Source organism: Cydia strobilella, chromosome Z (genome assembly GCF_947568885.1).
Source record: "Cydia strobilella chromosome Z, ilCydStro3.1, whole genome shotgun sequence".
Taxonomy (NCBI): Eukaryota; Metazoa; Arthropoda; class Insecta; order Lepidoptera; family Tortricidae; genus Cydia; species Cydia strobilella.
This window is the reverse complement of record NC_086068.1, coordinates 29,161,660-29,305,838: the sequence shown is the minus strand read 5'-3', so window position 1 is coordinate 29,305,838 and position 144,179 is coordinate 29,161,660. Positions and strand designations below refer to the sequence as shown.

Genomic DNA, 144,179 nt, shown 5'->3' with positions numbered 1-144,179 from the left:
GTGTATGCTGCGATACAGCAACCCTTGCAAGAACAAGGGAATATGGCTGTCAACTGGAGAGAATAGAAATCTGGTTTTGATTATTTCCTAATTGCATCAGGGCGCGACGAGGCTTCTTCGAAAGATAAGTGCGCAATATTCCTTCATGTCAAGGAAAGTTCGGACGTGAGATTTTACAAGAATTCGAACTTGACGACAAGTCCAATTATGACAAGCTAGTAAAAGCGTTTACAGAACGTTTTGACCCAAAGAAAAACGTTAATTTTGAACGGCATACGTTCTTTGAAACTTATCAAAACGACTCCTTTGATAAATATTTGAGCGATTTGAAAATCAAAAGTAAAAGTTGTGAATTTGGTACTCTGAAAGATAGCCTTATTTTAACGCAGATAATAAGAGGCCTCAAGGATAATCACATGTGTGAACGATTACTTTCAAAGTCCTCATTAGATCTAGATCAGGCTGTAGTATATTGTCGCGCGGCGGAGCAAGCCAGCGTGCAAGCGGCAGCGTGTCGGAATGTAAAAACAGAATAAACCACGCTTGCGTTGTAAGAACTGGCGCGTGGATGCGGCACACCCGGCGGTACCGGTTACGGCTTCGGGACGAGAACGCGTGGTGGTGGAATGAGAGGACGCGGAGGTCATGGTAGCTTCACGCGTGGTGCCGTGCGTCTACCAGCCGAGGCCAACTTCGCGACGTTGAGTGTGGCAAGTGCGGTGGATGGCATGCCACTAATAACAGTTGCCCGGCTTCTAACCTTAGGTGTTTCAGGTGTGAGCGCGTAGGACATTTTGCTAAAAGCCTGCCGCGAGAGGCTGATAAGAGAAGTTGCGATTGACGAAAAGACTGTGAGGACTGTAATGATAATGATGGTGAGTTTTTGCTTGAAAACATTTACATTAGTGTGATGAACAGCGATGAATCGCCATGGTTCGAGAACATATTGATTAATAATGTGCCAATAACGTTTAAATTAGATTGCGGTGCTGATGCATCTGTAATGCCATTAAAGTGTGTGTGTTGCGTAAAACTAACTCGGTGCTTAAAGAAGTCAGTCATAATCGCATGCCTGTTGTAGGGTATTTCATGGCAAATATGAAATGCAAACTTCGTACCTCAGTACAAAAGGTGTATGTTTTAGACATGGAGTGTAATACTCTGTTGGGGCGGAAGGCATGCACTGACCTGCAACTAATTAAGAGTGACAACAACGCACGCGGAGAGCGCTCACACACAACAGTGGAACATACCGAAGAAATCGGGTACAAATCTTACAGTGGAACAAAAGCGCGTCTGCCTTAGCTTCCCCAACAACTCCAATGGTCACACAAAGATACAGTAATCTAAATTTTGTCCTTCCAGACTCAAACGAGGACGCAACACATACACTACCTAATTTAACTGCAGTTCCTGGACCAGGATCTCCCCAGGGCGAACGCGAATCAGGTGGTAGTAATATCGTTATTAGAAGCGGGAGAGATTGTTTAGACTAATTTTCTTTGTATAATTTAATTTTTTTTACTAAAGGGAGGTATAATGTTATGTTGTATTTTTATAATTTTTGTATTTTCTACTTATCTATTTATTTCTTGTTGAGTGTTGTTACCTCATTACTTAATTTGTTATAAGAAGGAAGATTTTAGTAGTACCTATTGAACCTATTCAATAAATGCTCTATGCTTTTGACGTACAACACGACACCTACTATAAAAACGAATCATCTAACGACATTCCAAACAAGGACAGATCACTTAAGTAAATAAAACCGCAAAGCTTTTCCTCGGATCCGACCCGCATTTGACCAATGTTTATTACCTATTTGTTGTTTAACTTTGTTCAATAAATAATCAACATCATATTTGCTTGTAGTCAGTTACAATAATAGATATGCTACTATTTATTATTCGCCTGCCTGCCTGCATGCCTACAGTCGATTCTAACTTTTGCTTAAGAGTCATGCGAAGCCGCCGCCAAAAAACCGCTCCCATATAATCGAAGTTACGCTTTCATTTTAAAATGTCATGAAGTTTGGCATGAATATTTAGGTACCTTTAGGTATTAAGGCATTTCATACCTAATCATTTCATACCGAACGTGCTGGTGTCACGTCATTATGACCAAGAACCCGCAGTACCTGGTAGTCGCAGGGGCCTGGTTTTACTAATTGTTAAGGTGCACACGTGTTAAGGTGCAGCCTCCATGGTGCTAACGTCAAAACAGACCTAGCCATATTATATTTGAATAAAGAAGTAATATAGAGCTGAAAGGAAAAGCGTCAAGCTCAAGATAGGTTGTCAAAAATAAAAGATGTTTACTAGCATGTAAATAATTTAATAATATATCGATATAAAGTTCTATTGTGTTATTGTGTAATCCATCCACTGTGTACGATCCAAGTGTTAACCTTTAAAAGGGAGAGTGCACAGGAGACCAAGGTCAGGATTATTACGACCAAAATTACGGCCAGGAAGATCGTGCACAGGAAGCTCATGATCAGGCACAATACGGTCGAGTTGAATCTGAGTTTTGCGATGCAGAAAAAAACGATGAATCGATCGTTATAGAAGAACCAATGGTTACAGAAGAACCAATGGTTATAGAAGAACCAATGGTTATAGAAGAACCAAGGTATGACTTGAGGGATCGAAACTCGATCAAAAGATCTGATAGATATGACGATTTCATCTGCTGAGTTATCAGAAGATTTTCCGACAAGCTATAAGGATGCTGTGTCGAGAAAAGACAGAGAGCAATGGATTGATGCCATGAGAAGTGAAATGGCCTCTTTAGAGCGAAACAATGTCTGGACATTGTGCGATTTACCGCCTAACCGAAAGGCACTTCCATTTAATGGGTCTATCGGATCAAAACAAACCCAGACGGATCCATAGACAAGTATAAAGCTCGTCTTGTCGTAAAGGGCTTTAAACAAAGAAAGGGAGAGGACTACGACCAGACATTCAGCCCAGTAGCCAAGATGGCGACAGTCAGAATCGTGCTATCTATAGCGGCTAGTGAAGGCTTGAAGCTAAGTCAGTTCGATGTCTCCACAGCTTTTCTATATGGTTCTCTATCTGACGAAGAGATATACATGAAACAGCCAGAAAGGTATGACGACGGTACAGGCCGAGTTTGTCTATTAAAGAAAAGCCTTTACGGTCTTAAGCAAGCTCCTCGTTGCTGGAATCGGACTATTCTAGACTTCTTTATGGAAATTGGTCTTGTAGTCAGTGAGGCTGATCCTTGCCTATTTAAGAGAGAGAATGCGAGAGGAAAGCTGATTGTGGCTCTCTATGTTGACGATGGACTAATCGCTGGTTCAAGTGAGGACGTAATCAAGGAATTTCTTGATCAAATAAGAAGAAAATTCAAAATTACTTCAAAGCCTATTTCACACTTCTTAGGAATAGAAATAGAAATCAGAGAAGGTGGTGATGTAAGGATACATCCGACTGCGTATGCAAAAAATATTTTGCAGAGATTCGGAATGCAAGATTGCAGACCAGTGACCACTCCGATAGTAAAAGATGATGCATACCAAATACCAGATGCAAATCAAAAAGCAGAGAAGGCTGAAGATTATTTCTTAACCAATTATAGACAGGTGGTCGGAGCACTTGCATATCTCATGGTTGGTACAAGACCTGACATCGCATACGCCGTGAGCGTGGTATCTAGGAGCCTTGATAAACCAACACAAGCAGATTGCGTCAGATTGAAACGAATACTACGCTATCTGAAGTATGCTCCAGATATGGGCATTAGTTACAAAAAGAACTATAGAAAAGGACAAATAGAAACCTATAGTGACGCCAATCATGGTGGAGATACTACAACTGGAAGATCGACATCTGGCATTCTATGTCTTTATGCCGGTGGAGCAGTATCGTGGCTTAGCCAGAGGCAGCCAAGCGTGGCAACTTCAACTACAGAGGCTGAAATAGTCGCGGCCAGCGAGACAGCAAGAGAGAGTGTTTGGCTGACTCGCCTTATCGGTGGTTTAGTGAAGACGGAAGGCCTCCCAGTATTGTATGTGGACAATGAGGCAGCTGTGCGCCTAGCTGAAAACCCAGAGTTTCATCGTAGAACTAACCACATACGCATACGCCATTTCTTTGTCCGAGAACTAGTAGCGAACGGCAGCTTAAACATACAGAGGATAAGCACTAAGCTACAGCTAGCAGACATATTCACAAAGCCGCTTGGTAGACCAAGACTTCAACAATTGATTAGCGAGCTAGGTCTATTCAACGAGAGAAGGTGTTAAGGTGCAGCCTCTATGGTGCTAACGTCAAAATAGACCTAGCCATATTATATTTGAATAAAGAAGTAATATAGAGCTGAAAGGAAAAGCGCAAGATAGGTTGTTAAAAATAAGATGTTTACTAACATGTAAATAATTTAATAATATATCGATATCAAGTTCTATTGTGTTATCCATCCACTGTGTACGATCCACGAGTTATACCTTTAAAAACACGAACCTAGCCGCCACCATACAACCGAAGATTACTCAGTTTAAAACGGTATTCTGAATGAATATGAAATTTGACATGAACAATTAAGTAACATATATATATATATGTCTATCTCTGGTTCTAGTTTTCGTTGCTAGAATTGTAATAGAAAGAAATTAAAGCGATTAGAAGTTTTTTTCAGAGTAGATATCCATTCTAAAGACTCGTACCTACATTTTCTTTTATAGTGGTGACTCCCTCAATAATTCAAACTTTTAGGGCCACTTGCGAGCGTTACTCCAAACTTACGCCACCCTTAAGGCGTTGAGGGAAGGGATGGAAAAAATCGCACACATCTAGTAGGCCTCCGTGGCTCAGTTGGCAGAAGCGATTGGACCGGTGTTCCAATGGTCGCAGGTTCGAGTCCTGTCGGAGGTGTAAATTTTTCCATTTTTCCTTTAATTTAAAAATTGCGAAAAAAGTTGAAATTATCAGAAAATCCCATACAACAATGGTTAATTTACTCTTATGTACTACTTATGGTTAAAATTATTAACCATACTAAGTAGTACATACGAGTGAATTAGTCATGCTTCAACAATGTCCAACGCATATTGTCGACATTTGGTTTTTCGTATGTAAATAATACTAATATAATATTAGTAATGTATTGTCAATAGGTATTTTCATCTTGTACCCGTTGTAGTCTTTATGTTCGCAGACAGTTTGTATTCTAATTTGACAACCGTGTTAAAAATAGAAGGGCGCGCCGAAACAGATGCGACGCGCGATTTACACGATCCTGATTAGATAGCGCTGATCTCCACGGATAAGCCGCGGCCACGAGATCCGGTATGCGCCTCCGTGTCAACCATATTACTTAACAATTTATACATACCCTCTAATACCTTTTGTTGTAGATGACGTAAGGCGTTTCGGCGGTGTATAATCAGTAGAAAAATGCCTTAAAATCATTAATCAAATATAAACGTAAGCTGACGCCCCGGCCCTGGAACGGCCCGGCGACGGTGGCGCTCCTGATAGCCCCTGTGTCGGCTCGCTCCAGCCTGCCCCGGCCCGGCCACGGCCCGGTCTCACGTGAGTCATCCTTGAAGCTTTTTGAAGACTAGGTAAATGCTGCTCCTGAGCATATCTTGCCTCAAAGCAAAACAAAAGTTATAAATGTAGACGAAGGAAAATCCTACTTTAAATATATCTACTGAATCTATTGAAATGCAAATGAATACCTGTTGTATTTATAAAATATAGTGTTTAAATGTAGATTAGTTATTTGCTTTTTAGGGTTCCGTACGTGGACCTCAGGTATGCAATGCACAGCTACACACACAGACGTGCGCATGTTACACGTTTACAATTGCTCGAGGGAACTTTTTCTTACTGATATATTTACCGCCTCACAAAACTCGTTGTAGGTTGAATAAATATACCTACTTGTTCGTGTGTTGTTTAGAAATATGTAGGTATATACTGAGATTCGTATCGGTTATCGCAGTTTTATTTACTTATTCCTTTTTTAGGGTTCCGTAACTTAAAAGGTACGTAAACACCTGCCAAGTGCGAGTCGGACTCGCGCACGAGGGGTTCCGTACCATTACGCAAAAAACGGCAAAAAGATTTTAGTATTTGTTGTTATAGCGGCAACAGAAATACATCATGTGTGAAAATTTGTGCCATTTTCAACCAAAAGGGTACTTATTGTCGGTTGTCAATAAGGCGCTATTTCCATATAGCTTCAATTCGAAATCAACCTTATCGACAAGCGACAATGTGGTACCTTTTGGATGAAAACGTCACTTTTACGTCACAAACGATACAGCCTGGTGACAGATGAACAGACAGACAGATGGACGGACAGCGGAGTCTTAGTAATAGGGTCCCGTTTTTACCCTTTGGGTACGGAACCCTAAAAATGGAACCCTTGGCTTGTAGGAGTACGTCCAACTTTCTACTGCAAAGCTACTGGACTGATTGAGTTTGTTTGCTAGGTTTTTTATTATGACGGATATTTTTGGGGTGTAAATTAGAAAAAAAAAGTTTCGCGATCTATCGTGTGATATATATAGGTACCCAACGAAAAAGAAAGGGTTCGTTTTAAGAATTTTATTTAAATAATTTTAAGATAAATAGCAGAGTTAGTTTTAGGTGAGACATAACCATGCACGCAGTGCACGCTTCATTTATTTCCGACTACTACTGAATCTACAATTCAAATAGTTATTTGTTGTACAAGGGTGCAAAGTTGTATTTTACCCGCGAGTGTGGAAATGAAACACAAGCAAGCGAAAGGATTCTATAGTAGTTCTAAAATAGAATCCTGAGCATAGCGAGTGCTTTAACACACGAGAAGTAAAATACATTTACACCCGTGTGTAACACAAAACTTTTCCCCTCACTATAGCGAGGAAAGTGCAACATCCACAGGCGTTAGATCATCTTTAGCACTGGAATCACTCATTTTTTTACGATAATACGATATTATAACAGAAAACTGGAAGTTGTGTATTTTTACGTGTCGGAGTCGGTGAGAAAACCTTTGTTGACAATGTTGACATTTCTGACGATGCGTTTTGAAATTGCATCGACTCAACTTGTGCGTTCAGAATTACATTTAACATCATTTAAAAAAACAAATGTTTCTTTTGGAATTTAAGGTTTATGACATAAAATTATTAAATAAAGTTAAATTTTTATTTTTTATTAAATTCTCAAACCATTTATTTAATGATAATTAATATCGAACGAACCATTATTATGAGCGTTTTACGTTTTGTTAATGTCAAAAGCTACTTAAACACGCAAATTCAAATTACTTTCCCCACTAGTAGATAAAATGCGTTTTTCCCCGCTTGTTTTAAAGGATAAAAGACGGCTTTCTGAGCTAGTGAGGGGAAAAAATACATAACATAGTATTTTACGAAAAATGCACTTTGTCAAAAATGTGTGTAAGTACCGAAGCAACCCTTGTGGCGGGAGTCCTAATACTTGCTTTTGGCCTGTTTTGTATTAATAATCAAATCTCGTTCACATTTTCTGTTGACCTGTTTACTACCAGAAATTGAGTGTCACGAAATATTTATAAGTAGTAAAATAAGTGGTGTTCCATGAAAAAATTCAATCTTAACATTGTCTGGCAAGTCAATATTAACTCGAATTGTTTTCCTACTAAGTAAATACCTTACTTATGTATTCCATAGGCAATAACATAGTAAGTACTATTTGCAATATTTGCGTATGCCATAATGTTAACGTTTACGTTTCATAAAAAAGATATGTTTTTAAAATTATAACTTTTTTTAATATATAAAGTGCTACTTTACGTAGCTGTTTAGCGTGCGGAAAGTTCGTATTCGCAAACTAGTGCTTTTTACTTTTCCAATTTTTTTTAATTTATACTTATTCTAAAACATGACGACTTATTGATAAGTGGTGATATTAGTTTCCTTTAAACGTCGTAAACACAAAAACCTAATGTTAATGTAATAATACGAAAAATGTACATATTTCATATTTTATTACTTACCTCTTCATCATTACGAGTATAACACGTTTATTTTTTAATATTGAAGATTGAAAAACCGATCTTAGTAAGTTGTAAGTTGTCTGAATGGAACGGAAAAGCTATGGAAGGTAGGAATAGCTGCCGAAACGCCTGTCAAAGAAGAGGCGTTTTTAGGGTTCCGTACCCAAAGGGTAAAAACGGGACCCTATTACTTAGACTCCGCTGTCCGTCTGTCACCAGTAGGGTTTGCAAAATCCGTCAATTTTTCAGATCCGGATATTTCGGATATTATAATTAGACGAATCCGGATATCCGGATATTTCGGATAATACGGATAGGTATAAAAAAAAGTTACGTTCTACAAGGATTCGGTATAAAAATGCTATTTTCATGGATAGTAGGATTTATTTGAAATTCACGTACTGAAATCGGTGTAGAAAAGTATGACAAAAATTAAACATTTAATTACAAATTAACAATTAAATAATAACAATCAGTCTTTATAGAAAAAAAAATTTTACAATGCTATTATATAGCACATCAAGCACGTGTTATTTATTTTAACAGAAGATGGGGAACCGACACGATAACACAAAAAAGTCAATGATAACTACACGACACGCACAAGCACTAATGACATTCCAGGTAGACGACCCACAGGCGACTGGGCGAAAGCCTGATATCAATGGCAATAACATGTAACAATTCTCTCTAAAATAAATATACTTTATTATAGCATCAACTAATGCTTATTCTTTAATCACTGCTTTCCACCATCAAAGGCAAAGAAATATATTTTCGTCGGCTATTGCGAAGATACTAAAGGTTATCGCTTTGCGGATCTTAGCAATCCTAGACAGATTATAACAGGTCGAGACGTTACATTCATTGAAGGTTCTGATTTAAAGGCGTCAGAAACTGGTTCAAATGTAGAATTGATATCGTCTCAGAGGACTGTTCAAGATGAAGACAATGCTGTTATATGGGAAATCGGTCATTACTCAAAGACGGTTCCGAATACGTCAATGGCAGAAGAGTCCTATGAAGATGCGGTAGAGAGCTCGGACGCAGCCGATGTATCCGTATAGCTTGCACGGAAACTACTCGTATAGCTGAGTCCGATGTACTCAATGTAGCTTCGGGACAAGAACCGACTATTGAAGATCGTAACGAAGAACCAAGAGCGGCTAATGTGCACAATGAGGCAGAACCTAAGTATCCTCTAAGGAATAGGTTACATAATGCGTATAGCGGACTGTATTGCTACAATAGTACCTGCAATGTAGAGGAAGAGCCCCGGTCACACAAGGAAGCATTACAGAGACCTGACAATCATGAGTGGCAAGCAGCAATGGACCATGAGTTGGAGTCAATGAAGGAGCACGACGTTTGGAAGGTTGTTGACAAACCGCCAGAAGCTAAAGTAGTGGGAAACAAGTGGGTCTACAAGTACAAGTACGCCGATAGAAATCTAACATTCAAAGCCAGACTTGTGGCAAAAGGCTTCACGCAGTCATATGGTGTGGATTGTTTTGAAACGTTTTCACCCGTCGTAAGAAGATCAACTCTAAGGTTATTGCTAGCGTTGGCTGCTGAAAATGATTTACAGGTGCATCATTTCGATGTAAATACTGCATTTCTGAATGGCGATTTACACGAAAAAGTTTATATGCGATTACCCATGGAGACTGTATAAAGGAGCCAAATCTCTATGTATGAAAAGTGTCCATACACCGAAATACTACCAAAAACAACCTACGTAATTTGGTCGGGTTATTTGTTGCCTTATATGGTTCATGTTACACTAATATTATACCCAGAGCCTAACTAGCGCCACCGGAGAGATTAGGAACTATTATTTAAAGCTTAACGCGGTCACTTTTACAACAATTCTGCCATAAGAGATTGCGATCCTTTCTATACCATCCATACGATTACCGGAAGGTTTTGACAGCGAAGGTCAGAAACAAAAGGTTTGTTTACTGCAGAAGGCAATATATGGCCTTAAACAAGCAAGTCGCTCGTGGAACGAAAAAGTCAATGATGTATTGTTGTCAATGTCATTTCAAATTTCAACGTTCCGTCCGAGCATAGAGTAACTTACACTAGAGCGGTACTGTCATAGTAAATTTTGTAACTCCAGTAAATTCACTGCCATCTGTCGACACACTTTAAAACTAAAAATAAATATTTTTAAAAATACGATAAAATGTATTTAGATATGGATAAATGTTTTTTTTTTATTTGCATTAATTATTTTTATGATTTTGACCCATGTTCTTTCACTGATATGCGTTAAAATTGTTAAATAACAAACGAAACCGTCAACGCCATCTATACGACAGTTGGCCAAAGCTAGTAGCGCCCTCTGAACGAGAATCAAATTTTCTTGATTTTCGAGGCACGTTTTTTCCTTAGACTGTATCCATCTATTACGGAGTTGTATCTATCTTTGGTCCGAGTACGATAGTTGTTTATATTTTAAAGACGATATTTTCATATGTCTTTATGTGGATGATTTTATGATATTTTATGAAAATATTAAAAGTACGGTGGAATTGTTGAGCGGTTTGCGGAAATACTTCAAAGTGAAGGATTCAGAGGAAGCTCGACAATGTTTAGGCATGTGTTTAGAACGAGAAAAAGAAGGTACGTTTTTCCTACATCAGAGGAAGTTTATCGAAACCGTTCTAAAGGATCATGGTATAGATCAATGCAAACCAGTGAAAACTCCGCTAGAACTGGATCTGCATAAGGTTTTGGCAGATGGGGGTGGTGAGGAGTTGGATCGCCAGGAACAATTACGATACCAGTCTTTGGTTGGTGCATTGAATTACCTAGCCTGCAACACCAGGCCCGATATATGGGCGGCTGTGAGCTTCTTAGCTCAATATAATTCATGTTGCCGATCTGTACACATGAAGGCGGCTAAGCGTGTTCTACGTTACATAAAGGGAACGTGTGACTTAGGCCTTCTATTTCGGAAGTCAAAAGGTGAACTTAACAAACATTTAATTACAGGTTACGTTGATGCTGACTGGGGAGGCGACATTAAAGACAGAAAATCTTATTCGGGATACATGTTTGAAGTTGGACGATATCCTGGGAGTGCAGAAAGCAGAGCTGCGTGTCACTTTCTTCAACTGAAGCAGAATTCGTCGCATTATCTGAAGCATCCAAGGAAGCTGTGTACCTCCAGAGGTTAGTCAGTCACGTAATCAAAAAGGGGAACTCTAAGAGTGTCAAGTTGTTTGTAGACAACCAGAGCGCCATGGCGTTGGCAAACAACCCTGTTTCTCACCGGCGGACAAAACATATCGACATTAGGTACAATTTCGTTCGTCATTGCGTCAATGAGGGGTTGATTCAGTTGGAGTACATCCCGACTGAAGATAACTTGGCCGATGTCTTAACTAAGCCATTGCCCCGAGTTAAGTTTGAAAGGTGTGTGACTGGTTTAGGTTTAGACTTGAGTGCTTGATGATGCTGTGGGTGTTCTCATGATGATGGATGGTTGCTTGAGAGGAAGTGTTGGTAGGTTGCTATGAAACCGTTGTTATTGTAATGTCTGTACAATCAACCGTCAGTCATCTGGTTTTATATATCAAATATATTCCTAGAATTTCCACTGCGACTTATTATTCTTCAAAAAACAATTAAGACTTTAAAAGATATACTTTGGACCGGGAATTAGGTTTAACTATATTTGTAAAAGTTATCCGGAATAGGAGATAATTTTGGCGCGTTGTTTCATCCGGTACTAGATGCTGACTGTACAAAATAATATGGTATTATCAACATTAAGACGGATATACTAGATTTAGGTACAATAATATGGTATTATCAACTTTATGATGGATATACTAGATTTAGGTACAATAATATGGTATTATCAACATTATGACGGAGATACTAGATTTAGGTACAATAATATAGTGTTATCAACATTATGACGGATACACTAGATTTAGGTACAATAATATGGTATTATCAACATTATGACGGATACACTAGATTTAGGTACAATAATATGGTATTATCAACATTATGACGGATACACTAGATTTAGGTACAATAATATGGTATTATCAACATTATGACGGATACACTAGATTTAGGTACAAATATATTTGTATTAATATAAATAGTACATGTTTTCTTAGTTTTATTCGAGAATGGAGTGAGTGACGTCTGTCAGCTCATTCGTTTGTTCTTTCAACCATAGACAATAACCATTGACAATCTCAACACTCTTCCTCAAATTTAACTTTCAATTAAAAAATTAAAATTGATGCATAGTACATACACATTTCGTACTAAGAACCTCTGAAATTAAAATTATAATTTAAGTTTATATTAATAAACTTAATTTGCTATTTAGTAAGCTTTTGCTAAAATAGCTTTAAATTAATGTTACAATTTAACTTTAAGATAATTAAAATAAAATTAATTATTTATTATATTGCTTACTAAAAGCATTTTAAAATATTATGACAATGTTAATTGACACTTAAATGATAGTCAGGTATCATTACCATTAATTAATCTAACAATAGTAATAATAACATAAGATATTACCATTTACTAATTAATCTAATTGTCAAAGAAAATATCCATCAACTGTACTAAGTATCCGTTGATTGGACTATATTAGCATAAAAATTGGTTAACAAAGTAATTAAATTTTTCTTTACATAAACTTTTAGTCATTAAATCGGCTAAATTTTCATTTGAGTTTACACTCTATGTTGATGATGTTCTTTTCCACAAGGTCTTTGTGGAAATGAGCCCTAATGTCAATATGCTTGGTTCGTTTTGAATTTTCATAACTTTTTGACATAGATATTGCTCCAATGTTATCAACGAATAGAGTAGCTTCACTACTAAGTCTTAGGTGTTTGCTTAAACCTTTAATGTTAACCATCTCTTGCGCTGTAGCTGCTGCTGAAATATATTCCGATTCGGCAGTGCTCAGGGCAACACAGGACTGCTTCTTGGAGAACCATGATATGGGGTTTGCTCCATGTAGGATGATGCCTCCGCTCACACTCTTTCTGTCATTCTTGTCTCCTGCCCAGTCTGCATCGGAGTATCCATATAGTTCGGCATCTGCAGTCTTTCTAAAGATCAATCCACGGTCCTTGGTTTCTTTCAGATAGCGAATAACTCTCTTGCCAGCTTTCCAGAGTTGTTCATTCGGCTTGTCTAAATATCGACTAAGATAAGATACAACAAATGTCAAATCAGGTCTTGAGGTGACTGTTAAATATATAAGACTTCCAACTAGTTCTCTGTAGGGGACATCTGTTAACCTTTCATCTTGAATCTGTATATTATAGTTTATTTCCATAGGTGTCTTCATTTCTTTGCAATCTTCCATGTGAAATTTCTTTAGAATTTTGTCTATCATTGTAGTTTGTTTCAGAATTATACTGTCTTCTTTTCTGTTTACTTCCATTCCTAAAAATATTTTAATTTCTCCTAAATCTTTTGCGTTAAATTCTTTTTTCAAAGCTTTTATTGTATCGTCTGTACGTTTTCCAATAATTAAGATATCATTTACATAAATAAGCATCCAGGTGTCTTCTTTGTAGTACATACAGTAATCATATTCAGACCTTTTAAATCCAATAGTTTTCACAAATGTGTCTATCGTTTCATTCCAACATCGTGGTGATTCTGTTAATCCATATAATGCACGTTTCAATTTAAGTGCTGTATTTCTGTTCTTAGTTTCATAACCTTGAGGTATTTTGATGTATACGTCTGACTTTAGTTTACCATTTAAAAATGCTGTTGGTATGTCAAGTTGTGCAATTTTTAAGTCTTCTTGAATAGCTTTAGATAGAAACAATCTTACTGTTGAATGTCTCGCAACTGGTGAATAATTATTTTCAAATATGTTTTCTTTCTTTTGTTGAAATCCTCTTGCAACTAGTCTTGCTTTCTTTGTTCCTTCATCTTTTTCTTTAAAAATCCATTTAGTATCAATTGCTTTCTTTCCTTCGGGTAATTCTTTTTCTTCCCATGTTTCTAGCTTTTCTAATGCTTGTAGTTCTTTATTAATAGCTTCTTTCCATTCTGGTTATCTTGCTGCTTCTTCATATGTGTCAGGTGCACTTGTACTTAGACAGATAACTATGTTCGTTTCAAAATCATTTAAATACATAGGACGTTTGACTGTTCTCCCAGATCGTGTAGCTTCTTCTTGTCTTTCACCATTCATTACTTGGATTTCGCATGAATGCCTTCTTGTTTCTTCTATTTGTTGCGATTCATTTTCTTTGAGCGGTTCTGTTTCTTCTTCTCTGATTTCTTGTCTTCTTTATATAGTGTATCAGTTTCATCGAATGTTACATCTCGTGCAATTATGATGGAATTATCTTCTGGATTCCATAATCTATAACCTACACTGTTATATCCAACCATTCTTGTTTCTTGACCTCGTTTACTTAGCTTGTCCTTTCTTGGAATAATTGTGGCCCATGCTTTACAGCCAAAAACTCGTAGTTTTGATAGATCCGTTTGACCATATCTCATGTAACAGGGTGTCTCATAGTTTATTGCCCATGACGGAGACCTGTTAAGTTGATAAGCTGCACACTGAATTGCTTCACACCATAGAGATTTGGGCAGCTTAGTTTCTGCAAATAAAGTTCTTGTTTTGTCACACAGTGTACGATTTAGACGTTCTGCGGAACCTGATTCTTGAGGTGTGTAAGGTACAGTATATTGAAGGTTAATCCCTTTTCTTCTACAAAAGTCTTTTACTTTGTTTGCGGTGTATTCTCCACCATTATCAGTACGAATTCTTCTTACTTTATTACCTGTTTCATTTTCTATTCTCAATATATAGTTGATGAGCTTCTCTGATGCTTCTGATTTGTAAACTAGTGGGTATACCACACAGAAATGGGAATAATCATCAAGTATAGTCATGAAGTATTTTTCACCGTTTAGTCCACAGTCCTTGACTGGTCCTGCGATGTCTGAGTGTAGCATCTCAGCGACATAGGTTGACTTCGGTCTTGGAGTTTGTTTGAAAGGTGCTCTGGTTGCTTTACCTTCTAAGCAGGGGCTGCAAATTTTATTAGACATTGGTAAATTCATAATACCTAGAGATTTTCTATTTAGATAACCAAGACGCTTATGCCAAAGTACATCACCAAGATCATTGACTTTACTAATATTACAATTTTCTTTACATATGTTTGCACGTAACTTGTAAAGTTTGCCTTCTAGTATGCCTGCAATAAATGCATTATTTCCTTGAATAGTTACTCTATGTTTATTAAACATAATACTATATCCTGCCTCAGCTATCTTTTTGACTGACAGTAAATTGTATGAAATATTTTCGACAATCAATGCTTCTATATTTATTTTACGTTTTTCATTATATATTATTTTAAATTTTCCTACTTTATTAGTTAATATGTACTCACCGTTAGCAACTTGTATTCTCACAGTGTTTTCTAATTTTCTGACGTTTGTCATTTCATATTCAAATTGGCTACTTACAATGTGCTGAGTACATCCAGAATCTATAATAAATGTTATATCATAGTCTTTGTCCTTTTCACTATTACCACTTAATGCGATTTCACTTGCGATGAAGCTTATATCTTCTTCTATCATATCTTCTTCTGTAGTCCAATAATGCTCCTTGACTTTGGAATCTTCCATTTCCTCTGTAAAGTCCTTGTCCTCGTCCACGGCGACTTTGCCCGAAGAATCGTCCTGGTGGGCGGGATGAGTGAGCTCCTCTATATTCTCCTCTTGAAGTCTCTTGTTCTTTCTTTGAATTTTCATATTTATCTTTGTTTTTGTATTGATGGAATTGAGCTAAATGCTCCTTCCGACTCTTGACTTGTGCCTTCCTCTTTAATTTTTGTTTCAGCATCCAGAAGTCTGGCTTTGACAAAATCAAAATTCAACTTTTTCTCAGATGCCATTGTTTCAATTGACGTAATGACGTAATCCTTTGGTAATGACGATAATAGGTAGCATATTTTATCCTCTTCGTCTACTGTAACATCTATAGCGCTTAGGTCGCTAATTATTGAGCTAAATTTGATTAGATGAGCCTGTAGAGGTTCATTACACTTCAATGTGATGAGTTTTCTTTTTAGATAAAATTTATTACATACGCTCTTTCTTTCAAATATATTTTGTAGAAATGTCATCATTTCATTTGCTGTTTCGCCACTTTTTATTATTTCTATATATTTATCAGATACTGATTGGGCTATGACGGATTTTGCTTTCGCGTCATCTTTTTTCTTATCGGTCGTATCCAATGACTCTTTTTTTGTAGTAAGCACGTACGACAGTTGTTTTTCTTCTAATATTAGTTTTAAACGGAATTTCCATGTACTGAAATTACTATTTTCGTTTAAAATTGGTAGATTGAAATGATTTGTTGACGAAATTGTTGTAGCGGTCGTCATATTTTTCTTTTGTTTTACTTCTTTTATTTTTCTTATTGTTATATTTTCTTATTTCATTTCCCATGAATTTCCATGAATCGTTACCCGAAATACATCTTTGTATTTATTTTCTATCGATCTGCTACCATGTTGAAGTTTACGGGCTATTTGAATTAAAGATTGTTGACTACGAAGTAATATATTTGTATTAATATAAATAGTACATGTTTTCTTAGTTTTATTCGAGAATGGAGTGAGTGACGTCTGTCAGCTCATTCGTTTGTTCTTTCAACCATAGACAATAACCATTGACAATCTCAACAGATACACTAGATTTAGGTACAATAATATGGTATTATCAACATTATGACGGATACACTAGATTTAGGTACAATAATATGGTATTATCAACATTATGACGGATACACTAGATTTAGGTACTTACAGTATTATCAACATTATGACGGATATTCAGAATGTTACCCTTAAATCAGTTTAAGCACAAACTACTGACATTTTTAATTGATAATTGTTTTTACACCATTTCTGAATTTTTGCTGTATAATTTTAACGCTTCTGATTTGACATGTCTTTAATATTAATAATAACTAGGTATTTATATAGATAAGTAAATTTATTTCGCATGTTAGTATGTAAGGAAATTATTCAAGTTTTTGTACGCCATCAGGCAGGGTATAGTGCTACAAATATTTATTTACCGCCACTGTAATCAGTTTGACATATACTCACAAATAAAAACACTTTGAACTTTGAACTTTGAACTATACTAGATTTAGGTACAATAATATGGTATTATCAACAATATGACGGATACACTAGATTTTCGATTATCCTATGACACGTTCCTTTCCTAGTTTTAACTAATGTATTAATTTATTTATTTTGCATTTAGTTTCATTATATGTGCATATCATAACTCTGACATAGTTTCGCAATAAAACAGCGCCAACCCGCTTTGTGGTGGTAAAATGTAGCCATCTCTCCCATTGTAATTGTAATGCTATATTATATATGGCATTATGCGAGGAAGCTGCCAGCTCTTGGGTCATCAGTCAAGCGCAAGCGTAGTCGACCAGCCTTTTAGAAAGTTCTTTAAAAACTTATGAGCGCTGGTACTCCACGCCAATCACATTGTAATATTAAAAATTTGATTAATGGGGATAGCCAATTTACCTAAGTCATAGAGTAACTTATACTAGCGCGGTACTGTCAAATTTAGTAACCCCAGTAAATTCACTCCCATCTGTCGACACACTTTAAAACTAAAAATGAAGATTTATAAAAATACGATAGAATGTATTTAAATATAGATAAATGTTTTTTTTTATTTGCATTAATTATTTTTATGATTTTGACCCATGTTCTTTCACTGATATGCGTTAAAATTGTTAAATAACAAACGAAACCGTCAACGCCATCTATACGACTGTAGGCCAAAACTAGTAGCGCCCTCTGAACGAGAATCAAATTTTCTTGATTTTCGAGGCACGTTTTTTCCTTAGACTGTATCCATCTATTACGGAGTTATATCTATCTTTGCCTAAGTTATTCGAAAATTAAACGATTTGTCATTCGCCAGTCGTATGACGTTAGAAGTGTAAATTAGTCAAGTACGAGTATAACGAATGTATTAAAGTTTTTTTTAACATAATTGTAGTATAGAGCAAGCCATAAAATGATTGCATTTATAAGTTGTAGTTCATGACCAAACCTGTGATAATTCGGGGCACATTCTAGGGATTTAATATCGATAAAAAAGATGTCGATATATATTTTGCATCCGTCAACCGCCCATTAGTCATTATATTGCGAAAATAGTTTTGATAAAGAACTCCTTTCAGCCATATTATAAAATAAATAAGGTTTGTCTCGAAATGGTTTATGTACCTGATGGTATTTTTATGACTTAAGGTAAATTTCACATTTTATGTATGTACTTTTAGCAATAATAAATAACGATATAAAATGATTAGAATAAAACATTTAGTGCCAATGTGGAAATATAAATAAATATATCTTAGAAAAAACAGCTTTTTAGAATTTAAGAAGCAGTATACAAAGCGATTTTGTATAAATATATATATTTAATTTGTAGAACATTTAGATGTTGACAGTAACATCGATATATTTAATTCACTTTAGTAAGTGCCCCGAGTTATCCCAGGTTTGTTGATGACGCACTTTTTGTGCTGCCCAGTGCCCACAGGGCCTATTCGCGCACACTCGTGCTTATGAATGGCTTCGATCGTCGTTTCGACGGAGCGAGCGGCTTTTTCACGATGGGATTTTTAATGTTTTATTTCGTTTTTATAATGGATATCTTTTTAAATCAAGAGTGAATAGAAATCTTTTAGGTAAGCATGATCCATCCTAGACTACATCGGCACTTACCATCAGGTGAGATTGCGGTCAAATGCTTGCCTTTTTGTAATAAAAAAAAATATGAATCACTTAACGGATTCTGTTGACAATAAAAGAAAATAAATGTTTTTGTAACTATTAAGATTGCGCCAAAACATGAAGAAAGATATAAAGTACATAGTATGGGAACTTACGTCAGTTTGAAAAAATATATACGTATTAAAATTGTTGTCCGTATTTCAGAGCTAGTGCTTAAAGCATAAAAAACGATTTTTTTCATAGCATACCTACATTTTTGCGGTACCAAGACGGCCATTTTTAAGGTTCCGTAGCCAAATGGCAAAAAACGGAACCCTTATGGATTCGTCATGTCTGTCTGTCTGTCCGTCCGTATGTCACAGCCACTTTTTTTCGAAACTATAAGAACTATACTAGACTTATATTGACCGGGATATAGACCGTGATTACCTTTTGTATTATTTGTTTAAGAACTATACTGTTGAAACTTGTATTCTGTTAACCGCATTAAGATTTTCACACAAAAATAGAAAAAAAAAAATTTTTTTTCATGAGATCCATACGTGTCTATCATCTATCTATCTATGGATAGGTCTTCAAAAATGTCTTCATTTTTATCTAAACTGAATAGTTTGCGGGAGAGACACTTCCAAAGTGGTAAAATGTGTGTCCCCCCCCCTGTAACTTCTAAAATAAGACAATGATAAAACTAAAAAAAATATATGATGTACATTACCATGCAAACTTCCACCGAAAATTGGTTTGAACGAGATCTGGTAAGTAGTTTTTTTTTAATACGTAACGTAATAAATCGTAAACCGCAATTTACCTTTCACTCACGTTTCACATAAAAAAACCGGCCAAGTGCGAGTCGGACTCGCGTTCCAAGGGTACATTACACAATTTAGACGATGTATTTTTTATGTGAAACGTGAGTGAAATGTCTTTAAAAAACCCGTAGGGGTCGGATCAAAAACTAAGTAATTAAGTCCGACTCACGCTTGACTGCAATTTCTAATAGGTTTTCCTGTAAACTATAGGTAAAGATCTATTTTGTGTACTTTTTTCAAAATTTTGAGACCCAGTATTTTCGGTGATAAAGGGGGAGAGGGGGGGGGGGGATGGTAATTTTTGCCTATTTTCTTGAATAACTTCTAAATTGTTTATCTTAAAATTATAAAAAAAAAAAATTGAGATTCTCACAATGAGCTCTTTCATTTGATATATAACACAATATGGTTTGAAAAATTTATTTTTTTAATTTTGTCATTTACCCCGAAAAGTGGCCCCTATGTTTAAAATTCATTTGTTTATGTTACATGTCCGTCTTTGGGTCACAAACTTACATATGTATACCAAATTTAAACTTAATTGGTCCAGTAGTTTCGGAGAAAATAGGCTGTGACAGACGGACAGACAGACAGACAGACAAACAGACAGACGCACGAGTGATCCTATAAGGGTTCCGTTTTTTCCTTTTGAGGTTCAGAACCCTAAAAATACATTGTTTAAATTGTGTAATGTACGGAACCCTCGGTGCGCGAGTCCGAGTCACACTTGGCGGGTTTTTTAAAGTATAATGTATTCCCAGTGACTCGTTCCGTAGTTCGCGCCTTAGTTAGGTACAGCTATAAAGGGAAACAGATGCGACGTCAACTCTGACAGAAAATACATCGATATATGATTTCAAAAAATTGTGGAATGCCATAAAATAAATTACACGGCGGGCACGAGCCAGCGCATCGCGTTGCACGAGGGACGCAACACGGAGCAAAAACTAACAGTCATTGTCTTCACACAAATATTGAGCTATCCATGACAGCACGGGCGGGGCCGGCGTCAGCTAATTGTCTGAGGGAGTGGGACCACCGCCTGTCCTTTGCAAGACAAAGACGCAACGCAACCCAATAATCCCACTATAAATAACCAGGCTCCTAATGCGCAGGCGCCACGCGTTTTTACCTTTGTTCTCAACAGTCGCCGCTCGATCTTGATACTTGCAAAGAATAGGTGGCCAGATAACCGGTACATTTGAATAGAAGTGATGACAAAGTACAGTAAAATTTGATTAAACCTCTTCTCAAGTTTAGTATAACGCACACAAAGCCGTGTAAAGGAAAATAAACAATATTTCCGAATGACCTAATTTTATTATTACTTATTTGGCAAATTGAATTGAATCTAAAAGAATTAATATTTTACGATAATACTTTTAATGCGCTATTGAAATATATATAATAAGACGGTGAAGGTGTCGCAGGTGAGCTATATATATACTCTCCCGGCCGGTTTCGGCCACGGCGACTGTTACAGCTCCGTTGTTGGATACGTTCGTGTGCTCACATGTGGCTCGCGTAGCCGATTTTATTTGCGAAGACCCGTGCACATGACGGGCAGAAAAGCACACCATTGTCGTAACTATACGTAATAGCCGCTGGTGGGCGGGCCTTCAGCTAATCCCGTCTGATATCGAGTTCCACAAGTCGACGGGATTCAGTCATTAGTCGCACGCCGCACGCATGACTCCAATGATGTACCTATATTAACAAGTTTTTGTATTTTTTAGTTTAAAGATTAAACTATTGCAATTACAAACGATAGCACCTGTCAAGAAGTGTGGGTCGCTCTGTCCGCACGGTCCCAGCGTTAAGTGCGAAATATTTCCAAAACCTTCACCGTCTTATTTTTTGTGCCGATTTTAGGAGTACTTAGCTATGCTGCTTAGTAGAATCATCACGAACAAAAAAGTTAATGGGTCGCCACGATGTGATGTATCGATTACAGAAAATTGGCTGGGCGGAGAACATTTTGATATACAAACATGCAGTTAACACCACTGTGACTTTTTTATAATTCATGTGTTTGAAGCATACTGTCGGGTACTACACGGCTAGGAAAACTCCTGTTTATGCCTGCTTCCTCGATCTTTCAAAAGCTTTCGACCGGGTTAATTATAATATTTTATGGAAAAAGCTAGAGGAAGCAGGTATACAAGCAAATTGTATCAGTATCTTAAAATATTGGTACATTAACCAAGCAAATCAGGTTAAGTGGGCGGGGGCTCTGTCAGGAATACCGGCTTGAATTTGGAGTTAGGCAGGGGGGACTGACTTCTCCAACCCTGTTTAATTGGTATATGAACGACCTGATAGGTGGTCTCAGCAGCATGCATGCGGGATGCCATATTGAAGACCTATGTGTCAACAACGTGAGCTATGCCGACGACATGGTGCTGCTGAGCCCGTCGATTGGGGCGCTGAGGCAGTTAGTAGGCAGGTGCGAGGACTACGCGCACTCTCACGGCTTGATGTATAATTCCTCCAAGAGCGAGGTGATGGTTTTCAAAGCAGGTAAAATTAAGCCATATTTTGTACCTCCCGTTACTCTTGGAGGGGTTGTCCTGCAAGTTGTGCAAAGTTTTAAGTATCTTGGTCACATACTTACTGAGGATCTCTGTGATGACCAAGACATAGAAAGAGAGCGTAGGGCATTATTAGTGAGGAGTAATATGCTGGCCCGCAGGTTCGCGAAGTGCTCTACAGAATTAGGTAAAAATTGCGCTATTTAAAGCCTATCATTTTACTCGAGCGGCCTGTGGGTCAAGTAGTACACTAAACGAGCTTATAATGCCCTAAGAGTGCAATATAACAATGCTTTCAGAATGCTGTTGGGGCTACCAAGATGGTGCAGTGCCTCAGGCATGTTTGCTGAGGCCCGACCGGACGATTTCTATGCAATCATGCGCAAAAAAAAATTGCATCCATGTGGTCGAGTAAGAAATAGCCACAACAGCATTCTGAAATTGATTGCAGGCAGATTCGACTGTCCAGTTCAAAAACACTGGGTTGGGCAAGTTAAATCGGTTTGGCAATATGTCAAGTGATTTGTGTTTTTAAAATTTATAATTTTAATGTAATTTAATTTAATTTATTTATATTTTTAATGTAATTGGATTTAATTTAATTTATTTATAAGTTTTAAATGTAAATTAATGGAATTTAACTGATGTGTAATTTCTAATCAAATTTTATTGAATTGAAGTTAATTTATTTATAATTTTAATTTATTTATTTTTAAATTTATGTTTGTTTACTAATATATTTTTAAAAACTGTAAACTAACAGAATATGGGCCGACAGGCCTGAAATAAAGATTTCAATTTAAAAAAAAAATGAAACAGCCACTGTTTTTTCCCGATTTCGGGGTTGGTCCCATAGTAAAAGTTGTTCAGTATGACATATATATTCAGCCCGTAAATTATTGCAGTTGACTAAATAACCACCCTGTATAGCAGATATAGATTAGGTACCACAATATAATAATTTAAAATACATATTTAAAATTTCGAATTTTAGAGCAATATCTAGAGCAAAGTAGGCACATTTATGGGTACCTACCACAAGTTGACCGCGCATCAACAAGTCGCGTCGTAAGAGCCTCACTCACGGACGGATGACACACATTAGAACGTTGTAATGTGACATTAGATATAACGTTCTCAGTTCATACCGCCCGAGCCCGAGCTGCTGCTGTTAAAATATAAGTAATCTAACAGAAGAGAGTGTAAGTTACCTGTAGTCATTTCACGGTTACCATTTACCAATCGGGCCCTTAACTATGGAAAATGAACCATTGTAAGCATGCAAAATTGTAACGGGGGTTAAAATGACCACAACCCCGGTAGACGACCGACGTTTACGTCGGACACAGCGGACACTAGGTAGGTTTAAGAAATATTAATAATATTAAATTAATTACTATTGATTCTAAATTCATAAAGGTCTATACGTTATAACGAAGGCTCATCTCGCAATTCTCGCATGAACAATTAGTCCCCAAAAAAGGTACATAATATGAATAACAACAGAATGCTTCTAACTTGAAACTTTTGCGATCAGATAATCACGTTCCGGAACTTAGCTGAGCTCGTAAATTTGTTAGTGCGTTTTTTAGCGAACCTTTAAGTGTCCGGGCGGGGTACGCGGTGTCCGAACCGGCCGGCGCCCGCCGCTAGCTTCCTGAGATGGTATCTCAACGTTATATTTATTGTTTTCTAATGAGACTAGTGGCTCGCGTGGGTAGCTTTTGTTCGTGAATGAATCTATCCTACTTTTGAGTAAAAGTAAAAAACAATACTTTACAAGTTTGTAGTTCAAAAGATGCTAGGTATCTACCGCTGACACTAATGTAACATACGCATGAAATGTGGAAAAACGTTCGATTTCTTAAGAAAATATTTTTTGATTAACAAAAGCTATGTTGCATTTGTAGAAACTGTTAAAACATTTTTGTTAGTTTAAAAATAATTTTAATCGATTAAGCCGTTTAGTAGCCGCAAAACGGCCTATCGTGTTATTTTTTTTTCGGTAAAACTACAAATTTCAGGAAAAAAATCAAATGTTACAATTGTTTTGCATAGAGTGAAGATGCATATATATTTTTTTCATAATTTTTTGTTGACTCATTTAGAAGTTATAAGCTCTAAAAAGTAACAGTTTTTGGCCAAAAACTGCGCGAAGCGCCTTAAAGGCACTCCTTCGTTAGTCCGATATGTATCAGTCTCGCAATTAAGTTCCTGGAAAACGATTTTTTTAATAAATAACTTTATTTTTAGCAAAGGAGACGTGTGTTATGTGATTTAAGTGGCTTTTGAGTTCACAAAACGTAAAAATATAAAAATTGTGCATACATAATACATATGCTACGTTATTGAATAAATATAACGTTGATTATTTGGTTTTTGTGACCAAACACAATGACGAATGCAAACAAAAACAAGTAATTTCTGACTTAAAGCAATATTACGAGTATACACTTGCACAGGTACAAAAACACCTGGCCGATGCCCATGAGCACGAATAGTTTAGTCCAAGATTGACATACAAGTTGTTCTGAATGGCAAACGAAGGTTTCACCCTAATAATGTGAATAGTTGTGGTACTTGTGCGCAGTACCTGGGCCCTGGGCCCGAAGCGGAAGCTTCGGGCACACCGGCGCGGCGCCGCCGGCGCGCGCCGTAGCGACACGTCATCGATGACAAACGATGATTATGTGTAGTAGGCTAGCAGGGTCCCTCCTTGCCATTGTTTCATGTACACTCAGCATTAAAAGTAGCGGATCAGGCTACGCGTCGAAAGTATTCTCAAACAGCTTATCAAAAAGAGATATTCGAATTTAGACTGTTGTGAGACATACTAACATTAAATAATTTCACGGTTTAGGCTCACTTGTCTTAGTCACTCGCGCGACATGTTTCGGAGAGCCTAGGTCTCCTTCCTCAAGCACTAATAGTGCGAGCAGCGTTCACAACGAGTATTGCGTACGAAAGGAGACCTAGGCTCTCCGAAACATGTCGCGCGAGTGACTAAAACAAGTGAGTCTAAACCGTGAAATTATTTAAAAAGAGATATATTTATATCTCTATGTAGAAAACTTTGACTGTGACAGATACTTTTGAACAAGAACTGTAGAAGTTTATCTCTGAGCGCCACTTGCACCATCCTACTAACCCGTTTAAACGTTAACCCAGTGTCAAATTGTACTGGTAACCATGGTATTTTTGTATTTATGAATTTTGTATTAGAGAATGGTGCAAGTGGCCCTTAGGCGTATTCTGATTTTAATAATAGGTTAACAATTAGATCAGATCTATATCTAATCCGGGTCTATTTTTTTACCTATTAATAAAATCAGAATACGCCTATCTGTTTGAAAAAGGTATCCAGTGACAGATAGGTAAGTACTTTTTTCGCGTTGTTTCATCCGCTAATATTGATGCTGAGTGTAAAACACCGTTGTGAAGATAACATGGGGGATAGTTAGTTAGTTACGGGTAATGTAACCTAAATAAATAACCTGTTAAAACGTTACATTATACTAACCTAGATAAGTGTAAAATAAGTCATACAAGCTAATATTTGCATACTTAAAATCATTCTACACAATTTTCACACACACCTAGGGCTCAACGGCCCATATCACACCTAGAGCTTAACGTTTGTTGGTATTTTATACTACAACGCGACGGTACATATCACACCTAGAGCTTAACGTTTGTTGGTATTTTATACTACAACGGGACGGTCCATATCACACCTAGAGCTTAACGTTTGTTGGTATTTTATACTACAACGGGACGGTCCATAGCACACCTAGAGCTTAACGTTTGTTGGTATTTTATACTACAACGGGACGGTCCATAGCACACCTAGAGCTTAACGTTTGTTGGTATTTTATACTACAACGGGACGGTCCATAGCACACCTAGAGCTTAACGTTTGTTGGTATTTTATATTACAACGGCCCATATCACACCTAGAGCTTAACGTTTGTTGGTATGTTTAATTGACATGGAATTGATGGAAAGTGGTAAACGTGGACACGTCTGAAATAAGCGGCTGCGCTCCCATACTCGTACTAAATTAGTGGGTACGGGAGTAGCTGTGTAGAGTGTGTAGTGACTGAGAGTTGTCTTATAGTACCTAATTTAAAAGCTACATCATACTTCGTTTTTGTTTTAAGAATTAGTAAGAACTCTGCAGGGGAAGCATGAGGTTCTAAATCAGGTATCAATTCTAAATAAGCTAAAATTTTAAACTTAATAATTACGTAGGTACTTACTTTAAGTACTTATCGCGTAGTTGAGATTATTGCATTATTACCTAAGTGCCCCGGTACGGTAGTAGTATACCGTATAAAATACGCGATGAAAATCCGCATTCTTATTTCTGTAGAGTTCTTTTTAATCCTAAAAAATGAAGTATATAATATTTGAGGTAATCTGTGATTAGGTACACTACTATCTCGCATTATATAATTTGACAGCAGATCTTTTGCGTTTTTTAGGGTTCCCTAGTCAACTAGGAATCCTTATAGTTTCGCCATGTCCATCTGTCTGTCAGTCCGTCCGAGGTTTTGCTTCGTGATCGTTAATGCTAGAAAGCTGAAATTTGGCATGAAACAATTTTTTTTTTCAAGCAAAAACTTCGGCGAGCGATACTTAATTTTTTTAAATTTAAGGAAACCTAGAAAAAAAAATTACACCTCCGGCAGGACTCGAACCAGCGACCGTTGGAACACATTTTGAACTATTTTCCTAAAAATATGAGAAAAATGTTTAAGTAGAGCTTAACAAAGACATTCAATGAAAACTGTTTGATAAATAATAAACTAAAATTTATTTGACTAGAATATGTTATTAAATTGGACATGTTGTTTTAATTTTTTTTTATTGCTTCAAAAAATTACACAGCATTACAGTAGCTACTAATGCACTGCGAAATTTAGAATAGAAATAGTGTAACCCGTTCGAATTAAAAAACCGCAAATCGATGTACAGGTTAGCCGTTTAGGCACACGCATACTAGAGATCAAAACAAAATTTTTGACCCGCAGTTCCTAAAAAAAATTCCCCGGATTTGTGGTATATTGTACAAAGAAAAATCGATAAGGTATACCGTATCTGAAGGATACAACCTTGATATTTTGTGTCAAAAATTAAACAAACTATACCAACTGATGAAAAGGCGCAGTTAAAGGGTTAAAGAGGTATTTCCCGTTTGATATATGGATATTACGTATCATTTTATAATTAATATGTACCGTATCTGCAGTACAGTTCCATAAGTCTCGTAAAATAGGTATTGAAGTAGAACTGTGTCAGTTTGTAAAATTGAAAAATTAAAAAAAAAATGTTACTGATATTGTTTTCAAAATTGCTTTCTTGGGGTTGGATATGAAGATATCACGTATCATTTGTGGTATATTGTACAAAAAAAAAACAGCCATATCGTATCTGGAGGAGCCCAAACTTGGTATGTTTCGAAAATCTTTTTGGTTTAATTAAAAAAATCTGGCCGAAATGTAATGATGTGATATATGTTTAGAATCGCCTCAAAAAGCCCTTTCGTATGATACCACACACGATAGGTTTTGGATTTTTTTCCATACAAAAAAAGTAATGTTTTATCACTCCCCCCCGGAGTTTTTAGGAACTGCGGGTCAAAAATTTTGTTTTGACCTCTAGTATGTGTGTGCCAGACCGCTAACCTGTACATCGATTTGCGGTATTTCTTTGGAATTGGGGTCGAGCGGCTTCCGCTAAAAGTAATACATACAAACAAGGTACAGTATACAATCTGGAACTAGGTATGAAAATTTTATATATCAGTACACAAATTCAAAGAAACGAGGTATATACACAAAATGTTAACATCTCTAATCATTAAAGCCTGTGGTAACTTTGAGTGTGACTTATGTACATATATATAAACACAGTCATCGTGTGAATGTTCAATAATACATAGCAGATAGCTCTAATTGAGTGCATTACTTTTTCATTAGGAGGAGCTGGGAATCGTTTAATTATAGAACAATTTTATACTCACTACTTAGTTCCGCACGACTTCGGTCTGCGCAGTCAACCTACCTATTTCACCAGTCCTTCTTTATATATAAGACACAAGAAAAATACCTGAATAATGAGTAGTAGTCTAACTTGTTAAACTGATTGAAAATAGCACCTAGATGTCCTAGATGACAGATATCATTACTCGTAAAAATAAACCTATTAGATACTTCTTACTTATTATAAAACTCCAACTAGGGAACAAATCAAATTAAGTTATGAAATATTTTTTTGTATTTGTGTGTTTTAAGTAGATATGAGGTCAATGCCGCAGGCGGAGGTGTTGGACGGGGTGTTCTTTTTATAACTTCGGTATAAATTTTTCTTTTTCATACTTTTTATATTTAGTTTTAATATAGTTTTACTTAATATTAATTAAATTTTTAAGTAGATATTATAGCTATATTTATTGTCATGTTGATTAAAGATTTATTTGAGAGATAGTAGATAGACAGATCAGGACATCATACTATATATACAGGGTGCTATTTCACTGCAAATAAACTTTCTCTCCTTTAAACGACTTCTGGGTCAGATCAATAGAATACACATCGTTGTTTTCTGATGCTGGTGTTAGTCTAAAATTGCGGAGTATTATCTGTTCTAACGCCAGCCTGACATGAATATCGGGCTGCACCGCCGTCCCGGCCTGGGTGCAGGCTCCTTGTCCCGCAAGCGTAGCACTACGTTGACGATGAGTGCGTCACTCTGGCGGGGTGCCTCCTATCGGGAAGTCATTTGCGCTTGCGGTACAACGTACAACCGTACGTAAAGTGGTTTGAACTGGCTTCACTGTAAATCAAAATCATATCACATGATAAATCTGATTAAATTACATAAATTATCGCTGTTGGTTTGGCTGACAGTTGTCAAGATGGCATAACGCTTAAAACATTTTTCAAATAATGGACAAGTGTTTTATAAAGGTTTTTATTACAAAAATAAATTATTTTAAAAAAATTATGCTATTCCGTAGTAAAAAAAAGTTTTGAGATTGTCACCAAAACCGACTGTGTCATGCAGGCTTTATGAGTTCTACTTTCGTAGTCATAAGAACTACTTTTCCCTGTTTAAATTTTTAAATAAATTTGTACTGAAACGCACGTACCAAGACGTCCCGGTACCAAGACATCTAACGACAGTTTAACGACAGTATCGCAATGTGAATATCCATTGCTTATAAAACTTTGTTTTAAATCTAAATATTTCCTAAACAAACAATTTCAAATCATCGGGACCACTTGGTGGTAACTTTGGATACTCCAAGGTATCTCCAGTTTGATTTATTGCTCGTGTTAATAGAAACACCCTGTATATAAATTATAAACTGAAATTGATAACATACACTAAAGAAAAAGTGACCAAGTCCACCGGTGGCTGATTGCCGGTGGCCGGTGGTGAACTTATCAATTTCAGTTTTTATATTATAGAACTTTACCAATTGTACGACTGTACGTATGTTAATCAATCGATTTGGGTTATTATGGGCTTCGCAAGCTATTTTAATAGTCTGTGCCACTCACACAACTCTAAAGAATCTACGTAACATGTCACATTTGTAATCAGTGAAACGGTGTGGGCTACTAAGGTCGTGCAAAATTATTAAGAACTGCAGCTGCATTACTGCCGCCTACTGCTACAGCCCTATTACTGCTGTTCAAGGAAATTGACAGATGGAGCGGCTGTATCAACGACGCCGCAGTACAGTCGCCATCAGATATATCGGAGCCGCTAAGGTGCTCAAAAATATCTGAACATGCACTCCAACTCCTTGACAATAGAGGCGTGTTCAGATATTTGTGAGCACCTTGGCCACTTCGATTTATCTGATGGTGACTGTACCTAATACGCAACAGCGTTACATCCCGCTGCAGTTCACATCCGAATGTCACCTTTAGACATACCTACATGTCAGCCGGGCTAGCACATGATTGGAGACTACCTGTCCCTCTTTCATTAATACAGTTCGGAAAAGACCGATAGTCTATCTCGCGGGCGAGATACTGTCGCGCTATTAAGACGATACTCGCTGTTTTGGCCTTGAGCGTCTCAGCGTCTCTGTACCCGCACCCCGCTCACTGCTTTCGTACGTGAATTTCGTCTCGCGGCAGTCGCGGCACCACAACGAGGTTCAAAGAATAAGCTACAGCCCAGAGGCGCGCGGCATTTGGCGCTATACCTCGTATTTGTGTATCTTTTGCAGATATTTTGTTGTTTAAGTATGAGTAGATCATGCGTTTAGTGAAGGTCGTAAATTATAATAAAAATATATACCCTTATGCATTATACTTTACAAGCCTCAATTAGTTAATTTGTGTTTTATCTGTTTCTAACAAATAAATACCTAAGTCTAATCGACAGATTAAGATTTATAGGTAAAGCTTGGTATGTACTAAATTGAGGCGTACAGTGCGTTTATTTTATACAGTATTTTTTATCCGTAATAAATAAATATAAATAATGCCATTCATATAACTTATAAAATTAAAGTACCTACTACAAACATTTCTACTGCAAATGTGTTATTTTTCGAAGTTTTCTCAAACATTACGTGGGAATATCATCATTATATTACAAGCGCGCCACAACCAAATCAACGCTTTGCAGTTATTTTTTATTGTGGTTAACGGCTGTGGACGTCAGCTGCCGCTCCGTTGATGGGTTGAGGAATGGCAACCACCGAAACACGCAAAAAAAATTGTCATTGCCTCCCGCTTGATATTGTGTCAGATGATAGTTTAGATGCTATTGTGAATAAAAAAATGGCCAGCCGGTTGTTTCTCCGTGGATCGTCAGCTGGTCACATGAACATGTAAAAAAAATCTTTTCAGTCATCGCATCCCATTTCATACTTTGTCAGATGGTAGTTTAGATGATAAATAAATAAATAAATAAAATAAATCGTCGGCCGGTTGTACCGAAGTGGAAAGACCGTCAGCTATTAAAACATTATTGTTAGTTTAAAAATAATTTTAATTGATTTAGCCGTTTAGTAAAAATAACCAAAGTTAGCCGCAAAATGGCCCATTTTATTATTTTTATTACGGTAAAACTATAAATACCAGGAAAAAAGTTAAATGTTAATTGTTGAACAATAAATTAATATTCATATATATTTTTTTCATAATTTTTTGTTTACCCATTTAGAAGACATAATAAACCAAGTTGACCCAATGAAATAAGTATTGATTTTTAGTAAAAAACTATTTTTTATAAAAAATCTAAAGCGATAACCTATGTTTTTTTTCGTACTCAATTTTAGGAAGACTTAATAAGCTTTGAAATGATACTAAATAACATGATAGCTTTCCTATAAAAATGCTGAGTATAAGTAATTCAATTTCCGATGAGAAACTTTTGAACTACTCAATTTTCCGTGAAACAATATTACGTGTCGTGATTAATAATATAATGTTTATGGAATGGTTCATAAATTTAATTCAGTGTAAACTAGTTTTAACTAAACGATATACATAACACAAAATAAGCTTTTTTTTTCGAAATGAACAGTATAAAATACATAAAATCGGATTTGGCACTTTTGGCACGCAATCTTTGCTCGCTCAGCTTCGCGCGCTATTTGGCCACTACATCTAACACGCTCCTCCTCGCTTCGCTCGTCGTCGCACCTATCTTTTGTCTCTGTTGGCACACCGTGATAACTTGTGAAATCAGTAATTAAAAATTGAAATACCTAACGGTATAATGGTCATTAGGTGTTTCATGATTAGGAATTTCCACTATAGGTATACTGACTACTGACCATGTTTTTGTATTATAATGTTTACTTTGTTACCCGTTTTCATAAACAAACAAAGTTTTATTATAAAAAGTGACCAGTATTTATTAAATTTAGGAACTTTCGTATTAAAATACTACCTGAAACGATATGCTCAATATGAATACTAAGGTGTGAACATCTAGAATATCTAGATAACAACAACATTTTTAAACATACGCTTTACATCTTTACAATATTATGTAGTTGCCAACTTATTATTTTAGACGCCAACTTATCATTTCAAGTTCCCTATAAGTTTTTTGGGTGGCTTGAATTAATTGAGGCTAATTTAAATTTATTGGCGCTAAAATATTAATACACAGCCAAATTATATTATTATATGCCAAATGAAAGTTTAATATTTTAGATGCCCGAATATAATAAGCCTTTGAGAGTGTTCCTGGGGAGTTCTGTTACCCGCAAGGGTGGGACAGGATTCTCTGCCTGTGGCTTGCCTTAGCCGGCCGGCCAGAGTGGTGTCGTTGGGCCTTAGGCCGGATTTACACTTGTAAGTTTTACTCACGTTAGTGGGGACGATGCTATTTGCTAGAATGAGATAATGATATTCATCTCTCATTCTGTAGTATAGCTTACGTAAGCAAAACTTACAAGTGTATCCAGGGGTGGAAGTGAAATATGCATAAGACGCGAGTTGGCACAGTGGCTGTTCAGCCACTGGGTAGAAAGCGGCGCACGAATCTCGATACCCCTGAGCCGCTTCCACCGGGGTTGCCCTTGAGCTATCCTAAATGTCGCTTTTTATGGGGGCCCATCTTGTGAGGGCGAGGCACCGTCTGCCGGAAATATAATTGCATACCGTTTATTAGGCAGGCGTCCGGTTTTTTAACCCATTAGCTCAGTACTTAGTCCATCGCTTTCACCCAATATCCTAGTTCATTTTAGATCCCATCAACTCTCAATAGTCCTTACACCCTGGCGGGTGCTGCCTCTGCGTGCATCCCATTACACGGGCAAGGGCAGCATCAGCTCGGTGTACCCCTTACATTTTACTAAAGTGTCAAAAGGCTACGTGTTGGCTTCGGCTATGCGCACGCCTCCTAAAGGTCCGGAACACCACTGTTCCGTGAGGGGAACGACAGCCTTTGAAATATAGGTACATATTTACGATAAAGCTTTAAAAACTGCCTATTGCAGTCACAGCCAATAAACATTTGGAACTGTATATAGGTTGTATTACGAATTATTTTCTTACTTTAGGCTGTTAAACTTGGCTGCATAGGGGCTGTATATCCGCGTATACAGCCATTGTACATCCAAGAGGGGCCCCAAATTATACAGCTTCAAGTGTAGATCCAGCTGGTTAACAGCTGTATTATAGCTGTATACGTTAAAATACAAGCTGACTAAGGGTTTAACAAAATTCCATTATGCAGCTACGATTCTACGATTTGACTTTTTTATGCTTACAATACAGACTCGGGCTGGTAAAAGTCTTGATATAAAAATCATTTTATGTGCACAGTGAAAACTTCTCTGTTATTTTATAGATTTTATTGAGACATGCGGGCGGCCATATAATTTCGTGATTGATGTGAAGTCAGGATTTAATAATAGGGTGTAAAGCTAGGTAAAAGTACCCATATTTCTATTCTCCGTCGAAATTTTGCGTGGGGCTGCTACTTTTCCGTGAATGTATATTAATTTAATAGCAATAAACTCACGCACCTTCGAAATAATAGACAATAATAGAAATTAACAACAATATTATCCTATCAGCTGTTTTTCATTTAACCTAAAACCGAGATTTACGTGTTCACAATACTTCTCTACTGAAAAAAAAAACGAATTGCATTGTGTCCAGTTACTTATTAGCTAAAGAAATTTACAAAGTTCAACAATAAAATATCTGATGTAATATTAAATCACTTTCATTAGGTTATGTTTTAATGGCGTCCCCAATTTAAACAGCAGTTGTTCTTTTGGCACGCTATTATAAAGCCATTTGCTGAACTGAGGTATAATATTAGAATCATTATAAGCTTAAAGAGTGATACTGTCTGTATATTAGAATTTAATTATTATAGTAGCTGCTTAAACGTAATTATTTTGTCGATATTAAAGCGATTTAGGGTTAAATTAAACTGAACGAAAACCCATTCTGTAATACAAAACATTGATGTCCATATTTGACTATATAAACCACGAACACTAATATTTAGCTGCTATATGCACCACTAAATCCCAATAAACCTTTAGGTTAAAAATAAAACTTCAAACCAGTTCATTAACAGCTAAAGACTTTATAAATGATAATTAAGAGAGTAAATACATATTTAAAGCTGTACTGGAGTAAAAACTGTGTCGTTTTATACATCACTTTTTAATAAGCTGGATTATCCTCTTTATAAACACTATAAGAATTAAAATAATCCACTGTAATGCTAAACTAACACTGTTGGCTGAACTGTACGGTAAAACCTACACTAATGACATCGGCTTTAAAATAGAGTTCCAATAAACTTTTATTCAGCCGACAGCATTATATTACACTCTTGTAAAGGACTTTTCGTTTAAAGGGTTTTGTAGATTGGCTATTGATCAGCTATTAACAAGCCTATTATGATGGAGTTACAACAGAGTAGGTTTACACCAATATGTAGTTGATAGCAATATTGTATGCCTTTCTATAGCGCTAAGCAGTACAAAGGAATAAATCAAGAGCTGTCGTTATGCAGCTCCAGTCTTCTAAAAGTGCTTTAGATTCTTTTAACACTAAATGCTGTATTTGTGTTTTGCAATGCTTTTAAAAAGCTTAAAGTAATAACTTCTACAATATACAGCCGTAAACCAGCTGCTCTGTATAAAACGAATCAGTTTATGCTCCAGTACAGCTTTAAATCTGTATTTACTCTCTTAATCATCATTTATAAAGTCTTTAGCTGTTAATGAACTGGGTAAAGTTTTAATTTTCGCCTAAATGTTTATTGGGAGCCGGCCGATACACGATGGTTATCGCGAAGTACAATACGATAAGTACCTACGCGTTATTTTTATGTTTGTATTAGCAACGTATTACTTTATAAGGAATAAGTACTTAAATTCGATACCAACATTAACAACGTATGTCGTTCATTGCTCCGTATTCAGGTTCCAAGGTAAGTACCTATATGAAGTTGGCCAGTCCTACCTGCCTATAAGTATATACATATACATATTTTATCAACACTTGCAAATTTTGTAAACTTTGCAAGAAAATCTTTTGTATTAAAATAAAATCTAGAGGTTTACAAAAATCTGACAAAAAGAAAAGTTAGCTTAACAGAGTATTTCTTGGGAAAGTCGATTTCCCTAGCACTTACCAATGTAAATATTATTGGGTCCGCTCAACAGGAATCGTTCAGTCGTCAGCTGTGAAAATATGTAGGAATCACCAAGCACACACGACTCGATCACTGAAGTACGTTCAATCAGATTGGGGTAGATGAAGAGATGAGATAGCGGCCCAGATGAGACAACGAACGCGTGCGTCAGGGCCGGAGCGTACGAGATCACTGGCAGAGGCGTGGGCTTGCCGCTGCGGCGCGCGCCCATTCGAGCCGCCCAGGGGCGGGTCCTGCATCGCCGCCATGCCCTCCCCTTGTAACGGTACTTACGTCGAGGAAAATAGGAAAATTGTTTTCATAGATTGCAAGTTCCAATTTGGTGACGCAACGCAGATGTGGTTAGTAGACGTCGTTGTGCGCGGGGTGGCGGCGTCGCGCACGCGGGCGGCGCGGCCGATGGGCGGCACGTTATCGGCCGCGAGTAATGGGCGCCGCACACAGATTTATTACGGCGGGGTTAGTTTTAGGCCTTAATGGAATTATTGCTGGCTTTTTGTTTATGGGCACGCGGCCCCGCGCTGTAATTAATCCTCGCTCCCCACCTCTCCCCGGCGGAGGCGGATGTATTGGTTCTTTAATTAATTAGTAGCGCAATTGCTCTAAATCAATCCGGAGGGTAATAGACGGCCAGCATTAATCCAGCGGTTCGCGGCTGAGCGACGGCAGTAGTAGTTGTTCAAGAGGCCGACGATGCCCGTCTCTGATAGTATAATTACCTATTACATTTAGGAGGGTCCATAATTATTTGGCTCGAAGGCACCTGTCAATATATTTTGGTCGGTTCTTACTACGTTAATTAGAGTAGGTATCATTATTATGTAATACTATTTGAATGAGTTTTACCACTTATATTTATTACAAAACAAACAGGACCGTTTATGTGTGAAGATCATTATTGATTTTGTCTGCCAGTCTGTGAGTAGGTAGGTATTATTTAGATGACTTTTGTAAACTATCTGTGTAATATAGACTCGTTTGGGGCAAAAACATGCGGTGGGTAGGTAAAGGTTCGCAGAGCCTATCCCTCCGGAAGCCATGGGGAAGTTCAGATGTGGGATGTGGCCAATTAGACCTTCGAATAAGTACCTAACCAGTTTATCTTATTTTCATTTCAAATGTTAAGAAAAATGTGTGGTGGATAGGCCTGACCTAGAGAGTCTATTGCGTTTGTGTTCTTAAATTATTTTAGAATACATCCATAAGTATAAAATGTGTATTGTCTGTCGATACATTGACTGAGATAGAAAGCTCGAAAGTAAATCAAAAATACCTACCTACCTCGAGATAAAGAAATAAAATTGTTATGGTTAGCTCAGCCTGTGTGTTAGAACTAGTATCTACTTATTAAATTCCGATTAAACTGGATCCCTCAATAAAACTAATTTCTCTTAAAAAAACTTTCTCCTTTTTCAGTTAGTTACAAATATATCCTATTTTGACGCCTGTTTCCATAAAATGACTTAGTAGTTTTGACGTTATAAAACACGCCAGAAACATTCAAATACCTATAAGTACAATATGTAGGTATATAAAGTATTGTATTAGGGTCATATCTACCTACACCGTTTTTACCGTATTTGTATTACTTTAATGTTACATTTCTAATGAAATTAATGTGTTAGAACTTCCTCGCGTTGTCCCGGCATTTTTGCCTCGGCTCATGGGAGCCTGGGGTCCGCTTGAAATTAATGTGTTACATTTCCAAAAAATGTTTAGGTAAGTACAAACATTTTACGTCACAGCTGTTTCATATAAAAATGAACTGTTAGGTAGGTACCGTCAACCGGGGTGAACAGGGATGGCTGGGGTGAATAGGGACAAAAATTAAAATGTTATTTACCTGACAATTTCTTAACAACAACCCACAAAAAAAATATGTGGGTATTTTTTAAGAAATCGTCAGGTAAATCACTTTTTATGTTTTGTCCCTATTCACCCCGGTTGACGGTATATCATTGGACGCGCGAGGTATAATTATATTTCAAAATTTTTGATTGAAATAAGACGTTAATTTAAAATATAAAAAAAACACCTTGGCAATGAGGCCAGTTTAAACTTACATTTTGACCTCAAAATGATGTATGTACTTCTGTAAATTTGTTATCATTCGCCCGTGTGTCTAAGATTAAGACATACAGAACTGGCCAAGTGCATGTCGCGCCACGCGCTTGTATGGTTCCGATTTATACTCGTAAACTTGTAAGGCTTGCTTAACTTAACTCTATGTACATATAGGTATAGGGTACAGTAAGTATCAATAGTAGCGGATAAAACGACACTCCAAAATTATCTGCCATCGGCCACCCTGGAATACTTTTCCAAATTGGGATATACACCTTCGTTCGTGCTCAAGTGTCTGTCGCAGTCTAATTTAAGGGCGTCGCTATGAAGGAGTAGATAATATTATTACCTACGCAATTTCATGAACCTATACAAGGTGTAACAAAAATAGTGGCGATTCGTTTAAGGGCATATTCGTTATCAAGTTCTGATTAGAAAAAGAAGAAGAAAGAATTTTGCCGCGAAAAAAATTACACAACACTAGTTTTGTTATACCTTGTATATAACAACAGCTTGTCCTTTCGTTTCAGTTTTTAGATTTTTTTATTATAAGAGTTAGAAGCTTTAAAAAAATTGTATGTAGGTAATTCGGTTTTTGCTTCTTCTATAATAATAAAAAACTCGAAAAAAGTCAAACGAAAACATGGCTATGGTTAATATACAATGAATAGTGTAATAGTTAGTTGTATTACAAGGCGGCAAAGATGTTGTTTAACCTCTCGAGCTAATATTGGTTCCGTAGCCAATAATTATGTTTTACAAGGCGGCAAAGATGTTGTTTAACCTCTCGAGCTAATATTGGTTCCGTAGCCAATAATTATGTTTTACAAGGAAACAATTATCACTAGGTATACTACACCTAATACAATTTTCCTCTAGGATTGTAGACACTTAATAACCAATAACTTCTTAAATGCAGGCAGTTTTTGTATTTGAAATTAAGTAAGAATCTTAAAATTTATATTTCATTCATTGTACTTACTACATACGTAAATAAAGCAAATAAAGAAAAAAATATGTTTTCTATGTTATCTTAAACTCGTATTTATTAAAACTGGTCAAGTGTTTATCAAAAATATTTACATCAAGTACTTACTAGACTACAACCTAATAAGCTAACCTAAGAACCTTATTGTTTTTAATTAGTTAATGTCATTAACGGGTCTAACACGATTAAATTTCATTATTTTACCTTTTTTCCGACGTTTCAGCTCAAAAATGTAAAATAATGAAATTTAATCGCGTTAGGTCCGTTAATGACATTAATTATATGTACAAAACGCGAGAGTTTAGTCTCATTGTTCTTTTTAAAATACCTATTCAAAGACAATCTACGCCACACAGTTGAAACGAAAAAAATGCATCCTAACTTTACGTGTATGAGCTTCGATTTTTTTTTCTAGTTTTTATTTTATCACTTAATAATAAGCTAATCGCGGAGGTTAGAGTCACATTAAAAACAAATAAATACGTTTCTTGTTACCCATTGCTCAGTCAACCAAGCAACTCTAAATCATTTGATTTACAAAAAGTCATAAATGTACAACTATGTAAGTACATACCTAATTAGTGGTTGCCACCGGCGAGCCCGCTTGGAGCATTCTCGGCTTATCGTTATCAGAGTAACAAGACTTCGGCAATTACTCCCCATTCAAGTTCCTTTGTAGCCAATGCCGCAAAAGACCACACAATAATTACACGTAAAAATACAAAAGCCCTAACAAAGGCGTAAAGGGATTAGCAGAAAACTTCACCGATACCCAAATATTGAAGTCACTTACAAGGAAAGTGGTGCAGGTTCCGAAATTGACCCGCTCAGTTAATCCGTTGGCATTACGTAGAACGGTGAGGCGCGCCGCGCCACTCGCGCCTACAAGCTCAACAACCTTTGTTTCACGTGTACTTACTTGCTAAGTGTTAAAGGTTTAACCCTGTACCCTAGGTTGAGAATAAAACAGTAGTTAACTATTTAGTAGGAAAAAAACAGGCAACATCACAGTAGTTTCTAATGCAACGTAAGTAGTGTCTATTATGAAATTTTCTCTAGCGACTACTTATTTATTATTATGATTTATTATTTATTTTATAACGTTCCGCGGGGTTAAGAGCTTTATGACTTGGGTTTTCATTTCATTAATTCATTTTTAGGGTTCCGTACCTCAAAAGGAAAAAACGGAACCCTTATAGGATCACTCGTGCGTCTGGCTGTCCGTCTGCCACAGTCCATTTTTTCCGAAACTACAGGACCAATTAATTTGAAATTTAGTACACTTATGTAAGTCTGTGACCCAAAGACGGGCATGTCAACAAGTAGGGGCCACTCTTGGGGGGTAAATGAGAAAATTAAAAACAAAGTTCTGCGAACGATGTCTTGTTATATATCAAATGAAAGGGCCCATTGTGAGAATATTTTCTTTATTATTTTTGGATTAATTGTTTAGAAGTTATTCAAGAAAACAGGCAAAAAATTACCATTCCTCCTTTATCTTCGAAACTACTGGGTCTAAAATTTTGAAAAAAATGCACATAATAATTCTTTACCTAAAGATGACAGGAAAACCTATTAGAAATCTACAGTCAAGCGTGAGTTGAATTTAAGGACAAAAATGCGGTTAGGATGTTTTAAGGGCACCACCGCAATGGTTTACTTGAAACGTGGTGTAATACAGCTATTGCTAAGCCCGAGGGCCGAGATCCACGTAGGGGCGAAGGCCCGAAACGTCCCGAATACGCGTGCCTACCCATGGCTGAGGCCAAAAGTCAAGCTTTGGGAGGTGAGTGCTCAGACAAAGGAAAACAATAGTACAAGTGTACTATTTACATTCGATGACTGAAGGCCGAGCCTAGAGATGGGTAGTGAGTAAATACTCAAGAGTAAATACCGAGTAAATACTCAGTATTTACTCAATTTACCCGTATTTACCCAATTTGGTGGGTATAAACTATTTAGAGTGCTGACACTGCTGACAGGGTATAGAAATCTGAAATAAAGGTGTATTTTGTACTGGATTTAGTAGTCCAATTAGTAAAAAATATATTTTAAGAGGGGCGTTCCATACATGTAACTAAGTGTCACAATAAAAAAAATCTAAAACCACCAACGTGTGGCACATCATTAAATTGGTCTTTAAAAATAACTTCAATGTTATTATGCACTTTTTTCGATAAATTTATTACTTTTGGGAAAAAACCGTTCCCAAAGGCCAAAATAATGTTCATCCCTCTATAACTTTTGGAACAAAGTTTAATAAAATATGAAAAAATAGCGGAAGAATAGACCCTAGAAAACACTTTGAGAAAAAAATATTTTAAACATGATCGGTCGGGTCATTTTTGAGTTTTCATTAAAAAACTCTTCATAAAAGGACGTAAGTGCCGCGTAAACACGTAATTTTGCTTGTACGGGGATTCAGGATTCTAAAAGGCGGACCTGTGGATTCTATTCCAGTCCTCAGTCACTTATTTTAATGGGAGAGTGGAACCCAGCGTGGAACGACGCTTTTTAAGCAGCAGTTGGCCGCAACTAGATGGGTAGTTAGTAAAAACCCACCAAATATTTACCTAAAATAACCGTATTTGCCGTATACCGTAACTATGTATTTAGTGTGGTTAAAATATGATTTAATTATAGTCGTTAGTTTTCAGGCTGGCCCTTTCGGTTAACTCTTCGTCTATTGTAAGTAAAACCGCACGTGCTACTACCTGCAAAAAAAGAATCGCTAACTTTGACCGCGTATACTATACGGCTGTACTATGTATAGTCGTTAATTTTCAAGCTGGCCCTTGCAGCTAACTCATTGTCTACTGTAAGTTAAACCGCACGTGCTACTCACTCAATAAAAAACGGTTCGGTCAATTTAACCGGTTATTGAATTACAATTTCTATGGAACTTGCAATAAGATTCAAAATGAACTACGGAAAAATTGCGAGGCTGTGTGGGGTCCCTCTACGGTTACTGAGTTTCGGCGAGTCGAACACTACAGAACCAGTCTAAAATATGTCAACGAGATGCGCAACAAAGGTGCGTTATCCGATATAAAATATATATTTATCGGAGAGCGCACTTATACTGGTTTTTGAGCGTTGGCCTAGGGGGTCATCCATAAATTACATCACACGAATTTAGTGATTTCACATTTGGCAATCCCGTTACCTCTCGTGTGACTTCACATATTTGACAATTTTGTTTCAAAGAAATTAGCAAATTGAATGAAATATAGTTATTTTAATAAAAATATCTTAAATAATAGGAATATTAGAAATTTTATGACACGAAACCGATACGATATACCGTTTCAAAAACTAGCTTATTTAGTTGTATCGCGAATACAAACAATCAAAACAATTTTCGACTACAAGTGAAGTTAAAGTGACGTCACAAAGTTTGTAACTCCTCTCCCCCTCTTCCCTAATTAATAGTTTTCCATTGTAATTGCCACGTATTTAACCGGTCAACTAATTAATCGAACTTGGGTAGTTCAAAAAAATAGAAATGGGTGCTTTTTTATTTTTAGTTAGCCTACTTTGGTGTCCCACTGCTGGGCAAAGGCCTCCCCTCGTTTTTTCCATTCGACCCTGTCATCGGCATTTTCCCACCATTTGGGGTAGAATGCGTCCAAGTCGTCCCGCCATCTCATTTTCGGTCTGCCTGAACCCTGGCCTGCACCGTCTATGGTGTTCCGTGGGTTCCACTCAGTAACCATTTTGGCCATGGGTACTCAAATTAATAAATTGGCAACAAAAACGGAGCCTTAAATTAATCAATATGAGTTGTAATTTTATGAATTTTGGCCACATTGCCAGGAAAGACAGTGATAACCTGGAAAAGCTGGTAATCACTGGTAAAATCGAAGGCGATATGCCGAAACGCAGGAGCCCAATGCGGTAGATAGACCAAATTCGCTCAGCCCTTGATGTAACGCTCCACGGTGCCCTACACTCGGCGACAGACAGAAAGAAGTGGCAGCAAATTGTCCAAGAGAAGCTAGAAGTTACCTAGAAGTGACCACGACCCTCAGTGATGAGGTAACCGATGAAAGGAGGAGGAGGAGGAGACCACATTTTAAAAAGAAAACGGCTATATATTTGAGGCTCATATAAATTATGGGTGCTAAAATATTATACACAGCCAAATTATATTATTATATGCCCAATGAAAGTTCGTGTTTAATATTTTAGATTCCCGAATATTGATAAGTCAATAGCGTATTTGACTGTATTTAAAATTAATTATTTTACACCATGCATAAAATAAAGCACGCAAAATACAAGAAGATTAATAGAGAAACGTAGACAGCAGTTATTTTTAGACACAATTTCTATTTTAAAGCCCGTATAAAACAATAAAGAGTAGGTAATTTGATTGTGACGTCACATGCTAGTGTTTCATATAAATTCCGTAGTAGCAAAATCGTTTTAACAGTTAACAAAAAGAAACTGATTTGACTAGTAGTCAAATACCTTATTAGAATTATATGCCAATGATCGCACCTTTTTTGCAGGTAGTAGCACGTGCGGTTTTACTTACAATAGACAAAGAGTTAGCCGTAAGAACTACTATACATACTATGTAACAATCGCCGCGCTATCTGGTAAGAGCTATATTGTAAAGTATTTTCGTCGCAGTTTTATTTTAATAAAGAACTGGTTAAAAACTGTATAATATGTGAATCAGCTTGCAACATGCACTTATCTAGAACGTAGGCAAATAAGTAACTTTGAAAGTAATTAAGTACCTTCTTATTTAAAACAAAATTGTTAACTATACTTTATCACGTCTATATCCGCTAAATTCCAAATTACCTCTCACTGATAATCACCTTTTTGCCAAAAACTAAGCGTAATAAGCTTCTTATAACATAAATATTATTAATACACGTTAACACAATTAAATAAAAAACAATTTAGTACTTAAATCTCACCAAAATATTGAAATTTTGTTAATAATCGTTTTTACTCACCAAAATGAGTAAATACGAGTATTTACTGTATACTTTGAGTAAATACTGAGTAAATACTCAGTATTTACTCACCCCTACCCATCTCTCGCCGAGCCCCGCGTAGAGCTGAAGGCCAGAAGCGCCCGAGAGAGGAGCGCCTTTAGGTTCGAGCGTGAGTCAGACTGAAGGAAAAATATCCAACTAGGCTGTATCTGGCACACGACCACAATGGTACTTATTGTGCCGTGTTTGAGTACATACTTCATTCCTGCAACTCTCTCTCTTGGGTCTTCGCTATTAAAATACTTGAGGAAGTTGCGGGAAGCCTGCACGCGTCGGACGCTCCGAGCTTTCGGCCTTACGTGGAGCTCGGCCTTCGGCCTTTGCATTTGGGTTTGGGGTATTTGATCTTGCTATCCGAGCTACTTTGCATTTTGCAACAATTTGTATACAGGGTGGCTAAAAAATAAGTGCATTCCCGTTGCCAGGGAGGTTTTGGGATTGTACTAAGCAACTTTTACTATGGGACCAACCTCGAAATCGCGAAAAAAAAATTTACCCTCCCATAGAAAATTTACCAGCCAAAATGTATGAAACAGCCAAATTTTTATTCGCGATTTCGGGGTTGGTCCCATAGTAAAAGTTGCTCAGTATAGGTATAATCCCAAAACCTCCCTGGCAACGGGAATGCACTTTTTTTTTAACCACCGTGTATAAACAAGATCAATCGTAAAATATCTAATCTAATGCAAAAATATAATACGTGGGATTTACAACAAGTTGTAAAAAAATTAAAATATCAATTAATTACGTAAATCACAGATAGCAATTATTACACAGATATAACTAGAATGAATGTCAGTCAAAATAAATACCTGACCTACATGTTCTCTATGTAGAATCTAGAATAGGCACGATAGCTTTTTGGTGTTCTTTGAGCCCAGCGGTTGGCTTTTTGATCATCTAAAAGCTCCATGGCCACAGTGCTATTTGTAAGCAGGTGCTATTTTTTGTATTTCATACAGTCAGGGTAGCTACCATAGTATAAACTAAAGAGTAATTACAATGACACAACTAGTAAATATTAAAACAAATCGTGCCCGCCTCATTTTCGGCCGGTGTCACCAATTCCGATAAAGAGAAATATGTACTGAGTAACCCTTTCACAGGGTTCAATCAATAACTTTCAAGCATCAAGTGGCTTATATTTAATTCAAAAATTGTAGGTACCTACCGAGCCTGCGTTTAAACAAGTCTGTCCATACTGTCGCTTTCCAAATTTTACGTGAAGTATGGCCTGGCCATACATTGTTCCTGCCAAGAGTGCCAAGTTCGTAGGTGCAAAGTTAGCGTGCCTGGAGTCTAACGAAGCCTTTTGTTGTGCTATATACGCGTTCTTAAAACGAATGAACCATCTTAGGATGTATAGGTACCTAAACTAAACAACATAAACAAACATACATTATAATGCCTATAATAAAAACTAACTGACTAACTTCCACTAGATATTCTATAGACTATTTATTCACATGGCAATGTGTTTTTTTTTTCCTTAATTTTACACGTACAGTCTTACATACATTGCGTCTAGGCAATGTTCGAGCTAATCTAAGCTTGACCAGGTACCTATTTGATACAATGGCCGGTGCCCGTGCCCGTGGCAAGGTTTAATGCTTTGCCGGTGACATACTCGTATTGATATAAAGTATAGGGTGGGCCAATGATAAATGCATTTTAACGAAAGACGTCGAGACGAGAAGAAAATTTATCACTGGCCCACCCTATATAAGAGCCAACAGGAGTGGTCATTTCTCCATACAAACGTACTCGACTGTTTCCTCCGTGGTTTTTGAAGCTAGAGCAATGATTTTTTGCTTTTTTTTGACTGTTTTGCTTTTTTTGTGTTTTTTAAGGCGCTAGAGCCCTTCAAACATGGCCAAAAATGGCCTAACCGACTATACCGCAATGAGAGGCGTGGTATTCAAAACTGATCAATTAGCCAAAAAATCAAAACAGCCCGACAGACAATTTCATAATCATTTAGATTTCCAAATTTGGTTACGATTGGTTGTTTTGGAGGAGGAAACAGTCTAGTACGAAACCTCGAATTTTGAGATTTTTACGCAGGGTTTTTCGCCTAAGCTGCAGTTGTCCTTATCGCATTAATTTTAGGGGCGGGGTCAAGTTTCTAAATACGTACACAGATAGAAAAGTAATGGGCAATAGTCGACATTTAATGTCGATAATCTAGTGATGTGATAAGTTATCGATAAACCATAATAAAGTTGCAATTTGCCTTTTAGTAGGCGAAGTAAGTGAAGTGAGTATGCACTGGCCACAGGGGATACCGTTTATCACTATTATACCTTACAAAGCTGAGCTGACGTACTAGCTACGAGCTTAAGTCCTGGCTACCCCCCAAAAAGGGAGGGAAAACTCGGCTCGGCTCCATTTCTACCTCTCTGTTGCTATTCGATCAACATTTGGTATAATTTTTTGTTTAAATTAGGGACGAATAATTTATTTAAGAAATAATAGTTTCACATTTTCATACACAAATCTGGAGATACGAACGAACAATTTAAATAATTTGTAATTTTTTGTCACTGATTTGCTCTTTAGAATCAAATTCTGGTGATTTGCACTAAAAATAAATTACGCAATTTAGTCCATTTGTTCTTTATTTAGAAAAGTATCAGTTCAAAGTATGATATTATATTCATACATTTTATTGTAAAAAAAATAGTAAGTTAAAAGTAGGTATATATTATATGAAAAGGGCTCCATGAGGCGAAATATTTTTTACGCCAATTATTTTAGTTTTTAACCGACTTCAAGATTTCAAAGGTTCTCAATTCGGTTGTTTTTTTTAATGTTGGTTACTCCATAACCGTCATTTCTGGACCGATTTTGAAAATTCTTTTTTTGATTGTAAGTATATACATACAGATTGGTCCCGTTTTTGTCAAAACGCAGTTATGATGATGGGATCCATGAGGAATCGAGGGAACTCCTCAAATGTCAAAGGCATACATATAGTGATTTTAGTATTTTCATCAACAAGTCAAGCATTTGCATTTAAAAAAGTGACATTTGATGAAGTGGAACTGCTGATGATGATCAGAACGGAACTCTTCAATGACGCGTAGTTCACGTTTGGCGATTTGTCCTCTTCGTTATGTTTGTTAAGCAAGTTAGGTTTTCAAAACACATTTTTGTCAAGCTCGAGTTCTGATAATGGGATCCATGAGGAATCCAGGGAACTCCTCAAATGTGAAAGGCAAACATATAGAGATTTTTGTATTTTCATCAACAAATCCAGCATTTCCATTTAAAAAAGTGACATTTGATGAAGTGGAACTGCTGATGATGATCACAACGGAACTCTTCAATGACGCATAGTTCACGTTTGGCGATTTGTCCTCTTCGTTATGTTTGTTAAGCAACTTAAGTTTTCAAGACACATTTTTGTCAAGCTCGAGTTCTGATGATGGGATCCATGAGGAACTGAGGGAACTCGTCAAATGTGAAAGGCATACATATAATGATTTTTGTATTTTCATCAACAAATCCAGCATTTACATTTAAAAAAGTGACATTTGATGAAGTGGAACTGCTGATGATGATCAGAATGGAACTCTTCAGTGACACATAGTTCACGTTTGGCGATTTGTTCTCTTCGTTATGGACCCAGACCCAAACTTGGACCCCGACTCGGACCCGGACCCAGGTCTGGATATGGACCCCAACTCGGACCCGGACCGAACTCGGACCCGGACTTGAACCCGGACCCCGACTCGGACGCGGACACAGACCGAACTTGGGCCCAAACTTGGACCCGGACGGCCGGACATGGACATTGAACCGCGATTCTCACAGAACAAAACTATCAGAAAAGTAGGTTAGGTTAGGTTAGAACTGTGGCCCTTACAGAAACGAAATGCTATCAGAAAAGTGGGTCAGGTTAGGTTAGAACTGCGACCCTAGAACCGAAATGCTACTAGAAAAGTGGGTGGTTTTACCTCCTTTTCTACATAATTAGGCAAAAGATGCTGTCTTTTTCATTTCATTGTCTGGAATCTAAGAGTGCACCATCAACAATAAGTAATCTTTCAACGGCATCCCCCATTGAAGTCGGTTTTTTTTTCTTAAAAAATATTATTTCCCCATTTTTTGTTAATAACGCATGATTTTTTTTATGTGGGAATAAACGCTTCGAAAATTTTTTTCAGGCATTCCGAATCCAATGAGATATGGTACGTATTTCTAGGATTAGTATCTCTATTTTTCACCACTTTGAACGTCTTTTAGACTAGACTATTGTCCCAAATTGGGGTTAAATATTTATTCCGACCAGAATCAGGAGCTCTTCAAACATACCTAACTTTATAAAATTCTGACTTATAAATAAAATAATAATAATATTACATTGAAGTAAGAAATGTCACATGTCACATGTTTATTATGCTAATTTCATCTAACCTGAGGCTTTTTTATTTACTGGCTGAGGTGAGACTATTTTTCTACTCAACGGAGCCGGAGAGCAGCAAATTTGTTTTTCATTTCATCACACTTGCTCGATAAGATCTTATTTCATGCAGGTATACTAAAAGGAAAAGGCCTATATTGTTCCCGCGAGATTTATAGCTTTCTTTTTTAATTAAGTATGTCATAATTCATACGAACCAAGTAGGTTATAAGGAAAATACTTTGTTTAAAGTATAAGGGTGTGTAAGGGAGTTTTACTTCAAAAATACTGACAATTATAATTTAGTATTTTTGTTCTCTCTCGGTTAGCAGTTAGTATCAAATATAATACCAATGATTTATTTTTAAATATAGTATTACAAGGCGATAACCAGGATGAAACAACTATCCAAAATTAAAAGTCCACATACAATTACATTTAAAATAAAATAACTAATCTTAAATTAAAATAAAACTATAACCTTATAAAATAAATTAAAACTAAATTAAAACTAACTAAAAAAGTCCCCCAGATCTGACCCCTGCGGAAGGGTGTTCATAATGCTGGCTACATTCCCCCGCTTTTTGTTTATATTTAATTGGATTAATTTAATAGCCGTTTAAAATATTTTTACACAAAATTTTCAATCGTGGCTGAATGCCGAAGAATTCACCTACCTAAAATCAAGAAGTTAAATCACAATAACAGGAAATAAGTAAACGCTTAATAGTGGCGGCAGCGAGCTACGCTAACGAGTTATTAACCGAAGAAAAAGTTTGTAAGAACTAAGTATAGCATAGGCATAGTTATAGCGGGCCGCGACGCGACTTGTTGCAAGCGTAAGGTCCGCGAGCGCAGATAACGTGCGCGGCTGTGTGCGTGCACCACACACACGGAGATATGGCGGCGCCGCCCCCGTCAGCGCGACGGCGATATTCAAATTAAAATCTCAAAATTGAAAACTCGCTCAGCCACAGATTAATAAATAGTTACTACGCTCAGCTCCTGTTTCGTCTTAATCATTTTAACAAAAGTATGCAGTAGGGTGTTCCTTATTTCGTCGAAGTTATATTTTTCTACAGGGTACCCGCTTCATGTAAAATCTACCAATAAAAAACCAACGTAATTTTTTTTAAATTTTTAAATAGGTCCATTTTAGAGGTCTTTTACCGCGCTTTGAAAATTTGGGCCCTCCATACAAGATGTTTTTTTTTTCGATTATTCATTGTGAAACGACGATTCTAAGAGTATTAATGTGCAATAAAAAAAAACCGTATATACGACCAGCCTGGCGCAACTAGGAACAAAAATACAACATGTATGGAAAAAGGCATAATACTAATGGCGGTGTAGGGGAGCGTGGGGGAATGGGAGCGAGCGGGTAATGAGAGCGGTGTCAATATAGACTTACTTAATGATAGTATTTAGACAAATGTAATTCAGGGGTGTCAGGAATCCTTCACCAGGGCTTGCCTCCTATGGGCAACCCCCTAGTTCCCCGCGATTAGTTGCAAGAGACGAATGTTTGTTTTTGGCTTCGCGGTTATAAAAAATATATAAATTTCATCATTGTTGATTAGCATTAAGATATATACATACTGTTTTGTATTTACACAAAATATATGGCTAAGTCTGTTTAATCTTCAGCGCTACTTTTGAAATTGCAACTGCGAATCATTTTTTTTTTGCACGAGGGATATGCGGCTAATAAGAGCCTTCATAGTACCATAGCAGAACTAGTTGAATTTAGCTCCCATTACCCCAACGCAGTTTATGATTGTTTTCTTATATATTTGACTTTATTTACCTTTATAAATGCCACTAAAGGAAGACCTTACAACGACAAAAGCCTTTTGGACAGTAGAAACTTTAGAAAATGTAATCCAAAACTATTTGAGATAAAATTTGTTCTTTGGCTCTGATTACCCGAAGTGCGGGGCAATGGGAGCGAATTCCATTTTTTTGTTTTTCGTGTCTAACCGATGATGATGATTTTTTTTTGTATTTTTTATCTGATTTTGTATAGCCAGATAAGCAACGCTTTCGTCCATAATTAAAACATTTTTTAATTACAATAAATATAAAAGTTATTAATAAATATCCTTAGTAGGGTCCAATTCCACCACGCTCTAATGGCGGATATTGCCGTCTCATTCTCTCAGTGTATCTTACTTTATCTGACAGTCGCCATTTTAATCTGCTCTGTATCCGCCATATTGTGTTGTCGGTTTTGTCTAAGTAATTTTCAGTCAACTCTAATGTCTTTTTTTTTTATCTGGTTCTAATAAGTCTTACAAATATGTTTAAATAAGCCATACATTATATGTATATACTTAATAAGTCAAATTGAAATAGGTACTTAATATTTATTTGTAAAATCTGTTCTGATCTCAATTTAGTCTTTAACCAATGTTAGTTAAGTTTACGTGGTAACGCCATCGCTTGGACAGGTCTCTCCACGGAAGACCAGCATCAAGATACCTGAAAGGTAACTTGACTTCAACCTAAGGGGAGACCTTTTCAGTGACGTTTATGTTTTATATTAATAAAAGTGTTGTATTACATTTAAGCAATACTGTAAGCGTCCTGAATAAATTAATTTTCTTTCTTCTTTCTTTCTTCAACAGTTTCTGTTAGTTTTCGAGCTTTTCGTCGTATTTTTGGTTTTAATTCGTGTTATCATTATATAAAATCGTTTACTGAAACGGATTGTGCATATTTACAAAAATACGACCAATGAAACAATAAAGAACTTGTGCTATTTGTGGAATTCTTGCCTACCGATGTGAAAATAAAGAAAGGAAGTTTATGGCAAGATTTCCTTTGGATCCTGACCGTTAAGCAAGAAATTGGAAATATTTAGTCCCGTGTAACGTGAAAACACGATTGCATGCTTTATTTGTTAAAAAATTGTTAAAAATTGTTTTGTTCGTAAAACCAGTGCTGCTCTTGGTAACTATCGATAATTAGATATTTTTCATTTACAGACAGTGGGTAAAACGGCGTCACTTGTAGCAGATTCTGTTCAGCATTTCCAGCCGATAAGCAGACAAGAAAGGACGACAAATATAACCTGCGAGAGTGGCACAAAAATTATATTACAATGAATGTGCTCGAAAAGTGCGTTTCCTACGGAGCCATATCATGCGGAAAGTACTACTTTTCCGCACTAGTGCTTTTTGTTTTAAATTTTTTTTACAGTACATATGGTGCTACTTTCTCGCACTAGTGCGGAAAAGAGCACTTTTCGTGCATATGTCGAAAGTTTAAAAGGCCATATGTACTGTAAAACGTTGTACGATACACGTGCGAATAGGTAATTCGCAACTCGTGTCGATTTAAAACACTCCTCTTAATAATTAAACTTATTTGCCATGATATGTTTTTTTATTTACTCGCACAATGCATAGTAAAACATTGTATGATACACGTGCGTAAAGATGATTTCCGTCTCGTATTCCTTTATACACTCGTCGGAAATCATACACTTTCCGCACCTGTTGCATAAATAGCTATTATTTTTTCTGTTTTACTATTATGCAATGAGTGTAGAAGACAAAATGACTCATTTTCTCTGGAGAAGATAACACTGCCTATTCATTAAAAAACGACCGAGCAAGGTGGCAAAGCCAAATAGGCTTTGTGATGTTTGTAATTTTTAAATAAAGCACTTGGACTGCAAGGTTATTTGTTTTTTCTACTCGTCGAGTATAATCTGTGTATTACAACTTCACATGCAACACTACAACCTTACTCTTTTCAACGTTGGATAGTCTACGGCACTTCCGACTCAAGCATAAAAATTTTATCGATACGATTTAGTCAATTATAAAAAATTTGAAAATAGAACTTCATACATTTCGATAAAATATTTCTTGTTTAAGGAGACTCCATTCAATGCAAATTAGTCTACTTAAACACGCTGCTGCGTCGCATCTGGTTTGTGATTGGTTGGCCAACAAAAACATTTTATTTTATGTTGTAGTAGAAACAATTGCTTCATAAGTCAGAAACGCGCACGTGACACCCTTCATATAGCAACATCCATACCCTACGACAACCGCTTAGCGTTGCTTGTTAGTCTCCATAGGCTACGGTGGCCAAAATCGAAAAAAAAACTGTCTTAAAATTGAATTTAGCAAGAAGCAGGTACCAGGGCCTCATGAGTTACGAGGAGGTGTCGTTGACCAACCCGCCGCGCCGGGGGCGCCGGGCCCGCGGCGGCCGCGGCCGGGGCGCGTACGAGTATGAAGGTATCGCGGGCTGCGGCAGCTCGCGTATCTTAGCTGTATACTTTTGGTTTGTTTACCTACATGATTCTACTAGTTGAAAGCATTATTTTTTGTCTCATAAAAAAAGTATTGTATACAATAGTGATATAATCAAGCTTTTCAATCTCGTACCTTAACTTAAGCAACTCAGCAAGCTTCGTTGCTTAAACACGGTACTCGACTGAAAAGCTCTCTATTATATCACGATTGTATAAAATACTATTATTTTATATCGATAAAAATGACTATTCGTTTCGCTATGTTGGCACTCGCGTTGTTTGACTCAAGTTTGACGTGTGTCATATTGTGCGTGTGTCACTAGACCTATGCTAAATTGATTCCATTGGCCACTAAGGAAATCCCGTCTCTTAAAACGTAGTGGTTATATACTCTTTGTATACGAGTATGCCTTTATGGGTCCGGTATGAAAATATACTCCAAGTTGACTTTGTAAAATGCACTACATGCAAGGGTCTGTCACTCTTTGATAGAGAAAGATAGTCTTATTGCGATTCCTATAAGACCATAGTGCTATGCTTTGTCCTTATCACCGACTGGGGTTTTTTTTTCATGGTCGGGTTATGGCAGTATAGGCAGGAGGCGATGGCGAAATACCGAAATGTATAAGAGTGAAAGAGAAAAAGGATTATGCTGCCATACATTAACCTGTCAATCTATACATATAATAAAGCGGAAGAGGGTCGAAAGTCTATACATGGAAGATATTCGAAAAAAAATTGGCTAGGGATATTTAGAATCGATAACAGTTTTTTGTCTGTTTATCTGTTTGTCTGTTTATCTGTTTATCTGTTTATCTGTTTATCTGTTTATCTGTTTATCTGTTTATCTGTTTATCTGTTTATCTGTTTATCTGTTTATCTCGTTTATCTGTTTATCTGTTTATCTGTTTATCTGTTTATCTGTTTATCTGTTTATCTGTTTACCTGTTTACCTGTTTACCTGTTTATCTGTTTATCTGTTTATCTGTTTATCTGTTTATCTGTTTATCTGTTTATCTGTTTATCTGTTTATCTGTTTATCTGTTTATCTGTTTATCTGTTTATCTGTTTATCTGTTTATCTGTTTATCTGTTTATCTGTTTATCTGTTTATCTGTTTATCTGTTTATCTGTTTATCTGTTTATCTGTTTATCTGTTTATCTGTTTATCTGTTTATCTGTTTATCTGTTTATCTGTTTATCTGTTTATCTGTTTATCTGTTTATCTGTTTATCTGTTTATCTGTTTATCTGTTTATCTGTTTATCTGTTTATCTGTTTATCTGTTTATCTGTTTATCTGTTTATCTGTTTATCTGTTTATCTGTTTGTCTGTTTATTTGACCGCGCATCAAATGAAAACGGCTGAACGGATTTTGATGCAAACTTTACTAATCTGTCGAAAAAATCCACGGCCAGGTAATAGGCTATAAAAATTTGAGAAGTTTTACCCCTAAGGGGGTTAAAAAGGGGATGAAAGTTTGTATGGGGTTCAAGATTTATTTTAAGCTAGCAATTTGAAACTTCGTAAAAAGATATATTATTGAATTACAAGAAAACTAATTTCAGCGTTTTTTAAAATTCATCCCCTAAGGAGGTGAAAAAGAGGTTGAACGTTTGTATGGAGATCAAATTTTATTTCGAGTGCGTTACTTGAATCTTTGTATATGGGCATATTATTATAATACAGGAAAAGTGATTTCAGCGTTTTCAAGAATTCGTCCCCTAACGGGGTTAAAAGAGGGTTGAAAGTTTGAATCCATTACAAATGCTTTGAAACTTCTTAGAAAGGTATAATAGACGATTACAAAAAAAGTAATTTCGACGTTTTTGGAGATTTAACCCCTTAGGGGGTTGAAAAGGGGATGAAAGTTCGTCTTGGGGTGCAAATTTAATTTTAAGCTAGGAACTTGAAACTTTTGCAAAAAGGTATTATATTAAAAAGCAAGAAAATTACTTTCAGCGTTTTTAAAAATTCATCCCCCAAGGTGGTGAAAAAGGGGTTAAATACTTTAATCAATCAATCGTTTATTGATAACAAGCGTTACACGTCATTTAACATTTTCTGTTTAGCACACTTTACATACAATTATAAATATGTCATTATTCATGTAGAAATAGGATTACATTAGACTTATCCAGTTAAATTTATTTGACATCATTAAATTATAAAATATAGCAGTATGTCACAGGCATTTAGAATATTATGTTAGTCAATAGAAAAGTGCTCTTGATAACTATATCATTTAAGCTACTAGGCCAAATTAGGTATCGTTTTTGTATAAATCTGGTATGCCGAATTCATTTATGATATCAAAATGACACCATTCCGGAGTGAAAACACAAAAAATATGAAAAAAAAAAACTTTCTTTAATTCCTCTTCACGTTTAAACCGCTGAACCAATTTAGTTTAAATTTGATATAGAGATAGTTTGAGTCCCAGGGAAGTATAGTTTTAATCTCAAACATCATCCCTTAAGGGTGTGAAAAGGGAGGTGAAAATTGGTATGGGATAATAACCGCTGAACCGATTTAGATAAAATTTGGTATAGAGATAGTTTGAGTCCCGTAGAAGAACTAGGGTAGTTTTTATTCCAAAAAAAATTCCTTAAAACTGAAAAGGAAGGTGTAATATTGTAGGGGGAATCAATAACCGCCTGAACTGATTTACACGAAACCTACGTATACGTCTTTTGATTTAGTTGAAAATGATACTAAACGACTTAGAACTTAATCTTAAACATCCCCACCCCCTACATCAAAAATCTGGGTAGCTCCACTTCTTAAATACATCTTAGGAACACCAAGATCTGCCAAAGGAAATCTTTTATTCAAATAGAGCCGTATTTGAGAAGGAGGCGCTACTTGGGAAGGAGGTGCAAACTTTTTCTTCAAATATGTGCTACGACTATCGAGTACCCTGCCAAACTAACAGATGGCGCAGAAAGTACGTTGTGACTATTCATATCACATACTGGTGTACGCCATCGAGGAAGGATTTTGTCAAATTAACTAAGTTTAGAAGAGGGGGTACCAACAATTTTTTATTTATTGAACAATAAATTAATTGCCACACATTGCATAGTGCCATCTTTTGGGGAACAGAGTAAATATTAAGTAATCAAGTATTCATAGTTACAAAGTGGTATAATCAACACGCATATCAACACGCGTTTAATTGCATAGGTAATTATTTAAAATTATTTATTTTCTCCATCATGAATTATACCTAATCGTAATTATATAGCATCCATAATCATACGTTAAGCACTTAATACGAAAGTGGAGGACCCGCGCAAAATCACCTTTTCGTACAACTGTTAGTCCTCATTTTCCTCTCTTGATATTAACATTATTCAAAATATTTTGACACAATTAGTTGTGTATCAAATCAACCACAGCTATGTCCCGTGTACGTTTGTGTTTTTGGAATTTTTTAATTACTTATTATAAAAGTTAGAAGCATTAAACATTTGCATGAAATCTGTTTATTGCTCCAAATTTTTACAATAATCAAAAATTCTAAACAAGTCAAACGTAGAAAACGTAGCGTTTAGCTATGGTAAATATACTTACATCAAATTATGTACCTAAAAATATTTTCATAATGATAGAGGAAAATGGCGACTGCGTTTGTATGGAGAAGCGGCCGTGCACTTTCCTCTTAATAATGGCCACGAAGGTGGGTACTTAAAAAAAAACCATTTGTCTATGTCGTTTGCGGAGTAATTGTCAAACGATTTGGGACTTATAAGCGTTACCCAAAAAAAATCGAATCTTTCGCGAAAGTCTCGCAACGCAATGAGGCTACAAGGGGCATCGGTTTCAGGAGTCTGAGAAAGATCACGGTGAAAGACTGTGGCGCTCTAGCCAGGTCGCTTCGCTTTCGGCTGAAACGGCAAGCCAGCGCGTCTCGATTGTGATCCCAAAGACATCGTACGCTATATATAGGCGTACATATATTATGTAGGCGTAGATCCTGACGGAGTGTGGCGCCGGAGAAGCCGTGTTCATCCCGCGCATCCCCCCTCATCCCGAGCAACTTCCCGTTCCGCTTCAAGCGCCTACAGGTCCCCGTGAGCGTCTGCTTCGCCATGACACAGACCGAATTCCACGCAGCGAAGCCGCGGGCACAGCTAGTACATGAATATGTCTTTCTCTTACCCCTGGTCGCTCGGTTTCATGTCTATAACTACATTAACTACTATACTATGTCTATGACTACATGCATGGGTCGAGTATTGCAAGTCAGTCTTTATGTCTGATGGTCGGATTGACTGACACGTCGTCGTAACATGGAAAAAAAATACGCAAAATACTCATAAAAATATACAGGAATAAAAACGCAGTTGCTTATGTCAAAAATAAGAGTATGAAGATAGTCTAAAGATTTAGATTTAGATTTATTTATTTCATAATATTAAATTACATTATAAATTATTTTAACTTAATGTATACGAATTTATATTATTATCGTTACTTATTATATACAAAATAGTTTCTCTTGTTATTGTCATACTAAAACATAATGATAATATTTTCTATTATATAACCTAGCCTAGCATAACCTAGCCACGAAACAAAATGAAACAATTAATATAGATAACTTTTTTAAGACGTTATTAATTTATTGTCTCAGTGTTGCGTCTGAGTGCCTGAAATCAAATGTTGTAAGTACGTTAAATTTGACCCACTACTTGGTTTTCGGTCAGTTTGAGCTAAAAGCCTGCGTAGTTTTTGGTGACAATCGCCATCAAGACAATTCTTCGATGCAGGCTAAAGTGGGCCAGAGGAGCTCCGTACGAGTATTAATTTTAAGTTTTATTTCAATTTATATTTTAACTGTATTGTAATTTTAAGTTTTTTGACATATAAATTGGTTTTATGAATAAAATGATTATGATTATGAGTAGTAAGTAGTAGTAGGTAATTAAGTAAGTAGGTGTAGTAATGACTGTCCTATGAAAATTACAGTCGGCACAAAAGTTGTATCGAAGATAACTGGGCTTCAATTGGCTTTTTGGAAACATAAACGTATCTAATTACGCCTTGTTTCAATTTCAATCCATGTTTTAGAAAATATAATATCAAACAAATAGATATCAATCAAATCATTTAATTTTATTATACCTTACAAAGTAACATAATATATATATAAAAAAAGTCAGAAAAGTCCATACATGGTTAGTAAACATTACAATCTTATTAGTGTCAATCTTAAATACTAAAAAATCATTTTCGTGACGTACCTAGTTTTCTGTTCACCGTTCGGCGTCACCTGCTCTGGTGTAGGAATATGGACGGTGGTGGACTATGATAGACTATTAGTGGTACAGGAAGCATCGATGCTGTCGAACTGATGCCACATTATCTGTCACGGCGACAGTATCGGAGTGGGATCTTACCGCCGTGTGGCATCTGTTCATACAGATGTAGGTGTAGTAATGACTGTCCCATGAAAATTACAGTCGGCACAAAAGTTGTATCGAATATAACTGGGCTTGGCTTTTTAGAAACATAAACGTATCTAATTACGCCTTGTTTCAATTTCAATCCATGTTTTAGAAAAGATAATATCAAACCTGTGTCTGGCATATAGATGCGTGTCCTGATGTCCCGTCAGCACGGCGGCTGCTTTGTACCTATTCTATTATTCCGTGATCCGATAAAAAAAGAATAAAGAGTCGCAGCCTAAACGCAGGAATGTTGTAGATTCCGTTTTAGACGGCGCCGGCGCCAAGCGCATTAGTGCCCGCTCGCCACGACAACACTTACACATTAGCCCCTCGCAAGTGAGTCGCTTGGTTCTGATCTAAACTATCCCCATCTATACGTGAGCGAATTTAAACTTAACGCCCCAAACGTATAAGCTTACATTCAAAACCCCCGTCATTTGCTATCTTACCTTTAAACATCATCCGTAAGTAAACAGCCTTACTTCGGAACATAATAATGAAAACGTAAGAGTAATGAAATTGAATTCGAACACGAGGCGAATTAAAGCCGTTAGGGTCTAAAATGAGTTGGGGACATGTGGTCACTAGCGGAGCAGGCGGACGCCCACTTATCGACTGAACAATTCTTCCAATACGTGTGTACGTGTAATATGTATATCAGATGTTGCGCCTGCCGTCCGTCCGTCCGCCTGTCGCGTTGGCTAATGAATATCGTGCCATTAATTGCAGCTCGTAGCGTCCGAGTACGCCACTCTCCTTTACATTCTCTTGGACTGGACGTCGATTAAAGCTCGATTCACTACTTAACCAAACCAAAAAGGCTGACAAGAATCATTATTTAAAAAAGTTAAGTGGATATGGGAGCTGAGATTTGAATATTTTAGGTGTATATTTATATCCGTCTCGCTAACGGAAGCGGCTCATAATCCTAGTGCAATAAGGACAACGCCAGGTTATGCGAAAAATCCTACGTAAAAATCTCAAAAAACGAGGACGTAACAACATTTTGAGATCTAAATGGTAATGAGATTATCTGTGTCGGACTGTTTTGCTTTTTAGGCTAATTGATGTTAGTTTTTAATACCATGCTTCTCTTTGCGGCCCAGTAAATTAGGCCGTTTTTGCGAATATTTAAAGTGCTTCTAGATCTTAAAAAACAAAGATCAAAAAAAGCAAAACAGGCCGACACCGATAGTGATAATAATAATCTGTTTTGAAAAAAATCATTGCTCTAGGGTCAAAAACCACGGACGAAAGAGTCGAGTACGTTTGTATGGAGAAACGACCAGTCCCGTATCCTCATAAGACTTCAATATTTCATATTTTATTTGTTTCTTACACTTATGTTATTTTTAGGTATTCATGCGGAAAATGGTCGTATATTGCGTTGATGTCTTTTGTTAAGTGAGAGGTAATTAATATTTTAGTTCTCTGGGGAGTTGTATAAGAAATATTCCAGTTCAGTTACAAGTAAAATTAAGTATTAACAGTAAAAAGTATAGGATTACAGTTTGATCTATGAACTAAGTTAACATTATACAATAATTTACTAAACTAACTGGAGATAATTTTGAATAATTATACCTAGTTTTTTTAGCATTAGAATAAGGGTAAACAATCTTCGCGTGTTTACTGATTGAAAATCACTTTTAAAAATAAGTCGCAGTAAATATGTAAGTACCTAACTATTATATGTATAGCACAGGGTAAAGGCATTAGCAGTCAGCCTTTTATCAAAATAAGTCGCAGTAAATATGTAAGTACCTAACTATTATATGTATAGCACAGGGTAAAGGCATTAGCAGTCAGCCTTTTATCAAAATAAGTCGCATTAAATATGTAAGTACCTAACTATTATATGTATAGCACAGAGTAAAGGCATTAGCAGTCAGCCTTTTATCAAAATAAGTCGCAGTAAATATGTAAGTACCTAACTATTATATGTATAGCACAGGGTAAGGGCATTAGCAGTCAGCCTTTTATCAAAATAAGTCGCAGTAAATATGTAAGTACCTGACTATTATATGTATAGCACAGGGTAAAGGCATTAGCAGTCAGCCTTTTATCAAAATAAGTCGCAGTTAATATGTAAGTACCTAACTATTATATGTATAGCACAGGGTAAAAGCATTAGCAGTCAGCCTTTTATCAACATTTCTAAGATCAAGAGCGTCTAATTTGTCCACAAATTGCCCAATTGTAATGATTTACTTATGATATTACTTTTGAAGAATTTAATATAGTTACCCATCTCTAATATACTGTATCTTCACTAGGTACCTATCGTTATAAACCAAAAATAGTATGCAGTATAAGAACCTATAAAATAAATAATCGACACATGTTTTCAAAATAATTGCTTTCCTTAAATAAAACTATAAGTTTATTTTCTAACCGCCTAAGTACCTACACACAAAGCTCTACTTATTAGGAATTACACAATTCATTATCGTTATTGCAATCTTTTTACCATCATTTATCTTGCTATTGACTTCAATGATGCAGCCTTATAGCAGGCAGCAAACTTACTTAGTTTTAAAAGAATTCTATAAATGATTATGGTCGATGTAACCCAAACGGATTAAAATCAAAATATCAATTGAAGTCTCAGTTCCACTTCAGTCTTAAAAATGTGGTATCTCTGGCTGTCAGAGGTTAACGTTAAACAATTCAGTTGCCACAAAATAATACGTACACCTATTCGCCGTACAGTGGCATCTTTTTCAGCTGTTAAACTCGGAGGCACGATTTTTTCTTAAACTACACAACTTATCGAAATCTTTGCTCCAAAGTATTTGCTTTCTTCAGTTCACCTGATGACGCCATCTATACGGGTACTAGGGAACCCTCAGTTCATTACATCTTACATAGGTGGCGCTACTGTAAAGAACCTTTTGTGATATAGTCGATGAGTCCCGCTGGTAATGAACATTTAATTGTTAATAAAATAATCTATCTTAAACTAAGGTTTTCAGTGCTCTTAAGACGAAAGTGGAGGACCCGTGCGAAATCTCCTTTTCATACAAACGTAGTCCTTCCTCTCTGGATATTAACATTATTGAAAATATTTTGACCAAATTTGTTGTAATATCAATCACAGCTATACCCCCCTTTGATTTTTAATTACTATAAGAGTTAGGAGCATTTAAAAATTTGTATGAAATCTGTTATCCTTATTTTTACAATAATCGAAACTTCTAAAAAAGTCAAATGTAGAGGGACGTTTTCGAAAAAAAAAATTGGGTCAAATATCACCGTCCCACGACTTTGATGTACTTTTTTACCGTCAAATACTGTACTAACGTGTACTACTTGTATACTAAAATTGAAAGTGACTTATTATCTGAGTATTTATGGTATAAAACTCATTAAATGGTACTTTATAGAAAAGATGTACAAAAACTGAAGAAAAGGAGCTGATTTTTGAGTGTCCCATGCACACTTTGCAAACTTTGGATCAAAGTATTATATATCTGTCTCCTTCTAGGCCCGAACCTGGTTGTTGTGTGATAAGATCGTATCAGCCATTATCAATCAATCAACCTTGTTTTTTAGCACCTAAAGGTAGGCGAGAAATATGGCAAATATAGTTCATGCAAATTATTTTCACTTACAAAATATACAATATAATTTGGCAACAATACTATAATACATTAATCGTTTTTTTTTACCTACACCTAAAGTAAAAATATGCACAAGTTTTTTTCATTGTTGTCCTTCAATATCGACGTAGTGGAATTTTCCACCCACGTCACGGAGTTTTCACCAACTTAGGAGAAAAAATCTACTAACCCTTTACCTACGGGGACCTTGAACACCCAGTCACCGCTCAATACGGGCATGTGTTGGCGAGAGTCAGCGGTTTGACATAATTTCACTTACTTGTAACTTTTGAAGTACTACAGCTACGTGCTTGAAATTTCACACACACATTAAGTTTAATATGTTTAGTTAATAACTAATCACTTGGTGTATTTATATTCACTAATATTCCTTATTTCACGCTTAATATTAATCACTAAGAAATTGAAGAATTTTAAGTTTCTATTAGCGAATTTCTCAAGATTAAGTTTTAAAGTATTAGTTTATTATATATGTAACACAACTAAATACTTAAATGATGATAATTATTGAAATATTCCAAAAAATCAATTACTTAAAATGTTGCATAGAAACAAATCACTGCTACTGACGAAAAATAGTGATGTGCGCATATCGATACAACTGACGATATTTCTGTAAGTACGGGATAGAAGCTCAGCAAGTTAAGTTTTTAGTAAAAAAAATATTATATTCCAATTTTGTAACTATTTGGACAAAGAAAAGTAAAAAAACTAAAAATAATATTCAAAACACCCACATGTCTCACTCCTACAAGTCCTACAACAAGTCGATGAAATATAAAACAACACTAGGACCGCCATATTGAGTTCAATTATTTGCGCTTCTGCAGAACGGGTGTCAACTCCAGTTGACAGCAAAAAAGCGGTAATTTTAAAAATATGTTTGTCAGAGCCATCTACCGAAACATTATGATATTTTTTCTTTGCACCTATATTAATTCCAATGCATAATGTGACTGCTATTACCAAGACACAAGGTCTCGTTTTGTTAAAAAAAAATATTGAACATGAACATATCTACGATCAACTATAGTTGACACCCGTACTGCAGCGGTGTTGCCTTACTGGCAACTCTGGTTGACACCCGTAGGTAAAGGGCTAATATCATACGCAATTTTACATGATCGTAACATTATGATTCACTATTACTATTATGTGTTAAGGTTCTACAAGGCAGTTGGGCGCGAAAAAAGCAGGTTGTGGCGTCACGCTGTGCAGAAACAGCAAAATTAAAAGAATTACGTTACGAATTGATGGCGCACCGACTCTTTTCTACAGAGATCTAGCTCCTAACGATTATTAAAAGTTCCAAATCTGAAAAAGTGGTATGGCGGAAATTATACGCATGCATTTAGCGTAGAGGTCATTGCTGCTACAGATGTCTCTTTTCAGGACTTTCAGTAATCGTATTTTAGGGCGGCTTGCTAAAACCAGAATACCGTTGACAAAAATATATAGAGCTAAAAAAATATGAAGTAGTTCTCGGGTCCGAGGTGTAGGGTTGGAGCCGGCGTAGTTTATATCGCGTATGTATATATAGCAAAATCGGTTCATAAGGCTAGTTATACAATACAATTATACATAATTATTATTATTATTAGTTACTTGAAAATAGTTGTATTGTATAACTAGCCTTATGAACCGATTTTGCATGTACAACCAGCCTTAAAGTTTATAGTCTATGATGGTTCATTATTTTTAGTATGTGGGTATTTTTGCACTTTGTAGTTTTTCCTCAGTCACCCGTTGACCACGAACGCTGTAAAGGGTTCGTAACGTCGGGATGTATTATAAATTGAATATACGCGATATAATCCGTTTTCATAGTTTCATTTCATGAGTAACTATCGCGGTTACCGAAGACAATATTAAGTAGAAAATACATAGTGTACCTTTTTATGTTACTACCTTAAAAAAACCTGAAAACGGGTACTTATCAAACCGCCCACGTATACCTAATTATTGTGTTGCGCTTTTAATGTCATATTTATTGACATTGATTTATATTATTAACTATTAGTGAAGTAGTAAGTACATAGGCAACACTGAATAGAAAAGGCCACTAAGGGGAATATAATTTATGAAAATATATCTCTTTATAATTTATTTCAGGTACCTACATACATGTCATTCGGGTGTAATTCAGGATTGCCGGCAATTTGAAAATTGTGTGTCGTGAGTTAATCCAATTTTGACCCGAGACATAATTGCGTGTACTTTCTATAAGATTTTCATTGTTGGTCAGCCATCAACAGAGTTACAATAAGCTTTAGTTTCAGTTATGTTTTTATAAGTAATAAAGTCTACGACTGTTTACACGAAGAATTAAAAAATCGAATCGCTTTTATAGTTCTTTGATGATCAAGTGAATCATGTTATTCAATAGCGATGTCAAAAATTTACATTGCAGTTTTACGTTTAGTTTTAAATACCAGTAAAAGTACATTTAAGAATATTTATGAGTAACAACTCACAAATTTTATACAAAACCTCTAAAGATCCAAAGTCGCCATACAAAAAGGCCTTTGGGATAATGAGCCTTGTGAGTTTCAGGGTAATAATAATGAATATTTGTACATTAATAGTCACGTCAAATTAAGTCGAATATAACCAATCAGCGAAAATAATTTGTGTAGTTTTGAAAATTGGTATAGATATACCTTGTGGTGTCCAGACAAACATACAAAGTCCTCGAGAGTGGGGGGTGTGCTGAAGGTATAGGGGGGGGGGGTTAGGTACCTTTTTTAATATTTTTGCTCATATCTCGTGTATCTGAATGATATGAGAAAAGGTACCTTCAACCCCCCCCCCCCCTAAACCCTCAGCAGAAATATTTTACAGAAGCAACGTTCTTATGTATATATTATCACAGAAAAAAGTTAAGATTTTCTTTGCCGCCTTTTTATTTTTTAAATTTAAAATATAAGTGTATTTTTCTGCTGAAAATACGCCAACCTATTTGAGACACCTAAATAGTCGCGGTACCAACATTATAATAATAAGTACTGATCATCTGTTTGGCTGTTTAATAGACCTTCATTTGATATGGCCACTTCAACTTTTAAAAAGTTTGGAACTCGACAAGTAATGGAATTTGTATGCAACATTGCCGTCCCGAAATCGAGACTGGAATGTTTTTAACTTTTTAATTTTTCACTGCCCATAAACTACGCACTTCGCGACCTACTTTTTAACCGGTAACGTCGACTTTGCCGTCCATTTTTGAGAAAATTACTTTACATTTAGGTACTTAAGCGCCCTCTTCGTATATTACTCGTATCAATTACGTGAATTATAAATAAAAAAGAAAACAATGCATACCATAATGTATTTAGTAAGACTTTACTACAACATTAGCTTTTGTAACATTAAATAAAAATATATTTCTCCTAATTAAACCATTGGAAATACTGTATTTTACACTATTTATAAGCTTAATATTAATTAAAGTCTAGTAATAAATTCGTCGCAGTTTAATATTCAGTTCCTAAAGTTATTACTAATTTATTATGTATTAAATAAATAAGTATTCAAATCACACGCGGTAGGAACCTCTTAAATATTCACCTTATCGAAGAGTGCAGTAACATAACGAGATGTTGCAACACTGTCCTAAAGTACACACAGGCTTAAAAGATGAACCAATGCCATGATAAGAAACCAAGTTCTTTACACATGCCATGCCGTGGGTAAACATCGCACTTATAATTATGTCTACGAATATTTTCAAGAGATCATTTTTGTAATCCCCATATAGTTCACGTTGGTTCTACTTACCTTATACAAACGTTGTCATTTTATTCTAAAATTGTATTTTTTGTCTTATGTCTAACAGTATAAATACCTACATAATAATAAATATACTATACTTTCCACACAGAATACCCCCAGTTAGTAACATAGCTTAATTTTAATATTTTCCACAAATTAATTTAATTTAGTAGACATCTAAAAGTTAAATTACTTCTACACACATAGCATAAACCCTCTGTTACTTATATAATGCGTTTAAAACCTGCAAGTTACGGCCAGCATAAAATAAGCTGTTTAGTTACAACCAATTTCTTATCTGTGAAAATGTTATCATTGCGTAGTAATAACGTTGATATCGATTTATTTAATAATAATTTAATAATTACATTCAAATTTCGAACATCTCTAAAAACAAAGAATTTTATTTTTGTCCTCATTTCTAGTATCAGTCCACATGATGTTTATTCGAAATGAAATGTCAATAGGAAATATTACGCGAAACTATGCGCAGGTGGCGCCACTACCACAATCTGAGGGTCTATCGCGAAACAAGAAAAATCGAAATTTCGTTATCTGTCAGTCTTGCATATTCGAGCGATTGATTCTGCTCTTTAGAGCAGATAGCGAAATTTCGGATTAGTGTTTCCCGGTAGGTCCTCTATAAACAAACGCATAAATGTCATATTTTATTATCTCTGAAAACTTGTCAAAAACCTGTTAAAGGTACAGTATGTATAAGTTACTCTATTGTTTACTAAAAAGGATAGTGCTGCACTCTGGTGGCAGAACATTGCAGTAATATCCCCTATTGCAAACAGTGTAATCATAGTGTCTTATAGAGAGCTTATAATAAGTGTGTATATAATTAGGCATTTAAACACTCGTGTGATGTTTTTATGACACTCGCTTTCAGCTAGTTTCATAAACCCACACTCGTTTTAATGCCTTTCATTATGTACATAGCAGTCACATAAACTAAAATTAAGCTTAATCTTAAATCGTAGGTAGCGCTTTTTGGTAAAAAACTTAATCAAGTACATAGGTATGTGACAAATAATATACTTACTCCAAACTTGTTACTGGACTATTTTTAAATAAAATTATTTGATTACATCTAGTAGCAAATATATTTGTAATAAGTTATATTTTATAGTTATTATTGATTGTGACACTTTTGTGATAAGATTTTACAAGTGACTTATTAAGAATTCATTATTCTCCAGCCGCGCACAAACCATAACCTACCAAGAAGGCGATTTTTGTAGTTACTCGAGCGCATCAGATTAACATGTTAGTGATATCTTGCTACTCCGTGGAGTCTACCTTAACCACTTTTAGCCTCCTATGCTGAGCCGTTGGGAATGCAAATCGTTAAGGAGAGTGAGGATTTGGTCATTTTAGTCTTCATTAATGCTATGATTGTGCTATTACGTAGACCGTGCAATGTTGCAGGACGATGTTAACAGAATAACCGAGTGGTGCAAAAGTAATAAAATGGCACTAAACGCTGGAAAATGCTACCACATGACGTTTACGCGAAACAAAATCCCAGTACCAACAGAGTTCAATATAAATGGACTAATCATACAAAAAGTCACAGTTGTGCGTGACTTAGGCATAATGATAGATGATCAACTAAATTTCAATGCGCATTTTAATTATTTACATCACTAAAAAAGCTTCTGCAATGGTGGGCTTTGTGACAAGGAACACCAAGGATTTTAAACAAGCCCGTACAAAGCTTCTATTATTTAAGACTCTCGTCAGAAGCAACCTGGAATACTGTCCTCAGGTTTGGTCACCTTGTTACGAAGTCCACAAGAACCGGATTGAGAGAGTGCAAAGGCGCTTCTTGGCTATATTGAGTTATACATCCGGAAAAGCCCGGTGTTTGAGATCCTATCAAGACCGTTTAAAATTTTTCAAACTCTCATCCCTCAGTAACAGAAGAAAAGTTCACGACTTGATGTTCCTTTATAAGCTAGTTAACTGCAGAGGTATATGTTGTCCTGAGTTGCTAAAATCTGTAAACTTTACCATACCTAGTAGATTACCTAGAAAAGGAACCTACAAATTGTTTAAAGAGCGCTTTAGGAGGACAAGGCTAGGCACCAATTCGCCAATCTCTAGAATGGTACGGCTATACAACTCAATCCCTGACTCCGGGAGTATAGATATATTTAATGATTCTGAAACTAAATACAGAAACTCTATTGTCTCGCACCTAAAGCCACATTAGAGGAATTGTCACTACATTTAATCCCATGGTCTTTTATTGTTACTATAAGTCTATGTCTGCATGTCTGCATGCTTATCTTCTCTACCTTAAGTAAATCTAATATTTAAGTTAATTTATTCAATAAGTTATATTAGTTGTTTATATACTCTCTTTGAAATATACATGTGTGAGCTGTGGTCACCTATAAGTGGCTAAACATCAGTCAATGTTAATTATCCTTGTGCTAATGTACTAGTGTAGATGTATTATCCGTTGGTGATCCTTAAATAAATAAAATAAAATAAAATAAAATTACTAAATTTGACAATTATTTGTACGCATTTCCTAATCTGACGGTTACAAATACTGGCCAGGTTAAGTTATAGAAAAATTATAGCATTCACTTGGACAAAGACGACCAAATCCATAATCTACTTAACGATTTTTTTAACCCTCCACCAACCCCTTGATATAAAAAAAATCTGTAGCCGCTTTCCTGCTCGCTGGAAAATAAAACTTCACTTCTCTTCCTATCACCTAATCTTTCGATTCCAATAGTGTTCTACGACGCTCGAGTAACTACACATTTAGCATCGCCGGTTCCCCAGCTATAATTTAGTTATTAAAAAAAAAACTATATGATGGTATGTCCTTTTCAGTCTTTTGGGCGGCTAAAAGATAATAGATATTCGTTGTATAATTGTTCAACCCCTAGTGCTAACATTGATACCCGAGCAAGTGAAAAATACCAAAATTTAACTACGAGCCTAGCCAGTGGATGGATAAGTCGAAACTTGAGGGTTGCGAGGGTTTCACGGCACGAGGGTTAAACAAACTTTCCACCGAGTGAAACACAAAATTTTTCACCACACCAACGCGAGGAAAATACTAACTGTAAAACATTACAAATCAAATCCAAATGAACGCTATTAAATGATCATCACTTAGAAATACCTAAATTCTACCAGCCAAAACGAGGAAACAACTCATCATTTGCATCAAATGACTTTGGCACTTTTGTGAATAAAATGCAACGCTCGCATCAGTTTTTGAAGTATAAAGAGAGGCTTTTTGAGCTGGTGTGGTAAAAAAAGTTTAGAGGTCCGCCCCGGGCAATTTAGGGCGGGCGGTAATACGCCGGCACTGCTGTCCGGTCTAGCGGTGGTATCCTGAAAAAGAAAATCTTATTAAATCCATATAGAAATTAAATCCTCGGCGTATCTTCTATACTTAAAATATTAAGTGAAGGTATCCGATTATAATAGGTAGTTATATGTAAAGTAAGCTCTTCTGCGTACAAACATTTTTGCTGGGCAACAAGGCAGTCAGACGTCTTTGCTGGGGGTTGTTAGCAAGCTTTTGAACGTTGTCAAGTTAGTAGTTTTATACCTACGGTTGTTCGAAATGAGAACATGTTTCTTAGAGATAATGAAGTAATTGACTATAAATGAATGATGAACATTACATCATCAAATCACGAGCCAACCGCCACATCATCATCACTAACCGTCATTTTAGTAGATAAGTGAATGACTTTATGGGTCAAACACATTTTAGAAAAAAGTTAGTTCTGTTAACTACTCTTGTACCTACTGATAAAATATCTTCCGCCTTCACAGGCGGGTACTATCCCTTAACTTTGCGATATCTACAGGAAAGACGCGAAAGAGTTAACCCTTCAAGTGGCAACGTCATTTTTTAGTAGTTGGAATTTTGATTTCATTTCAATAAATCAAATTATAAATTTAAATGACTTAATCGACCACGAGCCGGCGGCCTGCCACTTGTAGGGTTACGCATACTATAAAATGTGTTTTACCCTTATAGGAATACTATCTCCTCCATTTATTTATTAAAGTTCCATGTCATCTTCCTCGCGTTATCCCGGCTTTTGGCCACGGCTCAAAGGAGCCTCGGGTCCGCGTCGCAACTAATCCCGAGAATTAACGTAGGCACTAGTTTTTACGAAAGCGACTGCCATCTTACCTTCCAACCCAGAGGGAAACCTAGGCCTTTTTGTGATTAGTCCGGTTTCCTCACGATGTTTTCCTTTATCGAAAACCGACTGGTTAATATCAAAAGATATTCGTACATAAGTTGCGAAAACCTCATTGTTACGGGCCGGGGTTTGAACCCGTGACCTCCAGATTAAAAGTAACACGCTCTTACCGGTTCATGTAAGCTGTACCTAAATAAATGTTTTTTTTTTTCAATTTTACCACCTAAGGACACAAATTATCACACACTGAAATAGAGCATAAGCAAGCCACAACCTTGAGATATCGTAAGACAGATACAAATAGAAGCAAGAGTTATGCAAATAAAATATGGAATACCTACATCTCGGTAGCGAACATAAAGGTCTAGTAACGTAAGATATAATTGTGGGTAGGTATATATAGCCTGTTTACTGGAAGTTTTGAAACGAGAGAAGAAAAACAACATTTGCGTATGACACCCTTACTCTAGTAAGTAGGAACAGGTACCAATTAGTAAACGCCAAGGCACTGTTTTTGTGGTTATAATTCCAAGGAAGGTTTGGAGGTATATCCCATCGTGATTTACATGCACGCCCGGTTGGTTTGATTAGATTAAGTACCCATAGTAAACATTTAACTTACTTCAGGTACCGCGAATTTAAAAGTCAATTTCTTTTTATGGAATATTCCCAGACGGAACGGGCGATATCGCTGCCATTTTCTAAACGCTTCATTGATAAAATGAGTGACGGAGTTGAACGTTTTAATCACAACAGCAATGCGGCAAAGTCAGCAGCTTAATATTGTCTTCGGTTACCGCGATAGTTACTCATGAAATAAAACTATGAAAACGGATTATATCGCGTATATTGAATTTATAATACATCCCGACGTTTCGAACTCTTTACAGCGTTCGTGGTCAACGGGTGACTGAGGAAAAATTACAAAGTGCAAAAATACCCACATACTAAAATAATGAACAATCATAGACTACAAACTTTAAGGCTGGTTGTACATGCAAAATCGGTTCATAAGGCTAGTTATACACTACAATTATTTTCAAGTAAAGATATATATATATACGCGATAAATAAAAAAAATATTATCCTTGAGGCAAGCTGAGAATTTGTCTGATACTTCTCCTATCATATCCTAACTCAGCACTGCAGGTCTGGCTGCAGGGTAGCGGGGCTTAAACAACCCTTATATTTTTTTATACTTTTAAAGGTTTGGGTAAAGTTAAGTATCTGAATAGGCATAAAAAATGTAAGCCAGAACATTTGGTCGGGTTTTAACCTTGCCAGGCGATCTAGAAAGTAAGTAAGTATGGCACTTACTGGCACGCAAAATTAAGTTTGTCTACTATACAAATTGTATGCATCACAAAGTTATTTTTGCACGCAAAATTAAAAAAAAAGTGTATGCGTTAGAAAGTTATTTTTGCATGCAAAATTAAGTTTGTCTACTATACAAATTGTATACATGAGAAAGTTATTTTTGCACGCAAAATTAAGTTGGTCTACTACACAAAGTGTATGCATTACAGTATTACAGTTATTTTTTTCGATAAATTAAGTTTGTCTCCTTTACAAAGTGTATGCATTACAAAGTTATTTTTGTAGTGCAGTAAATTAAAGACGTGGCCCCGTAAACAACATGCCAATCGCTAACGCTCCGTAGCGAACGAAACTGCCACTGTCACACTAATATGCAAGAGTGATAGAGAGACAAAGCGATTTGATGGCGAAGCGATAGCCTTGGCTAGGCTAGGTTAGACTAGGTAGGATGTACAATGTGATTGTAACTATGAAGATGGTGTTTATTTATGATATGTGTATCGGTATGAGGACATTTCTATTACAAATTGTGTTAGATTTCGGAATTTTTATAACCTATTTCTACTTAATATAAAAAAAAATCATTTGAGCATTCCCAAAATTCAATACAAATTGTCCGTTTTGTTTCGGTCACACCTAGAAGATTGTAATGAAAACGTAACCAAAGGGACCAAAAAGTTGGGGATATTTTTTCTCAGTAAAAATGTAACAATCTCGTGATTCTGAGTAGAAATAAAATAATATAAAAATTCCATTTTAATTTTTTTATTGGATTGGCTTGACTTTTAATTAAATTGACCATTTTTGTTGAATTTCCTAGTCAATAATAATAATCTTAATGTTAACAATACAAGTTGTTGTGTTGTTTTTAAATTATAAGGCTCATCTGGTTTTGTCCTAGCCCTAAGTATTAAGCTCCTAGGCAATTAATTTGCATGTTAGTTTGTCATGTAATTGTGTTACGCTGTAACATTATTTCTTATTAGGTATGTAAGTTACTAACACATATGAGGGTTATATTATGCCTGAAATAAATGATTATTTAATTTAATTACTTAAATCTTTACAAATAAAACGAATGCCTAAAGAGAAATAATGTTTAATAGGGATTCCGTTCTAGTCATTAACAGCATTCCACTACACCAAATTATAATTTTGAAAGAAAACGAGTGAGACCGACCAAAACAGGCCCATTGGTAAAGCGTGCTGAAAGCGAACGTATCTAAGTACGTAAGTACTATCGTGGTCAAAATAGTCCCTGAGCCTGAATTTATTGGTATTATTCAAGCAATTGCTGGTCTATCTAGCTATGCGTTGAGTGATGTGGCTGTACCAAGCCGTGAGTTGATGAGGAAGGGTAGGTACTTACATGTCGGGGTGATGGCGCGCCGAAGGGAGCAGCAGCAGCCCCGCGCCGCCTCCGCCCTCCACCGCCGCGTACAGCGGAGGCAGCACCTTGTGCGTGTGTGCCTCCACTGCGGACCACCACACACCACAGTTAGCTTTACAACTAGCCGTGCACGAAAACTGATCGCGGACAAAATAACATATAAATGTGTACCTACAAAACACTGTGATGATTAAACATGTTTGGTGGCCAATTTATGTTTTAATTTTTATAAAATACGAGCTTTTAAATACTTAAACGGTAGAAATCTATGTAAAGGTAAAACACTGATTATTTCTTCATGGATATTGGCAAGCTGTTTGTCAATTAATTCAATGTTTCAGATAAAAAAATACGTATGATCAAATCAAAGTTAGTTCAATCAATATTCACTCACTTAACGTTATCATTATCACCTCAACCGTAATGCGTGCACGGTAAGTGGTAAATATTTCGCTTGTATTCCATTTACATGCTTATTCATCTGCTAAAATATTGGAAAATAGGTAATGATTTTGGGTATTATGTAACGCAATTTTTTGAAACACTTGGCGGCACCACCCTCATTTCAGCAAGCATTTGGTATACCAATAAATAACAAACAAGATGCGACATATTCACACCTCTGACAGGCGCGGTACTAGCGCCACGTACCAGGGAGCGCGCCGGAGCCGGGCCGCGGCACGCCGTGTGCGCCGCTCATACTCTTCGGCTTGCGCTTGCGCGTTTGGATCCCGTCCTTCTTCATACTTAGCGGCCGGTTCACCTGAAAAGTATTTCAACATCTCGTAATACTTCTTTAAATAACGAACAACTGATGACGGATGGCTTTGTTCATCTACACTAAAATGTTAATATAACGGAAGCATTGCTTTTAATAGGCTACATGACAGGTTTTTATTAATGGTATCAGTCGATCAGGTTTTTTTTTTGAGGATCAAATGTCTATTTTAGACCCATTGCATTAAGAGCCCATCAACGTGCTCACTAGCGCCACTGCTAAATAATTGTGATTATTTAAATTTAACGATAGATATTTAAAAAAAGGGCCGCTACGTACTGTATTTTGTATTTAAGTACCTTTTGATTACATTATAATAGTTTTTACGTTGCTGGATTCGTTAGTCTATGCATCCAAAGTTAAAACGGCCGTTTTTGTTTTGATTTCATAGATCGAGGAATCCAGCAACATAAAAACTAGTTTGATGTATTCAAAAGGTAATTACAATTATTTAACAGTGGCGCTAGTGAGCACGTTGATGGGCTCTTACAGCAATAAAATACAATACAGCAATACAAAAAAATCTAAATCTGACATCGTACTCTAGTTACTCAGGAAACGCGCCCAAACAAAATGGTTATTCATCGTGACGATCACTGAGAAGCCTTCTTGAAATATGGAGCAAAAAGCAAATTGCGAATTTAGCGGTAAGGTGTGCGATTTTTAAAACCGGAGGCTGGGGTTCAAACTATTGCTCTTAGCAAGAAGTTTTTCGAAATTTACGTACGAAAAATCATTAGGCATTATAACCAAATGGTAGCGTCATTACCATTTGCCACGATCTGGTCGAATGTTTGGTGGCCGACTACAGGCAAAATGCTGTGCATTGCAAAACTGTAGCTGAACTCACTGAATTATGGCGCGAGCTTACAAAAGTTTTTCCACCCCGGAACAATATGTGATAACAACACTGTGTGTGACACTTTGCGTAATTAATTTACATTTGCCTAGAAATGACCAATTTGTAATGCTGCACAGGTTTTTTTGACGCAAGTCTTAGATATGCGCCTTCATTAGTACAACTGCCATTCCCAGACGGGGGAACTCCTCATAATCTGCCGCCACGCGGTCCTATCATCCTTTAAACAAGCGTATCTACATGCGAAGAGATAATTGATAAAAGATTATTTATCTCATTATGAATATTCGTGGACGTGCGATGATAATTCTCTATCAGTCGGTAGCCCCGGCCGTTTTATCTCGCGAGATTAGATGACACCCTGTGTTTTGTTTTTTTTTTACACAAACCAATATTTGCCGAGGAGTTCCCTGATAACTGCGACTGCACTGGGTTACGATTAGATACCTGCTGCGTGCGTATCGTGCCGTAATCAATACACCGGTCCACGCGCGCAATCCTATCTAGCGCTCATCCTGTGTGTGCTAATCTGTTTTTAATTCTAGTGATCTCTATATATTTACGCGACATGTCAATTTAAGTATTGCAGCTATTGGCCATATTCATTTTTTATTGTGATTGGAGACAGAACTTGCCTTATCTGGGTTTGCTCAGATTTGTCCTAGTTTGGTGTCCCGTCCCGTCCATGGACCGCCCGGGAGAGATTTTTCAAACTTTTTATGTCAGAGTTATCCCTACAATCTTATTTTTCATTGAAACTCGGGGGTTTATTAAATAACCGCCATTCAATGAATGTCATTATTACCGAAATCCGTACTCCCTACAACTTAGAATAGTAGATTTGTTAACCAAGGGTTGAAAGGCACCCATTACTGTCAAGGTAGTTGGCGAGATAGTCTGAGACGAAATGGTCACCCGAGTTAAACACTCTATTTTTCATATCGAATGCGAGGAAACCAAACAAGCTAAAGCAATTTTGCTAAATCAGTAATTAAAGTACCTAATAGACCTACGGCCATGATTTTTTTCTTAGGACTTACTTGCAATCGGACGCTTTACATGTGTGAAGATAAATAACCCCTAGCGAAAAACATTTAGATTGCATTATTTACGAAAACACACATATTTTACAAACTGCAGTAATTTTAAAATGATTTGTTCATTATAGTATGGAAATCAGCGGGATTGCCTCTTACTTTTTAATTTTTTACTTTTTCGTTATAAAACTCCCAATAGTCAATGGCATCCTACTCATTTAGCCAATATAAGAATTTTACGGAAATTAAATGTTAAATAACAATTTAATAAAAAAAATAAGGAAGAATTATTTTATACTTTATTTTATTTTCATGAATATAGTGCTAAATTACTTTAAAACGCCATTTGGCGGTTCCCTGAGCCAGAAGGTGAAAAATCTGCTTATATGATCATGTTTTTCTAAGAGGCGTTGATATTCGTAGACGTGGAAAAAATATAAAGTTAGTTCTTGACTATATTATCATTAATAACATAGCTTTCGATACACGAATTATGACACTTCGCTCGATACAATTAATTCTCCAAGTAACCTCTAACTCGGACTTTTAATCAAACTTTACTCGGTTCTTTATTATGTGAAAAAAAAAACAATCTTTAATTAAATAGTAGTTTCATAGCTTTCGAATTTCGATATTCTAAGGTAACGTTTTTAAAATGAATAAAAATCGACAAAATTCGATGAAAATTGACACGCATGATCTTTCCCGTTCTTTCTTGCGAAATGTGACAGTAACAGCGGCAAACCGATGGAACGGCCTTAATATCGTACAAACGTTTAAATGTGTCTGTATAAGATTCTGCCTTTGCTCATTTACACAAGTGTAAGATTAAAAAAATATATTTTTGGTGTATTCCTTTTGGTTCCCGCCTTATGAAATGGAGTAAATACAATTCAACAAAAAAAATCAAGAATAATTTATTTTAACAATTTACTTACATCATTTTTGATAAAAAAAAAGATTCAATGCGGGATTAGTAAAATTAAAACAATTACCAATTGTTCCCGGCGGGGAAAAAAATACACTAATTTTCCATTTTGTTTCTACCCACTCTACCCAGTTGCTCGTGGGACGGGGACGCAAAGGAATACACCACTTTTCTGCACTAGAGCAGAAACGTATCACTTTCTGCGTACTTTTTAGAAAAACAACGACACACTTTCAGAGCATGAGATATGAAAAACGATATTTATGCCGATCTTAAGAAAAAGTACATGTCCGCCATTTTGATTTCTAAAATGCTCACAATTTTGAAATCCGCAGTATCTGCACCCTCTATAACCTAGAAAACGGTACCCATGACGACTTGTACAAAAAAGTAGGTACATGTCCGATATCTTGGATTTAAAATGGTAATTATTTTCAAAGTTCGCTCCCCTGAGTAACTACAAAATGAATCCATGATGAATTTTACGAAATAGTATCAAGAAAAGCACCTGCATTTCAGCCATAATTTTTCAACCAGTTTTTCGTGATATTTCCGATATTTAATAGCTATTTTGCTAATCGGGGCAGAGACGATTCTAACAAACCTGAAATCATTAAAATCGGTCCCGCCATTCTTAAATTAAAAATGATGATGAACTAACTCAACTTTTTTATATTTATAGAAGATAAAAGAAGATAGAAGACAGGCAATAGCAGCAACATGCTAGAGGTAAACTTTACGAACACCACTGACACGCAGAATACATTTTAGAATTTTGAATTTGACGAATCCCAACCAAACGCACTGTTCTTGTTCAACTCCGAACGAAGGCAACGCAAAAGGAAAAGTAGTACGCGGCAGATGCAGATACATAGGCTACGACTAATTAACGTAGTACCGTAAGAGCATTGAAAACAAAACACAGTTATACGATATAGCAGTACATACCTATATATAGCAAATAGTTTATGTAATGTGTTTTGACTCACGTTGTGCAGCTTGTAGTAAAGCCCGCAAGCGTTGCAGACGGGCTCGCCGTTGTTGTTGCGCCGCCACAACGTGGTGTTGGACGTTCGGCAGTTCGCACAAGTCACTCCCACGCGTCGGTTGCCGTTCGTTGGCTGATGATTTAAAAAAAAAAAAATTTTTCACTACATCAACTCGTTACACATCAAAAAGTTGTATTATTTATATCCACTAGAATGGCAAAGTAATCATGTGTGTACTTTTAAGTGATGATTTTGAACATTGAGGTAATATGTACACACTAGAGGCAGACTCTCGAAGAAAATGTTTCCGCACCACAATGAAGTGCACGCACTTCATTGCTACTGGCTAGCTGCGCTTATTCTTTAGCTTAGTGACAGACGTCAAACGCAAAAAATGGCGAACACCTCGCGGACACAATTTGTTCTCGACAGCTAGTCTACGTCTGTACATATATGTCAGTGATTTTCAATGATAAATATTTAATAACGTCCATTTGAATTTGATTTGTAATGTTTTACGATTAGTATTTTCCACGCGTTAGAGTGCTGAAACATTTTAAGTTTCACTTGGGAGCAAAGTTTTTCAGTTTAAAAACCAAACAGCGCGCGAATCCGAGCGAAGGAAGCGAGCGTGCTGCGACAGTGGCCGGCGAGTGCCAGAACCGACTTTATGTAATTTATAATATTAACAAAAAAAATCGGTTATGTGTATCCTTTAGTCAAAACTATAATAGTTTCTTTGGCTGAAAAACCCCAGTTAACACTAGTTTTCACCGAGGCCTTACGGAAAACTAGTATTAAGACGATACTCGCTGTTTTGGCCTTGAGCGTCTCAGCGTCTCTGTACCCGCACCCCGCTCACTGCGATCGTACGTGAATTTCGTCTCGCGGCAGTCGCGGCACCACAACGAGGTTCAAAGAATAAGGTACAGCCCAGAGGCGCGCGGCATTTGGCGCTATACCTCGTATTTGTGTATCTTTTGCAGATATTTTGTTGTTTGAGTATGAGTAGATCATGTGTTTAGTGGAGGTCGTAAATTATAATAAAAATATATACCCTTATGCATTATACTTTACAAGCGTCAATTAGTTAATTTGTGTTTTATCTGTTTCTCACAAATAAATACCTAAGTCAAATCGACAGATTAAGATTTATAGCTAAAGCTTGGTATGTACTAAATTGAGGCGTACAGTGCGTTTATTTTATACAGTATTTTTTTAATCCGTAATAAATAAATATAAATAATGCCATTCATATTTAACTTATAAAATTAAAGTACCTACTACATACATATACTACTACAAATGTGTTATTTTTCGAAGTTCGAAGTTTTCTCAAACATTACGTGGGAATATTATCATTATATTACAAGCGCGCCATAACCAAATCAGCGCTTTGCAGTTATTTTTTTTAGTGGTTAACGGCTGTGGACGTCAGCTGCCGCTCCGTTGATGGGTTGAGGAATGGCAACCACCGAAACACGCAAAAAAAATTGTCATTGCCTCCCGCTTGATACTGTGTCAGATGATAGTTTAGATGCTATTGTGAATAAAAAAATGGTCAGCCGGTTGTTTCTCCGTGGACCGTCAGCTGGTCACATGAACATGTAAAAAAAAAAATCTTTTCAGTCATCGCATCCCATTTCATACTTTGTCAGATGGTAGTTTAGATGATATTGTTAATAAAATAAATCGTCGGCCGGTTGTATCGCGGTGGAAAGACCGTCAGCTATTTAAACATTATTGTTAGTTTAAAAATCATTTTAATTGATTTAGCCGTTAAGTAAAAATAACTAAAGTTAGCCGCAAAATGGCCCATTTTATTATTTTTATTACGGTAAAACTATAAATACCAGGTAAAAAAATTAAATGTTAATTGTTGAACAATAAATGAATATTCATATATATTTTTTTCATAATTTTTTGTTTACCCATTTAGAAGACATAATAAACCAAGTTGACCCAATGAAATAATTATTGATTTTTAGTAAAAAACTATTTTTTATAAAAAATCTAAAGCGATAACATATGTTTTTTTTGTACTCAATTTTAGGAAGACTAAATAAGCTTTGAAATGATACTAAATAACATGATAGCTTTCCTATAAAAATGCTGAGTATAAGTAATTCAGTCTCCGATGAGTAACTTTTGAATTACTCAACTTTCCGTGAAACAATACGTTATGTTCATGATTTTTTTGTAGCGAACTTAGACACTGAAGTACTAAAATATAGTCATATAATAGTCTGATACACTTATTATGTTTAAATAAAATTACAGGACGTTAAAAATGGCCTGAGTGGCTTCGAGAAAAGGATGATACGGCCGTGCCTCTTTGGATTATCGCTCCGTCTGTGACGGGCTTAATAGTAAGTTTTTCCGTAAATAAAAATACGATAAGCCCTTTTGCTTTTTCTTAATCGATTAAAATTAAAAAACTTCAAAAACAAAATGTTTTAACAGGTACTATACATGCATACAACGTTATAGTTAATAGGTAGCGTTTGTTAAATCAATTATTTATTGTTTCGAGATGGAATGGAATATTATTCAAAACGTACCACTTGAATGACATTATAATATCTCTTAGATTTTATTTATTTATTTCAAATTAAGTTTTCTCAAACATACGTATATTATATATTATATATATACGGATATTATCATTACATTCGTAATAATAGACCGCGAAACAACGTGTTGCGCTTGCTAATGCGCGGTACAACCAAATCAGCGCTCTGCAGTTATTTATGATGTTGTTTAACACATGCGTGTAAGCAGAGCGTCAGTGGTGTCCGCCTAGGGACACAGTTTTGAAGATCGATATCACTACGAGAAGATTAAATTAAATATAGCACAAAATGAAAACGTTATTTTATTTTTCCATACAAGACATATACGAGACATTGACAGAATTATTCTTTCGAGAGTGTGAGTTTAAACACAAGTAAATAGTTTGAATAACTAACAACTATAAAAACTCCTTTAACACTTTCCCTTATTAAACACTATTCCAAGGGCATGACAAAGGAAAGAGAATCTTGGCCGCGGTAGTCCTTTGGTTAAAATATCAGCTGGCTGATCTGCAGTGCCAATTCTCTTAACTTCCATTGTACCTTCAGCAACTTGCTCTCGAACGTAGAAATGTCGAATACGAATGTGCTTTGTTCGCTTGTGAAACTCTGGGTTATGTGCCAAGCGAACTGCTGCTTCGTTGTCAACATATAGTGCAGGAATATGTTCGAGTTCAGTTAACTCCTGCATTATTCTAGTCAGCCAAACCAGCTCCGTGGCTGCTTGACTGGCTGCTACCAGCTCGGCTTCGGTAGTAGAGATAGCAACCGACGCTTGTCGTTGACTGAGACAAGATATTACACCTCCTGCATAGCGACAAGCCACGCCTGTAGTAGATCGGCAGGTCTCTCGATCGCCTCCATGGTCAGCATCGCTGAATGCTTCGAGTATTCCTGGTTTATGCTGGCCATACCTAATTCCATAGGCAGACGTTCCTTTGATGTAACGCAAAATCCTTTTTACACCAAGCCAGTCTTCCTTGGAGAGGGATTCTAATTTTCGGGAGGCAACACCCACTGCAAATGCAATGTCAGGACTTGTTCCGACCATTAAATATGCTAGAGCACCGACGGCTTCTCTGTACGGATACTTCATGGTTCCGGATTCGACTTTCCCTGGTTGAATAGTCGTAGCTTTCGTTTCGATGGGTGTTGTGACAGGGTTGCATTCTGTCATCCCAAAACGCTCCAGTATTTTCTTTGCATAGGCTTCTTGATTAATGAAGACAGAGCCATTTTTTTCTTTTTCGATTTGTAGCCCCAGGTAATACGATGCGGGCTTCGTCGTGATCTTCAAATGTTTCCGTAAATCATTAAGAAACGATTGCGCTAAGTTTTCATCACTTGCAGCTACTAATCCGTCATCAACGTACAACGTGATCAATACCTTTTTGCCATCTGTTTCTTTACTGTATAGACAACAGTCAGCCTCGCATTGCTTAAAGCCCATATCAAGTAAAATGCTTTCAAAACATGAGTTCCAACATCTTGGAGTCTGTCTTAAGCCGTATAGACTTCGGTTAAGTTTCCACACCTTAGGCGTTCCGTCGCTAAAGCCTTCGGGTTGTTGCATGTATATTTCCTCTTCAAGCTTTCCGTTGAGGAACGCAGTAGCAACATCAAATTGTTCTAAATGCATGTTCTCTTGAGCGCTGACACTCAATAATGCCCTGACGGTCGCTAGGCGTGTGACAGGACTTTAGTCTGATCGTAGTCGATTCCTTTTCTTTGTCTGTAGCCCTTCACAACTAGCCGTGCTTTGTATTTGTCGATTGAGCCGTCTGGGTTCCTTTTTGTTCGCAGGACCCATTTACAAGGAAGCGCTTTTCTCCCTTTCGGTAGATCACATGCCGTCCACACGTTGAGATCCTTCAGTGACTGCATTTCACTGTGCATCGCTTTTTGCCATTCTTCACTGTCACTACGATCCATGGCATCAGCAAAATTCGACGGGTACGTCTCTGTAATACATACGTAGTCATTATGTCTTTCAGGTCGTCGTATTTCGTTGCGATTGCGCAAATCGTAGCGCGGCGGTTCGGCCTCATAGTCGACTGCTTCAGAATCATCGTGATGCGGTTCGAGTTCGGGTACATGTACTTGGTTCTCTTGGACTGGTACAGGTTCATGTACTTGGTCTTCTTGGACAGGTTCGGGTTCCAAATTTTCTCCCTCAAGGCCTAGTTCATGATCTCTAGAGAAAGCATCTTCAGCATCTTCAAAGTCTCCCTCGGGTTCGTCTGGTAATGGATTATGATGTGCTTCGGGAAGTGGAACCGGTTCCTCGTTGATGTTGGAGTTACCCATCGGCAGTCGTATTATGTACTCCCTCGTATTTGTGTCGTTGTTTACACAAGCTGGGTGAACATCATTGTTAGGAAGCGGTCTTTCGTCGAAAGTGACATCACGTGAACGGACGAGCTTGTTACTTTTTCCGTCAGCAATCCATACCCGGTAGCCATCTTCATCGTAGCCGACAAGTCGTCCTTTTATGGCTTTAATGTTCATTTTCTTCCGTCTCTGCTTTGGAACGTGGACGTAAGCATTGCATCCTATGATACGCAGATGTTTGACGGTCGGTTTTTTTCCAGTCCAAAGTTCGTACGGTGACTTGTCTTTGCTGTTTGTCGGACCTGTTCTATTGAGAATGTACGCGGCCGTATTTATCAGTTCTGCCCAAAGTTCTTGCGGCATAGGTTCGTGCGCGTACATCATGGATCTCGCTGTTTCAACCAAGGTGCGATTTTCACGTTCGCTTACACCGTTCTGCTCTGGTGTGTAAGGCATTACCAGTCGTTGTTGAATTCCATGGGAGTCTAGTATATCTCGAATGGACTTGTTGTCAAATTCACCACCGTTGTCGCTGAGCAGGCATTTTACGGCATGTCCTTTATTCTTGGTCTGAGCTAGCATTAAGGCGAGCTTATCCTTAACCTCTGACTTGCATCTTAGGAAGTATACCATACGATAGCCTGTGTAGTCGTCTTTGAACAACACGTAGTACTGGAATTTTGAAAAGCTTGGTTGAAATGGACCGCAAACGTCGGTATGTACGAGCTCTCCTGGCACGGTAGCTCGGGTCCTCGTACCGAATTTAAATCTGTGAGCTTTCCCGTATATGCAGCTTTCGCACAACTCCTTATCAAGAGGAAGATCTATGTCCAGTTCGCTTTTAACTGTAGCTTTCACGTGCCTCTTGTTTTGGTGTGCGAACCTCTCGTGGTATAGTTGCACAGTATTGGACGTTGCAAAGACTTCAGCGTTCTCAGGATGTACAACTTTTACTTCTAATTTGTACAATCCACCTTCTTTCTCACGTCTTCCTATTAAGCACGCTTCTCCGTTGACATAGACGGTGCATTATTTTGTCGTCGATATGAATTTGCTGTTCGGAATTCTGTCGTGGAGTGCTAGTACCGAGAATAAATTCTTGGCAATGGCTGGAATGTACCAAACATCTTGAAGGGTTGCTCGTTGTAGCTTCCCTCTTACATTTGCTTCGATAATTACTGAACCTTTGCCCTTAACACGAATCGATTTGCCATCAGCCGTTGTTACAGTATGTACATTGTCAAAGCATTTGAAGGTTTGTAATAAATCAGCCCGGTTTGTCACGTGGCTCGTGGCGCCGTTATCCACGTACCGACGATCATGTTTGCAGATTTAGAGGAAGAAGGTGTTGCTTGCAGATTACTGCTTTTCGGGGGCTTGCCGTCTTTGATCCACTTCTGACAGTTTCTCACTCGAGTTTCTCGCCGATAGCTTGGCAGTAGTTGCATTTCAACTTTCTGTCCCTCTTCTCTGCAGTAGACGTAGTACCGGAATTTGAAACGAAAGCTTCCTGTTGAAGTACGTTGTTACTCTGAAGAGCTCGTTCAAATGCACATAAATGGCTTGTAAGGCTTTCGATAGTTCGTTCAGATTTAGGCAATAACAGCCAGCTGCTTCTGAAGGAAAAGTAGGTCTCGTCAAGCGTATCGAGAATCTTGCAAAGGAGTAGCAGTTCTGGAAGCTTACTAGTTTTGTCCTTACTTATCTCCTGATTGAGCTGCGTCCAAATATTTTTCAATTTTTAACCGACTTCAATTTCATAGAAGGAGGAGGTTCTGTATTCGGTTGTGGCTATTTTTTTTTTTTATGTATGTTCACCGATTATTCCGAGACCCGTAGTCCGATTTGAGTAATTCTTTTTTTGTTCGAAAGGAGCTACTTCCAAGTTGGTCCCATATTAATCTGGTTCTGATCTGATGATGGGATCCCTGAGGAATTGAGGGAACTCCTCAATTTTTAAAGGCACATGTATGGTGATTTGGGTGTTTTCATAAGCAACTTGAGCATTTTATCTCGAAAACGACCAATTTGATGAATTGCACCTGATGATGATGATTGTTTTGATGATAGTGATGATGATTTTTTTAATGTAGGATGTTCAGCGATTACTCCGAGACCCGTGGTCCGACTTGAACAATTCTTTTTTTGTTTGAAAGGAACTACCTCCAAGGTGGTCCCACATTAATCTGGTGCTGTTCTGATAATGAGATCCATGAAGAATTGAGGGAACTCCTCAATTTTTAAAGGCACATGTATGGTGATTTGGTCGTTTTCTTAAGCATCTTGAGCATTTTTTCTCGAAAACCACCAATTTGATAAAGTGGAGCTGATGATGATGATTGTTTTGATGATAATGATTTCAGCGATTACTCCGGCACCCATGATCCGATTTGAGTTATTCTTTTTCTGTTTGAAAGAAGTTACCTCTCCAAGGTGTTTTCGTAATATTTTTGGTTTTGATCTGATGATGGAATCCGTGAGGAATTGAGGGAACTCCTCAATTTTTAAAGGCACGTGTATGGTAATTTCGGTGTTTTCTAAAGTAACTCAAGCATTTCCTCCCCAAAACCACCAATTTGATGTAGTGCAACTGTAGCCTAACCACGAGTTTGACACTAAATATTCTTCGTAACTTACTCTGTACACTAATATGCTAGTACGAGCGAGATGCATAAACAGTAAGTTACGCACACGATAGCGAATATATCAATGTCAAACTCGTGGTAAGGCTACTGATAACTTCCCTCGTATGTGTATTATGATTTTTGATGTAGGTAGTGTTGGAAACAACCAAAGAGACTGAGAAGTGAGGGTATTAGTGTTTGGGGGGTTTGAGGTTGGGGGTTGAGGGGAGGTGAGTTGATGGGTCGGGGACTGTGGGGTTGGGAGTTAAGGGATTGGGGGTTAGGGTTAGGAGTTAAGGGGTCTGGGGTTAGGGGTCGGGGAATGGCGGTTGAAGGGTTGGTGGTTTAGGGTCGAGGGGTTCAGTGATAAGGGGTTGATGTGCTGTGAGGTTGAGTGATCGCCGGGTTTGAGGGATTGGGTCAGTGGCGGGGCGGAGAATGGATTTAGTGACAGGAATGATTTCCCAGACGGACTCGAAGAAAATTCTGATTATTTAATAAAGTTTACGAATTTACAGTTAAACATCATTATGTTTTTCATTCATGCGTCACGCTCTTAACAATGTCTTAAAACTAAAAAGGGAAAAATAAAAACTTTTATAAAAAAAAAGATAAACCGACTTCAAAAAGGATGAAATAAAATATTATCCTTTTTAGGGTTCCGTGTTTAAGTATATGCGTTACCAACTGATATTTTTGAAGTCGGTGCCAAGCCAAGTACTCCAAGTAGTAACAATACCAGTCAAAAATAATCAGCTTTATGTCTATAAATCCCATTACAACTGTACAAATATTATAAACGTAAAAGCAATTATGTCTGCCTCTTTGTTACCTTTTCATGGCTAAACAACTGAACCGCTTTAGCTGAAATTTTGCATGAAGGTTCCTTAAATTGTTTTATATTTTGAAATGTAGTCCTCGGGATAAGCGACAGAAAATAACTCAGTTCCAATCCCACACTTGCGTGCTACTTTAACTTTAACTGTTCAAGAATTAGTAAGAATGCTCTTTAAAAAAATACGACAAAACGTATTAGATTTACACTAACGTGCCGACAAGCATGGTACGAACTGCGCCAAGAAGGTTCAACCGTGTGTTCTGTTCTGAGGTGTACAGAAAGTTCGTTTATTGTCGTCGTGTACGCTGCGTCTTACATAGGCGAACACTCGCGAACGCGAAGCGAAGCGACGCGGCACGGCGCGGCCGGCCCAAGGCGTTCGCGTTCGCAACGAGATCGCCCACATAGGACACTTCTATATCTATGTATCTTTATCGAATTGCACCAAAATCACTATGAATATATGGTTAAAAATTTGGCTTGGCACCGACTTCAAAAATATCAGTTGGTAACGCATATACTTAAACACGGAACCCTAAAAAGGATAATATTTTATTTCATCCTTTTTCGAAGTCGGTTTATCTTTTTTTTTATAAAAGTTTTTTGACATGTGTGTAGCTATGTCATCTGCCGGATCTTTTCTAAAGCCAAAGAAGCTCATACATAGATTGTAGGAATTGTCTTCGTCCGTGCCGTCGAACAGTCTATGTAGCTCAAGCCATACGTCTCTTGCATTCGTGTACCTCATGACCTTTCGAAGTGTCTCTTCTTTCATCTTTTACAAAACGCTCTAGTTCTGTCTTGTACGTAGACACTGCAACTGTATCTGTTGGACTTTCGGGTTCTGTGGGTTTTTGGAACGAGCCTTCCACTATTTCCAGCGCGTGCGGAACGGTTCTTAGCAGACTGATGGCTTTATATTTCCAAGTATCCCAATTTGATTTCCCTTCCAACAACCCAATTTGTATTTTAGCGATATTCTCTATTTTAGTAGGTGGGACCGATAACCTGATGTTGTTTAACACATGCGTGTAAGCAGAGCGTCAGTGGTGTCCGCCTAGGGACACAGTTTTGAAGATCGATATCACTACGAGAAGATTAAATTAAATATAGCACAAAATGAAAACGTTATTTTATTTTTCAATACAAGACATGTACGAGACATTGACAGAATTATTCTTTCGAGAGTGTGAGTTTATAAACACAAGTAAATAGTTTGAATAACTAACAATTATAAAAACTCCTTTAACAATTTATTCTTTGGCCACAATAACTCCGATATTATAGCACTTCGGCTATGCACAAGCGAACATAGTCCAAGGAAGGCACGGAGCGACGAGCGACACAGCCTCCTCGTCTCAAAGCGACTCAACATTTTTGTTAGTTTAAAAATAATTTTAATCGATTAAGCCGTTTTGTAGATATAAGCAAAGTTAGCCGCAAAACGGCCTGTCGTATTATTATTTTTTCGGTAAAACTATAAATTTCAGGAAAAAAGTCAAACGTTACAATTGTTGTGCATAGAGTGAAGATGCATATTTTTTTTCCTAATTTTTTGTTAACCCATTTAGAAGATATAAGCTCTAGAAAGTAACAGTTTTTGGCCAAAAACTAGTGAAACTACCCAGTATATGGGAGTACAGGGTGGACGTCATGACACCAATAACGGCATTAACCCAAAAAATCCACTACGTATTAATAACGACGGGTAAAATAATTATTAAATCAGAATAGGTCTTTAGTATTATAATTAAGTTAATGACTTTCTGGAATAAAATTTTCATTACAAACTTTTTGTATACAGAGCTACTGGTAGAAGAGCCGGCAGTAAAGTTTCGAACCAACGTGATACCGCGATGAGATGCACAATGGTTTCCCATAAAACTGATGCTAAGTCCGAATTTGATAGTCTGCCACGGCGGAACTAGCCGAAAGTACAAAAAAAATAGCCACTTCCGGTGCGAAAAAGGGGGGGTCATTTAACCCATCTGATACTGCAATAAAAGCTATGGCATCAGTTAGAAATTTACTGGTAGATACAGAAAAGCGAAATCTGCCAGTATGATTCCTGCCGGAAGTGCTTGGCATACGCTCTCAAAGGTGACCATCGGGACCCCTAAATTAACCCATCTGATACCAGCACGAAACCAATTCCAGTCGGTAGATATGAACCTTCTCTTCAGGAATATATAAGTCTGCCAGGGCGCTTTCAGCCGAAACACCTTGACATACGAGATTATGTGAGCAACATCCGTGGAACCCGTATTTTGGAATTGTACAGATTACAGACATTTTAATTATTGCAGGCTTATGATTTATTACCTAATGCTTATATTTGTATATTTTTATGCCATTAATAACATATATTTCAAATTTATTAATATACACAATATAATTTGGGCATTAATTTAATACCTGCTTACGGCTTTGTACTTCTTTGTTTGCCTTATAAAGGTGCTAACAAATTAGCTACCGATATCTTTACAGTTGATAGTACTCGGCTCCTGAAGTATATGTAAGTATGAAACATTATAGGTTTTATGATGTTATTTTGAGAAAATTGGAAAACAAATTTGCTTTGTAAAAAAAACTCTGTTAATGAGATAATTAAATGAGACCTCATTGAACAGATTCTAAAACCTCTTTTAAATATAAAACTTAACTGGCCACTTCACGCTGATAAATCAAATGACACGTTGACAATGACATTTAAGACAAACAAGCAGTTAAATACATGATGATTATTTTTTAGATAGAATTATAGTTTATTTATTTTGTTCGGTAAATAAAATAAAAATTATGAGAAACTTTCTTAATTTCTATTAAAAGTTAATTGTTCTAGTGTAAAGTACCAACCATCTCGTAAAATTTCTGTAGCTAATTTGTTAGCACCTTATATTTAATAATACAATAATTTCAAATTACAATATCCTTTATTTACCAAAATGAACAAAATTATTATTATTACATACTTATTGTAAACGGGTGTAAAAAGACAGGATTTTCAACGTCAAGGACGATTTTTACAAATAATCCAAATATGAACATTTTAAATCATTTTTAGGGTTCCGTACCCAAAGGGTAAAAACGGGACCGTATTACTAAGACTCCAATAGATTATATTCTGTTTTTTATTCCGTAATCCGTAGACTAAAATGACATTTCATGTGGTACTAAGAAATGTCATGTCTTACATATGAAACGTCATTTTAGTCTACGGAATAAAAAAACAGACCTTAGTTATCTCAATTTGTAGTGTTATAAAACAACACCCTGAATGTTAAACTACGTCAGTTTTGCGTCAACGTCAAGAAATGTAGGGGAGAGGTGGGCATGACGGGATACTTAATGTTTCAAGTCCAATAAAACTGAAAATGCTATTTTTTTTAAGTTTTTGTTATTTTTATTTTTATCTTTGGTAATCAGTCTTTCATAATCAACACTTACTAGGAACTCTCTAGTTAGATAATTAAATTAAAAATAAATTAAAATGGCCAAAAGTGCCTTCCCTCCATCTTGCCCCCCAAGTATGGTAAGATGGGGAACCCCTACGGGACAAGATAAGAATAATTCATATAAATATTATATTTAGGGCCTAAACAAAACTAAAATTTTTGGCTTTTGAGTCCATCTTCTCACGAACTGTTTTACTTTAATTTCTTAAGTCGTCTGAGAGACAGAAAATGTGTTTACAGCTAACATGTACCCCATCTTCCCTTGTTAATTTTATTGTTTGTTGGGTTAATTTTATTGTTTGTAAAAATTGACATACTGTAAAAGTGCCCCTGTGGCCTATTTGCTGAATAAATGTTTGATGTTGATGTTGAAGAATAAATAAATTCAAATCCGCAATTCTTCATCAGTTTATCACTTTAAAACTACGGCCGTCAAGATGTACCCCATCTTGCCCCATGTGCCTAATGAAATTCGAAAGTTTTTTGTAAAATAAACCGTACTTGAAACCAAACAAGTCCTTAGCTGTTGGCGTGATTGCTGGGCCATAGGAATAAATTAACAGTATATATGTGCTGGTGATAATAAGGAAACAAACGCAAACCAAATAAAACACAAAAACCGGCCAAGTGCGAGTCGGACTCGCGCACGTAAGGTTCCGTACCATAATACCATTACGCAAAAAATGACAAAAAAGTCACGTTTGTTGTATGGGAACCCCACTTAAATATTTATTTTATTGTTTTTAGAATCATTTATTCATCAATTGTGCATTACAGGTAATGAATACAGGTGTTATAAACAATTAGTTTTAGTTTGTTATAACGGCAACAGAAATACATCATCTGTGAAAATTTCATCTGTCTAGCTATCACGGTTGATGAGATACAGCCTGGTGACAGACGGACAGACAGACAGACAGAAAGCGGAGTCTTAGTTATAGGGTCCCGTTTTTACCCTTTGGGTACGGAACCCTAAAAATAACAAGGAATATGGCAAAAACAGTTTTTTTGCAAATAAATAATTAACGACACCATTTGCCTAGCCGGTCACTGTGCGAACTGATTGCTATGATGGCGACGCATCGTCATGCGTTAACGGGATTCTGATGGTTGGTCAGTCGTGTCGCCATATAAAGCCGCTACCCCGTCTCGTCTTGCCCCTCTCTCCCCTACATAAGATAGTGATTAGATACACCAAATAGGTGAAAAAACGCCTCAAGCGTAAAAGAAACCACCAAAAATCATTTTATGTCGCATTACAAGCCTGATTTAGCTATGAATACTAATACCCCCTTATTCGTAAAACTTTACGAGCCTGAATTAGTTAAATTATGTTTTATCCTTTTCTTACAAATACATAAGTCAAAATGACAGACAAAGACAAACGATTCATATAGCTAATTCAATGACTATTAATCATATTAATCACATTATTTAATTTATTTTAACTTAATTTATTATAAATATGTGTTATTAATAACGTAATAATATACAAATATAAGCATAGAGTAATAAATTAATAAGCCTGCAATATTTGAAATGTCCGTAATATGTACAATTCCAAAATACGGGTTATACGGGTACCACGGATGTTGCACCACATAATCTCGTATGTTAAGGTGTTTCGGCTGAAAGCGCCCTGGCAGACTTATATATTCCTGAAGAGAAGGTTCATATCTACCGACTGGAATTGGTTTTATGCTGGTATCAGATGGGTTAATTTAGGGGTCCTGATGGTCACCTTTGAGAGCGTATGCCAAGCACTTCCGGCAGGAATCATACTGGCAGATTTCGCTTTTCTGTATCTACCAGTAAATTTCTAACTGATGCCATAGCTTTTATTGCAGTATCAGATGGGTTAAATGACCCCCCCTTTTTCGCACCGGAAGTGGCTATTTTTTTGTACTTTCGGCTAGTTCCGCCGTGGCAGACTATCAAATTCGGACTTAGCATCAGTTTTATGGGAAACCATTGTGCATCTCATCGCGGTATCACGTTGGTTCGAAACTTTACTGCCGGCTCTCCAACCATACAGGCCTCGCCACGATAATAACAACTGACAACTGACACCGAGCGGTGTATGATGTTCAATTAACATACACCGCGCATCATTCATCTTGTAACTTAGAAGATGGCGACGAGCAATACATTTTCGTGAGCTTAATAAACTATCTTTTATTTAACACAAATCTGATATTTCATATAAAACATGGTGTCAGGTGAAAACAGAGAATAACAAGAAGAAAAATAAAGTGGTAAATATATAAGTCTTTGTGAAGAAAATAAAACCTTTGTGGACCAGACAGAATGGAGAATGAGACGCCCGTATTAACCCTGGGGTTGCACTTGCAGCCTCCTAAAGGATACAAAATTGAAGATGCGGAGGCTTGGAAAAAATATAAACAATTATTCAATTTATACATACAGGCCACGGAGTTGGAACAGGAGACAGATGAGAAAAAGGTGGCCATTTTCTTATCCTGCGAGGGAGAAGATATTTTAGAGATTTACAATGGTATGAGTGGCAATTCTACATTAAAATGGGTTGAGTTGCTTGAAAAGTTTGACGAACATTTTAACAACAAAACTAACACCGTCGTGAACAGCTACAGATTTTATAATTTACGACAAGAGCCAGATGAACCGGTGGAACGATTTGTTTTAAGATTAAAAAATGCTGCTAAAACAAGCAACTTTAAAGAAGAAGATAGAATGGTAAGAGACATGCTGGTGATAGGTGTAAGAGAAGCAAGTATTAAAGAGAGATTGCTGTGAGAAAAAGAACTGAGTTTAGACACTGCAGTGGAATTGTGCAAGGCTGCTGAGTAAAGCAAGAAAAATGTAAAAGAGCTGGAAGAAAAAGTACAGTCAGTAAATATGGTAAAAGAAAGTTTTCGTTACAGAAAAGATATAAAGAAACCGATTCATTACAGTTGCAGTTATTGTGGTAAGAAACATAAGCCAAGAAAATGTCCTGCGTATGGGAGAAGATGTACTGTGTGCAACATTTATAACCATTATGCAGAAATGTGTAGATTTAAAAAGAAGGAAGAGAACCAGCAGCGACAACAAAGAAACACAAAAAACAAAGTTGATGGCATCAGGGAATCGACTAAGGACAACGACTGCAGTTCGGATGACTTTGTAGTAGACTCTGTAAGTAGTTCGGATAGGTTACAATGGTATGCAGTAATAAATGTTGAAGGAGTAGATATAAAATTCAAACTAGATTCTGGCGCGGACTGTAGTACTTTATCACTGGAAATGTTTGAAAGATTAAAATTAGACAAATGTAAACTCGGGGAACCCCGTGTTGGTTGTTTATAACGAGGAAAAAATTAAAACTGTAGGATGTGTTAATTTAACCTGTACTGTTAGGGGAAAAAAGGGCAGCATAAGATTTACTGTTGTGGATATGCCTGTTAAACCAATCTTAGGCTTGCCTGATTGTGTCAATTTCAATTTAATAAAAAGAGTAGATGACGTAGTCTCAGAAGAAAAGAATAAACTTATAAAATTAAATAATGATGTGTTCACTGGGCTAGGCAATATAGGTACATATTCAATAAAGCTGAAAGAGAATTCAGAGCCAGTAGTCAAGCCTATTAGAAGAGTTCCACAGACTATAAAGGAAAAGCTTAAAGAGACTTTAAATAATTATGAAAGTCGAGGAATAATTGAAAAAGTAGAAGGACCTACGGCATGGTGCAATATATTTATTTATTATTTTAAAAATAGTTGTACAGCATAACAGTATGAAATATACAAAGTCACTGCAAAACTACAAACAAATTAAAAATAAAAACAGGTAAACTAATAATATTATTATACAATAAGCACATTCAAACTGTTGAAGGACGCTCATCCATCTTCTCACAGAACCTCAACAATTCCTCTCGCACTTCGCTCCACCTGCCAGCAAATAAATCACACTCGGGCGCTGATGCTAAGAGCGCATTCAGGAGGGGTAAAGGGCGAACAAGTGGGGATTTTCTGCGAGACACGGTTCGCGATATCGAGCCTACAAGTAGACCACGGTCCTGAGGCCGGAAGTTGACTCTGGTCGGCATAGGGACAAAAAGACGCAGTAATTGCGCCACCAGTTCGGCACAATCCGATTCACCTCGCAAGACGCAACAGGCTGTCGTAAGGAGCTTAAAATTTCGTCTTACCTCCAAAGAGTTCAGGCCTAAAGAACCCAGCAAGTATTTGGTTGGGTATAAAAACGGGTAATACCCGAATATTTTTTTATATAAGAATAGGAGAAATACTTTTTGTACCCTCTCCAAAAGCAAGACGTAGGATACCTCATGAGGATTCCAAACGATGGCAGCTGACTCGAGCTTTCTTCTGACTAGAGATGTGTATAGAAGCTTTATAGTACCCGAGTCCTGGAAATCTCTCGCGTTCCTAATAACAAACCCTAATAATAATCTTGTCATTGTAGAAAAACCAGATAAGTCACTTAGGTTGTGCTTAGACCCCAAAGAGTTGAACAAAGCCATTCTTCGAGAAAATTATCAAATTCCTTCACCTGAAGATATATATATAATTCACTTGCAGGTAAAAGTGTCTTCACAGTACTAGACATGAAGGACGGGTTTTTTCAAGTGAGTTTGGAGGATGATCAAAAACTCTGCACCTTCGGTACTCCCTTCGGAAGGTATTTTTTCAAGAGAATGCCATTTGGCATTTCTTCGGCTCCAGAAGTAATGCAAAGAATAAATACAGCCTTATTTAGTGATATACAAGGGGTAAATGTGTATTATCATGACATAATTGTTGCGGGGGACAGCTTGGCAGACCATGATGGAATTTTGTGTTAGGTGATAGATAGGGCAAGAAAGTTCAATGTAAAATTTAATTCAAACAAAGTTCAATATAGAAGTGATTTTGTTAAATATGTAGGGTTGTTAGTATCAAAATCAGGAATTAAACCTGATCCGGAACATTTAAAGGCTATTGTGGACTCGAATAGGCCAAAAAATGTTAAAGAACTACAATTTTTTTAGGTATGTGCAATTATTTAAGTAAGTTTATACCACAATACTCCAAAACAACTGAAAAACTTAGGGATCTATTAAAAAAAGATGTATTGTGGGATTGGGGCACAGCACAAAGTCAAGCTTTTGAAGAAATAAAAATAAACCTTGGATATTTTAAAGAAAGACGGGTTAGTAACTCTACAAACAGACAGCTCAAAAAGTGGCATGGGAGCTTGTCTACTTCAAAATAGCAAACCAATATCTTTTTATTCAAGGTGCTATACAGATTGTCAACAAATATGGGCTCCCATCGAAAAAGAACTCTTTGCAGTTTGTCTTGCAATGGAAAAATATCACCAATTTGTCTACGGGCGCAAAATAGTTGTTGAAACAGACCATAAGCCTTTGGTGGCGATAATGAATAAAGACATCAATAAAATTTCAGCCAGACTGCAAAGAATGGTTCTTAAACTTTTAAAATATGAATTTGACATTAAGTACATACGAGGTTCTCAAATGTATGTCGCTGACTATTTGTCTAGGCATTATAATTTAACAAATGGGCAAGTAGAGCCAACACTTAAAGAGTTAGTACATAGTGTGGAAACAGAAAAAGTGTATGGACTACACAAAGACTTACAAATATCATAAAATAAATTAAAAGAATTGCAAAAGGAAACAGATAAAGATGGTAATTTGCAACAAATAAAGAAGTGAATTGGCCATTCTGTACTATATACAGAATGGCCAAAAAATGATAGAAATATTAATGGTGTGGGATTAAAAAAGTTGTACAAATTAAGACATGAGTTGATAGTAACAGATAATATTGTTTACTTTGGAAATATGGTCCTTGTTCTTAAAGCGGTAAGAAAGGAAATGTTAGATATAATACACTCAGGGCATGCAGGTGTTGTAAAGTGTAAAAAGAGAGCTAGGAAAGTACTGTACTGGCCAGGAATGTCAAGAGATATAAAGGAATATGTATTAGCTTGTAGAGTATGTTAAAAAGTAAAGTAGGTATGGATATTGGACACTATGCGGGTGAAGATATCTTGGTGGTTGTAGATTACTTTTCGAAATGGATTGAGGTTGCAAAATTGAAAAACAAATCGACCACTAATATTATAGTTGAGTTAATAAAGATATTTAGTACTCTAGGAATCCCTAGGCAAATAGTCAGTGACAATATGCCATTTGGTAGTTTTGAATTCATACAATTTGCAAAACAACATGTCATAGAATTAGTCAAGTCCAGTCCACATTCTGCGCAATCAAATGGGCTAGCAGAGAAAGCTGTGGGGATTGTTAAAAATTTGATGAAAAAGTGTAATGAAGATGGTTCTTATTTTTATTTAGCAATGTTACATTATAGAACCACTCCAGTAGCAAGTTTGGATTACAGCCCTTCAGTTCAGAGTTGTTAATGAGCAGGTTATTAAGAACAAATTTACCTTGTTGCAAAGAAGTATTAAAACCTAAGTTGTGTGTAAAGGTCAAAGAACAGATGTTAATTAAAAAAGGGAAGATGTAATTGTTCAAGATGTACATAGAAGCAAGTGTTGGTATTCTGGTAAAATAGTGGAAAAAGCCAGTGGACCTAGATCATTTATTATTAAAAATGACAAGGGTAATTTAGTTAGGCGAAATGAAAAACATATTAGACGTACTAGAAATAAGTTTATTGTTACAAATCCTTGTATGCTGGACTCATCAGATGTGAGCCAGGCAGTGCATGAGAGGGGTAGTCAGGAAAGACAAGATGCAACGGTGCCTCGTGCACATGAGCCTCTTCCACTGGTGCCAAATGTACCTGCACCTAACCCAGAGACAGATCTGCCAGTAGTTACAAGGACGGGAAGGTTGGTGAAAAAACCTGCGTACTTGGGTGAATTTGATTTAAGTTAGCTTTTAGTGGCTCCAAAGCTTTTATAATTAGAATAAGGACTTAATTACCATAAGGGGGGATGTGACATATGTGTCATATATGATGTAATCTGTGGCAACGTGACTTGTAACTTAGAAGATGGCAACACGCAATACATTTTCGTGAACTTAATAAAATATCTTTTATTTAACACAAATCTTATGTTTCATATAAAACACTCCTTAATTCTAGAAATTAGGAATATCCCGTAAACTAAACCTGTTTATATGTTTTTACTCTTATTAGGCAGCGGAATCCCTAGTTCAAGTTATTCGTGTTATTCGGTCTAACCTTGTATGTATAGGTATTACTACAATATATGTATATTCAAAAAACCTTGTTCGAAATGACTATTTTTAACAAAAAAATACCTATAGGTAAAATACAGAGGTATAAGTATAGGTAGAGCCCTAATGAACTGTTTATGTCTAAACTAGTCTAAAGTCTAACTAACTAACTAGTTAAAGTAACTAACGGTAACGAACATAACGGTATAGATTTACTTGATTGGGAAAGGTTGAATAATTGAGAAAATTAGGAATATTTAACGTAATAGAATTTATCATCAAGGGTTGAAGTTATTAACGATCGCCTTATGTTTTAAATAATTAATCTTTAGAGAAGGCGAATTTAAAATATTTTCAAATATTTACCAGTGCTTGTTGAGGTTTTGCTTTCTGTCCTTTAAGAGGTGGCCTATTAACACCATTGATGCGCGTGTAGAGGCCGCAGGCGTTGCACAGGTAGTGCCCCGTGCCGTCGCGTCGCCACAGGGGAGTGGTTGCTGCTGCGCAGTTCACGCATTCTTTTACTTCTCCCATCCCAGCCATGCCTATAAATTAGGTACATATATATACTAGTAAATTGAAAAATCTATTAACGGAGTATAATTACTGGGACCTCATCTCTTTTTCTAGGCAGTTCTTCTTTTCGGGTAATACTACTTCTTGTACGTCAGCTACCACTTTTCTCAAAACTAATACTCATACCCGTCCCACACTATACTCGTACTCATACCTATACAATAAGTACTCATGGCCTACCAAACTATACTTGTATTCATACAATACTCATACCCAAGTCCCCATCCCACACCATACCCGCACTCACACCTATACCATATCCATATCCTTACCATACTCATAACCATATCATACTCATACTATACACATTTTTATACTCACATCGTACATCTTAGACCTTTACTTTACCTGCTATTTGTTGGAACTGCAAAAGTTTTACTTTGTAATAGCATATTTTTATATGGGACTACAAACTTACTTATGCAGTTCCTAAATCTTTAAAACGTGACTGATATTGCAATATTTTTGTTTTTTTTATGTCTTGTTAAGCTAAAAATTACTTATGTTTAAAATTTGAAGCTTGTGGGTTCGCTAGAAGTACCTTAGAATTATGATGATCGGTGAGTGAGTGAGTGAGTGTGTCAGTGACAAAAGTAAGGAACTTTGATTTGCAATAATTCTTAAACTACAAGTTCAAATTGAATGTTCTTGGGAATATATGTAAGCCATATCATGCCCTATATGTCACAGAAAATTCAGGGTTCTAGCTTTAGCCAGCACAAAGTTACAGGACGTCGAAAATGGCCTTGATGGCTTCGAGAAAAAGATGGTACGGCCGTGCCACTTTGTTTTGCTCGACTTGGCGGGGGTTTTGCCATGCCCCCAGATTTACAATGGTAAGGTGTGTTCGAAAAGTAAATTAATTTTAACAAATAGTTGTTGACTCACTGGCATCAAAACCATCGTCAATTGGTAGCATATTATGTGCAGGCCACGGCTGCGCCGGCGCCGCGTAGCCTTCCACCAGCAGGCCACCGTCGTATCCGGACACGGGCACGTACTCCACGCCACCTCCCTGACCCAGGTAGTGCTCGCCGGCGACTTTGTATTGTACAGCATTCCCATGTGTATATAATGTTACCTGAAATATATATGTTTAACTGTATCTGTATGTAACAAAAAAAAACATGTGTTTTTGAGGGTGTAAAATAATTACCTGTTGTGAGTTTGGACTAGCTGGGGCTTCATAAACTGTTTGCGATTGCGGTACAACCGATCCGTACACGACATGCGTTCCGCGCGTGGTCAGGGATGATGATGATAGTGTAGGATCGCTCCGGTAGAGGAGTTGGCCGGGCGGGGACTCGTCTCCTCTCGTCCCGGAAGCCGCAGCGCCCGCCGCACCGTAGAGCGTAAGCAGCTCCTTGCCTCCGCCACCGTACGCTCCATACCCTCCGGCTCCACCATACTGAGGGCTCTGTCCCGCATATGCATAACCTCCGTGTACAGAAGTTACTGGCTGCAGACTAGCATATGTCGTAGGTCGTAATTCAGGTTCTCCTCTGGTCTCATATTTAACTTGTTGGTACGCAACACCAATTGCCTGTTGACTGTTCAAAGAAGTCGTTTGAATCATTTCGAGAGATGACGACGCCGACACTTGATCGCTCAGAACTGCTCCATATTGCCTGCCATCACTGGTACCCGGTGCGCCGATGTCATCATTTTGGGCGTATTGTAATTGTTCCGGTTTGTCTTTGTGGCCAAGGAAAGCATCCGGATCGTGATCTTCTGCATTGTTTTCCTGCGCGACTATAACGTGATGCGACGCACCATAACGCAAAGATAGTCCCCTGCCGTATGTGGGGCGCTGTGGAGCACGGGTATATTGTACCTGCATGCGTTTATCTGGGGATGGCAGTGATCTATAAGATTCCGGTTTGAAAGCTAGATATCGAGCTGTTTCTGCTTCGGCTAAACGTAGCCTTTCTTCGTCGTAATGTTGCTGTGCAATATTCCTTGCCTCGCTTTCTTCCAGTTTTGGTGTATATTGATGCATGGAATGCTGTTCATGTTCTACCGGTGGTGGTTCAGGGGGTTCGTCCTTCACGCCATCTTCAGGATTGACATCAACGTCATCGGTGGTGATGTGCCCGGCGGCAGTGATAGTACGTACGGCGCGACGAGATGTTATTACTGACTGCGACTGCGGATGCGGGGACTGCTGTAGGTCGGCAGCCGTATCGGCCGGAGAGCTCGCACTCTTGTTTGTAGATTGATTTTGTTCGATCCTCTCTTCATGTTTTACAAGTTGTAATGCCTCGGCAGTAGCTTGCAATTCCTGTTGATTTTCGCCGTCGCCCGCCGTTGTATTCGTTTCCGACTCCATACTAATACTGTAAGAATAATTTTGGTTATTTTGAGTATCTTACGTTTCTATATCACACAAGGAGGTGCGTGTTTGAATTTGTTTAAAAGCGTTCGGCCGGATATTCCGCCGGCACGGAAATGCAAACAGCACGGGACCCGCGGCGCCGGCGCAGGCGAGGGCCTTTGTTGACATCACCATGTCACTGACTCTTAAGCTAGTAGTTACGGTTTAGGTTTTGAAACGGATGTATATATTTATTAGGTATTATCAAGTATTGCACATTTTACATAGGTATTGAGATTTTCTTTTAGGGTCTGGATGCCAGAAGTCGTATACCATAATCATAATGAAGAACAAAATAGGTAACAAAACTTTCGTGAGACATTGACATATTAAATATATTAATAACGGGTCACTCACGTGTTTTAAGTCGAAAACGCTCGACATGTTTCACTCCGTACCGAGGAGCGTCATCAGGAGCTTCCGTCGACGGTGACGGACCGCGCAGACTGTCTGCTGCTGCTGTGTGGCTGCTGTGATGACGCTCCTCGGTACGGAGTGAAACATGTCGAGCGTTTTCGACTTAAAACACGTGAGTGACCCGTAATTAATATATTTAACAAAATAGGTACTTATAGGTAATAAGTTTTGACGTAGACTTTCGTTTCGTCTCTAGCTTTTATTGTCAAATGAGTGGCTGTACTGTGTGCCAAATTTCAGCTCAATCAGAATTCGGTAGCTGGTTACTTGTTTGCAACTGCTGCTTGGACCTAAACCAATTTTATGTACCTACTAACAAACACCGCAATATGAAGCGATTAGGAATAATGTAAAGCACGATTAGAAATGCTGTGTTGCATCCTGCATCATTTTGTACTACGACAGCTCTTATTCTTATTTTTTTACACAGTAGGTACAGCAGGCAGGCAGGTTGGGCAGCCGTACTAAATTAGTACGGGAGCACCGTTGTGTTTTGTGTGTGATCTCGTGACCTGTGATAAAAGTTATAAAAAATTGGTTATGTGCGCTCTATGATTTTGCCTGTAATTTACGTAAAATAAGCCTACTATTAAACATTTGAACAATTAGCCGTCCCTACACACAAAAATATAGGTATGTAAGGACAATACTATTGTACAATATCTTTACCTGGAAATATGATATTTAGAATTTTTTATCGTATATAAATGACTAATATGAACATTGCAATTAGAGGATGTAGGAGGAAAAACACACGGATGTCTCTCTTCTCCGGGAAATCAGGACGGACGTTAAAATTCGAATGACTCTAATTAAAACTTATCTAATAAATAATATGAGAGTATTTGGTTTGTGGAAGTTTTTGAAGTAGCTCCAATAATAAGTTGTTGTAATAATAATTATTATTTTTAAAGATAATTAGAACATCAAGTGCCAGCTCTTTCGAATTGAGTAGGTATAATTTAAGTCCACCGTTAGTTGTGAAGCGGGATATTTTAATATGACACAAGTAATATTTGGGTGGTCGTGGAATTTCCGCTCCCGGTGGAACCCTCCGCTCCGACGCGGTTCATGGCGAGCGCGATGTTTGCTCGACACACTGATGGCGCGATAACCACACCAGGACTTACATCTTCTGATAACAACTGTTTATTAGGGCTTCATCAAACTAACTAAGTATATGTTGTGTCGTAAGTCGCTTCACAGCTCTTTACTAGTTTAACCAACCTACCTACGCTAGGACGAGGCGTAAATCCACGAAATTAGAATTCCACAAAAGTTATGGCGCGGCGCGCGAAACTTGCGACGGAAGGTATGGCCATCGCGATACCTTTTATCTTAATTTTACCTACATTGAAAATATACATCTGTTAAAAATTTAGCTCCTCGGATCCCTCGTCTATATCACTAGGTGTTTTATACTAAAATTATACTGCTATGGTAGGTACCTATGCATGGTAACGATATACCTACAAATGAAAACTGAAAATAAATGAAAATTAGACATGTTTTCGTGTTTTTAGGGTTCCGTACCTCAAAAGGAAAAAACGGAACCCTTATAGGATCACTCGTGCGTATGTCTGTCTGTCTGTCTGTCTGTCTGTCCGTCTGTCACAGCCTATTTTCTCCGAAACTACTGGACCAATTAAGTTGAAATTTGGTATACATATGTAAGTTTATTACCCAAAGACGGTCATGTAACGTAAACAAATGAATTTTAAACATAGGGGCCACTTTTGGGGGGTAAATGAGAAAATTAAAAAATAAAGTTTTTCAAACTATATCGTGTTATATATCAAATGAAAGAGCTCATTGTGAGAATCTCAAATTTTTTTTTTTATAATTTTAAGATAAACAATTTAGAAGTTATTCAAGAAAATAGGCAAAAAATGACCATTCCCCCCTTTATCTCCGAAACTACTGGGTCTAAAATTTTGAAAAAAATACGGAAAATAGATCTTTACCTATAAATTACAGGAAAACCTATTAGAAAGTGCAGTCAAGCGTGAGTCAGACCTAATTACTTAGTTTTTGATCCGACCCCTACGGGTTTTTTAATGACATTTTACTCACGTTTCACATAAAAAACACATTGTTTAAATTGTGTAATGTAATGAAATACGCAATAAAACAAAAATAATAGACGCAGCAGTAAAGGCATGTCAATTAAAATGGCGGTGGGCTGGGCATATAGCTAGGATTAAGGACGGAAGATGGAGCGAAAAGATATTCCACTGGTACCCTAGAAACAGCCGCCGCCCGCCCGGCCGCCCGAGAAGCCGCTGGAGAGACGACATCCAGGCCGTCGCCGGCGTTACATGGACCCGAGCCGCCACCGACAGAGAATTATGGCACAGTATGGAGGAGGCCTATGTCCATGAATGGGCGGCCGGCCGCCCGAGAAGCCGCTGGAGAGACGACATCCAGGCCGTCGCCGGCGTTACATGGACCCGAGCCGCCACCGACAGAGAATTATGGCACAGTATGGAGGAGGCCTATGTCCATGAATGGACATCCAATAGAATTTAAATTACTATAATCAAAAAAAATGTACATACAACATACAATATAATATAATTTCATAATAGCTAAATAATAAATCAAGTAACTGAATAATGTATACAGTAAAAAAAAACAATATTCTTTGTAATTAACCATGCATGTATTTGTTTTTATTGGAAATAAACGGCTTAATTATTATTATAATTATTATTATTAATGTACGGAACCCTTGGAGCGCGAGTCCGACTCGCACTTGGCCGGGTTTTTTCCAATCAAGCCAACTTTAACCTTTTAAGGGTTTGGTTGGAACGCCAAGTATAAACTTTGTTTAATATGGTATCATATAGGTACAGTACTGACATTAAAATAAATCAGGCATCATTTTGGGCTGGTGTATCTCAAGACCGATCTATACTTAAGGCTTATGTAGATGCACTTTTAGTCCGCTTAAATTTTTCATTAGTGACTTTTGCTTTAACATAAGTCTTTAGTAGGGAAAATTGTCAAAATAAGATCCGATAATTTCATGGTTTTTCAAGTATTAGACAATTTTGTTACTATTAAGATATAAAAAACTAGCCCACCCATTTTTAATGCAAGGCACCACTACTTGTGGGAAGGCGTTCAATAGGATACTAATCTATGGGCTTTCAATTGTATGCTACGCTAGTCAGCAGTTTTTTTTGTAATATTTGGAGTTTTAAAATCAATCGTACTATGTAGTTAAACAAAACTTTTTCCCTTACACGTGGAACATTAAAATAAGATACTTGTTATATGGATCATATAAATTATTAATTATTTCAATAACAGTATTTACCTACATACAGAGGTAATTATTATGGTCACTTTCAACAGTCCAGGTAACAAAAAGGACTTAAATAACGAAAATTTATGAAATTATTGACTAAACTCACCGATAGTGTTTTTATAATACTCAATAAATTAAAGACGGTAAGTTGCTAGCGGTCATGTCGCATAGGAAAGTCAAGGAAGTGGCTGTAAATAAGTAGTATTTTTTCAGCCATTGTGGACCTAAAGTAATATTAAAAGCAACTCTACCGAAGTAAGCTTGACGTTTTTTTTGTTAATGTTGTTCTTAAGTTTTGTGCGAGAGTACAAACAGTTCATCATTCCGTATCCGTCGATATGCTCGACCTATCCCATCATTAAGGTAAGAAGCGGTATTCACGTAAATAATACATCACTTTTCAGGATTCCGTAGTCAACTAGGAACCCTTATAGTTTGGCCATGTCCGTCTGTCTGTCTGTCTGTCCGAGGCTTTGCTCCGTGATCATTAGTGCTAGAAAGCTGCAATTTGGCATGGACATATAAATCAATAAATCCGACAGTCGTATAATAAAATCCAAAACATTTTTTTTTTAGAGTAGTGGTGTAATTTTTTTTTCGCTTCAACTCTACAGTGTAGGTAGGGTATCGTAAGATAGGTCTTTCAAAACGAATAGGGGTCTTCAACAATTTTTTTTAGATAAAGTGAATATTTTTTGAAATAATCCCGCCGAAAAAAAAGTGTAACGAAAAAAATCGTAGATATATAGGTAGAGCTTAAGAAAGACATTAAATGAAAACTATAGCGAACATGATCAGTTTAACCGTTTTTGAGTTATCGTACAAATTCTCCCCTTCATAGAAAAAAGACGTACAGCCTCATTAAACGTTATTTTATTACGACATTAAATTGGTTTTTAAATTTGTTTGGCATTATTTTTTTATTTTTTGACTTTACATATGCTGCCTACAAGAGACAAAATGGAAAGGCTCAAAATCACGGGATTTGGGACTTGGATATCAGCTGATATATCACGGCACCACCAACACGAGAAACGGAGTAGCCGTGGTACTGGATTCGTACCTGAAACAGCGTGTAATTAGGGTAGACAGAAAAAGTGACCGACTTATAGCTGTAAAATTGGCCATGGACAGACAAGCACCCCTGAATGTCATATCAGCGTACGCACCACAAACCGGATGTACAGATACCGAAAAGGATGCGTTCTGGGAAGACTTTGATGACCTGCTCAACTCGATCGGTCCAGGATAAGTAAAGTACATCGGAGGCGACCTCAACGGCCACGTGGGAAACTGCAACCCAGCGTATAGAACTATTCAGGGAGAGTCTGGATATGGCACACTTAATAAAGATGGGGAACAAATTTTTGAATTTTGTATGAGACATAACCTGGCAAAAATTTATACATTTTTCAAGAAAAACACACAACATTTGATTACATACAAAAGTGGAAATAAAAAAATCTCAAATCGATTTTATTTTAGCTGATAGGAACATGCTTAAAACCTTTAAGGACTGCAAAGTGATCCCTGGGGAAGCACTTACGTCGCAACACAGGATTTTAGTTAGCAGTATAAGGCTTCCGAAACCGATAAAATTTCTTCCAAACAGAACCCCAAAAATTAGGTGGCATTTACTTAACACCGAAAAAGGAGGCAACCTACTGGATACACTTCGGAAAAAGATGGTAGAAGATATGGAAGACAAATGCAACACTACAGCGGAGGAGATGTGGTCGCGTTTCGAAGATCTATGTGTAAAAGAAGCCAAAACAACACTTGGAGTATCAAAAGGTACTCTAAGCACCAAAAAAGATCCCACATGGTGGAATGAAGAAGTGAAGGACACTCTGAGGCGTAAAAAAGAGCTCTTCAAACAATGGCAGAGCACAGGACAAGACACCGACCATATTGAATACAAAAACGCTAAGAAGCTGGCCAAACGCATAGTAGCACAAAATAGGGCAGACTCTAGAAATCGCTTCTACGACAGACTTGAGAAAGCCACTAACAATAAGGAAGTATTTAAACTCGCGAAAAATCGACACGGTGCAAGTCTCGACATCAAAATTAACAAATATGTCAAAGACGAAAATGGCATTCTACTGACCGAAAACGGCAAGATCAATCGCCGGTGGTGTCAATATTATCAGCGCCTTCTCAACGAGGAATTTCCAAACAAGCCCTTAAGTGCCATACCAACAACTGCTGGACCCGTCGACAGAATAAGTGTGCAGGAGGTTTTGAATGCCCTTATGAAAGTTAAAAACCACAAAGCAGTATAGGGCCGGATAACATACCGGCGGACGTGTGGAAATACCTTAGACCTGTTGCAGGAGAATGGCTAAACTGTTCAATTTAATCCTTGTTTCGAAGAAGATGCCAGATTCATGGCGCCATAGCATCCTGGTTCCCTTTTATAAAAACAAAGGAGACGTCAGTGACTGCGGCAACTACAGAGGCATCAAACTTACTTCTCACACACTCAAAATTTGGGAACGCGTTCTCAACAACCGTCTAGTCCAGCTTGTTTCCATATCTGAAAACCAATTTGGATTTGTGGCAGGGAAAGCTACAACAGATGCGATCCAGACCATAAGAGTTCTCATGGAAAAACACCGGCGTAATAGGGAAGACTTACACCTTGTGTTCATAGACCTCGAAAAAGCCTTTGACAGGGTACCACGCAAATTAGTGTGGCAGGCTATGAGGTCACAGCTAATACCCGAACACTATATATCCCTAGTACAGGACATGTATGATCGTATCAGCACGCAAGTTAAAAGCTTAGCCGGACTTAGCGCACCGTTCGAAGTGAAGGTAGGAGTGCATCAGGGATCGGCACTTAGCCCATTCCTGTTTAATCTGTCTATGGATTATCTCACTAAAGATATCCAGTCTTCTCTCTCGTGGACAATGCTCTACGCAGACGACATTGTGCTCATCGACAAATGCGCGAACAAACTAAATGCCACCATCCAGCAATGGAATCAAGCGCTTGAGGACAATGGTCTGCGCATCAGTCGATCCAAGACCGAATACCTAAAATGCAGCTTCAGTGACCAGCCAATTCCAAGCACAGACATCGTCATTGAAGGACAGCCAGTGCCTAAGGTTGATCAGTTTAAGTACCTCGGATCCATGCTGACGGCAGATGCCAACATAGACGCAGACGTCACCCACAGAGTAAACGCAGGATGGTTGAGATGGAGGACCCTAACCGGGGTACTCTGTGACAGCCACATGCCAGTACGACCGGCATTAATGTATGGCTCCGAGTGCTGGGCGACCAAGAAGAAACATGAACAGAAGATGCACACCAATGAGATGAAAATGCTGAGGTGGGCAGCGGGAGTGACGAGACTGGACAGAGTCCGAAATGTATAAGTACGAGGATCTTTCAAGGTCGCTCCCATTGCAGAAAAGATGGCTGAAAACCGTATGAGATGGTTCGGGCATGTGATGAGGCGTAACGAAGAGTATGCTGTCAAACTAAATTTAAATGTAAAAGTACTACCTATGAACAACTCTTCTTAGAATGTAAAATTTTAACAGTCCATGAACAAGTCACATTATTATTAGCTTTGGAACAAATGTGTAATGATGAGTTTAAAATACCTATTGTCAACCAAAGGTTAACGAGAAACAGATAAATTGCTGGTACCTAGGTTTACGAATTACGAATTACTTTGGCCAAAGATGTAGAAAATATTTAGTCCCTATGATCTGTAACGAGTTGCCGTCGGATTTAAAGACCACAAGGATGACAAAACAAACATTTAAAAAGAAATTAAGTTACTTTTTATTAAATAAAATAAAGGGTCAAATACATTACAATACATAACCCTTATAATACATTACATTTGTAAACTGTAAGCTCAGATTGGAAAGTTAACCCCTTACTTCATGTCAAAAATAAAATAAGTATTTGGTTAAAAGTAAACTTTAATAGCTAAAAACATAACAACCATATAAGGCTGCGCATGCAGTAAAGGGATACGTAGGTAAGTTTAGGTTTAAGATAAAGTTAAGTTACATATCAACAGCTAACACAAACGCAAAGGAGCCTCGTCTGCCAACAAACCACTGTGTGGTTTGGCAGAAGAAAATATGTATTCAGTTGTAAGTAAGATCTTTGAATACACGTTTATTTTTTTTATTTTTTTTAAAGCCTTGGAGATCCCAGACAAAACAAACGGCAAAGGGAGGCCGCTTACCACGTGGTGGACAACCGTTACCAAAGACATGGAGCGGGCGCAGACTAACATATCGACAACCCAGGACAGAAAAACCTGGCGCCTTCGAACGAGGAGGGCCGACCCCAAATAACGGGACATGGCAAAGAAGAAGAAGAAGACTACCGGTCTGGCCTAGTGGGTAGTGACCTTGCCTGTGAAGCCGATGGTCCTGGGTTCGAATCCCATCCCGGTAAGGGCATTTATTTGTGTGATGAGCACAGATATTTATTTGTTCATGGGTGTTTTCTATGTATTTAAGTATTTATATATCATATATATCGTTGTCTGACTACCCATAACACAAGCCTCCTTGGGCTTACCGTGGGACTTAGTCAATCTGTGTAAGAATGTCTTATAATATTTATTATTTATTTATTTATTTGCTGTACATGTAAATAAAGTAAAATGTATGATAAAAACTGCTAATTTTACTCATCATCATCATCATCATGTCAGCCGATAGACTTCCACTGCTGGACATAGGCCTCCCCCAAGGCTCGCCACTCCGACCGATCCTGTGCCGCTCGCATCCACCGAATTCCCGCGACCTTCACCAGGTCGTCGCTCCACCTCGTTGGAGGCCTACCGGCAGTTCGTCTTCCGGTACGCGGACGCCACTCCAGAACCTTCCGGCCCCACCGGCCATCAGTTCTGCGAGAAATGTGCCCCGCCCACTGCCACTTAAGGTTTGCAATTCTGCGAGATATGTCGGTGACCTTAGTTCTACTGCGGATATCATCATTTCTGATTCTATCACGCAGAGAAACCCCGAGCATATCTCTCTCCATTGCCCTTTGCGTGACCTTGAGCCTTCTTATGAGGCCCATCGTTAGCGCCCACGTCTCAGATCCGTATGTCATCACTGGCAACACACACTGGTCAAAGACTTTTGACTTAAGACACTGCGGCAATTTGGACGAAAAGATACTGTGGAGCTTCCCGAACGCTGCCCAACCGAGTCGGATTCGACGAGTGACCTCTTTCTCGAAGTTAGACCTACCTAACTGGACTGTTTGTCCCAGGTATACATAATCGTCAACAACGTCGAGCGCAGAGCCTCCGATTAATACGGGAGTTGGCACAACATGGACGTTAGACATGATCTTCGTCTTGTCCATGTTCATTTTCAGACCAACTCGTTCAGATACTCTGCTGAGATCAGCGAGCATCGCACTGAGGTCCTCCATGGTCTCAGCCATGACTACGATATCATCGGCAAACCGAAGGTGAGTGATGTACTCGCCATTTACATTGATCCAATGCAGCGGTGAACAGCCTTGGGGAGATTACATCTCCTTGTCTGACTCCCCGCTGCAATGGAATAGGCTTCGAGCTCTGGCCCTGTAGTCGGACGGACATGGTGGCGTTTTCGTATAAACACTTCAGCACTTCGATATACCGGTAGTCAATTTTGGCACCTTTGGAGAGACTGCAGCACAGCCCAAGTCTCGATCGAATCGAAGGCTTTCTCGTAGTCCACAAATGCAAGGCAAAGGGGGAGATTATACTCCTCAGTCTTCTGTATAACCTGCCGCAACGCATGTATGTGGTCTACGGTACTATAGCCTTTACGGAAACCTGCTTGAAACCTACTCATTCAATTGTTATTTAATATTTAATTAAAAACAGTTCCATTGGCTAAAAATGCCGTTGACTATTTGCAGTTTTAGAACGAAAAAGTAAAAAAATAAAAAGTAAGAGGCAATGCCGCTGGTTTTCATACATTAATTAAGAAATAATTTTAAAATTACTGCAGTTTCCTAAAATATGCGTAAATAAATGACTGTTTCTACATCTAGTTTTTATCTTGAACAACACTAAATAGTACATTTCGATGCTAGTGCGGAAAGTATGTCATTACTTCATGAGTACCGAGATATCTTGCCACGAGCCGCAGAGACGAGCACGAGTGGCAAGACTCGGGACAAGTGAAGAATGACATTTCCGCGCGTGTATCGAACGACGTTTTTTAATACAGTTGCGAAAAAATAAGAAAAACAACAAGTAAGGAATTAGAAACTTTTATATTATTAATTATGTGACATCATTGACTTTGACATTATGAAGAGGTGTTTTTTTAGCTGGGTGTTATTATTATTGAACCCACTTCAATGAAAGTTTTTTTTTAAATGCATGTTCTATAAGACAGACGTTTGTAAATATAAAACATTGTACTATTATTACCCAAATATCGTTAATTACGATTATTTGTGTATCGTACATTTATAAAAACAATATCGAATGTTGCCTTTGGAAACTTAAAGCAGAAAGAAAAAACGCCTCTTCTTTGACAGGCGTTCCGTTCCATTCAGACAACTTATTAAGAACGGTTTTTCAATATTCAATATAAAAAGATAGACGTGTTATAATGATGAAGAGATAAGTAATAATATATGAAATATGTATATTTTTCGTATTCTTACATTAACAGTAGGTTTTTATGTTGATTACGACGTTTAAAGGAAACTAATATTTAACTCATTAATAAGTAGTCATGAATTGGAACAAGAATAAATTTAAAAAAAATTGGAAAAGTAAAAGCACTAGTTCGCGATAACCAACTTTCCGCACGCTAAACAGCTACGTAAAGTAGCACCTTTTGAGCAACTGTATTAAAAAGTTTGTATCGTTATTGTACCTAGGCAGTGCTACTGCAGTTTTTACAATAAAATAAATTAATAGTTTAAAAAACACTAGAAAAACACGCTTTTATAAATGCACGTAAAAACCAGCTATACTCCATCCAACGATATTCCATCATGGAATGCCAGTGCCCATCTTCCGGCTTCATCATCAGACCTTGAAACCTAATCGTGGTCAAAGTTCATTACAAGACTTTTCTAACAAATCCAAACACAGCTATGATACGATGTTCCACCATGAAGTTCCGGTTCATATCTTTCGGCTCCATCGTCAGATCAGTACGACAGTACCATAGTATTGTATTGTCATCAAAACTACATACAGCTGACAATTTTCATGACGCTACGATCCTTGGAAGATGGTTAAATTAGTTACCTTAGTTCCATTACATAATTACATACAGGTCGACCTATACATATAATAAAAGCGTGTTAATAATCAAATTTAGGCAGTCAATTTGGCTTGCGTTAGTTTAAAAATACTGGTCCTACTCCATATTAAGTGTGCCCGTCATACATAACATTTTACTATATAGGTGCCTACCTGCTCTGGCTTAGGATACTATGATTTCAAACAATCATTACAAATCCATGGCTCAAAATAAGGTAGACCCACATCAGATTAGCACGAAATCGAATATGATGAGTGATTTACGCCATAACTGTGTCGGACATTTTTGCATGATGTCCAAGTTCCGCCAAGATAAGCAATCTCTTTTCTTCTAATTTGGTAAAATCGTTATTTAGGACGTATGTTCTTTATTCCAAAACCTCCAACCATAGGACAATTCGCAAACGGCAACATCGCTACAGCATGGATACATTCGCTATACGGCAGAAGCATAAGCACGGTGGTTTCGCTACATGTGGGTATAGGTTTGTACTCGAGCATTTACAACGGTAACCTTACGCCAAACCAGATAAACTTCTTTGTAATGATTGTATGTAAATGCGGATTTATAATAGACATTTCGGTCCAAGAAACATTCTATTAAGTCCCCGCCTTATATTATATAATTTAATTATACACACATTGTTAGTTCACACATTTCCAATTTAAAGGACTAAAATCAATTAAGTACCTAATAATGTTTTTTTTTTGTATTATCCACGTTATTTTTATTCAATTAAATGAAGGCGTGTATGAAACTGCTTATTAAGGTCCATATTACTTATCTATCTACTTATAAGATGCCCATTATTGTTTATTGGTTTTCTATAAATTGATAAATGTTTTTGCTCTCATCATAACTTTATACAGTTAAATTAGACCGGCAACGATCGACGGCACATACAGTTATAATAGTTTTTTGTTTTTTCACTTATAAAAATAAAAACTACGGTAGCGTGTACATACCTGAATCTAAGTAACAATGTTTAATTATGTTAATTTATCTTTGGTGCAACTGAATCTAATGTAGCATTTTTATGATACCACTATCACTTCACAAAATCGTCAAATCCGAGAGATAGTCGAGGAGTAGGCGCGGCGCGGGCGATGCTCTGGTCTCAGGCGCTGTGTCAGTTTTCCAGGTGTGCGAAGCTTTCCGAGTTGAGGATGTCGCAGGGGAGAGACGCGCAGGGTGCGGGCGCCGGCGCGCGCCCCGCGGCGGAGTGTGCGTGCGCGTGATTGGCTGAGCGCGCCCGCCTCACGTCGTAACGTTTTTCAGCACGTAGTCAGAAAGGTTAGTTAAACCTTTCGTTATTTTGTGTACTGAAAATGTAAAATGTAATAAATGAAATGATGCTGGATTTACCAATCGTAGGTATCACTAATTGTGACGTTTTCAACCAAAAGGTACCACATCGTCGCTTGTTAATAAGGTTGATTTTTAATTAAAGCTATATGGAAATAGCGCCTTACTGACAAGCGACAATAAGTACCCTTTTGGTTGAAAATGGCACAATTATCTAAGGTAGAGGTAGGAGCCGTCCGAACTCCGTCCGTGCTGCTCACAAACCTACTAACTTTACATGCCATTTTTAACCCCCGACGCAAAAAGAGGGGTGTTATAATATGTTTGATGCCAATGTCTGCCTCTGTCTGTGGCATCATAGCTCTCTAACGGGTGGTCCGATTTCGATGCGGTTTTTACGTGAAAGCGAGTTTCCTTGGCTATATTTGAGAAAAATCGAGAAAAATGAAGAAGGCTATTGGGTGAAAGCGATGGCTTACATACTGGGCTTCTTATTCTTCCTTTTTTCCATTTACTTGGGGTCGGGATATAAAACCGGACGCCTGCCTAAGGGGTCGTCCTAATACAACTATCCCAAGTTCGTGCCAATTTTTCTTCGTGCGAACGGAATACTCAAACATTGAACTCAAATAGGTGTCCTAATTGACATTCGCGCTACTCGCAAGTACGTTCGCGCTACTGGGAAGGTAGTATAATTATACTGAATTGACGATTTCTTTTTTACTTTGTAAACTTTCAACCTCGTCGAGATTAATCTCGATCTCGAAAGTCGTGACAGTTCAGAATTCTCGCGCGAGATCTCTAATCACCAATCTTGGTTCGAGATTGTATTCCCTATATTACTCGAGAACACGCTCCTAGAGCTACAGGGTGTACTGATTATCAGTATTTAAACCCATAAACCTACTTTCTGTTTAAGTCGCAGTCGAGTAAAATGTTGATATTGGGGTATAACGTGTACAAATGTATAGACAAAAGTGGAATTCATATTCCTACAAGTTTCCTATTAAAAGAATATCCCCTGAAAGGGTAGCGCTAAATCTGGATTCAGCTATTATTTTCTACAACAAGATGTATTTTTTCTGCAAAGATATCTAGGACTTTTGTGTAGAATTTAATAAGCTTTAATGTTGCCTTACACCATATTTTCATAGAGAACGTATATTTAGAGTAAAACGCAAATTTCTCCAGGGTGGTACACATTTTCCAAGATGGCTGCGACTCCTCGAGGTCCCCAAATGTCAAATAGTGTGGACATGAAAAAGAGACCTTTAATTAACATACATACCAAAGTTCATATCTAGCCGTATTATGTAGCCGTGCGATTGCCAAGTCATTATAAGTATTAAAAAAATAAAGGTAAGTATCTAATATTGTTACGGTTTTAACACCCCCAGGCACTGACTAAAATAACCGACTTGGTATCACATTACATCTCAAAACTTTTTTGTAGTAGAAGAACTGGGTTGCGAGATTTGCATCTTTTTACATGTAATGTTTTTGATGGGACCTCATCTCTTGCTTGTAGGCAGTCCTTCTTTTCGTGTACTCATACCCATACCATACTCATACTATGTACATACACACACATATCATAATTATACACATCTTCATTCATACTCACATCGTACAACGTAGTGTACCTATACTAATTAACATACTAATTTTAGGAACTGCAAACGTAACTTTGTTATCTCATATGTTTATATAGGATTACAAACTTACTTGTGCAGTTATTAAAACTTTAAAACGTGATTGATATTGCAGTATTTTTAGTTTTTATTGGCTTAATACGCTAAAAACTAATTACGTTTCAAATTTGGAGCTTGTGGGTCTGCTAAAAGTACCTTAGAATTATGATGATCGTGAGTGAGTGTGTCAGTGACAAAACTAAGGAACTTTGACATGCAATAATTCTTAAACTACAAGTTCAAATTGAATGTTCTTGGGAATATATGTAAGCTATATCATGCCCTATATGTCACTGAAAATTCAGGACTCTAGCTTTAGCCAGCACAAAATTACAGGACGTCGAAAATGGCCTGAATGGCTTCGAGAAAAGGATGGTATGGCCGTGCCTCATTGTTTTGCTCGACTTGGCGGGGGCACTGCCGTGCCCCCAGATTCATCCGATTTCATTTCGTTTATGAGCTAACCTTTTATTTAAGTAAATCAAATTATCGTCGCTTTTGGTTAAACCACTGCAAAGTTTATACGAGTACCAACGTGTTAAGCAATTAATTAGCTTAACATGTAGGTACTCGTATTATTAGCTTTGCAGTGGTTTTAACCAAAAGCGACTGTAATTTGATATAAATCATATAAATAGGGAATGCAATCAAATTATCGTTGCTTTTGGTTAAAACCACTACAAAGTTTATACGAGTATCTACGTGTTAAGCAATTAATTAGCTTAACATGTAGGTACTTGTATAATACTACGTCTTTAATATAATACTCGTACTAGCCTTCCTCGTCACCGTTCTAAGTAGATACACATCTAGACTCTACAAGTGGCCCTAGTTAGAAAGAAGATGCTATGTGACCTCACCTCTTACAATACAGGATTTTTAACTCATTGTTCTAAGAATAATAAAGGTAAGTTTTAAAACATCACTATGTTCCCTATTTATTGGAGAATTTTTTGTTAAAGGTAAGACTTAAGCAGGTATCCAATATTAATCATTTTATGATTATGGATCTTAACAATAAAAAATGCTGATAACAAACTTGGTAATGCGCTCAGGCCATTATCTTATCAATTAAAGGCTTACTTGAGACATCGATCATCGTTCTAATTGCGTACCTACTGTCGATATGTGGTTCGTGCTTTGCTATTTATTCCCTTCGAACATTAAATTTCTAGTAGGTAGCATCCGTCATCTCTCAAAATAATGTCTTGAAATTGGTTTTACTTAGTACAATACAAACCCACTTAGTAGCCGTTGTACCAGATGAAATACGGCGTTTCAGGAATCAAAGACATCCGATTTTGCATGTACAACCAGCCTTAAAGTTTCTAGTTTATATTATGGTTCATTATTTTTGTATGTAGGTATTTTCAACCGCCTTAAAAAAAATAGGTTCTCAGTTTGACCCGTATTTTTGTATGTATGTATGTTTGTTCGCCATTATTTCGCGTTTGGCTGAACCGATTTTGATGCGGTTTTCAGAAAAGTGTTTGTTACATTCTGGAGAAGGTATTAGTATAAATAGAGCTGAGCTGATGCTGAACCCTGGCTGTACCTAGTGGAATTCCGGTTTGGTGCAACATAGCCACACCTTATATATGCCGATGACACAAAGATTTATAAAGCTGTATCTTCGGAAGCGGATTGCCTGTTATTGCAACAAGATGTAGATAATTTCGTCCTATATTGCTCTAATAATCATTTGTTTTTAAATACAGAAAAATGTTTTGTTATTAGTTTTAATTGGAAACACAATCCGCTAATTTATAATTTTAAATTATCTGGTAGTAACATTAACATAGCACGAGTATCTTCCATTAAGGACTTAGGTGTCACTATGGACTGGCAACTAAACTATAATGAACATGTTGATAATTTATCTAAGCGTGCGTATAAAAGGTTAGGAATGATTTTCGTGTCGGGCAGCCCTTCAAACGGCCAAATACTTATAAATTATTATTTTATTCTTTAGTTAGGAGTATCCTCGAATTCGGGAGTGTCATTTGGACGCCACAATACCAAGTCCACATTGACCGATTGGAGAGAATTCAAAATATTTTCTTAAAGTCGTTAAGTTATAGAACAGGTACTTATTTTGTAAATTCTACATTGGCGGCCAAACATTTTGGTGTACCTTTGGTTAAAAAGGTTTAACCGTAGGATATACTTAGACGTTATGTTTTTGTTTAAAATTCTGAAAAATATTATTAATTGTTCTAATCTCTTAAGATTAGTAACTTTCAGTTGTCCGCATCACCCCTTACCCCTTACGCCCTCGATCGCTGTTTCATATTAGTTTTTCTGTCAAGAACTATTCGAGGCATACCTTTTTCAGACGAGTTCCTAGTTACTGAGTATAATAAACATCTATCCGAAATAGATTGTTTTCAAAATTCGTTAGCTACTCTAAAAAATATTGTTAAACGTAAGTTGTTTTAGTACCTAAGTACAGACAGCAGTTCTTAATCTAATATTCTTATATAGATTAAGTAATTCATTAGCTAAAATTTTATTTATTTCGGTTAAAATAATCTCTTAAGTCTCTTTTGTTATATTTTTCTTTTGTTGCGGTACATCTTTTGTATTACATTTTTGATATGCTTATATGACTGTTTGACTTCTGAATAAACGAAAAAAAAAAACAAAATAGAGAACCTAACAGTAAACATACTAATATTTTAGCCCAAAATCTAAAAATTTAAAATTAATCACTAAATGGTAAAATAAAATAAATAAATAAAAAAAGATGATAAAAAAAACAACCATAACTAAAAAGTAAAAAAAAAATTTAATAAAAAAAAACAACTATTAAAAAGTAAAAAAAGAATTGAAAGAAAAAACAAAATAAAAACCAAAAACTGAGTAAAAACTGTAATAACTTAATGTCGTTCTTTAAAAAAAAAAGGGAACCGCACAAAAAAAGAACCAACTGTACGAAACGCATATCGGAACTGGTTTACCCAATGTCCCGGTAGATGGCGCTGTTACCTCCGTCAAACTAGCGAACGCTAGTTCAACGTAGTTGCCTAAGGTGTCAACCTGTTTTGTACTTTTTTGAAGATTGTGTGGAGATATTTGGCTAGAATAAACATACGTCAGTTTCTTTAAGAACTCGGTGTTTAATTCTTGCTCCTTTTCGAGAACCTAGAGTACAAATTTGTACATGGTCCTTCGAACCGGATAGCCTTTTTGAAGCCAAATTGGAGTGGCGTTTTTGGGAGACGGTGCGGACTACACTTCGCGTCCCGTGCTTAGCAGTGGTTCGCTGCTTCAAAGGCCGGGAAAGGGTTGCAGCTAACTGAGGTTGCCAACGCCATCTAGCGTTGGATAGCTGGCGGTTTCCTGTTTGGAGCATTGAAAGGCGCAAGTGTCGCCATCTAGCGACGAGTAGCTGGAATCATCCAAAGGAGCAGATACAGGAAACGAGCAAGTAGCGCCATCAGGGATTTGCAGAGTTCAACGAAGTGTGATGTCACGTATCAATGGAGTGAGTGAGAAGTGCAAAATCGTGAGTACTTTTAAATTTATATTACACGCGAGTTTCAACTTTATAAACAACGAACAAATTAGTGAATGTATTGCGGAATTTGAACTTTATTTGCAAGAGCACGTTTACTTTGAAGAATCGGTTTGTGTAAATGGACTTAGAAAATTTCAGCATCGATTTATATGGACTTTCAACTTAGAATAATTGCCTAAGAGATTGTATAGGATATTAACATAGAATAATTTGTAGCTAGTATTAACTTAGATTTTTAAGCGAAATCCTGTTGGAACGGGGAACCTATGCCGGATTTGGCCTAAGTGTGACAAAGTTTCAAACACTTGTAAAATTTTAGGAGTTTGTATTATAACTCATTCTAAGTGCATTCGGTGTTACCACAGATTATCTTTAAATTGCAAGTAGCTATTTTGTTTACATAATGGACGCTTTACTGAACTATCAGGACGACTTATGCAGTCGTATCTGTAAGGCAAGAGTTAATTTTAAAAAATCGCCTATGGAGCGCATAACCAAAAATTATTTGGAGAGTCGATTAGAGGGGTTAGAACAGCTTTGGTCTGAGTTTAGAGCGGGTCACAAGGATTTATTGCGAACATGCGATCATGCCGTTTTAAAGGCTAAGTCGTATATTACGGGTGATACTTATGACAAAACCGAAGAAGAGTATACCAATTATAGATGTGAATTAAAAGATGGTTTAGATAAGTATACTATTGCTTCGGGTAATCAGTCAAGGAGCAATGATGAGGCTAACTCTTCATTTAGATCAAATGTAGTTAAACTTCCAAAGTTATGTATTCCTAGTTTCTCGGGGAAGTATCAGGAGTGGACGACGTTCAGAGATTTATTTGTTTCCATGATACATAACAATGACTCGCTAGACAGTGTTCAGAAGTTGCAGTATTTAAAAAGTTACCTAACCGGGGAAGCTGAGCAGTTGCTTCGCAACATACCCGTTTCAGACACAAATTACGCTAGGTGCTGGAATCAATTAGAGCAACGATACAATAATAAAAAATATTTATCGCATTGTATACTTAAACAATTGTTAAGTCAAAAGAGTGCAACGACTGAGTCCCCAGGTTTTCTTAAGGATCTAATGGATACGTCGACCGATTGTTTAAGTGCACTGTCAAACCTAGGTATTGACGTGTCTACGTGGGATATCATTGTTATTTATCTTCTGTCGTTAAAGTTAGACCCCGAATCGCGCAGGCACTGGGAACTTAACGTGGCGACTAACTCGGCTTCAGACGCCTTACCTACGTTTAGCCAATTTAAAGAGTTTTTAACAAGTCGATACAGAGCACTAGAATTTCTCGAACCGAGAAGCGCCAATAAGACCCCAAGTGCTTACGGGAAGTCGTCCAATAGTAGTAATAGTAGTCACAACAAACCAAATGTACTCCATGTCGCAACCGCAGCTTCACTCGCGTGTGAATTTTGTACCGAGCCTCACAAGCTTTGTTTCTGCAAAAAGTTTGCGGGTGAGGATTATGCCAAAAGACATGACTTTGTCACCAAAAATAACATCTGTTATAATTGTCTAGGTGGTAACCACAATGTAAGATTTTGCCAAAAAGCCACTAGTTGTAGAATTTGTAAGAGAAGGCATCACTCCTTGCTTCACCCTAAGGATGTATCCACTTCAACTGCCAATCCGGAGAGCGTAGTTCAGGCAGCTGAAACTGGGTCTGGGGAAGCCACACATATCGCGACAGAGAACACACAAAATGAGTCCACACCGATAGTCAACTGTTTTGCGACAGGGATAGTGCAAGATGAAGTGTTATTAGCCACAGCCCTCGTAAAGGCTGAGTCCAAAACAGGCGAGTATCAGGTGATTCGTGCATTCATAGATCCAGGCGCACAGTCTTCATTTGTCACTGAAGCTGTGGTACAAGCCTTGGGGTTAAAGAAAGTTCCCATCAAAAGTTCAATTACGGGGTTAGGAGGCGAGCCGACTTCTGCTGTGCCTAAATACGCAGTAGACTTAAAGATTCAATCGCTCGCAGATCCAACATTTAATATTGTAGTTAAGACATACGTATTAAACAAAGTCACCAATTACCTTCCTGGTAAACAAGTGACATTTCCAGAATGGCTGAAACAGAAACAGCTTACGTTAGCTGATCCGACGTATAATACACCCAATAAAATCGATGTACTACTCGGAGGCGAAGTCTACTGCAAGATAATTACAGATGGAGTACTCAAAGGTCCAATGGGGTTTCCTCTATTACAGTGTACCACTCTCGGGTGGATTTTGTCTGGCACAGACGGTTCAACGAGTGTACATGACACTGTGACGGTGCTACATACGCAGGTGAATGAAGATGATCAGTTAAAAAGATTCTGGGAAATAGAAGCAGAACCAAACGTTCACTCGAAACTATTAACCAAAGAAGAACAAAGGTGCGAAGATCTCTTCGCATCTACAACAGTGAGAACACAAGAGGGCAGATATGTCGTAAAATTGCCGTTTCGCGACGATCATACCTGCAAGGGAAATTCAAGGGAGATTGCAGTTAAAAGATTACGTAGTTTGGAGAGGAAATTGGAAAAAGACAAAACTCTCAAGGCTAGATATACGGAAGTAATACAGGAGTATGAGCAACTAGGCCATATGATACTTGTGACAGAACCTGATCATAAAAAGAGAGAAGCAATCTACTTACCTCACCATGCCGTGGCCCGCGAGGATAAAAGCACCACGAAGGTCAGAGTCGTGTTTGACGCTTCCTGTAAATATGATGAGGGGATATCATTGAATGATCAGCTTATGACAGGACCTACCTTGCAGCCAGAACTTCGTCACCTCATTATGCGTTGGAGGCGGTACCCCGTTTGTCTAGTGGCGGATATAGTAAAAATGTACAGGATGGTAAGAGTAGCCAACGAGGACACCGACTTTCAGCGCATAGTGTGGCGCGAAAATGCTGAAGATGAAATCAAGGATTACAAGTTGCTGACCGTCACTTTCGGAACTGCTTCAGCGCCCTACTTGGCAGTAAAGGCACTCAATCAGGTAGCCTGCGACCACAGAGAGCAGTATCCTATAGCTGCACCACGAGTCCATCAAGAGTTCTACATGGACGATTTGATGACCGGATGCCAGACAGAAGAAGAAGGTCTACAACTGTACCGTGAAATGAAAGGCTTATTGAATGAGGGAAGGTTCGTGCTACAGAAATGGGCTAGCAACAAAAAAGAGTTGTCAAAGCAGATCAATAGAAGAGAAGGAGAGAACCTAGGAAACAAAGAAGAAAAAAGCAATCTGGAAATAAAGACAGATAATATAACTAAAATACTCGGACTTACCTGGAACCGGGATGACGATGAATTTCAGTACTCGGTGAAACTGCCGCCGCTATCGCCACCTGAAAAATAATTTCTGATGTTTCACGTTTGTTCGACCCATTGGGATGGTTAGCACCGTGTGTCATTGCAGCAAAAATGTTTATCCAGCGTCTATGGTTGGCAGGGATCGGATGGGATGAGGAACCACCATCTGACATATTACAGGACTGGTTAACTTACCGTGAACAGCTAGCTCACCTTATAGACTTCAGGATTCCAAGATGGCTTCACACGCACGCGGATGATACACTGCATGAATTACACGGTTTTTGCGACGCATCCAACGCCGCTTACGCTGCTGTCGTTTATCTTCGAGTAGTTGACTCAACTGGGAACATACATGTAGCTTTAGTGACAGCCAAAACGAGAGTATCACCGGTCAAACAAGTCAGCATTCCCAGATTAGAGCTTTGTGGGGCTGTACTTGTGACTAAGTTGCTGGCCGAAGTTGCAGAAGTCATGGAAATCCCCAAACCAAACATAAAAGCGAGGACGGATTCCACAGTAGTTCTTGCGTGGCTCAACAAGCACCCAAGCAGCTGGAAAACCTTCGTAGCTAACAGGGTATCTGAGATATTAAACACCATGGATTCTGCGCAATGGTCTCACATCCGCACAAAAGAAAATCCGGCAGATTGTGCTTCACGTGGTATGCAACCAGCAGAGTTAAAAGAACACGACCTGTGGAAGTTTGGCCCTAAACTTTTACACGACAAGACCATTCATTATGCTTAGCCTAAAAACAACGAGACGAATCTTGAACAGTCGGCAGGAGTCCACGTAGGAATAGTAGAAGAAGCGTTCTGGAACAGATACTCATCCTTAAACAGACTCATACGTGTTGTTGCCTATTGCCGACGTTTTTTTAGAAAGCGGGATAGCGCACCGAACAGCCCAGTCAACATACGTTATTTGCAAAAGTGGGAGTTGGATGAAGCAACCATGACCTGCATTAAAACGTGTCAAAGCGCTGAGTTCAAGAACGAAATTGAGGAAATCAACAAAAGCGGGTTTATTAGTTCAAAAACGTCCAAGATTCGTTCTTTAACGCCGTTTCTTGAAAACGGTATTTTGCGAGTGGGCGGCCGATTGGAGAACGCTTCGGACTTAGAAATAGCAAAACATCCTATTATCTTGCCCTACGACTCGCATCTGACCAAACTGATTGTGGCAGATGCCCATGAACGTACTCTTCATGGCGACCAGCGAGCTATGCTGAACTACTTAAAGTCAGCTTACTGGATAGTACGAGCGAAGGACTTAGTGAAACAGCACATTCACAAATGTGTGCGCTGCATTCGTCACAAAGCCAAGATCCAAACGCATTTGATGGGAGCCTTACCGCCGGCTAGAGTTACTCCAGGTAGAGCGTTTATCCGCAGCGGAGTTGATTATGCCGGACCTATCAATTTAAGAACTTCAAAAGGCCGAGGACATCACTCATACAAGGGGTATGTGTGCTTGTTTATCTGTATGGTTACCAAAGCCATACACCTAGAGGTAGTGAGTGAACTTACCTCTCGTGGATTTCTTGAGGCTTTCAAGAGATTCACATCCAGACGCGGCCGCTGCTTAGAAATCTACAGCGACAACGGCACAAACTTCGTTGGAGTTGCTAAAGAATTAAAGGACCTTTTTAATGCACAGAAGTCAGCTATAATCCAAGAAGTAGCGGAAGGTCTGGCTTTAAATGGTACCACGTGGCACTTAATTCCTCCTAGGAGCCCGAACTTCGGTGGATTATGGGAAGCAGGTATTAAGTCTACCAAATACCACATCAAAAGGGTTATTGGAGAGTCGACACTTACGTTTGAGGAAATGGCGACTCTACTCAGCCAGATCGAGGCCTGCTTGAATTCACGGCCTATCTCAGTTGTACCCAATGACCCAAATGAGCCAAACCCTTTAACTCCGGGTCACTTTCTGATAGGAGAACCTCTAGTTACGGTTCCAGAAAGGAACTATGAATGCTCGAATATTAGCACCCTTAAGCGATGGCAACTGACCCAGCGTATGCTACAAAACTTTTGGCGTCGTTGGTCTAACGAATACTTAACCCATTATTTACAGCGGTACAAGTGGGCACATCAAGTTCCCGAACCTAACGTTGGGGACGTTGTTTTGGTGAAGGAGGATGATCTCCCTCCGTCTAAGTGGCTTTTCGGCAGAATCATGCAGAAACACCCTGGCTCAGATCAACTGACCAGAGTGGTAACTATCAAGTGTAAGAATACTTTGATAAAGCGACCAACGTCTAAACTTTGTGTCCTGCCGGTAGCTAATTAGTTTTTAATTTTAGTGTATTTTTTTAAGATCATTATGTCATTAGTATAAGAAATCATCCCCCACCAGTTTCTTTTTCAGTTTTTCAAAGGTAGCTTTGTATACATTCAAACTAATAATTCAGACACTTCACGGTGGGCGGTCATGATGAAGGTCATGTTGTCTTTGGTGGGCGGCATGTACGAAACGCATATCGGAACTGGTTTACCCAATGTCCCGGTAGATGGCGCTGTTACCTCCGTCAAACTAGCGAACGCTAGTTCAACGTAGTTGCCTAAGGTGTCAACCTGTTTTGTACTTTTTTGAAGATTGTGTGGAGATATTTGGCTAGAATAAACATACGTCAGTTTCTTTAAGAACTCGGTGTTTAATTCTTGCTCCTTTTCGAGAACCTAGAGTACAAATTTGTACACCAACAAAAACATTATTTGCTGCCAAATAGAAAAAAAATACATGAAGTAGTTAGTAGTGCAAGAACTACATGTCTTTTTTTGGTTTGGCACCGCCTACAAAACCTAAGTCATTACCCGGATGGTTATAAATTTGCTTATTAATTAATTATTACTATTATTGTCTGAATTATTACCTATTAATTACTTTTTGGCAGAAATTTGCTTTACGACGGGATAGGGACTGGACAAGGATAGGGGTTGGTGGGGTTTATAAAAAAATTATTTTGTGCTTTTCAGTGGGTTGGTTTTTTGAAGGCGGTTCCCTTTTTTAAAAAAGAATTAAAATTATTACAGTTTTTACTTACTTTTTGGTTTTTATTTTGTTTTTCTTTTATTTATTTTTTTTACATTTTAATTGCACATTTTAGTTTTTCTTCAGTCACCCGTTGACCACGAACGCTGTAAAGGATTCGAAAGGTCGGCCGTTTTCAAAGTTTTATTTCATTAATCAAAGCTATCCTTTAGCAGGATTTCTCCTTAGGACCCAAGGATGGATTTAAGAAATGGAGCCACCTAGACCTTTGACTTAAGTAAATATGTTAATTCAGCTCTCAACTTTAAACCGAACTTTATCTTGACAGGTATCTGTCTTCATCATTTAAGCTTCTACGCTAAGTTTGGTATCGTTTTCGTATAAATCGGGAATGCCGAATTCATTTATGGTTACCTTATGTATGTATTTAGGTATGTTTGTTATGTTTCGACATATTTTTTAATGGCATTCACTTATTGGCTAAAGTTAGACCAAGCTAAGTTGGCAGCGATTTTAATAGGCCAGACTGTGAAAGTGTTATTTTATTAAACGTCAAACTTCTATGAAATTATGACATTAGAATAACACTTGCACAGTCTGGGCTATCAAAATCGCTGCCAACTTAGCTTGGTCTAACTCTAGTTATGTATTCTGTATATAGAACTAGTTTTAAGATTGTTTGCTTAACAGTCTCTTGACGTGAAACATGTATTTCATACACACTACGTTTCTGTCTACTTACCTTGCTACTTCCCATTCCACTCGTCGTGTATGTGGCCGGGGTATAAGGAGCGGTGGGCATGACGAGGAGCATTCCAGGCGGCGTGACGAGTAGCGCAGCGCGGCCACACTACGTTTCTGTCTACTTCCCTCGCTACTTCCCATGCCACTCGTCGTGTATGTGGCCGGGGTATAAGGGAGCGGTGGGCATGACGAGGAGCATGCCAGGCGGCGTGACGAGTAGCGCAGCGCAGCCACACTACGTTTCTGTCTACATCCCTCGCTACTTCCCATTCCACTCGTCGTGTATGTTTCCGGGGTATGAGAGAGCGGTGGGCATGACGAGGATCATGACAGGCGGCGTGACGAGTAGCGCAGCGCGGTCACACCACGTTTCTGTCTACTTCCCTTGCTACTTCCCATGCCACTCGTCGAATATGTGGCTGGGGTATGAGGGAGCGGTAGGCATGACGAGGAGCATGACAGGCAGCGTGACGAGTAGCGTAGCGCGGCCACACTATGTTTCTGTCTACTTCCCATGCCACTCGTCGAGTATGTGGCCGGGGTATAAGGGAGCGGTGGGCATGACGAGGAGCATGACAGGCGACGTGACGAGTAGCGCAGCGTGGCCACACTACGTTTCTGTCTACTTCCCTCGCTACTTCCCATTCCACACGTCGTGTATGTGGCCGGGGTATAAGGGAGCGGTGGGCATGACGAGGAGCATGCCAGGCGGCGTGACGAGTAGCGCAGCGAGGCGACACTAAGTTTCTGTCTACTTCCCTCGCTACTTCCCATGCCACTCGTCGAGTATGTGGCCGGGGTATAAGGGAGCGGTGGGCATGACGAGGATCATGACAGGCGGCGTGACGAGTAGCGCAGCGCGGTCACACCACGTTTCTGTCTACTTCCCATGCCACTCGTCGAATATGTGGCCGGGGTATAAGAGAGCGTTGGGCATGACGAGGAGCATGACAGGCAGCGTGACGAGTAGCGTAGCGCGGCCACACTATGTTTCTGTCTACTTCCCATGCCACTCGTCGAGTATGTGGCCGGGGTATAAGGGAGCGGTGGGCATGACGAGGAGCATGACAGGCGACGTGACGAGTAGCGCAGCGCGGCCACACTACGTTTCTGTCTACTTCCCTCGCTACTTCCCATGCCACTCGTCGAGTATGTGGCCGGGGTATAGGCATAACTAAATGGCAAATGGTGGTCACAAGACCAAAAAATAAGCAAATATAAAACTATGTGACAGCGACTAAAAGTTGGGGAATCAGTAGGACAACAATATAGTTATATTGATTTATACATAAATTAATTGGTTTAGTAGAAAACACAATTCCCCCAATGAAGGCGCTACTGGACGGACGACGCAGTCCTATCGTAGTACAAAAGTGCAAGTTAAATAATCTATAGGTAGACCAACCAGAATATGAGATGTTGATTGAAACTACTTTCAAAGGTTATTTGCACCTCCATAAAAAAAATTGCTAGAACACAACCTCTGTTAATGATCTCTACTCGTAATAGGGTATTAGACAATTTTTTATTAATGGTGTCAGTCGATCAGGTTTGTTTTGAGGATCAAAATGTCTGTATGGGACTCACTGTCTTAAAGCAATACAAGTCACAAATAATGGTCAGTCTGGCACCCGCACTTTACTGACGAAACGCTTCTAATATAATTTTTAAGAAAAAAAAAACGACTTCAATGGGGGATGCCGTTGAAAGAATTGAAAGATTACTTATTGTTGATGGTGCACTCTTAGATTCCAGACAATGAAATGAAAAAGACAGCATCTTTTGCCTAATTATGTACAAAAGGAGGTAAAACCACCCACTTTTCTAGTAGCTTTTCGTTTCTATGGTCGCAGTTCTAACCTAACCTAACTTAACCTACTTTTCTGATAGTTCTGTTTGTGAGAATCGCGGTTCAATGTCCATGTCCGGCTGTCCGGGTCCAAGTTTGGGCCCGAGTTCGGTCTGGGTCCGAGTCGGGGTCTGGGGTCCGGGTTCAAGTCCGGGTCCGAGTTCGGTCCGGGTCCGAGTTGGGGTCCATGTCCAAACCCGGGTCCGGGTCCGAGTCCGGGTCCAAGTTTGGGTCTGGGTCGATAACGAAGAGAACAAATCGCTAAACGTGAGTCATTGAAGAGTTCCATTCTGATCATCATCAGCAGTTCCATTTATCAAATGTCACTTTTTTAAATGTAAATGCTGGATTTGTTGATGAAAATACAAAAATCACTATATGTATGCCTTTCACATATGAGGAGTTCCCTCAGTTCCTCATGGATCCCATCATCAGAACTCGAGCTTGACAAAAATGTGTCTTGAAAACTACTTAACTTGCTTAACAAACATAACGAAGAGGACAAATCGCCAAATGTGAACTATGCGTCATTGAAGAGTTCCGTTTTGATCATCATCAGCAGTTCCACTTCATCAAATGTCACATTTTTAAATGTGAATACTTGATTTGTTGATGAAAATACTAAAATCACTATATGTATGCCTTTGACATTTGAGGAGTTCCCTCGATTCCTTCTGGATCCCATCATCAGAACTGCGTTTTGACAAAAACGGGACCAATATGTATGTATATACTTACAATCAAAAAAAGAATTTTCAAAATCGGTCCCGAAATGACGGAGTTATGAAGTAACAAACATAAAAAAAACATACAACCGAATTGAGAACCTCCTCCTTTTGAAATCTTGAAGTCGGTTAAAAATGGCCATACATCGTGATGTCACCATGTAACGTAAGAATTGAAAGATTACTTATTGTTGATGGTGCACTCTTAGATTCCATAACCTAAGCAATAGCTTAGGTTATGCTTAGGTGCCGTTTCGATGTATGGAAAACAAGGAAATTGCGATTTTGTCGGTGAAATATTGCGTTTCATACTTATCTATACTATACTATCTAGAGTCATACTATCTTTGTCTTACACTAGTACTAGCACCCAAAAGAAAAGTATGAGTATAGTTTTTTTTTGGTTCTTATTTACTGACATTTTGGTTTGACCAATTATATGTATATTGTTGCTAGCTTATGAATAAGATTTCAATCGATTTTATTAATTCTAGACTAATTTTAACTGACTTTCAAACTGGAGGAAGTAGGTTTAATGCATGACAAAACAGCGTCAGCTCATCTATATGAGTCACAGTTTTTAAATTCTTATTTGCGTATTGTTTCTTAATTGCTTTCAAGGAGCTCCTTTAACTTGAAATACATATAGGTATATGTATATTACCTTAAATAACAAATAAATATACCTCAGAAGTGAAATAAAAGTAAGTTCTTACATCAGCTGCAATTGCATCGGATGGACCACGCGTTCACTCTAGTAGTTTTATAAATTAATTTATATTATGTATATAGATTACAGGGTGGCAGATAATATAACGCGTTGTCAACCCAATACCAATGGAGCTGTTTGTACCTAATCCTTCTATTGTGTTAATTATATATTCTCAAACAAAGATGAAATTTTAAAAGTAGGTATAATAAGTACTTAATTGTATACATAAATATCTAACACATTAATGGCGTTACAATTGAAGATTATCAATAGTAACCTAATCAAGTCAGCAGTTATATTTTTCTGTAGCGTCTTGAAAATACTCAGTTTGGGTGAGTGATGGCAGGCGCTAGTCCGTGCACAAACATGGCTTGTCTTATCTTCCCACACTTGACGCCTTCGCGATAAATATTTCAGGATAGCTCCACTCCATCTCACACTGATATATCACACTCTATGTACTATACTAATGCGATGATTCACAATACCTACGGTTTATTTGATTTTTTCGTCATTTATTTTTCTTATTACATTACATTATTTGAGCTTGTCTCTCCTCACATGTAATGCACTGTACAATTATAGTTTTAAAACTTTAATCAGCTTATTACATTCAAAAAAATTATATCCTCTCATCCATAGTGGTGATGTTGGTTTAAGCAGTCACCGGATATTCCTATCCGTGGCTATAATTTTTTTCTACATCCGCTATTACTAAAATACTATAAATATTTGACTGCTTTTTCGTAAACGAGGTAGAGCACAATAGGAAACACCGTACGAATTTTCTTAAAAAAATCTAAAGGTAAACACGGTGTTGCGGTCAGTGCGTAAAATGAAAGCTCTGGGGGCTGACCCGGACCCATCTGGCCATGATCCTGGACCTGAACCTGAACCAGAACTTGGACCCGGACTTAGACCCGGACCCGGTCCAGGACCCGGAAATGATACTAGAAAAGTGCGTTAGGTTAGGTTTTAACTGCGATCCTCACAGAACCGAACTGCTATCAAAAAATTGGGTTAGGTTAGAACTGCGATCCTCACAAAAACGAAATGCTACTAGAAAAGTGGGTAGTTTTACCTCCTTTTCTACATAATTAGGCAAGCAGATGCTGTCTTTATCATTTCATTGTAGGTATGGAATCGTGCACCATCAACAATAATCTTTCACCGGCATCCCACATAGAAAACTTTTTTTTTTTCTTAAAAATTATTCTAGGTAAAATTCAAAACACAACCAGTCAATGAAACCTACATATTACTCGTATCATAATTAACATACATACTTGGGTGTTGGTTATTTCGTCGAAGTTATAATTTTTGACGTCTCACCCGTTTAATGTACTCTTCCAATAAAAAACAAATGCGGTTTTTTTTTTGAATTTTTAATTACGTTTTAGGGGTCGCTACTGAATTTTGAAAATTCAGGCCCTTCATACAAGATGACTTGTATTTTATTTTTGTTTTCGTTTTTTTTAAGCGAGACAGTGAGTCAAAGTATATTGAAGCTATTAATATGTTATTGAAAAGTAGTAGGTGTAGTTAATATATATTTTTAAATAATTTTTATTCCTGTTTTAGGAGTATGCACTGCTGAATCAATATTTAGCACGCCTAAAACACGCATACAATATGCTATTAAAAAAATTAGGGGTGTTATTGTATGTTAAACTGCACATTAATACACTTTAAGGACGGACAGACAGACAGACAGAGACAGACATGTCGAATCCATAAGGGTTCCGTTTTTGCCATTTGGCTACGGAGCCCTAAAAACGAGAAAAAAAAATCATCTTGTATGAAGGGCGCAAATTTTCTAAATTCGGTAGCGACCCCTAAAACTTATTTAATTGCAAATTATGAAAACAACTCCACATTTGTTTTTTAGTGGAAGGGTGAGGTATAGAAAATTTTAACTTCGATGAAATAAGCAACACCTTAATAAGTACATACATTTAATATACATTATCCTTAACTATGGCTACAAATTTGTTTCAATTTGTGGTGAGATGAATCACACGGCAAAAGTGGAGGTCGCGGGCCGAGGTCGCTTGGTAATGCAACATTAAAGAAAGGAAAGTTGACAGATTTCGTTTCAGAAAAATCAAGTCCTACATTCAGGCCATCGATTAAGGCATTAGAAACTGAAGGTGTACTTTAGCGCGTTGATAATACAAATCATGTTAGATACAACCGATAAGCGGTTAATCGAAAACTATTGTGACGTTGTGTGTTGTGTGACAAGCTGCTGGCTGTGCTATCTGCAAGATGACAAGGCAGTAGGCACTCGACATTCCAATCGGCAAATATACTTGACTAAATAGTAACCAAAACGGTTCAATTACACATTTCGTAGTTTCAAACACAACTATTTTATTTAGTACATTAAGTACCTAGTCTCCGCGAATATTGTAACTACGAGTAGTATACTTCCTCTATAGTTGGAATGGTACTTGGGCGAATTGTAAATAAAGGAACATAGTTAAATTCCTATTTTAATTAGTCTTATTTCCATTGATTCCGTTTTGTTACCAAAATTAGTCATAATTTTATTACCTAACTTAAATGCATACCTACATAGATCTAGCCAAATACGATATATATGAGTAAATTAAGTAACACAATGGAATAAATTAAAATGTGGACAGCTCAAAACTCAATAACGACCTTTAAAAAAAGAAATTATTATGTTATTCTGTAGTTGTTCAGACTTATACAGTACCGGCCAATAATATATCACCTCCATGTTTTTACGGTATAACTTTTTTTTTATATTTGTGAGTGACTTCCACCTCACTGCTTTAGGTTGTCTAGTAGTACTCCTTTGTATGGGCGATGGGAAAAATTAGTCTCATGTAATGGTTTTGTCATAGAGGTTTTTTTTAATGTATTGTTAACGTAATTTTTTTACTAGAGGTTTTTTAGTAATATGCTGAGTATCCTATTGTAATTCACGGTATTTCATTGCAATATTCATCATATATTTGTATAAAATGACTAGTAAAATATGCAATCTACAAACTAACCTATATTGTTTACTCAATACAAGCTCATACAAAAACACTCAAAAGGTGATATATTATTGGCCGGTACTGTAGCTTATGGTTCAATTAGTTATTTTTCTAAAACATGCAATGAAATCTTGATATTATGTTCTTCATATTAGGCTGGGAAGTATCACGTCTCGGGCGCGGTTAGACGATGGGCCTTTAATGAAATTTCATACAAAGTTGCAGGCCTAGGCCGGAAAGTGGCTCTTTTTTTAATTTCCATTTCACATATATTTTAAACACATCACCATGGCATTCAGCCATAAAAAAATTGTAAGCAATATTTGCTTTTTGATTCGTTATGTCATTCTGCCAATACGCCTTTAAAAAAAACAATAAACGATATTTGATATAGTTTGCAGTTTTATTTGTCTAAAATCTACATAAAATATATAAATAAAACATGATTCACAAATTTCAATTTTAATTTCCTTTTCACATATATTTTAAACACATCACCATAGCATTCAACCATAAAAAAATTGTAAGCAATATTTGCTTTTTGATACATGACATTCTGCCAATACGCCTTAAAAAAAACAATAAACGATATTTGATATAGTTTGCAGTTTTATTTGTATAAAATCTACAAAAAATATATAAATATAACATGATTCACAAATTCCAATAATTTAGAATTTCAAATTTAACTACACAAATAAATACAAATTTAAAATATTTCATTAGCGGTATAAATGTCTACTCGAACCGCAAAAGAAAAAATAACACGTAGGTATATTTTTAATCGTTTTGCACAAAAGGTTGGTTGGTTTTGTCAAAAGTATATGGGACAACCCGAAAACGCTGTCTACAACTTTGAATAAAATGGCTCAGATCTAGAAACGATATTATTATGGATTATATAATGTCAGTGTCAGAATTCAGAAAGCTTGGAACTCATATTGGTCACACAAACATATTTTTAAATCCAAATTAGATATTACACTGAAAAAAAAAAACAGCTATCGACACTGTAGTGACACCGACCCTACTTTACGGATACCAAACATGGGTGATAAACAAAGCCGTAACCAAATGGCAAACACAGAACCCTTATGGATTCGTCATGTCTGTCTGTCTGTATGTCTGTCCGTACTGTGACATACGCCACTTTTTTCCGAAACTATACTGTTGAAACTTGGTAAATAGATGTATTTTGTGAACCGCATTAAGATTTTTACACATAAATAAAAAAAAAACAATAAAATTTGGGGGTCCCCAGAACTGACTCAAATTTTTTTTTATCAAACCCATACGTGTGGGGTATCTTAGGGATGTCTTCAAAAATGATATTGAGGTTTCTAATATTTTTTTTTTTCTAAACTGAATAGTTTGCGCGAGAGACACTTCCAAAGTGGTAAAATGTGTCCCCCCCCCCTGTAACTTCTAAAATAAGAGAATGATAAAACTAAATAAAATATATGATGTACATTACCATGCAAACTTCCACCGAAAATTGGTTTGAACGAGATCTAGTAAGTAGTTTTTTTTAATACGTCATAAATCGTAAACCGCAATTTACCTTTCACTCACGTTTCACATAAAATAGTTATTTGTTATACAAGGGTGCAAAGTTGTATTTTACCCGCGTATGTGGAATTGAAACAGGAGCAAGCGAAAGGATTCTATAGTTGAACCACGAGCGAAGCGAGTGGTTCTAAAATAGAATCCTGAGTGTAGCGAGTGTTTCTACACACAAGAAGTAAAATACATTTGCACCCGTGTGTAACACAAAACTTTTCCCCTCACTATAGCGAGGAAAGTGCAACATCCACAGGCGTTAGATCATCTTCAACACTGGAATCACTTATTTTTGTACGATATTATAACAGAAAACACTGGAAATTCTGATTTTTACGTGAGATGATGACAAAGATGGATATGTAACGTAAACAAATAAAATTTAATCATGGGGACCACTTTTGGGGGGTAAATGAGAAAATTAAAAAATAAAGTTTTTCAAACTATATCGTGTTACATATCAAATGAAAGAGCTCATTGTGAGAAACTCAAATATATATTTTTTATAATTTTAGGATAAGCAGTTTATTAAACCTATTAGAAATGTGTAATCAAACGTGAGTCGGACTTAATTACTTAGTTTTTGGTCCGACCCCTATTGGTTTTGTAAAGACATTTCACTTACATTTCACATAAACAAGTGCGAGTCGGACTCGCGTTCTAAGGGTTCCGTACATTACACAATTTAAACAATGTATTTTTTATGTGAAATGTCGTTAAAAAACCCGTAGGATCAAAAACTAAGTAATTAAGTCCGACTCACGCTTGACTGCACATTTCTAATAGGTTTTCCGGTGATCTATAGGTAAAGATCTATTTTGTGTATTTTTTTCAAATTTTTTGACCCATTAGTTTTGGAGATAAAGGGGGGGGATGGTCATTTTTTGCATATTTTCTTGAATAATTTCTAAACTATCTATCTTAAAATTATAAAAAATATATATTTGAGATTCTCACAATGAGCCCTTTCATTTGATATGTAACACGATATAGTTTAACATACTTTATTTTTTTATTTTCTCATTTATCCCCCAAAAGTTAGTGGCCCCCGTGTTCAAAATTAATTTGTTTACGTTATATGTCCATCTTTGGGTCATAAACTTACATATGTGTAACAAATTTCAACTTAATTGGTCCAGTAATTTCGGAGAAAATAGCCTGTGACAGACGGACAGACAGACAGACAGGCAGACAGACAGACAGACGCACGAGTAATCCTATAAGGGTTCCGTTTTTTCCTTTTGAGGTACGGAACCCTAAAAATACCTTGTTTAAATTAATGTACGGAACCCTTGGAACGCGAGTCGGACTCGCACTTGGTCGGTTTTTTTTGTTTTAAAAATTATTTATAGGCGTAGTGGCAGAATGTCATAACGAACCAAAAAGCAAAAATTGCTTAGTTACATTTTCTTTAATGGCTGAATGCCATGATGCTGTGTCACAAGTATACGTGAAATGGAAATTAAAAAAGAGTTACTTCCCGGCCTAGGCCTAATTTTGTATGAAATTTTATTAAATATCCTGATACTTCCCAGCCTCATATGAAGAACATAATATCACAGGCTGTTAGCCTGGATATCGCAAAGGCCTTCGATAGGGTTTGGCATAAGGCACTTCTTTCCAAACTTCCCTCGTATGGGCTTCCTAAGGGGTTGTGCACATGGGTCTCCAGCTTTCTATCTGGGCGTAGCATTTCAGTCGTCACTGACGGAATATGCTCGGATTATAAGCCCATAAACGCTGGAGTACCCCAAGGATCTGTACTATCGCCTACCCTGTTCCTTCTGCATATCAATGATATGTTATTAACTAACAATATTCATTGCTATGCAGACGACAGCACTAGCGATAGCTGTTATACAGGTCGTGCAAACGCCCCCCCTGAGCAGGTGTCGGAGTGCAGGATGCGACTTGTGTCTGAGATCGAGACGTCCCTTGAACAGGTCTCCGAATGGGGTAGACGTAACCTCGTCCAGTTCAACCCCAGTAAGACACAAGTCTGCGCGTTTTCCGCCAAAAAAACCCCATTTGTCATGGCGCCAAAGTTTCAGGGCATTCCCCTTACCACCGCTAAAAGTATCGGGATACTTGGTGTCGACATTACGAACGAAGTCCAGTTTCGTAGTCATCTGGAACAAAAAGCCAAACTGGCCTCCAAAAAGCTTGGGGTGCTTAACAGAGCCAAACAGTACTTTACACCGGGTCACCGACTTTTGTTATATAAAGCGCAGGTTCGACCCCATATGGAGTACTGTTCTCATCTCTGGTCTGGCGCTGCACAATACCAGCTCCTTCCCCTTGACTCCATCCAACGTCGGGCAGTTCGTATTGTCGGCAATCCCGAACTTACTGACGGCTTAGAACCTCTTAGTCTTCGGAGAGACGTTGGCTCTCTTTACATGTTCTACCGTCTGTACAATGGGGAATGTTCAGAAGAACTTTTTGATCTGGTGCCATCGTCTCGTTTCGGCCTGCGCCGCCCCCCGCAGCCTGCCGCCCCGGGCCACGGCCCTAGGGTAAATACGCCCCTGCTCGTTTCTATCACCGCACCTCCTGCCAAAGGAGCAAAGCTCATCCTCACTTCTTAGACACATGGCACACCATGAATAAGCGGGCATCCCGCTCGTTTCTTCCCAGAACGTGCAGAATGTGGAATGAGTTGCCTCCTGAGGTATTTCCGTTGTGCTACGACATGGGATTCTTCAAGAAGCGGGTATTTAGGGTTCTCAAGGGTCGGCATGCTTAAGTGGCTCCTGTGATGTTGCTTACGTCCATGGGCGACGATGACTGCTTCCCATCAGGCGGCTCGTCTGCTCGTTTGCTATCACATAAAAAAAATATCAATATTTAATTGCATATGAGAAAACGTTACTTAGTTATTCTGCCCTGCTTACAAAGCAGGAGGTCCAGCGTTAGAATCCTAGTACGGGCATTTATTTCGCGGATATTTGTTCCTGTGTTACGGACGTTTCTTTGTATTTTATATATATACCTAATATACATATCGTCGACTAATACCCACAACACCAGCCTTATAGTTAGAGCAGACAGTGAGACTAGGTCGATTTGTGTAAGTGTCCTATATAATAATATTCATCAATCTTTCTAGTTGGCAGTCTGAAGTGACCAATGATAATTAACTAGGTTTCTATTTATAATCATACAATTTTGGTGGAAAATTTGTAATAACAGTTTGAGATTCGATAGCGCGTAGATATTTATTCGTTATCGCGTTATCAGAGCGCAGTGCCCCCTCCCCCTACCCGTCGCCGTCCCAGAGCGCAGGCCCGCGGCTCGCCCAACTCTTGCCCATAATGTACGATGAGTATGATGTTGGTACAAACCTACTTGCTCATTTCATATCAGTATTCACATTTCGTAATATTAAGGTCGTAGGTTGTTTAGTTTTTTATTAGTTTTTTATTAGTCGTACCGACCGACGACCGACCGAAAGGACTCGAACCTGCGACCATTGGAACACCGGTCCAATCGCTTCTGCCAACTGAGCCACGGAGGCCTACCAGATATGTGCGAAATTTTACATACTTAAGAAGAAGAAGAAGAAAGACATTTATTCCATAAAGCACACATACACGGGACAATACAATGAAAGAAAAAAGATGTTTAAAAAAGGGAATATAAAAATAATAGCACTTCGAATCGAATCGTTCAATCTTTACTGTAGATAGAGTTTACTTCAAGCAAATTGGTTTAAAGTCACTTATCAGTAGGTACTTCGGAAGTTTGGAGGACTATTTCTCCCAATAGATTGAGGCAGCTCAAAAAAAATACGTGTCTTTTATTTTAGACCATTCTCCAACATACTTATATCAAAATAAATCAAATCGGAACCCGACAGGTGGGTACTTTTCCTAGTAAAAAGAGAACTGTGCAAGAACTCAAAAACGACAACCGATTATGTTCAAAATAGTTTTCAATCAAATTCTATGGTGGATTCGCACAGCTAAACTGTGGAATGAACTGTCGCCTGCGGAGACTTCAAACCTTCAAGAAAAGAGCGTATTCCCATCTTAAAGGCCGGCAACGCACTTACAACCCCTCTGGTGTTGCGGGTGTCCATGGGCGGCGGTAATCGCTTACCATCAGGTGATCCGTCTGCTCGTTTGCCTCCTATTTCATAAAAAAAAAGAGCAACGGGCACCATACCTTGAGCTGTTCTCGAAGAGGTTCCCACGGCACCACGCGTTAAATGATATTATTCGAAGGGCATTGGTGTCAGCCAATGTCCCGTGTGTGCTCGAGCCGCCGAGCCTTAGCCGGTCGGATGGCAAAAGGCCGGACGGTTTGACCCTGGTGCCGTGGGAGAGGGGTAAGTGCCTCTTGTTGGATGCCACCTGCGTCAGTACGTTCGCCGCCACGCACCTTGGCCACACTGTGCGATCGGTGGGAGCTAGCAGGCGGCGTCCCTAAAGAGGGACAAGTACTCGGGGCTAACAAGCTACTTGTTTGTTCCCCTTGCCGTGGAGACATCTGGGTGCTGGTACGTGGAGGCGAAATCTTTTCTCGGGGAACTGGGGCGTCACCTGCAGGAGAGGGGTCACTATCCCCGCTCCGGGTCGTTCCTGGCGCAGAGGTTATCCATTGCGGTTCAACGCGGAAACGCAGCGAGCGTGATCCGGGCACCTTTGCGTCGGGAACGATGCGGGGTGGGTTATTCGAGTAGTTTTATATGTGACTTTAGTTTTATTTATAGTTGTTTTTTTATAGATTATTTTTAGTTCTTAGGTTTTTTTTAAGGATTGTATTTTTTTATTGTACCCAATAATACCCAATATGTACATAAACAAAATTAAATGAAGAAATTAAATTAAATAATCATTTATGTTAGATCATAACAATCCATAGATTATCTTAGTTTATCTTAAGCTAAGTACCTAATAACTAGTGTTAGTATTTACTAAATTAACCTACAACTAATAAAAAACTAAACACCATACGGGTCAACATACAGATCGCCCAGTCAAAACAACCAGGTGCCTCCATATTCGACAGTCCTATCTATCGGATAATACTTTCAAAAATGTTGGGACTGCTTCTCGCTCGTTGCATTAAGGATGCTGAGCGCTTACGCAAGATAGCAAGGAAACCGTCTGTGCGCGCCTCTGCAAACATCGTCTAAGCGCTGCAGAACCGTGACAGTCCCATCAGCATTCTGAAAGCATTATTATACTGAACTCGGAGAGCGTTTGTAGAACGCTGGGTGTACCTAACCCACAGGCTGCTCGTGTAGAAAGTCTGAAGCGTTATTATAACCTTGTCTGTACAGCGAGCGAATCTGCCTGCAAGCATGTTCCCACGAAGCGCCAACGCTCTCCGCTCTCTCTCCATGTCCATGTCATCTCTTGGGTCATCGATGACAATATGAACGAGATACTTAAAATGATACACTCTTTTCATGTCTTTGTCTTTACCATATATCCTGACAGAAGGAATTTCCTCAGGAATTTTTCCGCCCGCTTTAAAAATCATTAGCTCGCTCTTGGAGGGGTTAGGGGAAGGTTGCTATCATTGGACCGGCGCTTTGAAGTGACCATCTAAATATTTTAAAACCTATGCATGCTAGACTGAGATAGACAAGGTACAAAGTGTCCGTGAGCGATCCAAGCGGCCCCACCGCTTTCTCAATCGCGCCGAGCTTCTCGGCGACGAGTGACGTGAGCAAGTGTGTTTCGAGCGTTGGCGATGTGATAATTACGCTAAAGAAAAACGCTAATAAGTGTCATTATATTTGCATTTGTTTGAGTGTATTGACGTATGATGGTTAGAAATCTACTAATCATTAAATTTATATTAATAGTTTCTGGCCATGAAATAAAACTATGAAAACGGATTATATCGCGTATATTGAATTTATAATACATCCCGACGTTTCGAACTCTTTACAGCGTTCGTGGTCAACGGGTGACTGAGAAAAAATTACAAAGTGCAAAAATACCCACATACACTAAAATAATGAACAATCATAGACTACAAACTTTAAGGCTGGTTGTACACGCAAAATCGGTTCATAAGGCTAGTTATACACAACAATTATTTTAAGTAAAGATATATATATATATATATATATACGCGATCAAAAAACTACGCCGGCTCCAACCCTACACCACGGACCCGAGAAGATTGTGCTGTCTGCAAGGCAGCTGGGAAACCGATCCCTAACGAACTGATCCGAACGGACTGATCATCCGATTGGTGGCAAAGGGTGCCAGAATAATAAGGCTCGCCCAAACAAAGACGCCGGGAAGAGGAAGACGCCAGGAGTGAGCCAAGATTCACCTCCACCTTCCCAGCAAAACACTGTGGAGGAAACTATGAACACATCCCAATAATATGACTTTATCCAGAATCGGGACGATTGGGTGTCGGACCAAGACATGACGGTGGCCATAATTGCCCCTGCTATAGCCGGATCTCCGGCCATCGAAAAGACTGTGAGGGGTAGGGGGTTTGTTCTGGCTGTCATAGGTGGCTTAGGCATCATCGGGATTTATTTCTCACCCCGACGTGTCCTTTCCGAGTTTGAGCAGATGCTCACAGAAGTTGGAGCCCTGATAGGTCAGATATCCCCTATCCCGGTGCTGGTCGCTAGGGATTTCAATGCAAAGTCAATGGCATGGGGATCACCAGCGACAGACGTCCGGGAGGAGGTGCTGGAAGAGTGGGCGATCTCTATGAGGTTGACTGTCCTCAACACCGGGTCGGAGAGTACATGCGTGAGGCCCCAAGGGGAGTCCATCGTGGACGTTACCTTTGTGTCCAACGCCTTGGCCCGCCGTGTACAAAATTGGAAGGTGGAGATTGGCACAGAGACGCTATCGGATCACCGATATGTCCAGTTTGATGTCACAACCCTGCCCGCCACCCCCAGACAAAACCGACCCGCTGTGGGGGACAGTCCAAGGTGGATGGTGTCAAAGCTTGACAGACAGATCGCAAAGTAGGCGGCCATAACCGAGTCCTGGAGGGCTACTAATGACCCAGCGCAGGTGGTACAGGTCGATCAGTGATACATAGAAACGAAATACCAAAAGGAAATTGGCTTTAATTAACTAGAAGTATGCATAATAAATTAGACAGATATAAGACATTAGGTTTTTAAATAAGTATGTCAATATCATAGAAAATATACGTAGAAGGCAGAAGGAGATTATATATCATTCTCCCCCTCTATGGTTTCTTCGTCCGGGTCCAGGATGTAGTCGTTAAGATGTTGAGGCATTTTCTTAGACCTCGTAGATCTACGAAAGATCCGTGAAGGTGGAGTACTGAAGACCTCTTGGTCATTATTAAGAGTGTCTGCATTAGCAGGATTTTCTCGTCCATCCTCTAATGTGGGATTTTCAGATCCACCATCAATAGCTGCGTCAGGTAAAGAGCCTTCATCATCCGATAAGGGAAGGGGCGCTAAGTGTCTGTTAGATACGGTAGACTCCTGGCCATTACGTCGTCGTACATACGAGTAGCTTGGATTACTGTGTAGTAACTCGACTTCTTCGACGTAGGGGTCGGTTTTCGATCGAACAAATTTCTTTAGTAAGACAGGCCCTGGAACGAGCCATGACGGAAGCGACTCGCCGACTGACAGAGGGAAATTAAATAGCTACTCGTGTGGAGTGGCGTTTATCGAAGTGGAAAGGAGCGATCGTACGCAGTGGAGAGAAAGTTTCAAGACTTGTTCCCAGTTTTCGATGGGCAGGTTCTTCAATCTTAAGGATAGCTGTATAGTTCGCCAGAGGGTGCCGTTAAGCTTTTCCACTTGACCATTACCCTGAGGATTGTAGGGAGTAGTGCGAGAAGTGGCAATGTTACATTTCTTGAAGAAGCTTTGTATTTCTTCCGACATGAAGCAGGAACCCCTGTCACTATGTATGTATAAGGGCTGGCCATATTCGAAGAAAAGTCCTTTGAGGCACTTAACGACTGTCGCCGAAGATGTGTCAGGACATGCGTATGCGAAAGGATAACGTGAGAATTCATCAATTATCGTAAGAATGTATTTGTTGTTTGCGTTCGAAGGCAAAGGTCCTTTAAAATCTACATTCAATCGCTCAAAGGGCGATAAAGCTTTAATCAAAGTTACATTTGTTTTGGCAAAGCGTGGCTTGATTTCTGCACATACGCGACAGGAAGCAGTCATCTTTTTGACATCGTCTAAATTGTAAGGAAGATTCTTTAGCTTGATCCAGTGATACATTCTAGTAATCCCAGGGTGAGAAAGCGCATCGTGCAATTCATAAAGCTTATTATTGTTCATAAATGCGCAAACTCTTGAAAGAGCGTCAGCAGCAGTATTCTGAACCCCTGGTCTGTAAATAATATCGTACTTATAGCATGACAGTTCGAGCCTCCATCTTTCAATCTTGTCGTTTTTAATTTTGCTAGTATAATTTTGGTCGAAAATGTAACTTACGGATTTCTGATCAGTAATAAGTAGAAAATGTCTGCGATTATTCACCTTATGGTAGTGGCGCCATTTTATAAGGCATTCCACGATAGCAGAGGCTTCTTTTTCGACGGAAGCATGTTTGCGCTCGCTGTCCGACAAGGTTCTCGAGAAGAATGCAACCGGTCGACCCTTTTGAGATAATGTCGCGGCTATAGCGAAATCTGACGCATCAGTCTCTACCGTCAAGGTTTCTTTGTCGTCAATAGCAAACAATGCTGCCTTTTTGATATCGGATTTGAGAAGTTGAAAACTACGCTGTGCATTCCCGTCTAAAGAGAAATTGGAGTTGTTAATCAAAGGTTGAATCTTTCCCGAAAAGAAGAATGAACCCATTTAGCGTAATGAGCAAATAGTCCAAGAGTACTCTTTAATTCAGCAGTATTGCGCGGTAACGGTAGTTTTATAAGTCTCAAGTCGGTCTTTATCAGGCTCAATAATGTTGTCCTTAACAGTGTATCCAAGAAGGCTGATGGAATTTTTGCTAAAATTACATTTTTGGTCGTTTAGTGTGAGATTGTACTTCTTTGCAGCAGCCATGAATTGTTGTAAGTTTTTATCATGCTCTTCTTTGTTCTTACCGCAGACTGTGACGTCATCAAGATAAGTAAAGGTGCCTTGTAAGTGTTCTTTCTCGATTATGTGTTCGAGAGTGCGTTGAAAAGCGGCAACTCCGTTAGTGACGCCATATGGAATACGTTTAAATTGCCATAGTTTACCACACGCTTCAAATGCGGTATATATTTTTTCTCTTTCTAAAATAGGGACTTGATGGTAAGCACTCTTTAGATCAATTCGGCTAAAGTGGTTGAATTTCGCTACTTTCGACACTATCGACTCAATATTAGGCAGCGGGTACGCATCTAGATATGTGAACTTATTTATAGTTCTGGAGTAGTCGACGACCATTCTTTTTCGATGAGATCCACCTCCAGCAACTAGTACCTGAGCACGCCAAGGAGAGACGCTCGGCTCGATAATCCCATCTTTTAAGAGTTTAGATATTTCGGCTTGAATAAATTCTTCCTCGTCTTTGCTGTGACGTAATATCAGCAGATAAATGCGTAAAGACAGATGCTGGCGGTACTGATGCTTCCATTACGCAAATATGTAAGGGTTCTCTGGTTCCTCCGAATTCGAGCTCGACTTTGGAGTGAGTTTTGAGTATATCATGACCGACGATTACGTCCGCGCATAGGTTGGTTACTATGCGTAGAAGACGTTGCTTATATGTGTGATAATTTATTTGGAGCGTAGCAAAACAAATGCCTTCTACTTGTGATGTGTTGCTTAGAGATGCTAGATTAATCGTTTCTTTGTGCGGATATTGTTGTAATTTCATTAATTGTGCTATGGTACTATCGATGTAGCTCTTAGAGCTCCCGGTGTCAATCAGAGCGTCGGCGCGAATATCGTTGATAGTTATGGCGACCGTAGCTTTTCGTAGGCTCGACGGGCTTGCAGCAGAATATTTGGTTTCGTAGGAATCATGAGATGGTAAGCATTCGATAGAATTCGGGATGGCATTGTTCGTGGAAGGGGAGCCACGAGAGCGGCAGACTGACGCAAAGTGTCCCTTTTTGGTACATAGTTGACAGTGAGCGTGGAAAGCGGGACACTTTATTCTTTGGTGTACCGTACCACCGCAAAAGAAACAACGCCGTATTGGTGGTTGGGGTATAGGGACAACAGGGACAGTGGCAATATAAGGATTTGTAGCTTCGGGTGAAGGCAGTACTGGCAAGGCATTCAATGCACCTGGGATGCTAACACCCATAGTTTCAGAGTCCTTTTCGGCTGTTTCGAGCCTTACTGCCTGATTATAAGCTTCGTCCATTGACACGGATGATTTTTCTAATAAACGTTCCCGTATTTTTGGCGACAGAATACCAGATATAAAGGCGTACCGTACAGCTTGTTCTTTATGTTCTTCAGCTGAAACGGACTTGAAATTGCACTTTTGTGCCAGAAGATACAATGCGCGGCAATATTCAGAAATACTTTCGTCTTGCTTTTGTATTCTTGTCCCGAGGACGTGGCGCGCCAATATTTCATTTTGAGGTTTCACGTAAGCTTTGTCTAGGAGGGCAATAGCAGATTCATAGGTTTGAGAGTCCTTGATTATGATGAAAATATAAGATGACAAATGGTTCGCTAGCAGTTTTAATTTTATCGTATCCGTAGCATCGGTGGAAGTATGTTCGGTGAGAAAGCTTGTGAAGGTATATAGCCAATGCAACCACTTATCTCCAGCCGCGGGGGCCGTAGGTTCAAAGTCAAACCGTTCCGGTCGAAGATATCTTCAAAATGAATGCGATGACCTATCATCTGATTCTTTCTTCGTATCCGTCATTGTTTTTCTAGTTAATTAAATTGATACATAGAAACGAAATACCAAAAGGAAATTGGCTTTAATTAACTAGAATTTTAAACATTAACAAACATTAGGTTTTTAAACAAGTATGTCAATATCATAGACAATATACGTAGAAGGCAGAAGGAGATTATATATCAATCAGGAAGCGGAGCTTCTCAACGCCACTCTAACCCGTGTGTGTGATGCGTGAATGCCAAGGGCTAAGCCTTTTTCTCCCAAACGCCAAGTGTACTGGTGGCGACCTGAACTCCGCCAATTGCGGAACGCTTGCGTGGCTGCGCGTCGCCAGTATACTAGATATAGGAGAAGGCGGATCCGAGACCAGGCAGAGGAAGAGGCCCGGTACGATGCCTACAGGGAAACACGCTTAGTTCTGCAAAAGGCTATTGCGAAAGCCAAAGAGGTCGCTTGGGAGGAGTGGCTCGAGACTCTTGATAGAGATCCTTGGGGCAGGCCGTATCGAGCTGTTAGGAATAAGCTCCGACCTTGGGCGCCTCCACTGACCAGCAGTCTCCAAACGGACGTTCTGAGGCGAGTCGTCAGTACTCTGTTTCCAGAGAGGGGCGAGTTTGTGCCGCCAGCTATGGCGCCCAACATAAGACCGCCGGAAGTGGCGAGAGAGGTCCCGCCAGTAATGGAAGTCGAGCTCAATGCTGCCGCCCGAAAACTCCGGTCGAAAAAGACAGCTCCCGGACCAGACGGCATACCTGGTCGTGCATTGGTAGTAGCACTCGCCGAGCTGGAAGAAGGAGTCAGAGGCCTTTTCACCTCTTGCCTGACTCAAGGGCGGTTCCCCGATAGGTGGAAAACAGGCAAGTTGGTGCTCCTCCGGAAGGATGGGCGCCCACCTGATCAGCCATCGGCCTACCGCCCAATAGTGTTGCTCGACGAACCAGTAAGCTCTTCGAGCGTATAATCGCAAGTCGTCTCGCCAGGAGCCTGCAGCCGGGTCTGAGTGACTACCAATATGGCTTCCGCCCACTGCGCTCGACGCTGGACGCGATTGCCCGAGTTAGGGACTTAGCCGAGGAGGAGGTCTCTCAGGGTAGGGTTGCGATGTGTGTGTCACTAGACATCTCCAACGCCTTCAACACCCTGCCCTGTGAAACAATTAAGGCGGCTCTAAAATACCACAACGTGCCCGAGTACTTGCAGAAAATAGTGGCGGATTATTTTGCAGGCCGCGTTGTGATATTTCCCACAAAGGATGGCTGGGGGAGACGGGAGATGTCGTGCGGTGTTCCACAGGGTTCGGTGCTGGGGCCGCTCCTGTGAAACATTGGGTACGACTGGGTCCTACGCGGGGCCACCCTGCAGGGGGTCAGTATCACATGTTACGCTGATGACACTCTCGTGTCGGCCCGTGGCAGGACCCACAGGGAGGCCGCTTACCTAGCCACAGCAGGGGTGGCACTGGTGGTCCACAGGATCCGTGCTGTAGGCTTAGAAGTGGCCCTGCATAAATCCGAGGTTCTGGTTTTCCATGGGCCTCGAAATAAACCACCGAATGGGACACAGATAACTGTGGGAGGAACTTCCATCGCCGCCGGGTCGACGATGAAGTACCTGGGACTCGTTATCGACGGCAGGTGGAAGTTTGAGGAGCACTTCCAGCGCCTGGCTCCAAAATTGCTGGCTGCAGCCGGAGCCCTTGGACGGATCCTCCCTAATCTAGGCGGACCAGGAGGAGCCTGCAGGGGGCTATATTTGAGTATTTGAGTGTAGTGCGCTCAATGGCGCTCTACGGGGCGCCAATATGGGCGGGTACCCTGAGCTCTCGGGGTGCGGCCCTATAGCTCTCAGGTTGGCTCGAGCGTACCGCGACAACTCGCACGCAACAGCTGGCCTCCTAGCCGGAAGCCAGCAGGCAGTAGCCACCTTTAGTGTCACCGTCCTGACACAAAAGGAGGCTGCAGAAAGAGTGCGCGAGGACAATGCAAATTCGCTCCCTCAGCGCCGTAGGAGGCCAGGCCGGCGGCGAAGGGCCTACGCAGCCCGAATGATGCCGCCTTAACGGGGACCTGCGGGTGATGGGTCGGGAGTTCCATCACTCGCCTGAAGAGGTTCTGAGCTGGAAGGCCCTCAAGTGTTCCGAGGCGCCTTCAGCGGAGTAGGAAAAAAAAAAAAGGTTAGAACTGTGACCCTTACAGAAACGAAATGCTACTAGAAAAGTGGGTGGTTTTACCTCCTTTTAGTTAGGCAAAAGATGCTGTCTTTTTCATTTCATTGTCTGGAATGCACCATCAATAATAATTAACCTTTCAACGGCATCCCCCATTGAAGTCGGTTTTTTTTTCTTAAAAATTATTTTATACCACGTCGGTGGCAATCAAGCATACGTCCCGCCTGATGGTAAGCAGTTACCGTAGCCTATGGACGCCTGCAACACCAGAGATATTACACGCGCGTTGCCGACCCTTTAAAAACCTATACACTCCTTTTTTGAAGAACCCCATACTGTAGCCCTTCGGGAAAACCTCGGCAGGGAGCTC

At 38.0% G+C, this 144,179-nt stretch overlaps 5 protein-coding genes and 1 non-coding gene across 6 annotated transcripts; 5 read left to right on the top strand and 1 right to left on the bottom strand.

The window, feature by feature from the left end:
* The first annotated feature begins 4,823 nt into the window (after window positions 1–4,823).
* Trnat-ggu (transfer RNA threonine (anticodon GGU)) lies at window positions 4,824–4,898 on the top strand. Its single transcript has one exon. It is a non-coding gene; the product is annotated as a tRNA-Thr (tRNA).
* A 66,922-nt stretch (window positions 4,899–71,820) lies between these two features.
* Window positions 71,821–110,704, bottom strand: LOC134754259 (transcription factor GATA-6-like). The gene is made up of 7 exons (XM_063690465.1): window positions 110,362–110,704; window positions 97,177–98,356; window positions 96,909–97,101; window positions 95,811–95,989; window positions 76,425–76,556; window positions 72,454–72,596; window positions 71,821–71,918 (listed from the first exon to the last, which is right to left on the bottom strand). The coding sequence occupies exons 2-6, from the start codon at window positions 98,347–98,349 to the stop codon at window positions 72,471–72,473; spliced, it is 1,803 nt and encodes a 600-aa protein (XP_063546535.1). The 5' UTR covers window positions 98,350–98,356; window positions 110,362–110,704; the 3' UTR covers window positions 71,821–71,918; window positions 72,454–72,470.
* On the top strand, window positions 103,810–104,409 carry LOC134753728 (uncharacterized). Its single transcript, XM_063689667.1, has one exon. The coding sequence runs from the start codon at window positions 103,810–103,812 to the stop codon at window positions 104,407–104,409; it is 600 nt and encodes a 199-aa protein (XP_063545737.1).
* Window positions 110,563–119,288, top strand: LOC134753727 (uncharacterized). The gene is made up of 3 exons (XM_063689666.1): window positions 110,563–110,620; window positions 117,448–117,737; window positions 118,143–119,288. Exons 1-3 carry the CDS (start codon window positions 110,563–110,565, stop codon window positions 119,286–119,288), a joined length of 1,494 nt encoding a protein of 497 aa, XP_063545736.1.
* Window positions 119,289–120,199: 911 nt separating this feature from the next.
* Window positions 120,200–121,543, top strand: LOC134753726 (uncharacterized). Its single transcript, XM_063689665.1, has one exon. It carries the CDS (start codon window positions 120,200–120,202, stop codon window positions 121,541–121,543), a length of 1,344 nt encoding a protein of 447 aa, XP_063545735.1.
* A 15,698-nt stretch (window positions 121,544–137,241) lies between these two features.
* LOC134753725 (uncharacterized) lies at window positions 137,242–137,808 on the top strand. Its single transcript, XM_063689664.1, has one exon. The coding sequence runs from the start codon at window positions 137,242–137,244 to the stop codon at window positions 137,806–137,808; it is 567 nt and encodes a 188-aa protein (XP_063545734.1).
* Window positions 137,809–144,179: the final 6,371 nt, after the last annotated feature.

Bases quoted from the DNA above. Each gene is read 5' to 3' on its own strand.
- LOC134754259 (XM_063690465.1), bottom strand. From the start codon at position 98,349: ATGGAGTCGGAAACGAATACAACGGCGGGCGACGGCGAAAATCAACAG. The intron at 97,102-97,176 runs GTAATTATTTTA...TATATATTTCAG, and splicing joins CTAGTCCAAACTCACAACAG to GTAACATTATATACACATGG. The intron at 76,557-95,810 runs GTAAATATTTGA...TTAAATCATCAG, and splicing joins CAAAACCTCAACAAGCACTG to CCAACGAACGGCAACCGACG.
- LOC134753728 (XM_063689667.1), top strand. From the start codon at position 103,810: ATGGTAGAAGATATGGAAGACAAATGCAACACTACAGCGGAGGAGATG.
- LOC134753727 (XM_063689666.1), top strand. From the start codon at position 110,563: ATGTCGCAGGGGAGAGACGCGCAGGGTGCGGGCGCCGGCGCGCGCCCC. The intron at 110,621-117,447 runs GTGCGTGCGCGT...ATAATTGTCTAG, and splicing joins CGCGCGCCCCGCGGCGGAGT to GTGGTAACCACAATGTAAGA. The intron at 117,738-118,142 runs GTGATTCGTGCA...CCTCTATTACAG, and splicing joins CCAAAACAGGCGAGTATCAG to TGTACCACTCTCGGGTGGAT.
- LOC134753726 (XM_063689665.1), top strand. From the start codon at position 120,200: ATGACCTGCATTAAAACGTGTCAAAGCGCTGAGTTCAAGAACGAAATT.
- LOC134753725 (XM_063689664.1), top strand. From the start codon at position 137,242: ATGACGGTGGCCATAATTGCCCCTGCTATAGCCGGATCTCCGGCCATC.